Source organism: Netta rufina (assembly GCF_964035555.1).
Source record: "Netta rufina genome assembly, chromosome: 1".
In the NCBI taxonomy this organism is placed as follows: Eukaryota; Metazoa; Chordata; class Aves; order Anseriformes; family Anatidae; genus Netta; species Netta rufina.
In genome coordinates, this window is record NC_140123.1 from 18,368,380 (window position 1) to 18,512,558 (window position 144,179).

General features: G+C 45.3%; 2 protein-coding genes across 2 annotated transcripts; one reads left to right on the forward strand and one right to left on the reverse strand.

Annotated features, from left to right (window-relative positions):
* Positions 1-8,361: 8,361 nt before the first annotated feature.
* On the forward strand, positions 8,362-24,080 carry FDX1 (ferredoxin 1). The gene is made up of 4 exons (XM_084304451.1): positions 8,362-8,624; positions 13,288-13,412; positions 16,935-17,064; positions 21,613-24,080. Exons 1-4 carry the CDS (start codon positions 8,452-8,454, stop codon positions 21,725-21,727), a joined length of 543 nt encoding a protein of 180 aa, XP_084160577.1. The 5' UTR covers positions 8,362-8,451; the 3' UTR covers positions 21,728-24,080.
* A 23,848-nt stretch (positions 24,081-47,928) lies between these two features.
* ARHGAP20 (Rho GTPase activating protein 20) lies at positions 47,929-109,072 on the reverse strand. The gene is made up of 15 exons (XM_084287242.1): positions 108,941-109,072; positions 98,971-99,056; positions 81,257-81,427; positions 75,616-75,765; positions 73,733-73,774; positions 72,433-72,517; positions 69,576-69,653; positions 65,441-65,507; positions 63,313-63,495; positions 58,367-58,545; positions 55,787-55,948; positions 54,347-54,456; positions 53,184-53,373; positions 52,283-52,394; positions 47,929-49,958 (listed from the first exon to the last, which is right to left on the reverse strand). The coding sequence occupies exons 1-15, from the start codon at positions 109,037-109,039 to the stop codon at positions 48,895-48,897; spliced, it is 2,778 nt and encodes a 925-aa protein (XP_084143368.1). The 5' UTR covers positions 109,040-109,072; the 3' UTR covers positions 47,929-48,894.
* Between the last annotated feature and the right edge of the window lie 35,107 nt (positions 109,073-144,179).

A 144,179-nucleotide genomic window follows, 5' to 3' on the forward strand; every position in this document is an offset into this window, starting at 1 on the left:
GTTTTCTATGCAGTAGGATTAATCTTTCAAACAAAACTCTTGATATGTTTGCAGTGCTGGAGATTTCAGCCTTTCTTACACACCCTTTAACGCATTAACCCAGCATTGATAGATATAAAAAGGAACAAATGCAGCCTAGTTAGTTGGCTGTCCCAGCTAACAAATGGCAGGTTCTACGGGCAGGCTGGGCTGCGATGACTGCAACAGTGCTGGCTCAGGAAATATCTCCCCTCTGCTACACAGCTAGCAATTGCTAGAAAAGCATTTGCTTCTCCATTATAGAGCTGAACAGTTCAAGCTTCTTCCATCTCAGGAAGCCACCAGCCCACACATAAAAGCTATCGGGTGCAGCAAACACCTGGCTGAAATCTCAGCTGCTGGCCAGTCGGTGAGAGCAGGATAGTATGGCACAATTTTAAAAGACATTTGATTTTTAAGGGATTACTAAAAGCATCATGTTTAATCACATAGGGTATAAACCCTGGTGCTAGATGATCCTTTACTCATCTTTGCACAGGGCTTCTGCATCGTGGTGGTTAGCCAGGCTTTGTGTGGTGTACTGCAGCAAGGACTCCACCAGCTCCGCAGCTGTGCCCGTTTAAAACAAAGAATTTGGCCTATTTAAAAACCCAAGTGCTGCCCGATTCCATTACCCGTGCTTGTATACAGAAAACAGAAGTGTGTTAAAAAGTAATAGGGCAGAGCGCTACCTCAGCAGTTGGGTACTGCCACGGGTTACTAACTCCAACGCTGTGCCAGCACTTTGGCCGAGGGCCCTAAAAGCAGCGCAGGAGAAACCTCCTATGCAATATATATGCCCCAGCCTTGAAATGAGAGCCGCCTGGCAGAGGCAGTGCAGTACATTGGAAGCATTGTTTTATTGCTGCCTCGCTGCTGGGATCGCTGAGCGCTCCCAAAAACCGCCTGGCGCTGCTGCTGCTCTGCTCCAGCGGGACGCGAGCTGCTGCGGGGGGCGGCCGCATGCTGCCTCTGCTCGCTGCAGAGCAGCAGCTCGAGCAAATGCTAAAGGACTGGAAATAGCAGTTAATAAAGGAATGGAAATATCAGATGAGTTCCCTCAAAGCAACCGAGTCCGCAGCGGTCGGGTTGCTGCCAGCTAAGCTAGCGCAATTTAAAGTAAAGCCGAATTTCTGCACCGGCGAGCGTGTCAGATGCACCAAACCCACGCAGGAGCAGCCCCCCGCAGCCCCAGCTGGGCTTTGGGGCGCTTTGTTCATTTCCTGTGCTGAAGGGTTCCTGATTGCACACAGCAATCTTGGATTACAAAGGAGCACAGGCTCCATCTCGACTTGTTTTAAGTGCTGCCAAGAAAAAAAGGGGACTTGGGTAAAGCCCAAGCTAGCCAAGCGCAGAATTGCCAAACCGAGGCTTTCAATAAATCAGCTCTCAGAAAGTCATGAGACTGGCATTAAAAAAAAAAAAAAAAAACACTCATGAGCCTTTAATAATAGTTTGGGGCTCTCTTTATTTCTTTTCTGTGTTCTTATATTCAGGTTTCTGTTCCAACCTAGGAAAAGATCAGATTTTAGATTTTACATTCTCAGCTGCTAATCACCTGATTTTGAAATGATGAAAAGAAGGCTTTGGTTAAAATATTACAAAAAAAAATAAATAAATAAAATTTAGCAGCTTTAAAAATACTTCTGTTCACATTCTGAATATGATAAATATGCTCCTAGGGTGCCAGAGAGGGTCATTGTTTTCAGTCACACTGGTGGAGGCAAAACATAACTGCTGAGCTTATTACAAACTAAAAGCTGTGTCATGCCAGATGTGTGAGTACCCATTGGTAAGTCTGTCACTGTTTTTTGAATATATTTTTAATATATAACAGGTATGATCGTTCACATGCATAAATGTTTGCAGCATCTTTTCCATGTGTACGTAACCGTATCTATTTGGAAAGGTCTCTTACACAACTGCTTATGTATATGTTAAGAGGCAGAGCCCCTGTATTGCTTTATACACTGATTCACATTTTTATTTTCAGACGCTAATTATGTCTTCCAATGAAAGTGAACAGCAGCAACAAGATTTATTTGAATTTCTAGCTTTGGATCAGAGAACGTTTTTGACACCTGCACATTTTATTACTTCATTTTCTTGCCAGCTCTCCACATTCCCAGTTTTGCTCATTAGAAATCTCTCCCTTTCCTACTCTGGATGCAAAGTCATATGAAAACTTTCTCCTCCCTTCACTACTGCTGTGTTCAGTGGTGTGAGCACGGTGGAGCCCTAGCTTGCTGTGCCTCCTGGTGGCCACACAAACCTCCTGCCTTAATGCACTGCCCTCGTACACTAAACTTTCTGCAAGAATATTACACTAAACTCTTTCTCTTGCATAATTGAGCTGCTTCTCTTTACGAACTGATAGTCTCCCGTTAAATATGAACTCATTCCTTCCTAGCAGGCTACCCGAGGATGCATTTTTCAAAGGTAGTAAAGAGGAGGACCTCATACTTTTCTCACTTCACTTGCAAGTGGCAGTACAGCAAGGTTTGCAGAATCTACAGCAATCAACATCTTCGCTTAATGGAGAGATTTTGCTTCCCCTTTGTTGCATGTGTTTTTGAGAAACATCTGTAAGGACTGGGAAGAGAGTAAAAATATATTACTGATAATTCATGTCAGCATTATCCAGAGAAGAGAATTGGGCACCAATAGGCAACAGGGGTATCTGTCTATATAATTCATTGTCAACATGAATCTCGTGCAGTCAGAAAATGTCTTTCTTGTTTAACTGGAGCCTCTAATTACAGTCTAACTACTATCAGGAGTTGGGACATGGGTAGCAATGAAAACATTGCCCAAATTCCTTAGGGAAGGTCTGGTGGATTTTGTTCCTCAGCTCCTGTCCTCCAGTGAGAAATCTGCAGCCACAGCTTCAGGGCATTATATGCCAGAAAATTAGGAAGGAGTCAGACCAAAGAAATGTCCAAAGGTGCCTCAAGCCCAGTATTTTGCCTCCAGCAACTGAGAAAGTCGACACCTGGGAATGAATGTGAGAATGAAGCAAGCACAGATTTTCCCTCAGCGTTTCCCCAGCTTCCACCAATGTGCACATCAAGGATTGCAAACGTGTTAGACACTGGGTTCTCATATATATCAGCCTGCAGTGGATTTCACTTTCATGAACTTGTACAGTTTTATTTTGAGCACACATTCAGATACCATATTGAAGGAGACAAACCTTCACATTGGTAAAAGTTATCGCCCTGCTGGCTATGACTATGGTGGCAAATTCTGCTTTGTTTTGAAAATTTCAAGTTAAGCTGTCCACCACTTTCTCAACTTATCATAGGGAAGAGTTATTGCTATGAAATGTTAGGGATAACATGAAGTAGAAGAATTTCAGAAAATCAGAAGAGTAAGAAAAGCTTTCCTGTGAAAAACTCACATATTTTCCTATTGAACAGGATCAAGAGTTCCAGAAAACTAACTTTAAAGTCCCCTGGGCAGAGATGGAAATTGTCACAGGTTTTGCAGTCTCGTGTGTATGACAGATCCGTGGCTTTGGAACAACCAATTATTACCAGTTCAGCTGAATTCCAGGGCGGTAATTCACCCCCTTGTCACAGGACAGACCCACCTCCTCAGCTGTCCTCTCTGAGTGGATTCCCAGAGCTCCACCTCTCGGGATGACAAACTCCAAACATTTTTATCTCTTTCCCACTGTTTCAGGTACTGTACTGAAATCATTGAAGACAAAGCAATTGGAAGCAAAACACTCTCCTGCCCTGCTGTGCTGCAGTTATCGGATCCTCACCAACAGTGCCAAAATTCTCACATCCAAATCACCTTTTCACTGCAGAATTGCTTGGCAGCTACACACAGAATGTGATGCTGCTCTGATTATCCGCCTTTCACAGAAAAGCTTAAAAACCACTTTCATTCCCCAAATAAAAACAACCACCTCATGTACATTTTACCTCTCCGTTTATCCCTCCTCCGCTGATGAGAACTCCTGCACATTCCTGCCTTCCTCAAGTTAGATCAAGGTCTCTAGTGCTAAAGTGCCAGGGGCAGGTGGAGAGAAAGACCTTGATCATTTGTATGGTCTTAGAACTAGAAAAATCAAGTTGAATAAATGTCATAGTTGAGGAAAAAAAAAATAATTAGAAGATGATATTGTGTCAGCAGCTCACAGGACTACTCCCGCCCCCCAGTCACATGCGAGTTGCCAAGATGAAATGATATGGCCTTATCCTCCTGTTTTGTTTGTTTTTGCTTGTTTGTTCGTGAGGGCTTAGTTATACTGAATAAACCTCTTGTGATCAAGGAGCATCCATAGCCAGAGGACTGACCTGGAAGAGTGATGCCAGAAACCAGAGCAGGGAGTTCCAGGGTGTCACTAAGGACACTGCCCCAGATCAGAGTTTGTGGATGAGATGGTTCTGCCCCCTGTGACAGTTAACAGGAGGCAATCACAAAAAGAAAGCTCCACATGGACTATGGATCCTCTCCTTTCCTTGGATCTCCTCAAGTGATTCAACTGAAAGGGATAATTTGACTCCAATAACATTTTCCTTCCAATTAAATCCAGGTTAAAATACGTTCACACAGAACTTCAATAATGACCAGAAAAGATAATCAGACAGCAAAGTCACATTACTTGGTAGATTTATTTTTATTTGTTTTAAAAATCTTCTCAAAACAGCTGGACCTACGTTCTGGAGATACACCTTCGTGCCATGTCTCTTGTAGATAGAAAACCAGGAGTCACAGAGGTCATCCTTAGTAACTTATAGAGAATATATGCTGAGCATCTGTGTACATACATACCTGAACCTTGGGATTTTATGCCAGATAGAAGAATATGTGATACCATTCACCGGCAGCATAGAGCTGTAACTGCAGCTCTCAGAATAAATCTTGTTTTGCACAAGAGGGCTGTAAGCTGATTGATGGAACTGAAATGGTTGGAAACAGCTTACTTTTTTTTTTTTTCCTATGTTGTTTTAAGCATAGATCACTTCTACGAACCCACTCCACACCTGTCTGAGTGGACACTAAACAGCAAAATGGAGGGAGAGGCAGGGAGGAGCAGGACTATAGCATCTTCACCTCAAATTCCTATGAAGTGCCATGGGACTACACCCCTTTGCCTCAGTGATGAAGCTGAGGACAGAGCACTGTGTGAATACACATGGATTATTTTGCAGAAACTGTTTGCCATCTAGTGGTTTGTCAGCCTCCCGCAAATAGAAATTTAAAAAATAATAAAGAACTGGAGGTCATAATGGTGAAAAAAATACATGTTTCCCAATATGCTTGAACCTATAAAAACACATAGGAAAGATGAAGCTCCTATTGCAAAATGTTTACTGTTAGAAGGAACATGTTGTGGAGACAAGCCAGGAAAACTTGCACACAAGCAATGTGAGATTCCAGGAGATGTCAGGTATACACCGTTAAGAATTACTGTCTTTTATTTCAGTCTGCTACTTTCCATCCAGGAATAATTTGCTGCACCACTTTGTCCATGATTGCCCACCCAAAAGCGTGCATTATATAGAAACCAGGAAGGAAATAAAGGAAAAAAAGGAAGGAGGGTAAGGGGCTGGCAGGGACCTGGCAGCTCTGCAGGGAATCCGGGCATGATACCAAGGCAACAGGAGCGGTCACTTCATGGCCAAGGAGCCAGGATGTGGAGCAGCAAACCAGGGTCAGGACTGGGCTAGGAGACAGTAGTCAGGATCAGATGGAAATACAGCTGCATGAAAGGCCAGCACAAAGCCTCAGCTTAAAAGTGGCTCCCAAGGGAAAGGAGGGGCAGCCCCTCGCTTCTGGCTTTTTTCACAACAGCTCTTATCAGTGGAGGAGCTGACCTTGGACTCTGCCGATGAAACTTCTCCACGGGGTAATGCACTCCGGGCAATGGCAGTGCGAGGGCTGCAAACGAGCTGTGGAACGTGCTGAACATGGGGGTAGAGTAGGTTCCTGGAAATGGGCTTATTCATGAAAAGGACATATGAATGAAAATCCCACATGAAAGGAGATTGAAACAAAGTCCAGAGCGTACTGTGTTCAGTTTGGGGGAATCAAGAACTCTTGTTGTTAACTGTGGCTTCATTAGTGAGAAGCAACAATCTGGTTGCTTCAATCTAACTGTTTGCCCGTGTTTAACACGGGTGAATTCAAACTTGCGTATGCATAAATGACTCAGCAGAAGAACCAGGAGAATTACACAAGAGTTTTCTGCCTTGTGAAAGTGGACTTATAAAAACAGAGCCTAAATAAAAGGGCTGGAGGGGGTACGACAAATAGTGGGGTGAACATCAAAAAGAACAGAAAATATTAAACTCATGGGCAGCACTGGCCAAGGAAAAATAAGTATCAATTATCCTATACTAAAAATTAAATTGATAAAATGAACTATCTGAAATAATTGGGCTCTCTACCCTTCCAAGGAGTGAAATTTCTGTACCTTTTTTTGTCAGTGAGGTTAATACCACCAAAAAACCTTTAAGAAACAGATAAATAGTTTACATTTAGTGACTTGAATTGCATGTGACAGCAAAGGTTTAAATTGGAAGGTCCAGAGGGTCCCTTTCAGATTTATTTCCTGCATTAACCATTAATTTATGATGAGCAGCCTTCTGGTTAAAGTCAGACTAGATTATCTGATGCACTCTTTTGACCGTACAATATTAGAAATCCACATAACGCTGAAGTATTTAGCTATATACTGCCTTACATATATGCATATATGATTCGATGCTGACCTGACAATGCTGAAATAAACTATATCCTTTGCAGCCACATTCTTTGGTGTTGCAAAAGAGAGAAACCTAATGAAACAGAGCTCTGCATGGGTGAGAGGATACCAGCATACAAACTGAGGATCTGGCCTTCTGCTGTTTATTTCAGTGACTGTTCTATGATATGTTCCAGTATGCTGACTGTATTTATGTAAATGTATGATTTAATAAATATATACTGTGCATTGGTTTCAGTTATATTTAACAAATGTCACTCTATGAAAAGAGTATTTGAACAAATGCAATTACTTTGCTAGTAATCAAAGAACAACTGAAAGGGATTCTGCTTGTATTACACGGTCATAACCCAGCTGACTTCAGTTACTTGGAGCCTCCGTGATGGTTATTACAGAAATTGCCTACAAAAAAAAAATGGTCCTCCACCTGCCAGCTGAAATTTAGAGATACACTATGCATCTAAGTAACTGTAACACTTCTAAAATCCCGTCTTAAAGGTAAATGGGGACAGATGAATATTTGTTTTATAGAAAGAATACTAGATTATAAAGGATAACAACAATAAATAATTTTTCCAGAAAACTGACACATTTAAGTCACTTGGTTTATGGACAGAAAGTTTGGTGGCTCTTTACCTTTCCACCACAACCTTCTCCTTTACTTAAAGAAAATACACCAGTGTAAATTAGATTGTATAATGTCATCTCCCTCATTGATCTGACTCTGATGCAACAAAAATATACACCTGAAATCCTAAGGCATCAGGAAGAATCCTGTGTACCTAAGAGCACTAGAAGTAAACAATTCTTCCTTTTCCCCATTTATTTCCACCCCTGTTGGAAAACATTATTTCAAAGTAAATACCGTATTTTTTATTTTTTTCACTCTCCAATCTAAGTATGTTAGGATGATCTACATAACAACATAATCAGATCTTGTAGGCTGATGTGTATATTGCGGGGAGATGACTTAGGTCTATGCGTGGTCTGTACAGCTGAGGATATCTCAAAATTTCTATACTGATATTTGAGTTCTCCTCCTGCTAAAACCTCTGATATCTTTGCCGTCCATTTGCTGCTGGCTGGGATTTAGAAGTTGATCTTCTGACAGAAGAAATAGCAGTGAGGACCTGGGAACTTCTCTGTGATCCTGCGTGGCCAGCACAGAGGATAGCTGAGAGCTCTGAGCCACCACCACCACCATCACCACCATCACCATCACCACCACCACCACCACCACCATCACCACCACCATCACCACCACCACCACCACCACCACCACCACCACCACCACCACCACCACCACCACCACCACCACCACCACCACCACCACCACCACCACCAGCACCACCACCACCACCATCTCCCTGCCCACAGATCCTAATCCACCACACATCAGGCTTCAAAAAACACCACTGCGGATTTATTAACAACTCCTTGTGCCAGCAGTGCCTCGAAATCCCCCCCAGCCGGAGCCGGGGCGGGCAGTAGGACACCCCGGTCCCTGCGGGACCACCCTCAAGGGGCGGCCGCTGCACCGAGCACCGCCTGGCGCCATCACGGCGCGGCGCCACGCACTTTGCGTAACCCCGCGGCTCCCGCGGCGTCGTCCCCTCCCGACGCCGTCAGCAGTGGGCGGGCAGCGCGCTACGCAGGCGGCGTAAACCCGTACGAGAGTCGCCGTGGACTTTGCCTCCTCTCCGTGCCACAAGATGGCGGCCCCGCCGCCCGCCCGCCTCCTTAGCCTGCTCCGCGCCGCCGCCTCCTCGCCCTCCTGCCGCCGCTGGCTCCTCTCCTCCTCGCCGGCAGCCGGGACGAGGCCGGGCTGCGGCTCCGCTGCCTTGTCGGCCCGGCCCTTCGGCCTCTCCGCCCGGGCGGCGCGCAGGTAAGGGCGGCGGAGCGGGCACGGCTGAGGGCAGCGATCGGGGGCACCCGGCCCCGGGCACTCGGCCCCGGCCCCTGACGAGCCCTGAGGGGCTCGGGGCAGGGCCCGGCTGGGCTTCGTCTAGTGGGGGGCTTGGGGCCGGTGTATTCTGGTGTTTTTTTGTGTGTTTTTCTTTTTAGTAAAGCTCGCTAGATTGGTGGTGGAAGCGCAGCACGTCAAAGGCAGCACAAATCTGAGGATCTCCCCTGCTTGTGGCACAGTTTCCCTTCAGGACATGGGTGTTGTGCAGGGCCCCTCCTGCCCTCAGCCGTGCTGTGGCATGCTCGAGCCCTGTAGGCACCGATATTGCACAGTCCACGGCTACAGATTGGCAGCACTACACATAGTCAGAAACTTGTTTGTGCGTGGCCTCGGAGACCATAACCTGTGTATCCAAAGGTCTGAGCCCGCAGGTAACTTCCAGTATTCAAAATGCACCTTTAAAAGGCAAATTAACTTGGTTGTCAGAGGAGTTTCTCTGACTAAGAGCAGAACCCACAGTGGGCTACCCAGCATCGGGGCAAGCCTAGCCTCTTTCCAGAGGGCTGGGTAGTGCCCTTGCCATCAAAGTCATTTCAACAGTTTGGTTTTAAGCAAACAGTCCTGTAGGTGCTCTTTACTTTGTCCCAGCAGATACTTTTAATAGAGAGAGACAAACAAACCTTGTAGTTCAGGACTCCTGTACAAGGCATGTGTGGGGCCTGTTTAGGTTGCTTCTCTGAGTGACTCTAATGCCTTAATAGGTAGGTCTCCACTAACCTGCCCAGACCATCATTAATGTTGAGGTCACTGAAAAAAACAAAACAAAACAAATAAACACGCTTTGAAAAACACTGTCAGGACTCAAAAAAAAAAAAAAAAAAAGTATTGAAGTTATTGAACAGGGTCAAATAGGATGAAGCAGCTTACTGAAAAGGGAAGACATTTCCTTACCTAATTGTTATATAAGACCAAGAATCCTGCAGGTCTTTCACACAGACTGAATGCAGGCTTGTAAACAGACTAGCCATTTGTTCACACACATTGCACAAGCAAGCATTTCAAATGTATTGTTTAAATAATACATGTTATAATCCAGCTAAATGACTTGGAAGGAGAAAAAAAAATCCTGGTTTCTTTCATACATCGGTAGTTCCTCAATTTACATGCAAGTTATTTTTCTCTAGTCCTACCTTTATTGGGCAATGTATTATTTAAGACCCGGTTCCTGAAATTTGTATAGTCAATGTTAGTCCAGTAAAAACATTCATTCCTCATTGTTTTTACATATAAAATTACCTGTATTTATGTCTAGAGAATGAAGGCCTCATCAGGTAAAATTGTCAGCAGAAGAGATTCTTGTGAGCAGAGGTTTCCAAAGGGGTTCAGTGGGGAGCATTATGTTTTCCTTCCCAGTTTTGTTATGTTTCTTCAGTCTGTTTTTTCCCCGTTTTCCCCACTTTTCATTTTGTGATGAACAGCAGTTATCTAAGAATTTTTTATAGCAGTTTAGATATTTATACAGTATTCTTGGTGTCACTACATAATTGCTGCATGGTTAAGGATTAGTTCAGGTTTGTAACTTCCGTATTCTAAGACTTGTGTAATAGTTTAATGAAATGCTACTGGCAATTAGGGCTGTTGAATGAACCAAAAAAATCTGAAAATAATGGAGTACGTCTCTCCATGTGCAGCAGAAGGATGCAGTTACCTTTTGTTTGTTTGTTTGGAAGAATATGGATGGTACTTAGAAGTCATGGCCGAAGATCCAGAAGGGCACCTCTTTTAAAGGAGGAAAAGTGGCTGTCAGGATTCTTGCAGTACATTTTTGCACAGGAGGGACAGCAAACAGCACTTAGAATTCTTCAGTGCTCTTCAGTTTGTTTGCAGTATGCTTAATTTAGGGTATCTTCGTGTAGGTTGGTAACAATGGTGATAGGACTGTGGCAACCATATGAAGAAATGAATTTTACTTTACAGCCAGCTTAAAAAAAAAAAAAAAAAAAGGTTAATCTAAGCATGAATTGGGATGTTTTATGCAAATCACACAAAATATGTTTGGTTCTTTCTGGTAATCCTGAGGCTATTTATGCTTGCGCAAGACCTGGCATTTGTTTCACCTTAATTTTCTGTGACTGCTTTGCAGGGTGGTGTGTGTGGTTCCCACCCCCCAGTGCAGATGTAGACAAAAAGCCATGTTGCTTGAAACTCATAAACCCTAAATATCATTTCATGTAGATGTGGCTTTTCTTTTAACAGTATCTCCCAGTCATTAAAAAGATCTTTACAGAGTGTGTTTTGAATGTCTGACTGGCCTGATTATTTATTATGTACATATATTTCTGAAAGTATTTTCACCAGTCGGGCTCATGCACAGTAAAGCCTCGGTAACTTAAACTTTTTGAATTAAACTTTCTGACTGTGTGAAGAGTAGCAGAGATGGCAATAGCAGAAAAATAGATCCTACTGGAAGACTAGGAAGGTATCTTTAATGTTGTTACAAATAAATACATTTCAGTTACTAACCCGAGTGGATTAGACCCTGCGGAAGAGATTACTTCCTGTAATATTATTTAACAAAAACTGGGGACTTGAAGATGGTGTTTCCCTTGTTCCCTGCCGCGTGCAGCACCAGTTGGGCACACACAGCCGTGGTGCTGTTCTACAGCTGGCCGGAGCTTGTCTAAAGTTGTGGCTCCAGGACGGGAGATCCCGTTTTTGTTCCTCATTTTGTGGTGGGCAGTGGCCGTTCTGTCTGTTGGGTTAGCTCAGGGTGCTTTGTTTTTGCAGTTGGTTTTCAGCCAGATTACCAGAATGAGTTGACGTGCCCATGCATCATCCTTAGACCAATACAAACCAATACATCGTGTTGACAGAAATATTGTAGTGGTTTCCCTTGGCTGTGTGAGTAGGAGCCTACGCCTTTCCAGATGCAATCTAAACCCATCAGCCTGAACCTCCAGTGAAGCTGACGTTTGGTAAAGGTGGTGGATGTTGTGCTAGCATGTCTGAGAAGTGGGTGCCCATCTCCTGGGCTGTGCTGTGGGAGCACAACAGAGGGGTGAGAAGAAGAGCAGAGTGGTTACTGCTCAAACCTCAGCAGGATGGCTTGCTGGAGGTGCTCCGGTGACATCAGAGGTGCCTGAGTGACATTAATGACATCTTGTAAACATATATCTTCTAAGATTGCTAAATTTTATTGTTTTGCATGCTCCAGTTGAACCATGCAGATCTGCAAGGTCAGCCCTTCATTATCGATTATCATTTTGAAATGAATTCGGAATTAACAGTAGCCTGTGGCTACCCTCCAGAGAATGGGCTGCGGGACGATACAACTAGGAGTGAGCAACTACAGCACCGTAACGCATCGCGGCACCTCCTGCTGCCAGCTGCCTTCCAGTTGTGGCATGTACATCAAGTCTGGAGCAACAAACGTGTTTGTTGTTCAAAACAAACTTCAACTTTAATTGCTAAAATTACATTTTCTTTTATAGGTGGTTCCAAAAATAATCAACCTACTGATGTTTCAGTAAGGCCACTTCTAAATTCTTGTTTTAATATTCATCCTTACAGATTTCCTTATGAGTTTCCTAGGGGGTGACTAGATTTTCAAGCTTGTCTGCTTTCTGTGTCGTAGATCACTCAAAGCCCACAATTATGAAAAAGAGGTAGTGTCAAGCATGCTGTTCTTAAACATGGATTTCACGTTGAAATAAACATGTTGCATTAGCTTCCTTTTTTTCTCTATCTCTCTCCTCTCTTAGATTTCTTCCCCGTTTACCCAACAAGTTTTTCTTGTTTTGCTTTCTTACTATGAGAAAGAGAATAGTCTGTTTAAACAAACAAACTCTATTTTGTTTGCTAGTATGTTAAAAACTTTCCTTTTAATTTGCATGTAACATGAAACACCAAAAATCCCTGTTTTTTCCATATAAAATACTTTAGTCTTAAGAAATTTTTATGCGGAGTACAAGGAAAAAATTTTCTTAAATATACACAATTGTCTGAAAAGCAAAGCAGGAAAACTTTCTTCTAATGTCCATGTTGAAATTTCAATGACCTTTGCTAGAATAAATATTTACAGAGTGAAATCCTAAGAAAACCCTTGCTCAACAAAGCAGAATGCTTTTGGAGTGCTTCCATTATTGTGAGGAGTGAATTAAATTTCGGAGTTGATAAGTTAGAATGCCTTAAACTCGAAGCAGAAGTGGGAAGACCTTAAAGTTGATCTAGCAGATAATGGTGAGAACAAACAACATTTCATAAATGCAAAGCAAGAGTCTCCAGAAAGGTGTGAAGAGAAGCAGTTGAATTAGCTGTTCTATTTGGCAAAAATGCAAATAGAGTGCCTAAAAAAAAATAGCTCTGACTCTCTTTTGGTGAAAGGTGAAGCATCGGGATTCTGCATAGCTTCTAGTGACAAAACATAAATGAGAGGTTGTCTTGTTGTTTTCATGTCTCAGGTACAGCAGTGAACGCCTCTACCTGTAACAGTTTGTAAAAGTCAGTGACTTCCTTGGGTCACTGCGTCTGTGCCCTTACAAGTTGGTGCTGGTTACTGTCGTAGTAGTAGTCAATCAATTTTAAAGGTCTAAACAATTTTTGTTTTGTTCCTTTGGTTTTATTACATGCTTTTCTTTTTCAGCTCAGAAGATAAAATAACTGTTCACTTCATCAATCGTGATGGTGAGAAACTAACGGCCAAAGGAAAACCTGGAGATTCGCTGCTGGATGTTGTTATTGAAAATAATCTAGACATAGATGGTTTTGGTAAGTAGACGGCTCGAATACCGTATTCAGTGTCAAGAAACTATGGTGTTTCTTCAAAAAGTTTATTCAAAAGTATTTTTAAGTTTATTTGTAAAACCTAGAGGTACTTTATTTGGATTCTTTTCCCTGTTATTTTCCTGCAGGTACATAGAATATTTTGGATCAAGTTCTAAAAAAATTATTTGAGGTGAGCTTTGCTTGAGTGTTAAAGGAGGGCAACATGGACAGAGTGCCATCAAGGTGGAATCTGAAAGATCAAAGCAAGGTTTGGGTTGGACAGGACCTTAAAGACCGCCTGTTCTAACCCCCTGCCACGAGCAGGGACACCTCCCACCAGCCCAGGTTGCCCAAAGCCCCATCCAGCCTGGCCTTGAGCACCTCCAGGGATGGGGCATCCACAGCTTCTCTGGGCAGTCTGTGCCAGGGATTTACCACTCTCTGAGTGAAGAATTTCTTCCTAACATCTAATCTAAACCTACCTTCTTTTAGACTAAAGCCATTCCCCTTGTATTATCACTCCACCCCCTGACAAAGAGTCCCTCCCCAACTTTCCTGTATCCCCCTTTAGGTACTGGCAGGCCTCTGTAAGGTCTCCCTGGAGCCTTTTCTTCTCCAGGCTGAACAACCCCAACTCCCTCAGTCCTTCATCTCGGAGCTGCTCCAGCCCTTTGATCATCCTGATAGCCTTCCTCTGGACATGCTCCAACAGCTCCCCGTCCTATTTGTGCTGGAGGCCCCAGAGCTGAACGCAGGGCTCCAGGTGGGGTCTCACAAGAGCAGAGCAGAGGGGGACAATCCCCTCCCTCACCCTGCTGGCCTTGCTGCTTTTGGTGCAGCCCAGCGTACGGTTGGCTTTCTGGGCTGCAAGCACACATTGCCAGCTCATGTTGAGCTTCTGACCAACCAACACCCTAAGGGCTGCTCTCAATCCACTCTCCACCCAGCCTGTATTTGTGCTTGGGTTTGCCCAAGATCCAGGACCTTGCACGTGGCCTTGTTGAGCTTCCTGAGAAGACCCACTTCTCAAACCTCCCCAGGGCCCTCTGGATGGCAGCCCTTCTCTGCAGTGCGTCAGCCACACCACCCAACCCAGTGTCACCCCCCAATCTTGCTGAGGGTGCACTTGATCCCAGTGTCCGTGTCGCTGACAGAGATGTTAAATAGAGCTGTTCCCAATTCAGACCCCTTAAGAACTCCACTCCTCACTGGTCTCCACTCGGTCATTGAGGCACTGACCACAGCTCTTCGAGTGTGACCATCCAGCCGATTCCTTACCCACCAAGTGATCCATCTCTCAAACCCATGTCTCTCCAATTTAGAGACAAGGATGTTGTAAAGGACAAAGACTCTGTGCAGCTCCAGGTAGAAGACATCAGTTGCTCTTCCCTCATCCACCAGTGCTGTAACCCCATCTGAGGAAGCCACCATATTCATACAGCAGTGTATGTTGTCATCAATCCCCTTTTTGTTTTCCATGTGCCTTAGCACAGTTCCAGGAGGATCTGGTCTGTGATCTTGCTGGGCACAGAGGTGAGACTGACTGGCCTGTTGGTTCCATGGTTGTCTCCTTTTTTCCTTTTTAAAACTCTGGGTTAGATTTCCCCTTTTCTAGTCAGTGGGAACTTCACCAGACTGCCACAACTTCTCAAATACGATGGATAGTGGCTTAGCCACTTCATCTGCCGGTTCCTTCCAGGTCCTTGGATGCGTCTTACGAGCTTCTATGGACTTGGGCACCTTCAGGTTCCTTAGGTGGTCTAACCTGCTCTCCTGTAGTGGGAGGTTCTTCATTCTCACAGTCCCTGCATTTGCCTTCCACAACTTGGGTGGTGGGGCTGGAGCACTTGCCGGTGAAGACAGGCTGACATACTTGTAGAAGTTTTTCTTGTTGGCCTTGACATCCCCGGCCAGATTTAATTCTATCAGGGCATTAGCGTTCCTAACCTGGTCCCTGGTTTGTCAGACAAATTTCTCTGTAAAGATGAAAGGTGCCACCTGCGAGATCTTCTGAGCTGAAAGGTTCTGGAGGCAACACACAAATGGTGTATTTCTAACAGTCTCAGGTTAGTTCTGTATTGTTGTGTGATCTTAATTTGTTGTTTGCCTTTTTATAGCAGAAATTTTATGGTATTTGAGAGCTGAGTTGAAGGAAACAACCAGATACGTGCCATGTCGCAGGGAAGAGCAGAAAGGTTGCTGCTTATAAAAAGGGCTGGGGTAAAGGAGGCCAGTGCGCTGGGGGAATTCTAACTCAGTACAAGGTCTGGTCAAAATGAAAACAGGAGGAAGTTATAAAGCCTTTATATTCCTTCTAACCATAGGAAGTCCAAAGTTTGTTCCATGAAAGTTACAGGATTCAGACAGTGCAAAGCCAGCTTTCAGAACAGGTGTTTAAATGAACATGAGTTTATGAAATAATAGTGCAAAATAAAGCAGGAAAGGGAATTACAGTTTGTGTAAGTGAATACATAGCATGGGGCAATTACAGGAAAAAATAAGCACGTTAGTGCACTACAGCTTGAAATCTGAGGTATGTTTCATTGAAGTATGAATAAATTTCACTGCTAGTAATAATCTTTAAGACAATTTACAGAATCTTGTTATGAGTTGTATACATTAGGGGAAGAAGAGTCTTAAAATTCTGTAACATTGTGATAGCTAGCTTTATGTATCATTTTATTAGGTGTATCATACAGGCCTTTGACTAGTCTGCTTGTATTCTACAGCTAATATTCTTCCAGTTTGTGTACGTATCAGACATTTTAAAGCAGTGTGGTAAGGTAGAAAACTAATGCTCTTAGTAAACTCTAAATAATGTCCAAGGTAAATGTTTGACATACTGTAGCAGCCTTTAATTATAACATGCTGCGCCTATTTCAATAATAATTTGATAATGAAGCATCACACTAGGGCAGGGGAGTAATGCAAAACCATGTTCTGTGTTTAGAGGGGAAAAATAATGAGGGAAAAATGTAAAATGCAAATCTTACGTATTTACTTCTAGCACTAGGGGGCATCCCACGTGCAGTAATAAAGATAGAAGTATCTGTGCATGAAGACTTGTAAAACTGTTGTGATATTCAGCTGCACTCGATTCAATTCCTACTGCTGGCTTTACAATTGCAAAAACACCTTCCACTGTTTAAACAAACTGGTTGGTGTGATTTCTTTAAACTTATTTTATTACTCATTACTATTTTCCCCAACATTGAGACACTTAAATTGTTGACGTGACAACTTTTTCATTAATCAGCCTTTAACATTTTATTAAATTCTCTTTCCACGTTTGTTTTTTGTACTTGAAGACATGATACTGGATCTTGTAGCACAACATCACACTTGCTTTGAGTATGTGCTATTGATACTGTTATGAAGTATAACAGTGCAGTGCTTTCTGTGTGATTCTTATGATCTGATGATCAATCCCTGTCTTTACTTTAGTAGCTGAAACATATATATAAATTCTTCTGAAATACGGTAATTTGGAATTTGAGCTTTCTGTTACCTTGCTGTTTTCTTCAGGTGCGTGTGAAGGAACGTTAGCCTGTTCGACTTGCCACTTAATCTTTGAAGACCACATATTTGAGAAGCTAGATGCAATTACTGATGAAGAGATGGACATGTTAGACCTGGCATACGGCCTCACAGACACGTAAGGCACCCTAAGGCTTCACTACATCAAAGAACAGAAAGGAAGGTTTGCGCATGGGGAAGTCCAGTGTTCTTAGAATACCTTAATCAGCTTTTAATGAATAACTGGGTTCTGTTACATGGATAGGACCAGCAAGTTTAACTGTTGTTTTTAACTGTTGTTTAACTGTTGACATTCATACTGATGTCAGTACAGTTGATGAAATTTTAATGCCAATACTGTCAGGTTTTGTAAACTGAAGAGTGGCAGTTTCTAGCTCTTTTGTCTGATGCAGAAGTGTCAGATACTGAAGTGTGACCAAAACCCCAGTTCCTTCACCAAAAACTTTGCCACTGCAGTCCTGTGTGTGAATTTCCTTGTTCTTGTTTCTCTTCTGTTTTCTGTCCCCATCAGTGTGTATCCAGTTAATGTATTTTATGGATATTTTTACGTCAGCGTTTTAGTTTGGGTCAGATCTTTACACAGAACTGCAAAATGGTTGAGGTTGGCAGGGGCCCCTGCTGCCACCCCTGCTCAGACAGGAACACCCAGAGCAGGCTGCCCAGGACCATGTCCAGGCGGCTTTTGAAGATCTCCAAGGAGGGAGATTCCACAACCTCTTTATTTTTTCTATGCTATTTTTTTCTGTGCTAGTGAAGTAACCTTCTGTTCCTCAGCTTCCCTCTGTCACATGCCTTCTGACAGGGGAGTCACAGCCTCGTCACAGACCCCGTCACTCCACACACCTGTTCCTCAGGGCCGCACTGCTTGCTGCTGTGCACACAGCCTATATCATAGAAAATAATCATGAGAGCCATAGGCAGCTACACTGAAAGGTTTCTTAAGCCCTTTCCTTCAGGTTTTAAAACAACTGCTTGTTGGAAGTCTTTGAGGATCTTTCCAGGGATTTCAGAGGGCTTCATACCTGGCCTGTATAGCATTTATTTTTTAATGTCTCTGCAAATAAGTATTCTGAATTAACTCATTTATCTCCTTATACCAACAATGGGAATCCTGCACAAATGTTTTCTCCATAAGGGTATGTTTTCTCTAATTTCAGTCAGATCTTAATTTTTTAGGAGGTTGTGAAAGCAAAGAAGTAAAGCTGAGAAACCTGTTTCAGCTTCATTTTTTTCTTCAACCGTCTTTTTAGTTAAAGGTTTAAAGCAAGGGTGTTTTAGTGAAGAACTGAAAAGCAGTAGAAAGCCAGAGCTCTCTGTTTAAACACTATTTTCTCTCAGATTCCTTCAGACTAAATTAAGTTTTAGACCCTCTGAAGGCACGTGCTGCTTGTGTTAGGTTCTCCTAACATCATATGTTCTTCCTATGGCCAGGGATCTTTCAGGTGTGTGAGAGGAAGACTTTTCTGGAAGAGAGTGCTTTAAGTGATTTTCATGTTTGCCATAGCTTGCCTGGTCTCATGCTGATACAAAGCTTTGTAATGGAGATGTGCTGCCATGCGCTGTCATAAGTCTGAGGATAAAAGTTTTTTTTTCTTGTCAGTGACTCTCTGGAACTGGAAAGGTTTCAACTAGCAGCTGCTGTGAAAGTTAATGCCTCATAAAATGAGGGAATGATTGCAAAAGCTAAAACAAAATCATTTTGAATAACTGTAATATAATGGAGGTTCCTGAAAGTAATAAGATGAGAGGGGAGGGGGGAAAGTAAACCCTGGCAAATTAAATGTTTAGAAAGAATACTGAAGGAAAAAGATTAGAAACAAGAATATTTTTCTACTTTTTAACAAGCTATTTCAGCCTAGCAGAAGCAGGAAGCTTGTCATCCCTGGAAGTCTTCAAAAGACGTTTAGATGTAGAGCTTAGGGATATGGTTTAGTGGGGACTGCTAGCGTTAGGTCAGAGGTTGGACTCAATGATCTTGAGGTCTCTTCCAACCTAGAAATTCTGTGATTCTTCATGAAGAGCTAATAGGTGATGTAGAAGGTGCACTTATAAATAGATACATAAAAGCAAAGGTGTTTTCTTTCTTCTTTTTTCCATTGTCTTTTCCTGGAGATGTTACAAGGATGTCTGTGCACTGGAAGCTTTCTTTTCAGGGGACTTCCTGGAAGATCTGTGCTAGATTTTATGTAGCGTTCATGTTTGTGAATGACTCGAGAGAAGAGATGAAGAGCAAGATGCAAAGCTTGTGTACAGTATTGTGTGACTCTACAGTAAAGTCAGAATCTGGCTGTGACAGCACCTAGAAGGATCTTACGTGGTTGAGTGATGGGAAACAAAATTTGGTGGTAACAGATGCAGATTAATGCATATGGAGAGGCAGGTGGAACAGTGGTAACTTTGCTTACTTGAAATGGGATGGCAGCGAGCTAAGCCTTTTCAGGAATGTCAGTTTAAAGTGTTTTTTCATTTTTTTATTAAAAAAAAAAAAAAGTAAATGGAACATCAGCAATATGAGGTAGGACCAGGTAGAAAAACAGAAAATACTATTATATGACAAAATAGGGATTAACTGTATCTTCATATTTGTACAACTCTGACTTCCTGCCTCTTTAAAGAAAATAGAATGAGAAGAAGCAAAGCCTGTTGAAATGGTTAAAGGCGAATGGCTTTCAGGCAGGAATCAACTAAATCATTCTTTTTCTTTTTCTTTTTTTTTTTTTGGAGGTGGCGTGGTCCAAACTTCTTAGGCTGTCAGGGAAGGGGGGAATCTGGTTAAAGGTCTATAAAATTGTGAGTGCTGTGGATGAAGGTAGTTTGTTTCTCACGGTGTTATTTAGCTCTACCTAATGCTTCATATTATCATGTAGCAGGCTCAAAAAAAGTGTTGTTTCAAATGAAGCTAACTCCATTGTCAACACTACAGTGTACGTATGCAGTTAGCTTTGGTTCTAACTGAAAAACAGAAATTTCAGCCAAATTAAGTCTTGCAAACAAGTATCGTAAATTGCATCTCTCCAGTGGATTATTTTTTAAAGATACTTTTATGCTTGCATATTCACAAGTTGAAGTCTTCTAGCAAAATATATATTTATGCATGTATTACAGTACCTTGAAGCTGATGCATGCAGTCACTTACACTGCTTTCAGGTGTAGCACTCAACCAGCATCTTTAACAGCTGCTCTCTCCGTGCTTGAAAGAGTTCTGTGCACATATTAATGTGGTATCTTTCTTATGATCTCTCTGCCTATGTTCCTATGCTGATTAAATTATTATTCAGCTGGTGACATGGAATATTGTACATCCTTGCTAACACTTAGGTATTCCTAAAAATGAATGCGTATATGTTAAATTGGCTGAGTTCCTTTAAAAAGCTGGGAGTAAGACTCCAATGTTAAAACAGCAGAGAAAGATACTGCACATTGCTGGACTAAAGAAGCAAAACTGGAAGAGAGCATTCATTGTGTGATAATGTAGTGATTACTGAGATTAAATATATTTTTCAAGTTCCTTATATCTGTCTTACCCAACACACAAGCTGCATTAATTCACTTCTTTTTGTGAACATAATGTTTTGATTGGGTTGGTGAATTTGTAGGATGATAAACATGCTTGTCAGGATATATTCCTGTTTCCACAGTGTTATCATCCACTCGGTCATGTTAAAAACCTGATCCAGTTACCCTCAGCTGTAGTTTGCTTCTTTGTTTACGAACTGGTAAAAAGTTGGCAGGCTTCTTTAATGTATGTAATTTCTGGCAAACACTGTGCTAAGCCTGCAAGGAGCGAGTTCTAAGGAGATCAAATTTTAGACTTTTTAAAGACCCTGTAGCTATCGTTTGGACATGGAATAAGGTAGTTAATATGTCCCATGTGGTTCATGTGTACTCTCCATTACCTTATCATGGAGCTTTTTTTTTTTTTTTTAACAATGTTAGTGGTAGGAAGATGCTTCTTAAATACCTGCTTAGGCAGCAGCTGTGTTAAGAGAAGGTTAATGGGAATTTTGTCTTGTAAATAATTAGGAAAAAAAGTCTAGAACTGCAGGTAGAAGTTGGAGGGGGAGGTCAGACTTGGACTTGAACTTGTAGAAAGATACGAGGGATAGAAATGGAAAGAAGTTCCTGATTTCTTCTCAGTCAGGTTGTACATAGCTTTTTTGACAAGCTGTAAAAATTCAACTAACCTAAGCTGTCAGGTGCGTTGTTCAGATGCATGTTCAGTTTTCTCGGGCTGTCTTCGACCCTGGGTGGGTTAGGCTGTGCTTTTACTGAGGTTGTCCTTCAGGTTAATTGCTTTGTCTCTTCAGAGAGGCTGAATTCTCTTGGGAGATCAAGTGTCTGTCCCTACCCTTGACTGTGAACCACTGTAAAAGGAAGGGTCACCATCGCTGTGTTGCCTCAGCAAGTGTGAAGCACTTGGTGTTCCCCTTCCAATGTACTGAAGCCTGTAACCTAAGAGTGTAAATCAGTGACCGTGACTAATGCCACATATCTTTGCATTGATGCAAGCAGTTTACTACTGGTCTTGATTAAGACCGTGCACGAGGGGACTGTTTCTGGATCACAAAGTGTTTGGGATGGCCGAAGGTCCGGGAAGCAGGGCTGGCTGTAAGTACTGAGAGATGTGTGACTGGCTGGAGCTCAAGGCAATGTTATTTCCTTACAGATCACGTCTAGGCTGCCAGATCTGCTTGAAGAAATCAATGGAGGATATGACTGTTCGAGTACCAGAAGCTGTTGCTGATGCTAGACAATCAGTAGATATGAGTAAAAACTCCTAAAAGAAGATACCGTAGGAGTTTTAAAGAAGCTTAATTATTTTTATAACTTATTTTTAAATGTATAATTAAATATGGAAACTTACATAATTGAGTTATTTTATATGACTATCAATACTAGATTAATGCTATTTTAATTTTCTGTATAGAACCTCCTATATTTTTACGCATAAGATGCAATAATACTTCTAACTGATCATTGGACTATAAATGTTAGCAAGTGTATTACAGATTTCATAGAATATTAATCTGCCAAAACCTTTAATGATGTTTGAAAACTGAATCACTTCTATGAGACCTCTAAAACCCCTGGGCATTGCTGGGTTTCAGACCTAGATCTGTTAAAGAGCACAATTTGTAAGACTGCACGGGGTCTGTTTAAGTGATGCCATTAAAGGTGGTGTGCTCAGAACTCACTGATTCACTTTCTCACTAATGATGATACTTCCTTAGCAAGTAGCGGATTTTCAGGGTAGGGATTTTACAAACTTTAGGAACTCATTGGAGACATGACAAATTCTGTCTCACAGAAATACTGTTAAAATCACAAAATCTAGGGGCCAGTAAAAGAATGTGGGCACCTGCTGATTAATTATTGCGGTACGCCACAGATGTGGAGATCCACGTGGCTTAGAGTAAGGGCTTGGAGCTATCTAATGGGAGAGCACAGCCAGAGGAGGTGAATGCAAATTCTTGCCATTCTCTGAAGCTTGGATGGCTGAGCTGGGGCTGAAGAAAGCAGGGTTTGTCAACGTAATGTTTGTTCTGAATCATTGTCTCTTGTTTTTCCCATTTTGAGCTTGTTCAGGAGGCAGCCTGATGTTAGCTAAGGCATTCGGTGTGAAGAGAGTCCTGCATTCTGTGCCTTGCTCCCAAATCGTTTCAGTGATTGATGTGAAATGACTAGGTACATTTTTTTCCATAAATATGCACTCGGTTTCCCAGAGATCCCCATGGTGGGATATCGTGTGGAGTGATGATCAAGAGCCTTCAGGTGGGTCTGGGCTTAGTCATTCTGAAGTAGGGCTAAATGAAACAATGTCTCTAAGACTCGATTAGTTTCTTCTTTTTTTTTGGCCAAAATAATTAAATGAAATGTCTGTCATTAATACAATAGAAGATCAAAGAAGATTGTAGTTGTTACTGTTACGATTTGGGGCATATGCTTATGTCTAGATCATGTTTATTTACATTTGAATGATCAAATGTATTCATCAGTGCTTTAACTGAACTGGTGACAATGACACTTAGACACTGTTTCTTGAGTTATTATATTTACGGGAGAGGGGTAAAATACTATCCAGTGTTGAATATTGGGATTATTTTGAGCTTCATAAAGCAAAAAAATAGTCCCTCTTACAAAAATAGTATTTTCTAGAACTGTATTGAAAATAATAGATGTAGCTTGGAATCCTTGATGTCCTCTCTGAGTAGGTATTCCTTTGTTTTGTGGTGGTCATTTGGGGCCTCCCCCTAAAGCAAGGTATGCTGAATGTGCTCTGCTCAGAGAACTTAATCGTTAGGGGTTTCAAAACTCACTTGGTATCTCATCACATTAAAAATGTGACTTCAGGGTTTAAATTTCCTCACTTTTTGAAAGATGAAGAGAACGAGGTTGGGTAGAAAGGTGGAAATAAATGGAAGAAGTGTTCTGAAGATACTGCTGCTTCCTTTGTAACTGCTGTGAGTTAGCTCAGAAGTTACCCCTCCCACCATAAATTGCCTTCCAGTTTGTGTTGCCTTTATCCTGAGTTCATTCGCATATAGCAGTTCTTACTAAATAATGAATTTTTGATTTATTTTTTTTACATGAGACACAGATCCTTAGCTTCCAAGAGAGAACTCAGGTCATAACCAGATGTACTGTACGTCCTTACACAGGAAAGAAAAGAAATGTGAGGTTTCACTGTAACTGTGGCATTTGGGATGGGGCATGTTTGATTGTGTGGCTTTTTTGTTGTTTTGGTTTGTTTTTAAACTTACAGCACACAGCGCTTCTGCTTGTGGGAATCCTGCAGTGCTTAATGCTGTGTTAAACAAATGTGAAGCAGCCATCATGCAAGCTTTCCTTGTAAACTGAGGCGGTTCCGTGTGATAGCTTCTTGTTAAAAGACTTGGTGAGTCTCCCATAGTGTGCCTGTGGAAGGAATTATGTAGTACAGCAAGGCAAAAAAAAAAAAAAAAAAGACACTTCAAAGCTCATTCTGAATTCTGGAGGTGTCCCATGGTGCATCTAAATGGAAATCTCAGAAGGCAAAAGAGCCGTCACGTAATCCCCAAGATGCGCATCCAGGATGTACTTGTTTCCTTATTGTCAAAATGATTTGCAAATAAATCTTATTTTATACTACTTTGACACACCTTGTTTGTGTGAATTTTTTTTTTGTCCCTTTGAATGATTTCTGGGTGTAAAATGGAACTTCACAGTGGTGCACATTCACATACAGATACGGATTACTGCTCAATGACACAATTAAAGCATCAAAGCTAGCTAAGTATGTTTATTGCCTACTTTGCCCAAGTAAGGATGACAGGTAACTGGCTTGCTAAACACACCCACTTCGTGTTGAAACATTGACTCAGTGGGTCTCTCCTGTCTCTAGTCCCCTCAAAAATGAGGAGAAAATCAGAATTGACTTTGTTCCCTCTGTTTCTAAGCTTCCTTATGTGCTTCAGCATGTGCCTGTGGTCTGGGGTAGAAACAGATCGTGGTGTCACTAGCAGTGGGGAAACTGCCTGCAGCTTCTGCTTGGTGTCTCGGACCTGAAGGCCTCCCACTGTCACACCCCTGCTCATCGTCCTGCCAGGGGAAGTTGCTGTCGCATGGACTGCAGGCTGTCACCACCAGAGGAGAAAGCCAGTCCTGCAGGTGAGTTTGTTACTCTTCCCAGTAAGATAAACTCCTGATTTATAAGCTCACCAATTTGGCTACAGGGCTCCCAAAAATTTAAGGCAGCTACATCCAGACTTACTTCATCTCCGTGTTGGAGGCAAGTTGAAAAGATCTGGTCCAAAAAGGCAGCAGTGAAAGGGGCAGTGCTGCCCCCATACACTGGTATAAACCCTACAGCCCGAGCTGGGCTTGCCCATGGAAAGGACAGGGCCTTGTATGAAAATAGACCACGAAATCCTCAGCCCTGGGGAGGAAAAAGGAGAAACACATCTTCAAGGGAGGAAGGGGAAGAAGAGAAACTCGAGCTGAGTCACGAAGGCACCAAACGGCAGAAAACATTAGGAAGGAGCTGCAGCTGCTGTAGATGACTCATAACAATTTCTCCTCAAATGATCCGAAAAGATAGGAAGGGGGTACGGGGATTTCCTGCGTCGTGCAGAGACGAGGAGCGGGGCTGTTGTCTCCGTGGGTGGCCCTGCATCCGCGTGCTGCTGCAGCCGGGATTGCCTCGGCTCTCCTCTCCCCCGTGCTGCCTGCAGAGCAACAAGAAGCACACGTTGTACGGAAGAAACAGGCAGTAAAGGGAACTTTTGAGGTTAATTTTCTAGCCTACTGGATACCACCACGTTTTTTTAATGAAGTTAAATGTATTTTTTTGATGTGGACCAGCCCCAAATCTAAAGGTCTTGTTAGAAGTAATTTCTGGCCGGCACTGATCTAGCATTTGCAACTGGGACGTGCTTTACCTAAAGCAGTGGCCTCATTGTGTGCAGAGAAGCATCACGGGGAGGCCCTTCCACGGCTCTGGGAGCTCGACCTCAGCCCAGCACAGCCACAGCTTTCGGGTGCGTGCTGGTTGTGGTGGTGCCAGCTCAGATGCCTGTAGCTGCCATAGACGTGTATGTGGTGTTTCTGCTGAGGTTACCGTGCCTGTGGTCATGATGAACCTTCATTGAACCACTAAGGTTGGAAAAGCCCTCCAGGGTCATCTGCTCCAACCATCCCCTACCACCACCATCACCCACTAAGCCATGTCCCCAAGCACCACGTCCAACCTTTCCCTGAACGCCCCCAGGGACGGTGACTCCACCACCTCCCTGGGCAACCCGTCCCAGTGCCTGACTGCTCTTTCTGAGCAGAAATGTCTCCTCATTGCCAACCTGAACCTCCCCTGGTGCAACTTGAGGCCATTCCCTTGGTCCTATCACTGGTTATCCGTGAGAAGAGACCGACCCCCAGCTCCCCACAGCTTCACGGCAGGCTAGGGCTTGCTCTTGGTCGGACGAGTGCTCGTGGGGTTTGCTGGTGGCCACCTGGGAGAAGGACGTTGCCTTCCTAGAAAGCTCTGGCAGGCGGGGAGGCAGGGAAGGAGCGCGGGCGCGGGCTCACCACGCGCTGCAGCTGCGGCCTCCTGGATGCAGGGGCGAGCAGCCACGCACCACCCAGGGAGCTGGCGGTGGGGCTTGGCCAGGGATGAAGGTAGAAGGTCTCATCTCGGAGGAATGTCGAACAACAGAGGAAAAGAGCTGTAAAAGAAAACAAATGGTGTCATAGAGAGCAGGCATATGGGAGCTGGGGGCGAGGGGGAAGGCTCGCTCAGGTTGTGGTTCGGTGCCAGGGGCCTGATGACTGTCAGGAGCGGAGCCCGGCGGGGAGGGCTGGAGCAGGAGCAGTTCTGCTTCAGATTTCAGCACCTTTTTTTTTTTTTTTTGTCTTCTTCTGGCCTAATTGAGTTGTTATGACCATCTCGGTCACTGGATTTTTGTCAGAAGATCAGGCAAAACGCATGAGTGCTGTGCACAGCGAGCATGATTCCAATCCAAGCAGCCCCCATCTGGGCATTGCCTCAGAGGCTTTCATGGAGGAAAAAAAATAAAAAAAAAAAGCTTTTTAATTTTAAAAATCCAAGTAATTGTGTTGAAATTCAAATGTTTAAGGAGTCCCTGGAGAATGCAACAGATTCCTACCTGCCCGTGTCTCTGGTGGGGATCTGGCAGCCTCAGACTGGGGGGTAAGAGAGCTGCGTGACCCTCCCGTCCCGGATGGATTTCGGGTCAACCTGCCCGAGCGTTGGCACTCAAAGTCCTTCAGGAAACAGACTGTGTGCTCCTGGGCAGCATGAGCTGACCTGCAGCCCCGCCGCCAGTCTTTGTGCTCCAGCACAGTGCTCCTGGTGAGGTATTTACCCCCGGTAAGCAGGGCGTGGGGAGTTTCCATCCTGTGCCGCCTGCTGCAGTGCTTATTTCCAGAGGTACCAAAAGGAGGCACAAGGCACCGGAGACCTTAGCAGAGGCACACAGAGACAAAGGGGGAAAACAAATTACCCGGCAAGGGAAATGAATTCTTAGAATAAAAGTACGGAGCGACCGCAGGGTATTTGCTGTGGCATTTCACTGCTTATGTAAGTGGTTACTCACTGCTGTCAACTGACCAGCTCTGGGCCGCTCCTGGCTTACCATAAAGCACTGTGCTCACCATAAATAACGGATTTAATACATTTCTGCTTCCTTCCAGCTGAAGCTCCAGGCTCTAGATCCCAGCACTTTGTAACGTTAACCTTCCTCCAAGAGTCAGGTGCCAGAAATTCCAACTCTCTGGCAAAATAATTCCCCCAGTGTTTCGCTAGCAAGTGAAAGATGAACGCCAGCTTCAAGCCTCCCATTGCTCGTGTACCTGCCCTGTGCTGTCACGCTGCATCCCGCAGCCGCTGGCTAACAGCTCCCAAAATCAGGCATTATTTACCAGAACCTTGCAGCTTTTTCTCCTCCTTCAAATACGGAGCGCATTCAGAAACACACAGGAAAGAGCTGAAAAATTGTGATCGCCTCCAAGCCTGGAAGGAGACCCGTGTTATTTAAGGAGTTCAATCCTGGGAGCAAATTTCGGTGGCTGCTCCTCTGAGAGTTGACCTGAATCTGTAAACACTTGACCCAAATCCAACAAGGGAAGAAAAAGAGCCTTCAGCCTGTCCTCGCGGCTTGCTTCCCACCTCTCCAAAACAAACAGACCACGATGGTTTGGCTTAGCAAAAATGTTGAAACAAATTGCATTTGCTATAAGTCACAGCGCTATTTCAGAAGTGAAAGCTGCAGTATTCCTTCCAAAGCACGCTGATTCTTTACATATAAAAACAAACCACCCGGCCGGGTCCTGCTGGTCCGCACACTGAGCTCCCAGACCTCTCCTCTCTTAAGCCCTATGCGGCTCCTGCCTCGTCTTCTCCATCTCCTTACTCTGATCCCACGATGTACTCGTGCCCAGTGAATACATCCACTTGGCTCTTTTTTCCTGCTTGGTTTATGTACTTGCTGTGTTTCTTCATCAGAGAGACACTGGATATCCTGAAAAAAAAAAAAAAAAAAAAAAATTCTTTTTATTACACAAGTCAATATTTGTATAAAATGCAAACTCTGCTAGTTTTGGTTAATTGCTAAATTCTTCATTTTTCTCCTGTGCTGTGAGTAGCCGTGATGCCTGGCATCCCAGCGGCTCAGCTGGTGATAGAAATAAAGCAAGCAGAGCACCAGGCAGTCGCAACAGAGAGGGGACAGGTAACTACAGCTCTTGGGGAGGGAGTTTGCTGTTTTGAGCACCCAATGGCTCCCCCCCAAAGGGTTTCCATGAAACCAGGCTGACAGAGACAATGGGAAAAGGGAGTAGGAACAGCTCAAGACTTCAATGTTACGTTTTCAAGCTCATTTTCTGGCTTTGGCCCCTCTTATGTCTGGTAGGGGCTGCACAATCCCTGAAGGAAGCCGTTCAGAGGGAGCCTCCTGGGTGCCCGGCTGTGCCCATGGCCTCCTGTCCTGGCACTGGGCACCACTGAGCAGAGCCTGGCTCCGGCCTCTCTGCACCCTCCCGTCAGGGATTTAGGGACACGGATGAGATCCCCCTGAGCCTCTTCTTCTCCAGGCTGAGCAGCCCCAGCTCTCCCAGCCTCTCCTCACAGCTCCAGTGCCTTCATCGTCCTGGTGGCCCCGCGTTGGGCTCTCTCCAGTGTGCCCAGGTCCCTCTGGTACTGGGGAGCCCAGAACTGGACCCAGCACTCCAGGTGTGGCCCCACCAGTGCTGAGGAGAAGGAAGGATCACCTCCCTTGACCTGCTGGCAACACTTTGCCTAACACAAACTCTGCCCAGAGTGCCATTTGCCACCTTAGTGACAAGGGCTCAGGCTCCCAAGTCAGTTGTGCACCCGAAGAGAGAAGCACCACTGCCAGGGCAAGCACACCAAGTCAGAGCCACATTTTGCACCTCCCAGGGCTTTACCCGCATTGCAGGGTCTACTAGAAACCAGGCACTGCCCCTGCTTGCATGCACGGAGCACACCATGCATTTTCAGAGCCGTGCAGTGCCAGAAAGCCTCGTGTTTCTGCTCAGTGACCTTCACCAAGCTCATTCCGCAAAGTGCTGGAAATGTGTTGGACGCCTGAACTTAGAGCAAGAGACAATTTAATTAGTGACTACTTGGAAACCTAATGTCTGAACAGCTTCATACAGTGTTGTAACCTTCATACGTTGTCTCTGTCAGACACCGCTTGCTCTTCAGTTGCTATTACCTTTAATGGCTTCCTTTAAAAAAAATTATCATAATTACTTCTGAAGAAATGAAGCAGCAGACATCTCGAGCCTGATTCCTCCATTTTCTGCTTGCTCTTATGCTATCTGTTATGTTAGTGTGCTCTATTTCTAATTTCATAGCCTTGATATTAGTGATTTTTATTTTTATTTTTATTTTTTTTAAACAGAAAACAAAAACAAAAACAAAAACAAACAAAAACATTGCAGATAATTTTTTTGCACACTGGCTGGGAGCTGTTTGACTTCCAAACTGTACAGGAAATTACAGACTAAGGTATTTTCAAAATTATCTTTTGTTGTTGTTGTTTTCCCATGGAAAATGTGCAACAAACCTCTGTATATTTTTTTATTGAAAAGCATAAAATGCATTTTTCTTTTTGTATTGCTCCTCATACCATGAAAGCTGATCATTTAACAGAACACTTAAAAAAATGCTGACGCTGATTCTCTTGGTTTGTTCATGGTACTTCTTAATTCTGGTAAGCTAGTTCATAACATTTTCCAAATCTGATAGTCACTGAAATTGTCCTGAAATATCTCTATACTACCTCTGAAAGATCTTTTTTAACACTATATTTTTTCCCAAAAATGACCAACACAGGCCAATAAAAACAGGATTTTTGGCCAGAGAACAACATACTCGGTTAGGCAACTGCATAAACTCTGTGTATCTGATAAGCTTACTGTGTAAAATTTTTTGATAAAGTTGAATTTATTGAAATCTGGTGTGCTTTCACAGACATCATACATAATATACTCCTTATTTTTGGAATTTTTCAATGCAGAGGAGTCTCCCTCCTTGGAGATCTCCAAGCAAGCTAAGAAACACATGGAGGCTGTCTGTGTGAAATGAGAACAGAAACAATTAGCTTAAAGGAGGGAGCTGTAGGTCTGAAATCTTGCAGTGTAAGTCAGTGGACATTGAGGCAATTTGTATAGAAAAAGTTCACAGAAGCATGTATCAAACTGCTGCTTCTCAACAGCATTTGTTCATAAGGAAATAGCAGGTTAAGAAATCTAAATTTTCTTCTAAGCTATAGTCAGTAATTTTGTCCCAAGATGGTTGGTAAATTTGGAAGATTTGGGACTGTGAAAATGTTGTTTTTGTTGTTTTAAATGTAGTTTCCACAAGCAAGGATTTACTTGAAGAGTTAGTTCAAGGGTTGCTTTTAGGATAGAGCTTCTGGTGTGATGAGTGTGAGCCTGACATGAGCTGTGTGGCTGCTACAGGAACATGTTACTTAAGGAAGCAAAACTTGTGTCCTAAGGAAAAAAAAAAGAGAGAAGAAAAAACAAAATCTGAAAAGTCTCTTCAGAGATCAAGGCTGAGAAGGAGAAATAATGCTTGTTAGCAGACCACCTAGTTGGAAAACCACCATGTTTATAGAGACCCAGTTCTTCCCTTGGATCAAAGCAGAAAGTTGCACACTGAAGCTTGATCAGAGCAATGGCTTTACTCCAAACTAAGGGTGTTACTCAGCTGGACAGCTTGAAACAGTAAGACTAGTTGAAATCTGTTGGACCTTGAAGAAGATCCAGATGCACAGAGTTGATCAGATGCTGGCCAGCTGAGGAGCAGGTAATTAACATCTGTGCACCAAAATGCAGAAGGCGGTTGATAGGAGACATCTTAATGTGCCATGCAGCCTGTGTTTCTAATAAAACCATGATATTTAGTGTCTGAAGTAACTATGAATTTCACTTCCAAGTTTCACCTTTTGAAGGTGTTTGCAAGCCACCCTTGAGAATCAGAAGAAGAGAGACAGATAATAAGGGGTGCTGTGAACACACCTCTCTAGCTGGTAACTGGGAGCTTCTGGGTCTTCAGTGAGGTCTCCAGCTTAGTCACTTCTGGTGACTAATGATCATTTGGTTTTCACCCAAATCAAAGAATCATACCATGGTTTGGGTTGGAAGGGACTGATCATCTCATTCCAACCCCCCTGCCATGGGCAGGGACACCTCCCAGGTTGCCCAAAGCCCCATCCAGCCTGGCTTTGAACACCTCCAGGGATGGGACATCCACAGCTTCCCTGGGCAAACTGGTCCAGTGCCTCACCACCCTCTTGAGTGAAGAATTTCTTCCTAATATCTTATCTAAACCTACCCTCTTTTAGTTTAAAGCCATTACCCCTTATCCTAGCACTCCACTTCCTGACAAGGAATCCCTCCCCAGCTTTCCCGTAGGCCCCTTTAGGTACTGGCAGGCTGCTGTGAGGTCTCCCCGGAGCCTTCTCTTCTCCACGCTGAACAACCCCAGCTCCCTCAGCCTGTCTTCATAGGAGAGCTGCTTCAGCCCTTTGATCATCCTCATGGCCCTGCTCTGGACTAGCTCCAACAGGTCCCTGTCCTTGTGCCCAGAGCTGAACGCAGGGCTCCAGGTGGGGTCTCACAAGAGCAGAGCAGAGGGGGACAATCCCCTCCCTTGCCCTGTTGGCCTCGCTGCTTTTGATGCCGGCCAGGATATGGTTGGCTTTCTGGGCTGCAAGCACACATTGCCAGCTCATGTTGAGCTTCTCATCAACCAACACCCCCAGGTCCTTCTCAGGGCACTCTCCACCCAGCCTGTATTTGAATGATTTCACAGAATCATAGAATATCTTCTGTTGGAAGGGATCCACAAAGGTCATTGAGTCCAAATCCTGGCTCCACACAACACCACCCAAAAATTGGACCCCAATGTCTGAGAGCACTGTCCAAATACTTCTTGAACTCTGGCAGGCTCGGTGCTGTGACCACATCCCTGGGCAGCCTGTCGCAGTGCCCGAGCACCCTCTGGGTGCAGACCCTTTCCCTAACCCCCAGCCTGACCCTCCCCTGTCCCAGCTCCATGCCGTTCCCTCGGGTCCTGTCGCTGTCCCCAGAGAGCAGAGCTCAGCGCCTGCCCTTCCGCTCCCCTCGTGAGGGAGCTGCAGGCCGCCATGAGGCCTCCCCTCAGCCTGCTCTGCTCTGTTCTGTTCTGGACAAACCAAGGGACCTCAGCTGCTCCTTATACGTCTTTCCCTCTGGACCCTTCACATTTTTTGTAGCCCTCCTTATGATACTTTCTAATAGATTTGTGTCCTTCTTGTATTGTGGTGCCCCAAACAGAACACAGTACTTAAGGTGAGGCTGCACCAGCACAGAGCAGAGCGGGACAATCCCTTCCCTCAACAGGCTGGCAGAGCTGTGCCTGATGCACCCCAGGATATGGTCGGCCCTTTTGGCTGCCAGGGCACACTGTTAACTTACATTCAGCTCGTCATTGACCAGAATCCCCAGATCTCTTTCTGTGCTCTCCAGCCTCTTGTCTCCCAGTCTGTATGTATATCCAGGTTGCGCCTTCCCAGGTGCAGAATCTCACACTTGGTCTTCATAAATTTCATACTGTTGGTGATTTCCCAGCCTTCTAATTTGTCAAGATCCCTCTGCAAGGCCTCTCTACACTCAATGAAGTCATCACCTTCTCCCAATTTAATATCATCTACAAACTTATTCAAAACACTTTCAAGTCCTACATACAAGTCATTTATGAAAACATTGAAGAGAACTGGCCCTAAAATGAAGCCCTGGGGAACCCCACCAGTGACTTGGCACCAGCCTGATGTAACCCCATTTACTATAACCCTTTGATCCCAACCCCTCAGCCAACTGTTAACCCAGCTCATTACGTCTATCTGAATGCTGGATATTTTATCCAGAAGGATACTGTGAGAAACAGTGCTGAAAGCTTGCATGTAATACAAAAAGGTTATGTTCAGCTGGGAGTTTATTATTACAGCAATCTTGGTCCTCCAACACCATCATTGGTGTTGAAGACAGAGACAAAGAAGGCATTAAATGACTTTGCTTTGCCTATGCCCCTATTTGTGAGCTCACCATAGACATCAACACGCGGACCAGTGTTTTCTCTGGTCCTCCTTTTGCTGATAACTTGTTTTAAAAAACCCTTTTTGTTGTCCCCCACAGTACCGGCCAGCTTCAACTCTAATTGAGCTTTGGCCACATAAATTTTCTCCCTCCAGTGGCAAACAGCATCCCTGATAGTCCTCCTGTGTTGCTCAAACTCACTTCCAATGGCCATATACATTTTTCCTGTCTAAGCTCTAGAAGATCCCTGCTTAGCCACGCTGACCTCCTGCCCCACCTGCTTGGCTTCCAACATTTTGGAATTGCCTGTTCCCATGCTCCTAAAAATGGCTCTTATAAAGTGACCAGCACTGATGGACCTCAATGTTTTTAAAAGCAGTTTCCCGGGGACCTTACTAACTGGTTCCCTCAGCAGCCTGAAGTTTTCTCTCCTCTTATCCAGGCTTGAAGATGTGGTGGCAGTTTTCCTCCTATCACCAAGAATTTAAAACTCAACTACTTCGTGGTCACTATGGCCAGGACAGCCACCAATCACCATGTCACCCATGAGACCCTCTCTGTTTATGAGCAACTAATCTAGGAGGGCACCTTTCCCTTAGTATTTGTACCAAGAAGTTATCATCAGGGCGCTTCTGGAATCTCCTGAACCTGTCTGTATCAGCTATGTGATATTTCCAGTTAACATCTGGCAAGTTGATCTAGAGGTATCTCTTAGTTCCTTAAAGAACAATTTGTTGATGTCATCAAATGTACCTCATTCTACCCAGCACCTTATGGAGCAGGCTGAAGGATCTCAATAGCATTCAGTCCCTTGAATTTTGGTGTCCTGTTCCGTACCTTATCACTGGTGAGCCTGGTTTTATCCCTTCCCATGAAAGTGTTTTGGTTGAGCATGACAATCACCCATGGTTTTTGGTGTTTCTATCATAAGGCTGCATCCTGGAGCTGTATTGGCTGGTTTTGTATTTGCTCTGGCAAGATCCATCTCCATGTGGTGTTTGTCGGACAAGAGGTATCTTGCTTCTGGGATTGGTATGGGTGGGAGGTGGGTGGAGGGCTAGAGAGGTTGTCGGTAGAAAAAGGTAGTTCTAAGAAAAGTTATTTCAAGGTCTGATCTTTCAAATAGGTTGTAATTATCCAGTATTTTCCAAGATATTTTCAGAAGGAGGAGAAATCTTATGATCTTGGGTGGGAAGCTGTTTTTTTTTTTTTTTTCCTGTCAGTCTGCACAAAGTACATAAATACTCAGATACTATCGTTTCATCATATCAAATTAAGGAAATTAGAGTGGGAGGATTAGAGAATTTTTTTAATTACCTCTGGCTCTGCATCCAAGGATTTTTTCCATGATGAAGACAAATATGTTTTTCACCACCACCTCCACAGAGAAGCTCCAAGATCACAAGGAACTTCTCTGCTGAGCTTCAGACGGTGCAAACCTCATGGCTGTGGCCAGATCTGCTTGCTGCAGCTGAGTTATTGACTCTTAATCTCTTCAATTTAGGATCTTGGGTTGTTTAAATTGCCTGCATATAGTGAGGTTGGTGCTGTGCACCTCAGCTCCCTGGGCTGTGTAACCTCTGCCTGCCTGCCTGCCCTTGGAGGGATGCTGCAGCTCAGGGACAGTCCGTGGGCACATTGACAGCCTTGTTATCATTAAGGCCTTCATGTAAGGTTTGGTGTACTGCAAATGTCCCTCCAGCACCTTCATCTGGCTATGTCCATAATGGCAATGCAGGATGAGAACTGATCTGGGGAGTCTTTATGGTTCATTTCTTTCCCTGTCATCTCTACTGTCAGCCTTGTTTTTTCTTACTTTGTTTTAGGTCCAGCTTCACAACATATTTATCTGCTTCTTTGGGGTTTGCTGTGTCTGGAGGTAAAAATATTTACGAATCCCAGCTCTATCAGGGACTATACAACCAGGTACATTAATTTGTCTTCTCTGCTTATTCTTTGTCCTTTGAATGAAATGTGAAGATCCACCCAAACTGACCCATGGTCTCTTGTTTTGTACAGTATACATTTATAATTGACTTGTGAGGTCAGTGTGTGTGTGTGGTGCTTTCATGTTTTCCAGATTATGACAACCCCCTTCACAGCAGAAACTCTTTCTGTCTTGGGAAATGATCTTCGGAAGAAGTCCTGAGAGCATTTAAATAAGGTAGAGTTGGACATAGAAATGTGACCTTCCCTTCTTGGGCCAAACATAAGAAGGGCAACACATTAATTGGGTTGTTTAAATGTATTTAGTGGGTGTTGCTGATGGGTAGTGATGACATTATTGGGAACCTTTTGTTACAGGGAAAGATGAAAACAAAATTAATGGCTCCTGAAGGCAATTACTCTTAAAAATCACAGCTTGTTCCCTGTCTCAGAAGCTCAGTGGAATGATGCAGCCCTTCTATAGGGCCAGAAAGGCTGAACATTAGAAGACCTTACGCTGTTTTCTCCCTGATAAATTCCACCAGCCCACTCACTCTTTGCTCTTTCCTCTGTTAGACCAAGAGAAGGTCACCCCTAGGCATCTTGAGGGGTTCCCAGGACACCTACACACAGGCAGGAGCCACCTCAGTAGTTCAAAGCAGGGTTTACGTGGTCGTTTGTAGCTGCTGCTGCCAAGGGGTGGGCTGCAGCCTGCTGCTGGCAAAGAGCCTCTGGGGTGTGCAAGGCACAAAAATCCTTCTACTTCCCCCCACTATGCACAGGTCACTTCTAAAGGGTTTGTGAGTGCTCTTCAGTGCACTGCATGCAGCTGAAACAGAGATAACCATGGCTGGAGCCAGTCCTAAATCCAACCTTTTTTTTTTTTTTTTTTTTTTTTCTTCCATTGGTTCACTGCACAGTGACCAAGAAGGGGCAGCACCTAATGTGGCTGGTCTAAATTGCCTTCTGGAGGCACCTGAGCTCAGAGGATTGCCTTCTTGTGGCCTGGATTAGACTTGGGAAACTGAGTCCCCACTGGCTGTGTGGGTGCCTTGGTGTCCTGATACCTCTTGGCTGTACTTGGAGCTACCTTCTGACGTGCCTCCATCCACCTGGTGGCGGGACTAGATCAGTGGTGAAGGCTCCTTTTTAGGGGTGGAGGAGGAGGCACTCATTTCACCATGAAGAACAGCTTGGGGTGGCAAGAAGCACCTCTGAACAGTTCCTCAGATACAGAGAAACCCAGCACTGATCCCACACTGCTTCTCCAATGGCTGAAACCTCACCCAGGCTTTAGGGGAGTGGGTCATCCTCTTTTCCTTCCATTAGCAGCCTGAAACTCAGACACAAGCAGGCTTAAGGCAGACGCCCAGTCGGGGTGTAAACCACCTGCCTCTGCATTTGGAAACTCCCTGCAATGAGCCTCTTTTTCGTCTGATGGGGGCACAAATAAAGAAAACGCATTTTTGCATGCTTAATGGTTAAACATTAAGGCTTTCCCTAGCTCTAATTTGGGACAGCCTGTGTGATTGTCCTATACAAAATTAGTAATCATTACAGACTTGTAAGTGATCAGCTGGGACAGGGAGCATCCTGTACCATTCAGGGCAGTTCCTGGCCAGTCATGAGTGTCCTGTCCCCATACCCTGGTCCCTGAGGCTGTTGTGCATGGCAGCACCTTGGTTTGCAGCTCCCCTGAGGCAGCATTTTCATTAAAAAAGGGTGCAGGGTGACTCGGAAGAAAATCTGAGGTGGGCGTGACCAAATGGCCTGAAAAATGTGGAAATTACAGATGGAAATGTTTCTGAGTCCTCATTAGCTCTCTAGTGCATGGTACCTTCAGCAGCCTCGGTTCTTTGTGTTGCAGTTTGCACCCTCTGAATTATCACACACACCCTGTACCGAAACCTGGAGTCTCTGTCACTGCTCTCTGCTCCTTTCTGCCTCATTTCCTTGTCCTACATACAAGCACCTTTCGTAGATGTCTGATCTCCACTGTTCACGAGTCATGTAAGGAAAGACCTCCCCGCCAGGCAGGTGAACATCACCCCTCTCGTGCACGTGGTGGCTGACTGGCTTCAGTCTGGGCTCAAACTGAAGGGGATGAAAATTAAATTGGTGGGTTGTTGTTGGAGCTGGGGAAGGGGCACAGGCTCACCTTGCTCTCTGCACTGCTGAATGGCATTCCTGGACATTAATGAGCACTGGAGCAGTTCTGGCTGCAGAGAGTCCCAGAGACACCCTGAGAGAGCGAAACCTGCCCTGGGCTTAATGAGGAGATGGGCTGGAAGCATCGCGCTGTGGCTTGCTCATTAGCCTGTGATGGGGAGAGAGAAAGCCAGAGATTCGCTTGGTTAATTCTGCAGCCAAAGTCATTGCAGGGTTTCTGAAGAGAAGGAAAGGATCTGAGAAATACAAATAAATTGGATTGGTGCGGTTAGTCAAGGGCATGTTACAGAAGCATTTGACAATTTCCCTGGAATTATCTTTTAGAAGAAAAAGTTTTGGGGCGATTACAAGACTGACAGACAAAGAGTAAGTGGCTGCATCTCCACCGCTGGCTGCTCACTCCGGCACAGCCACACCATATCAGCTGCTTCCCTTCCCCTTCCCCTTCCCCTTCCCCTTCCCCTTCCCCTTCCCCTTCCCCTTCCCCTTCCCCTTCCCCTTCCCCTTCCCCTTCCCCTTCCCCTTCCCCTTCCCCTTCCCCTTCCCCTTCCCCTTCCTCTTCCCTTTCTTCTTCCTTTTCCCTTTCCCTTTCCCCTTCCCCTTCCCTAGGGTCACACAACCCTGTGTGGGGATCCGCTGAGCAGTAAAGCCTGCAATGGAAGTGTCTCTCCCGATGCATTCCTCTCTGGTGTGGAGACACTCCAGCTTTTCCCCCTGTTAGGTTCTCTTTGGTGCATCACCAGCTGCCGAGGGCAGAGACTGATGTTCATTGTCGAAGCATTTCCTGGATGGCCTAATTAAAAAGGAGGAGCTCACTTGATTAGACAAATAATTAATAAAGCCTGAGCCTCTGGTCTGGTGAAAAGTTGCCCAGAACATCTGTGAGGAGAGCAATGATGGTTTGGGGAGCAGGGTGGGTGTCCCCAGCCCAGCCCACCCGAGCTCTCCTGCACACATGCTGCTGGGAGCCTGCCTCTCTCCTGCTCAGAACCTGTCCACTTCAAACACAGACAGAAATTTGGGGGAAAAAATATTTAATTGAGAATAATCTATTACGAAAAATGTTTCTTGTCTGTCCTATAAGTAGTTTCCTTCCCTTAATTTCTTACTTTTGGAGTCACCTGGATAGCAGGAGGTTGAGGAGGCAGAGGATGCTCTATATCAGGATTTCTGGTGCCAAATAGCACAGTAGGCTTACAGGAGACACGAAATATGCCATGGACAAAAAGCTGCACTCCAAGGGCAGTCACCAACAGATGAGAGACCCCCGTGGCTGTCTGCTCTGGAAGCAGCTCCGTGGGGCTCTCTCCTTCCTCATTCACCTACAGACTGTTTGGGGGATGGAGCTGAGAAGATGCTTCTGCAGACAATGCCAAGGTGAAAGGGACGGCAGGCTGGGATCTGGGCTGGAGGCAGGCATTTGGGTGCCACCAAGGTTTAGGGGTGTACGCAGAGGTATACTGACAATACTGGAGTAATAACAAGACATCAACTGAGTAAAATTGACGTGCACTTATGAAATGTTTTGATTTAACCCTTGTCTTCCTAGAGAAACACATTCTGGCCACAGATCCCCACCCAGTTTTGTTTGTGACTCACAGCATCACCTGCAAGGAGCTCAGGGTGAAGGCAAGCTGTGCAACCACCAGACACAAGCCTCGTGCCTCCCTTTGTCATGCAAAAAGCTGCTCTCGAGTCACTCCTGCAGCAGTAATAATAATTGCCAATACTGCCAAGAATTTGCATTTCTGGTTATCTTAAAGCCTGGCATTTCAAATGAGAGATTTCACAGAGCTAATTAGCACACAGGCTCATTAATTGCTAGAAAACGCTCTAGGTAGACAGAGCATGCAGGCTGTTAACCCACTTCCCAAAGGCAAATGCATCTCTGCCTCTTTAAGCTTTACCCACAGCGACATGAAACCTTGAAGCCACTCGGGACGCAGCTCCTACCATCGACCTGATTTTGCCTGTGTGCTGTGGGACCCAGACGCTGCGTTATGGGGTGGTGGCACGTCCCCATAACCACACCGCCTGCCCACGCAGACTTGGAGCTGGCAAAACCAAGCAGCGAGCCAGGCTCAGCAGAGGAAACCCAAGGGGTGTGGGAGCAGCTCTGTGCTCACGCTCGCTGCTGACTCTTCCTCAGAGCTGCCAGAGTTGGCTGTGGCTTTTTGTGGCAGTCAGTGAATGATAGTAAATAATATTTCTTTGTGCTAGGAGTGAAAGTGCCCTCTATTTGGACATCGCTGTGTGATAACGCTTTGTATTTCATTCAGCTTCGTGGCAGAAGCGCACTGAATAATTCATTGCAAGTAAATTATCTGAAGAATACAGCCCTTTCTTGCCATTTGCCAGCCCAGCCTGCTTCCTTTGATGCCCTTTTCCGCAGCCAGCAGTGTCTCTTCAGCAATTTGGGCAGCCGACACTCAGCACGCGGCTTTTGTTAATTGTGAGTGCGTGCCTGCATGTGCCGGGGGGGCAGGAGGAGGGTGACGGCCTCTTTGTCTTGCTAACGGGATCAGAGAAGCTGTGAGCGGGAGAGATGGCAATAAGTAATGCTGAGCGTGTTCTTCACCTATGAATATACAGAGTACACGTGTGCACATGTGTGTGTAGCTTTTCATACACACGGCTGTTCAGAGGGCACAGGTTCCCGGTAAATCCCGTGGTGAGTCTGCACAGAAGGGATGCAGATGACACCCTTTTGGGCTGATTTTGGTGCTCTGTGTTACCTATAAAATTCATCTACTCCATATTCAGACAAATAAAAACTTCTTGTGCACAGCCACAGCCAGTAAAAACTCCCTGCTGAAAAGCAGAGGGATGTCCCCAGGCTGTCTGCAAGGAAGGAGGCAGAGCTGGTGCCATCTCCAGCCCCAAGGCTCCCATGGATGTCCCATGGATGCTCCCACCAAGTGGGCAGCCCTGTCCCCATGTTCCTGGTTCCCACCTCCAGAAAGGGTTGCTGCTACAGGAGATTTTGCCAAAAAGCTTTAATTTCATCAGCACTTGATGTTTCTGGCAGCGGATCCCCCAGGTCTGGTGGCACGGGGCAGCCTCTCAGGAGTGGCTCCACACGGGGCCCATCAGAGCTGCACTGGAATGGAAATTCCCCTGCTGGCAGCCTGAACGCTGGGCAGGTGGCAATACGTTATTAAATCTCGAGTTTGAGTTTCATGGAAAATGAATGCACAAAAGAAAATCATGAGTTTTCCAAGCTTTTCTCACAAAAGTTCTGCTTGCCGATTTCTGTCATTTTGCCTATTTATTTTAAAGAATAAGGGCACCTTTGTAAAAAGGGAGTGATTTTCTTGTTAAAAATATCAGTGTAAGTATTTTTTTTTCCTTTGGAAATAGCTAAGCTGACAGAAAAAGAAATCTTAGATTCATGTTTTCAGCTATTCCTTGTAATCAATAACACCCACTTAAAAAGCAGAAATTAAGCATCAGCAAGGGAACGGGCTGGGTCCGTCACATTTGGGCTGACCTATTTAGTAGTCACATTTGCTAAGGGGGAAAATGAATCAAAGCAATCCGGTCTCCTGACCCAAATCTGATGCATTACCTTGGGTTGGTTGGGTGTTCACACCAATGCCCTCCAAGCACCGTGTGAGGACAGCACCCAGATGCCTTGGCTGTGGTCCTGCCATCAGTGGGGATTTTCAGGAGATGTAAGAGCTGGGGAGACGATGTGTGGGGACGTGATGCTCAGGAGATGCTGAGAGCTGAGTTTCTCTATCCTGGGAATAAGTCTCCTAAACCTGCTCCTTCCTGAGGTTCCTTCAATAGATCCGTGTGGGATGTGAGATGTTTCCATTTTTTGGTTTGACTTGCAAATGTATGGAGATTCATGGTAAAATGGGTGTGCTTCTCCCCATGGATCTGCCTGCTGAAACCGAACCCCAAACCACCGCGTCTGGCACACGCAGCCTCATTGTGGAGCTGAGCTCTTCTGGTGTCACCTGGATAGAAAATGGAAGAATTAGAGACAGACAGAAATAAAATAGCAGAGGGCTTTTAATAACAAAAGGACAGTGAGTTCTTTCAGTGAAGATGACACGTGATGTCTGAACTGCTCTGGAAAAGCAAGAAGTGTCGGGGGCTGAAGGCTTGCTGCTGTGGTGGCTTACACCACAGATCCTGATGACTCCAGGTGTGGTAGACACTGTCCTCTAGGAGACAAAAGATTCACACTCCATGAGACAGTTTCTGCCTAAAAAACAAAAGGTGGGATCAATTTTCTCCCAGGGATTGGGCATATTCTTTATTCATGATTTTAGGAGAGCAATGAATCACTCCACCTCTAGCCAGCGCCTGCATTGCCGATACACGCATGGAGAGAAGGAAGTGTCCATGGAGCTATTCAGGGAGAGCGTGTCTGCTGAATTTAGGTGTCTAAATATAGGCAGAGAGGATCTCCCCATGGACTCCCTGTAGGGCATCTGCTTCTTCCTGCTGACTACGCTGGAAATGCAGGCACTTTCCCGAGGGGAAGGCTGCATTAATGCTGGAAATGTACATGAGCAGTGTTAGTTTTTTTTTTAATAACTGCAAGTAAAGCAGGCTTGTGAGGTTAGGTGTTGACCACCACCATGTCACTGGAGGTCACCATCTCCCAGACATAATTTTGGGGGTACTATTACCCATAGCAGCCTTCCAGGCTAACCTTGGGCTACAAGTGGGTTTGCACCACCTCCTGCCTGACCTCCTCTCTCCCACCATGGTACGGCCTCAGCCTCTTCTCCCCTCATGGACACAGGGAGCATGGGCAAGGACCTGCCCTGCCCAGGGGCACCTTCCAGCCCCGTGTACGCACTGCTCATCCCTGGCACTGCTGTGCCAGAGGCAGAAGTTATTTGCTCAGTTCCTTGCACAGAGTTGCTGCATCAAACCCCATGCTTTGGCCGGCTCTGCTTTATTTCAGGGCCTGATTCTGCGCCAGCCGTGGAAGAAAGTCAGATTTGAGAGCATTCATCACTTTATGAGAGTCCATGAATTCCTAACCGAAAGCTAAGTAAATTCATATGCGGAGTGTATTAAAGCTATAAATATTTTGGAGTGATGGGCCCGGGCTAACAGATCATTTTACAAGGGAACCTGTTGTGCACCCACGTCGTGTGGGTCTCCCGACCACGTGGCGGGGTGGGATTTTGTTCCCAGGGACCTGTTTGCAGACTTGTGGCTTTTACGGCCTTTTTGAAGGTGAGAAAAGTGAAGAATTTGCACAGTAAAAATTCCTGGCAAAGTCAGAGCCTCCAGTTTCTGCGTAATAAACTAATTACTGTGCTGTTGAATTTACACACCTCAGAAAACTATACTGTAAAGTCATGTCCCAAGGTAAAAAAATGCAAAAAATTCAGACTTTGGCTTTGCCAAACAGTTTACTGGACAAATTCTTCATTTTTTTAAATCTAGACAGGACGCAGAAGTACTGAATACTTTTTTTTTAGTCCTTACCACACTGAAAAAATATTTTCAAAGGCTCTACTTTTCAAAATAATAGATAGATCTCTGTAACAGAAATTAAAATTGGAAATGGAAACTTGATAGGGAGCAATTTTTCCAGCAACACAAGAGTAGCTGGTATGGTTTCTGATTTATTTAGAAAATAGGCACGTGGTCTCCAGTCTAGCAAGAAATATAAGCACATAAACAACTTTATTGGACTTCTTTGGGACTATTTGCACATTTAAGCCAAGCCCAAGCCCAGGCATGTTGCTGAGGTTCACCTTGCAGGCTCCTTATTCTATCGCTACATAGAGAAGTACAATGTCATTCGGATGCTCATACATGGACTATTTTCTTGTGGGCAATGAAAACTTATCAGAGCTTGAATAGCTCTTGGAAATAATTAATAGAATAAAATACATAGAGCAGGTTTTGCACATTTCTGGAATTATTTGGATATTTAGTAAAGGGACAGCAGCGACATGGAGGTATTCAGATGGGCCTGAGCAACAAAGTGCATCTTTATCTCCCCTTGGCTTCAACTGCTCTGATCCATGGAGACCAAGTTCTGCTTGAAAAGGAGTTTTTGGGGCATGGAATTCCTTGGCTGCCTGCTCATTGAGGCAAAGGTGTTTCTGGAAAAGGGATGGTGGTGTCAGACGTGCGTTTCATAAGCAGCTGTGCCAATAAAGGACCTGACCACGTTCCTGCTACCCCACCAAGCTGGCTTCCCCAGCTCTGCGAGGGGACATCCCGTCTCGGTGCTTTCAGGGGTGTTTCAGACAAAGCTGGTTTGTTCAGGTAAAACACTCGCAGTAGGTCACTTGTATTTACAAAGCTGCTATTGCCTGTTCTGAGGCCAGGGGTTCACATGAGGGGCTCCCAGTAGCAAATCGTATGGAAAATGGGCCTCTGCAGGAAGAGGAAGAGGAGGAGGAGGAGGAGGAGGAGGAGGAAGATGAGGAGGAGGAGGAGGAGGAGGAAGAGGAGGAGGAGGAGGAGGAGGAGGAGGAGGAGGAAGAGGAGGAGGAGGAGGAGGAGGAGGAGGAGGAGGAGGAAAGGGAGGAGGAGGAGGAGACAGGGAACTTTCCTTCTTCCTTCATGGGTAATTTCAGAATTACAGCTGCCTTTGAGAGTGGATTTGTAGCAGTTTGATGGAAACTGTTTGTGACAAGAGAATCGAGTGCAGAGAAATAATTTCTGCATTGGAAACACCTCTCTCATATAGGGTCACTGAATGGCTAAATTCTGAAATATTTAACTTAATGCAGCTGGCAGTAGCTACCAGACTACTTGTCCTCGAGGAACTGCTGACATTTGCAGTGAAGCCATTAAGAAACCTCGACAAAATAAGGCCTGGAGCAAACCTACTACTAAGAAAAAAAAAAAAAAAAAACAAAAAACACACACTACAGAGTGCGTTGTACATATTTATAAAACACAAGTGATGACCCAAACCTTTAGGCCCTCAGTGTGGCAGCCATGCCTTAACAGGAATATTCAGCACCTTTAACCAAAAAGTATTCCCCTTTGGTCCATCAATTAGTTTATCTCCACAGCGGCCTCCATGCAGAGGCATTGTTAGCTCCTGAGAGTAAGGGAAATCATGCAAGCGCTCCTGTGAATGGCAGAAAGCTGCCTGGGTGCCCTGAGGTGTTACTTAGAGCTCGGTTTGGCCAGCAGACGTCCTGCTCCACCACCCCCTGCTCTTGGCAGGAGTGGAGGCCTCCCCCATGGGGATGTGGCCTTGCACAAATGCCAAAGCCGAGGCCTAGCATGGCCGCTCGCTCCCCTCTTCCCAAACCAGCCCTTGCTGAGGGAGGTTGGGTCCTCCTTTAGATGATTCCTCAAACACATGAGCACATCAGGTTGCCCAAGGGTGTCACTGAGATTATCTCCCTCTTTTATTCCAGTATTTTGGGTCCAGGATATGGGGAGATGTTAAATATTGAGGGAAAACATGTATCATAGACATTCAGTCCTAATATAAAGACAACCTAAATACTGTACATAAGACTACAGCTTTCCCTCATATTTTATAATTTTTTGAAATTCTTTAAAAAATCATCACCATTGTCTGTTACAAAAGGTTTTATTTAGGTGTCTGAGCCAGCTACCTTTTCCTCAATTTCCCATCCTGATGACTAGCAGTGAACTGCCGAGGCATTGCTATCTTTGCTCCAGACATGAACTAGGTGGAGTTGCAAGCCCTTGTCTGGAGGTTGGGCCAGAGACCTCCTGAGTTCCCTTCCAGCCTGAATTATCAGTGCCCCTACATTTTTATGGATCAATATGAGTGTGTCTGGCTCTATCAGACTCCAGATCTGGGGGGCAGCAATGTGAACAGCCATCACTGTTTGCACCCTGCCGTGTCCTGTTTAGGGTGAGGGGAGGTTTAGACAGGACTTCAGGAAGAATTTCTTCATGGAGAGGATGGTTAAGCATCAGAACGGGCTGCCCAAGGCAGTGCTGGGGTTCCAACCGCTGGAGTTGTTAGAGTCGTGTGGACATAGCCCTAAGGGCCACAGAATAGTGATGGGACTTTGTAGGTCAGGCTGATGGTTGTACTTGATGTTCTTGATGGCCTTTTCCACCCTAGATTCTGATTCTAAGATTTAGATTCTCTGATTCTAAGACCAGTCATGCAAACAAAAACAGGGAATGAAGGAGGCAAATAAGTCAGCCAAATTGCACAGAGTGGAATGGTAGCAAGGCTGGAAATGAATTGTAGACCACCAGATCCTGAAGCAACATTACATCTCCAGAACAAGGAAGGAGTTGGACTAGCAGGTATTAACAGAAACCTGGTGGTTGGAGGCATGGATATAAGGACACCTTCAGTTTAAAGGCCATGCTTCAGCCCAGAGACCTATAGTCTATACTAGTTGAACTCTATAAACTGCTTTAAGAAGAGAATAGATGATCCATCTTCCCTCTTCCTGAACTGGGAGACACAAAGCTTGCGGGGAAGAAGCAATATCATTTATGAGACTGACAAACAGATTTGAAAGAGCCCTTACCAAAAAATACCATGAAAATTCAGGCACGCAGGTCCTTTACTAAGGCTAAAAACAAAGTCAAAATTTTTCAATGGAGGTCGAGAACAAATTGCCCTAAATTTATACTATATTAGTCTCTGAAACGACCTAAAAGGCAAGGTGGATAGTACTTACGAAACATGTAGGATGCTCATCATTTACAAGCTCAAGAACCCCGCTGGGACGGAAAGTCCAGGCGAGAGAGGCCATTAGTCAATTTGCTTCATTTTGTTCTTGACAGCAGCGAGTGGGAAGTCACTGCCGCTGCTTCTTCCCTAAGTCTTTATTTGTTTATTTATTTTTCTGTGAGGCATTGCTGCTCCAGGAAGGAAAACGTTGTGGAAACGTCTCACTGACCACTTGTCACTAAAACTCAGGGATCTCCTCCAAAGCAGCCCCCCTCTACTGCCAGTTGAGGGAGGCTGGTGGCTTGGGAGACTCCTTGAAGCCTCCTGCAGAGACCGGGCAGGGTCCTGGGCATGGACCAGTGTCACTCCTCGGGGCTGAGAGGCCAGCCTTAGCCTAAGTCTTTCATGGGCCATAAGCAATGTCATTTGAAAAGTTTTCAAATTTTCAACATTTTCATTTTAATATTCCCCAAAACCCAGCCCTCTGGGGTGCTCAAGGGAAGGAGCAGCAGGGACCCGTGATCCACTGATGTCTCCCCAACAAGAGCACACCTGGAGCCACTGCATATTGGAGTCCTCAAGGGTGCATCTGACACTCTGGAAAGGCTCAGTACAATCCATTTTGGCTCTTAGCAGCATTTAATTCCTTTAGTAAGCACTGCAGACAGTGATCTTCTCCATTAGTGCTCGTTTCTGTGCCTGTCACTGAGCAAGCCTCACACAGCAGCAGGGTGCATGTCTTTCAAGACAGGAGTGCATTTTAAATCGTACTGGGTCTACATCCAGCTTGTTCACCATATGTTTAAATTTGAAAGCACTCTAGCTTTAGCTACAGCTCAAAAGCAGACACATAATTTGTTTCACATCGAGGCACTTTTGGATATGCTTTTACTTCAGACTAGCAGAGATAAACGACTTGCTGGAAGATATCATTTGTAGGACAGAACATTTATATTGTAGAGACTAGAGATTTTTCTAAGGCTTTATTATTGTTGCAATGAATCAGCATTTGCTACTTGATGTAATCTTGGCAGCATGGCAACATGCTTTTTGCCATTTTGAAAAGAAGTGCAGAGTAGCTGCTTTATTTCAAAATAGCATCATTTTTTCTTTTAAAGGAGGTGCATGCTTAGACCTGTTACATGACAGGTCTCAGGATACACACAAAGGGTTTTACCTTTGAAAGGTGACTATTACAGATCAGATTCTGCAAATCACCATTTTTATTAAAATAGCTAAATACGAAAAATGTAAAAAAAAAAAAAAAGAGAATTTCCAGTTAAAAAAAATGAGCTTGTAAACAATTATACATGCTGGTATACTACCAAGCGCATGATATTTTATTGCATTATGTAGGTCTCTACAAATGCCTTTCTGTTCACTGACATAACCATTTGCAGGATTAGAGCCCAAAATAGTAAGTCTCTGATTCTGTATTTTCAAGTTAACTCCCACCCTGAATCTGCTGGAGATAATCCGTTCTGTCTGATACAGAGCTAGAAATCTTTTTACACTGATAATACTTGGAAATAGCTTAGAGCACTGGACAATGTTTATATTTTTTTTCAGAAATACTGAACAATTTAGGAGCATAAGCACCTTTACCAGAGTGTGGCTGAACAGAACAGGATCTGAAACTCCACCGTTGGCCAGAATTAACTGGAGTGGGGGATGAAAATGGAAAGCTAATTAATGAATTTATGCAATTTCAGAAGCACTTTACGCATGTACACATGCACAGATGCTTAGTTTAGCACTGCTATTCCTTCTTGCCTTCTCTACAATCCTGCTGATGTTAAAGAATAAATCTTGCTCCCCTCTCTGACTTGCTCCCCACCCCAATATCTATTACCTGAAAATCTCTTTCTGCACCTCAATATTGTTCACATCATCCCCTTAGCTGAAAACGCTACCCACTCTCTAGATGAAAAGCAAAAGGGTAGGAATTCTTGTTTGAAAATTACCCAAATTTACAAATGCTAATAGCTTTCATGACACATATAGTATGAATGATGCCACCCAAAGGGGAGGAAAAATGCTGCAGTCCTTCCCCAGGCAAGATTTGCAGTGGCATCACTGGGACTTCTGCTTCAGCGATAGCTTGTAGAACTATAAAAACACCTAAAAAACATTACAAAGAATATAAACTGAATTTATGACATAACAAATAATATTTAATATATAGCATTGAATGCATACACATCAGTACCAGTGCTGTAACAACAAAACAGAACTCATAAAATTAGCAGCAGTTTTTGCAAGTACAAAAATACACATTTTTTCAGAACATATATAATAGCAAAATTTATCAGGATATATTATACAAACTCAAAGCATTTAGATAATGCATTACTTTTAATATATTATATGATGTTTTAGATGCTGCATAATAAAATTACATGTGTTCTGCTTGCAATAATATATAATGCCATTTACAGCAATGTTAAACTATTCACAACTTAAACATGAACAGAACAGCCAACGAAGCACAAGAAATGAAACACACGGAGTTGGGAGGTGTTAGTTACAAGCTTCAGCATTTATCTTTACATATTTTTGAGCTTATTTTTTTTTCTTTCTTTTGCAGTGTGAAAGAAATAACTACACCTATTGAACATACCTCAGAAACGTACAGAAAACAATACACTTATTCCTTGGAGGACAGTGAAGGTAATACCTATCAGTTTCAGAACAGTAGTATAATACCACAGTTATGGATTCTACGCTGACTTTGCACGCTACATCAAAACCACAAAGGACCAGGACCCACATCCGCAAGGCTCAACACACAAGTGGTCAAGGGGGAGAGTCCCAGCAGGAACCCTGCTGCCTCGAGAGGCTCACAGAACAGGTCCCTTCTCTTAGCTCCTGGGACCTTATCAGATTTTTCAGGAGGTTTCTGTTTGCTTGCTTTTAGCAATTTTTGTTATTCTTACAATATTCTTGCAAAGCTTTATGTGGGAACATTAACAGTTTCCTAGAAAAAGAAAACCCACGAATTCAGGGACTGGTCAATTAAATTTGAGCAGCCTGGATATTAAACTTAAAATGAACACACACTAACACCAAAGGCATTTTTTGTATGGTGTTTATTTTAAGCGTTAAGATTCCTCCGCAAAAAAGCTTTGGTCAGTCTCTTCAAACTTTGGATTGCTGTAATGCTCTCCTAGACCTCCTCTTTGATCTTGGATCATGAAGTCTCTCTTTTCCTGTGACTTTCAGAGGTAATGGCTGAATGTCAGGCTTAATCAAGTAGCCGTCAACTCCTTCAGTAGGTTTCAGGGCTGCTGGCCTGCTGTTGGGCTCCACCAAGCCCCCCTCAGCCAGCGCCTCGGTAGGTTGTGGAGATGGTGGCACCCTGGTGGGTGTGACCAAATAGTCATCGGCCGCGTCAGCGGCAGTCTCTTCGTGTTTCTTTACTGACTGAAAAGTGCTGATATCAAAAGGGGAGGAGGTTTCAGTTGGGGTAAACACAGATTGGTCTGAAAACTGAGAGAAAGCACTGTCCAGGGAGCTCATTGACGACACAGACGGAGATGTCCCAGGAGAAGACAGGCTAGAAGAGCTAAATCCTGAGCAAATATTTAATCCCTCTGGCGTTGGAGGCAGGAGGCAGTGGGACAAGTCTTTCTTTTCAACATTTTGGTTTGTGTTTTCACTTTTACCAACGTTAATTCCTATAATCAAGCTCTGATTGATAAGCTTTTGCCCTTCCATCTGCAATGACCGAAGTTGACGAAGATAGTCTTCGTCTTCGTGAGACAGGACAACGTCACAGCTGGCCTTGCGCGCTGCCTTCTCCTGACTGCCACCACTGTGGGTGAAGCTGGGGGCAAGGAGGCCGATTGCGGGCTCTGAGGAGCGCCTGTGTCTCCTCAAGGCTTTGAGGACACCTGAGGTAGCTGCTGAAGAGAAGCCCAATGCACCGGAGCAGAGAGACTCCTTCTCCGAGTTCTCTTGCGAGGAAAACTTACGGTGTACATCAACAGAAATCGTCAACTGTTTCGATTTGGTTTTACTTTGGATTTCATCCACCTCTGTCTGCTCCGAATCGCCGTCGCTCAGGGTGAAGACAGACTCCCTGCTCCTGTTGTCCTGATCCCGGTTCTTAATCCAGTCACTGGAAGAGGAGTCGGCCTCATCGTTCGCCTCATTTTCCAGGCTGTCGTAGGACGAGTCGTTCAGGTGGAGGGAAGCCACATCTGCAGGGATAAACCAAGAGTTAGCATGGCAGCGACCCTGCTGACAGGCAGCTGCATTTTTCTTTTTTTTTTTTTGCTAGTATCTTTTACTTTTAGGAGCATTTGTCAGTTAAAGTCTCTTCAAACAGCAATGTCAGTAATTTCAGAAATAAATACTGTCTAAATTTGGAAAGGAAAAACTGAATGAGTGCTAAGTAGCAGTTCAGTCAAGAAACACAGGATAATGGGACAAATAAGGGTGAAGTTTCTTTGTGTGTTTTTTTTTTTGAGTACTTCAGCAGTAAATAATCCAGCTGTGAACATTAATTTATATACAGAATATTAAATCAGCAATTTATTGAATGTTTCTTTTTGTTAGTGAAAACATCATTTAACCTTTCTTTCCCTCTTCTAGAAAGATGAAGAAAACAGGGCATACTTCATGCTTCTACGGTCTTCCAGAAATTACATTTTTAAGAGCAGCACTAGGAAAAAAGTTCCAGTCTCTGTTTAAACAGTCACCTCATCTCAACTGAGTTGTGCACACCTGCACTCTGCTCCATATATGCGGTAATTGGCATTACATCAAATCTCTTTTGCTCAGGGCGATGCTAAGCGGGGTTATCTCACACTGCAGCAGAGCTCACGCATGGGCAGTTACCGTGCCTCAGTGCCTGCCTGAAAATTTGCTCAGCTACCGTAACCCACCATGGGTCTGAGCTCTCAGTCCCAGCACAGCAAGTCAGCAGATCAGAGAATCACAGAAGGACTGAGGCTGGGGGGCACTGTCACAGGTCAGCTGGCCGTCTGCTGCCAACCCTGCCCAAGCAGGGACACCCAGAGCAGGCTGCCCAGGATCATGTCCAGGCAGCTTTTGGAGATCCCCAAGGAGACCCCACAGCCTCTCTGGGGGTCGCTGAGCAGAGCCTGGCTCCGGCCTCTCTGCACCCTCCCTTCAGGGATTTAGGGACACGGATGAGATCCCCCTGAGCCTCCTCTTCTCCAGGCTGAGCAGTCCCAGCTCTCCCAGCCTCTGCTCACAGCTCCAGTGCCTTCATCGTCCTGGTGGCCCTGTGCTGGGCTCTCTCCAGTGTGCCCAGGTCCCTCTGGTACTGGGGAGCCCAGAACTGGACCCAGCACTCCAGGTGTGGCCCCACCAGTGCTGAGGAGAAGGGAAGGATCACCTCCCTTGACCTGCTGGTGATATTTTGCCCAGTGCAGCGAAGAATACCATTTGCCTTCTTAGCAGCAAGGGCGCATTGCTGGCTCATGTTCAGCTTGGTGTCCACCAGGATTCCCAGGTCCTCTTCTGCAGAGCTGCTTTCAAGCTGGGTGGCCCCCAGCACATACTGGTGCCTGGGGTTGTTCCTCCCCAGCTGCAGGACTCCACACTTCTCCTTGCTGAACTTCATGAGGTTCTTGTAAGCCCTCCACTCCAGCCTGTCAAGGTCCCTCTGGATGACAGCAGGGCCTTCTGGTGAGTCAGCCACTCCCTTCAGTTTCATGTCATCCACGAATTTACTAAGGGTGCACTCTACCCCACTGTCCAGATCATTAATGAAGATGTTAAACCAGGCTGGACCCCGTATTGCCCCCTGGGGTACTCCATTGATTACTGGAATGCAACCTGGCTGTTCAGCCCAATTCCACATTCTTCTACTCTTAGGGAATAGAAATGCATTCAGAGTAGAAGTAGAAATGCAGCTTTAGACATGTATTAAGGAGGACCTGAACTTCCAGTCAAAATCCATGTTATCACATTGCTAGAGAAAGGGGTATTAATGATATTCTGGAACATGCTGCATATCAGTCAACTACTCTGTTGGACAGTTTCAGTCCCCAGTTTCGTGACTTTTCTGTGCTAGGAGCAAAATCTGCCTGTCCCATTAAAAATCTGGAGAATCTCTCTCTTTTGATAATAAATAATGCTTTCAGCACTCATATAATGATGTGACAGCTGTTGATCAATGGCTTTCAAATATTCCGAGAAGACACATGCGGGGACACAAATTCTGTATTTGAGATGAAACCTTCTCCAGATTTCTTTCTTTCTTCCTTCCCTTCTTTCTTCCTCCCCTCCTTTCTTCCTTCTTTACATCCTTTCCTCCTTTCTCCCTAACACCCCCCATTTTTCAAACATTGTAGCTCAGATGACTGGAATAGGAACAGGGGATTATTTGGGACAGCACGTGGAGGTATGCTCTAGGTCTGTGGTAAGCTCAGTCACTATCACCAATACTTTGGGCAAGGTGAAGGAGACAGCAGCGGTATCTGGGAACACCATGTGAATCAATCTTTTGCCTGGCTGTGTTTAACTGATGGAATCAAAACATTATCTGCATTACCTGAGCCATTTTCTCTTTTGCATGTCATCAGTATTTCTCCAAAGAGGGAGTTAATCTCCTCTCCAAAAATCCTGCAGCAATTCTCAGTGAGGAACTGCACCAGACTAGAAATCTGCAACAAAGCAATGGCAGAGAGACGTCCTGTCACTTCTTGCATTACTGCACTCAGGGCAAACACACCATGCAGAGGAAGAAAATGAGGAACAGCCATCCATGAAGTGCCCTGATTAACACAGTCTCAATGCAGAGGCTTACCCCAGACGACCTGTACCAGACCTCCCCATGGTGGGCCAGCCAGGGGCTCTTGCCAGGAGCCATCCCGATGAGCTATCTCCCAGCACTCTGAGCCGGGGCATGAAGGGATGTGGCTCCACAGAAGGACAGAAGGAGCCAGGGAGAGCAAGGTAGCCTCTCCTGGGGTATCATCCCATCTCTCCTGTTATGTCCTGTCTCTAGAGTTGTTTTTAGCACGTGTTTCCCACATCACATCAAGTTCCATCTTTTTCAGTAAAGGCAGATGACATTAATTCCCCACTATCTCCTTCCCTGCTACCTTTTGCAATCCTCTCCCCTACCCATATCCCTTTGTACCCTGGAATAGGGTCCAAATACTCCTGTCCTTCTTGCATATGGATCTTCCATTTTTCCTCTGTCCTGTTCAAGGCTACAACAACAGGAGATCTTTTGGGTGACAGAAGTCCTCTGCTAAAGCACTGGGTATCTCTTTTGATCTCTCTCCCCTTCTCCCAGGCAGATTATGAGAATGAGTCGATGAATGTTTGTGGAGCCCTGGTAAGAGGACAAGGATCTGAAGGGGTACTAACTATTTTCACATTTGTAACCAACAGATTGTTTGAAGAGGAAGATGTTTATTTTTGCTTAGTACACTGCAGTCTCCTACCTTTTTAGTGAATTCACTTTCCATATCAGGAGTGGAGGAAACAGGAGGCCAGAGCAGGCTAGGTGCAATGCAGATAGCTAGATTAAATGCGTTCATCTGGTTCTCTTCAGATCGCATTTCTATACCATGTAGTACGCCAAAGATGTAACGTAGGAGAACAACGTTAGCTCTGGGGAGCTGCTCTATTAACCTGAAAGCATATACAAACATAATTCTTCAAATTAGTGACTGGAAAATACCAAAGGCTTGAAGATAACATTTTCCATAGATACACACAAGTCAAGACAATGAAAATACAGGAACAAGGTAACACGGCCCACTAATTGAAGCAGGTAGTGTGCTGATGGGGCGTTCTTGCTCAGCTGCTTGCCCTCATTATAACACATCTCTAAACAGTTTCCTGGGCTGCCACAAAATACCCTAACAGATAATTAAAATTACAGTCTGTCAGACTAATGAACCACATGCAATGCATGACATGAAACTGTGTTTCACTTAAGTTGCCTGATAGTTCTCTATTCAATTAACCAAGCAGTTCCATTGCCACTACCTACCATCAAGTTGCCAGAGCCATGTATACACGTACAGAAGTATGTATGAGGTCAGCTAGTGTACAAAGCTCTGCTTCCCATGACAGAAACTTTGCCCACTTTCTGTTTTATATCACCTTCAAGTGTGTAGGATTCCCTTGCCACTATGCTCCAGTGTTTTATTTACAATCCCATCTTGGCTTCAAAATGGTCACTAAAATTTGAGATGAATGAGGGGGAAATACGAGGAACTGATTTCAGCTGCTCTGTCACCCAGCATGCCCAGGTTCCCTGTGGATGACTCTGGCTTTGGTACCTGGCAGAAATCCAGATCTTGGACAGCATATTTATAAGTATTATAAATATTTTATTAATAAAAAACAGTATTTCATTTATTTACTGGCATCCACAAAAGGCAGAAAAGTGTGACAAGAGAGTCATAAATTTGCCCCATACAGGCTCTCCCTTAAATATAAATGTGTGTTTGAATGCTCTGTTATATGCAAAGATATTTTTAGCATCTATTTAAAGTTGTGGGTTTTTAATTGCAGGTTGTAAATTGAGTGTTTGGGATTCTGCATTCTGGGATATAATTTTACAGGAAGAGAATACGGAGAATATAAGTAACTCTACCTTTGGATGCTTTTTATCTTCTCTTCGTTATTTCCTTGATCCATCACAGAGACCCACTTATCACAGAGCTGGGATGACAAAATGCTGCCTGGGATGTTGCGAAGAAAATCCTTATCCAGAGAAAAGAAGAAGAAAACGTGAACAGCTGTTCTGGAGTGTGGGAGGAAACAGGAATAATCTATGCAGATACAAGAAGATGTATCAGTAGGACAGCACTAGCTGACAAGCGTCTTGATCCACACAGCATCCAAAACCATCAGAAAATCATCTGAGATAAAGAAGTTCTTTGAATTATGCTGAAAGTGGATATTTTCCTGACTTGTCCTCACCTTTTCCTATCAAAATAGAGGTATTGGGATGCTTCATCTGCTATTGAACTAAAAAACAACACCTGCATTGGGGCCAGTTATTTTGATACAGTTTGTCTGCCTTTACTTATCACTTGAGTCCATCTGTAGCCCCTGTTTATTCTCCTCAGATGACAACCTTCAACCCCACCAGACCATAAGAACCCCAAGGCATCCCTGCCTGCCCCTCACTGAACAGAGTCCTTTTTGATAATGGAGTATTTGTACCAGTCCGGGATAGTCTTCCTGTTCCTGTCTCCAAATACCTCAACTACTGGCAGGCAAACTGTTGCAGCTTGGGAAGAAGCCCAAATCCCAGCTTCCCCAACACATTAGGGTAAGAGAAGCCATGGTGTGCATGCATAACACATTTGCTCTCATGTGGTGACTGCCCTCATGCTCTTACAGGTGTGCCCTAAACCCACCAGCAGACACACAGCAGTGTAAGTCTCACCCATGAAAACCTCTCATGTGGCAGCAAGAATGGTTTTCTGTGGTAAAACTATTCCCCCAAAGCAATGCTTGCTGGAGAATGGATATTACAAATTCTTTTAAGCTAAAAGCTATACATAAACAGATGTACTGTAATAAAATATGAAGAGAAATACACTCCTTGTGGCTGGTGTTCTGCTGGAGGTGTGCGATGCTTTTTTGCACAAGCAACATTGATTTTAACACACAAGTTTGTAAGAAAAGATAATCCATGGGAAAATTAACCCCAGTATTTCAGGCAACACTGTATGTTCGCAAGGGCCTGTGGTGTAATGTGTTATTGATGAATAAAGAAACAGGGCTGCAAACTGGCCTTTCTAGGATTTCATTGACTTTAAGGAGAGATTAAGAGAGTTACAGGACCAGGATGTAACTGAGACCTCAGGAAAGCTGGCAGCAAAACAAGCTGACCGTTCCTCCTCCCCATCCTAATCCAGTGGCAGCTTCCTTCAGTGGCCCTCATGTTGATGTGCCAGCCCATTCCTAATTCAGCCTAGCAACTCCCCTCTGGGCCTGGCCCTGGTGAAAAGCCCGACTTGTTTGTGCCCAGGATCTGTGCTGCTCTCACCCCAAAAGGGAGAAAGAAACGTTCTTCACGTACCTTAAACAAAGATGCTGTCACAAATATGGATTCACAGGCTAAGTCCACTTCGGCACCCGAATCGAGCTTCTCCTTGAGCTCTTTGCAGGTTTTTGCACTTCCAGAGCGTCTGAAAATACCCTCGGTGGAAGGACCTTCTTGGTAGAGGAGGGAAAGCATGTCCTAAACAAAATCAAAAGGCAGAGAGGCTTTCTCAGAGACATATTTTATTGTCCAGCACCACTGAAGTGTGGTTTTACCACTTTTGACACAGGCAAGAACCTCCGAGTCCTCAAAAAGCTCACAAGTTAAAGGCAAGTCAAGGCTCCCTCCAGGCCATGCCAAACTGCACAGCAAAGCTATGGTCCAGAGAAGGATTTTGGAAAATGTCCCTTCAAAAACACGGTGCCACCACTGAGGAGCACGAACTTTGTGAATGATCTCTTCCAGGATTTGTACAAGTTTTAGCCAAATCACTGAAATAAATAAACACTGTGGTATGGGAAAAGGCTACGTGTGCCTAATGCAGTGCCCGTTGCAGGAAGACAAAAAATCCTCCCCACTTGTCAGTGTGCTTGGTTTTAGCACTGACCAGAGAGGAAGACTCCTGTTCCAACTTATCAGCCTGAGGTCTGAAGAAAGGAGATGTTATCCAAGCTGGAAAGTGCTTCTTTTGTTAATATCCATCTGCACTTCCACATCAGAGCTGGATTTTGCTCCCTTCTGCTTCTTGTGAGTGGCACTGCACCCTGCAAGCACCTCAGGGGAAACAAGTACATTTCAGCTTCTAAAATAACACGAGGGCCTGGTTTCTTCTGCTAAATAAGAGGAAAACGAGCAGAAGAGAAGATGACAGAGTTTTTCCTGGCTGTTTCATTCTCTGCAGCCTTGTTTGGGGTGCCTCTCAGACACGCTGATCACTTCTCTGCAGCCGTGTTCCGAGCAAGGTAGGATTTGTCAGGTTTGTCTCTTTTGAGGGAAAATGCATGCAGACAGCCTCTGAATGATGTGCAGGCACGCAGTGCTCTGAGGACCAACTTATCAAAAGGGATGGTGGGAGAAGTGTTTGCCTGAACAAACACTTTAAATTTTATTTATTTTTTTTAATAGAATGCCCACAAAATAAAACAGGGAAGGTCCTCTTACAGTAATTAACCCAAAACACATGAATGAAGCTACTGGTGTAAGACAATTTGGTGTAGCGATGCCTAAAAGAGAGCTCTTCAGCAGTGAAAGTGAGTGCAGGGCTTTGCAGCAGGGCTACTGAACACGCCTGAAGCATTCATCCCTGATGTCTCTCTTCTCTTGCAGGTGTAGCCCACACAGTACCTTGGATGCAGTTTTCCATTCTCCAGAGACGCATGAGAAATCAAAAGCGAGTCGTATTTTGGGCATAAACACAGTGTGTTAAGATTCAAACCACGAAGTCTACCAAGCTCTGATGCTATACTTAGTAACTTAGATATGTTAGATGTAACTTAGATATAAATTTCTGAATATTTATGTTTTGGAAAAATTTCCAAAATGCAGCACAGGCTCCTCTCTTAGATGGAGGAAAAGAGAGACCAGATTCTTACCGAGCCCATCTCTGGCAGGCTTACTTAAATAACCTAAATGATAAAAATGTACAATTCCCCCTCGAAAGGAACTAAAACCCAATGCTATTACAAGACTCAAAAAGTCCTGGTATGATTCACTATTTGGGCTATGATGAAGCATCAAGCACAAGCTTTGGAGACAAACCATCTGTTACTACAAACTGATGTAACCCCACTGATTTCAGTGGGGTTCTGGCGAGCTGTGCCAGCTGGGAGGCAGCCTGCTAAGAGGAAGGGCCCAGTCCTGCAGGGATCATGGTGGGCGCTCTTCCCTCCCCCTCCACAAACACTTCAATTGCTGCATTAATAACAGTAGTTAGCAGTCCTCAGGACACCCTCATGACCGAAAAAATGCTACACATCTGCTTTAATTGTGCCTACGATGGGCTCTGGGATGTTTCTGCTGTCCCTGGACTGGGTGGAGAGGGAGTTTTGGGCACCCACAGCACGAGCACTTGCTTGACACAGGGTGAAAAGATGCTGAGGAGTTCCTAAAGCCTCCAGCCATCCCAACCATTTTTGCAGTGGCAATACCAGATCAAAAGTGAGGATCCAGAGTGCTGGGATGCCTCCAAGAAAGGCTCTGAAGCTGCCTGCTTAAGGGCAGGAGGCATTTCTACACAAGCATGGGCTGCCTGCAGTGGGCAGCAGGCACAACCTGATTGGAGTTAGGGGTTTTACAGAGACTTTGGGAGTGGTTTAAGAAGTGTGCATGAGTGTGGTGTGTACTTACAGAGTGTGAGTGAGGATTTGGGAGCTGTAAGGAAGCTGTAAGGAAGCAGCAGCCTGGAGGAGTCGGCCCATCACACACTTCTCAGGCTGCCTGGTACCAACCAGGGCTGATCACAGCGTATGTCAAAAACCCAAGTTCTTGCTGGGAAGCATAAATGAGACTTCCTTCTGTTTGCTCTGCTCAAGTAGTTTCAGTGTCCCATTTAACAGCATCCCCATGTTCTCAAAGAAATTCCACCACTGTAAGACCAGCCCCGAGCCTGGGACTCACCAAGAGAGGTTTGGGCAGGTTGTCATCCTCACAGATGGCTGTTAGCAAGAGGCCAAAGAGCTTCCCAGGAGCAGCAGATGTTGAGGAGAGGGGCACGTTGTCCAAGTGAGTGCCTGGGCCACGCCAAAAAGCCCAGTTTATGATAGATCTTTTCCTTTTAAACGACTTTTGGCTCAAGTCTGGGAAAAGAGAGAGGCGTTTATTAGAAGAAATGCATTTCAATCCTAATTCCAGTGTTTGTTTTGCCGTGGCTACTATGGTTTCAAAGGAAAAAATGACACGAAACAAACCAACTCCTTGGCACCCGGCTCAGCCTAATCCCCCACGTGCATACCTGTGCGTGTGTGCATGTGGAGACTGTGCTGCCCTACCCACACTCTGAAGAGGCTCACCAAGACCTGCACTGCACGGCTCCAGCACGGCTCCAGCGCCTCCCCTCAGTGCAGGATGGTGAACCTCAGCCCGGCGGCTTCCCATGGAGGTGTGGGCCGCAGACCTTGTCTGGTAAAAATGGGTAAATAAACACCACGGCCCTCACCTTGGCTGACCATCCGGAGGCATCCTAGGTCTGCTGGCAATGTGGGAGATGCTCTCCACAAGTAACACCAGAGAATGACAGAATCACAGAATTTCTAGGTTGGAAGAGACCTCAAGATCATCGAGTCCAACCTCTGACCTAACGCTAGCAGTCCCCACTAAACCATTTCCCTAAGCTCTACATCTAAATGTCTTTTGAAGACTTCCAGGGATGGTGACTCCACCACTTCCCTGGGCAGCCCGTTCCAATGCCTCACAACCCTTTCGGTAACAAAGTTCTTCCTAATATCCAACCCAAACCTCCTCTTGGGGCATCTTTAGCCCGTTCCCCCTCACCGAGTGGGTGAGATGTTGTCAGGCTATGAGAAGCTGCCACCTTTGCTCTCCTCTCTGCAGAAGCAGCGTGTCCTCACTGACCACGGCTCAGGGATGCTGCCTGCCCTTTGATCAACGCCTTCCAGATGGCATTTCAGCACGCTGCCAGCATGCCGATGGGCTCCATTTGGGGAGACAGCTAAAGAGCACCGCTAACTGAAGCCCTTGTTTGCAGTGCATGAAGAAGAAAATAGTGATGTTAAGACCCAGAGGTTTTTAACGTGACCTCTCTCAACATCCGTGAGTTAAATGCTTCTTAAAAGCACGGGCTACTGTTCAAGGGGAGCTGACACCATTTCCAATGGACGTGCTAAGTGGGAAAAACTTATTCCAACATGTTTTTCCTTTTCTAGACGTCTTCAAAGCCACTCAGCTTCGATTTAGTAGCTCACCCACCCTATGCACCTTGCTATCAGCTGGTTCTTTCACCGGGTCAAACATTCAGCTTTCCGCTACTGTGGAGGGCAGAGGGTAGAAGCAAGGCTTGCAGAAGCATGGACTGCAGTATAAGACCACATTTTTTTTCTCCTGTACTTCATTTCATGCATTTTTTAGCCCCAATAGTGATTTTCTGTTATACATCATTCCATTCTGGAGGATCATGCTCCCTTCGGGAATGGGTGGAAGTCTTTTCACTAGCGGTTTACGGGATGAAAAGTTACAGTTTAATGCAAAATGTGAGCATATGAATGCTAAAGCCCGATGAAAAATTCTTTTCATAAAAAGTAACGAGGACATACATTTTAAGCAGTCCAAAGCTCCATGAAATATCAGCTTGGCAATGTCTGAGGCTTTCCTTGACACGTCATGTTTTGGGAGAACATAACGAAGAAAAACTTTCAAAACAACATTTTTTCTTTCGGATGAGCAGGACATGAGCATGTGACTGTGGTTTGCCTCTTGCAGTTCTAGTCACCCAGTCACAAATACATATTGGTGTTTGTTTTGTGTTTTTTTTTTTTAATTTCTTTTATTTTTTTCTGCTGGCCCTGTAGATTTAGCAGGAGTAAAAATTAAGGAGCGATCCTATTTTGGAGACAGAGGAATAGCAGAAATAATAAAGAAAAAGGTCTTAAAGACTTTAAGTCTCTCACTGTTTGCTCCACGCCTGAAAGCCAAAGCCCAAACAGACAAGGTGACCAAGGGAAAACTGTGCTTAAATGCAGCTCTCCTGGGGCAGGAGGAAAATCTTGAGTGGTGGTCTTCAACAAACCAGGATGCAAACCAACAACTAATGCACAGCAGCGAAATGCCACCTCGCTCACAAAATCAACACTCACCAATAACAGAGCTCATGTGTTTCCTATCCCTGCTTCGAAGAGGTTTGAGAAGTGTCAGGGCAAAGAGGAGATGAGAAAGGGAGGACGTGCACTTTCTTTTCTTGAACCTGTGTGAAGTTTCACTGGGTGCCCAGCCTCCTCTCAGCCCAGACAGATGCACAACTTCCACAGGGAAACACCAGCGCTGCACCCCAGGCCTGGCTATGGGGGATAATTCCCAGCCCAGAATCAGAAGAAAAGCAACACTACTTTGGTTGCAGATCCTGCTCAGAGCTCACAACAACAGCCATCTGCCTAGGGATCAATTCTACTCGTATTTTATATGAGGGAATTTAGTCCATTCATTGTAGTGTCTCAGCCACTCAAGTGCCATTTCCTCTGCCTATAGACTGAAACTTCCCAAGAAAACCTCAGATCTCTTCAAAAACCCATCAGCCTTTCTGACCAAATCCCTTTCAAACAGAAAACCCCTTTTCAAGCAGAAAGGGATTTTCTTTCAAAGACCTCCTTTCTGTATTGAGACCACCTTGCTTACATTTTGCTTTCTCTTCTAACAGGCGATTAAATAACAATTTGGACGGCAGATGAGCCACTGAGAGCAGTCAGTTCCTTCAAGTCAAACCGCAGGCGTCAGCTGAGAGCCTTGCTGGAGGTGCTGCTCAATCTTGGTTTCCAGGTTTTATCACATTTTAAGGAAAAATCAACAGAATTATCTCAGGGCTCAGGTAAGTCCCACCACCAGAACAGCAATCACTGCTTGAGGAGGAGGTACGGCCTCTTGTCCCAGGCTGGATTTCCATGGAGGGATGGAGGGAGGGTTACACGGCAGGTGGGCAGCAAAGCGTGGGCTCCCAGACCCTTCTCCCTGCGAGCTGCCCTGCACGTGGTGCTGTGCCTGGTGGTCCCCAACAACACCACAGCTCCTGGCTCGCTGATCAGAAGACAAGCCCCAAACCAGATCACAGCCCTGGCTTCCAGGCGGGTACCCTTCTCCATTTTCCCAAACCAAAACAGGTGAGCAGGAGGCGTGAAGAGCACACGAGCAGCAAAACAATCTGCTTTGCAAGCAGCCAGCCCTATGCATCACTCGGAAAGATTCTGCCAGCCAAGGATGAAAGCAGAAAAAGCCTCTCCTCCTCCTGTGTATCCCATCCCTGAGCACGACTCGCAGCCTGCCCCGGGCGTCTGCTGCCCCACGCCAGCCTGGCCTCCCCTCCCGCGGCTCGCAGGGCGCTGCTGACAACACATCTGTGCTGGGGCTTTACGGGGCTGATTTGCATTCCTATTTTCTCTTGCCAGTCAATGTCAGCTGCCAAGCGGGGCCTGTAAACCTAATTACACCCCTTCGCTAGATTGCCTCACTCTTGAAATATGCCGTGAAGTAATATACGATACAAATTACCGGGGAGGGGGGGGATGAAGGAGCATGGAAAGGAAATTAATTTATATAAAACGCAATCAATTTCCAGAATAATTTGTAATAGGCACTGATATAACCTTGCTATATTTAATTTCTAAAAACATTACAAATGGATTCTACTCGTACATTGTGGGAGATCTTGGCTATTGGGGCTTGCATAGGATAATGAAGTGTGCTTTTTATTAGTGTACAGTCATTAATGGTGAGCTAGGGCAGAGCTCCTAATTAAGCTTAGTGTGATAGTGTGTAAAGCAAAAATAAAAACACATCATGGGATGCATCCTCATCGTACAGAGTGTAGTCTAATGCCCCAGTCCTGTCAAGATCTACTCATCTGTTTTCATAGAATCACAGAATGATTTGGGTTGGAAGGGACCTTAAAGACTGTCTAACTCCAACCCCCTGCCATGGGCAGGGACACCTCCCACCAGCCCAGGTTGCCCAAAGCCCCATCCAGCCTGGCCTTGAGCACCTCCAGGGATGGGGCATCCACGGCTTCTCTGGGCAGCCGGTGCCAGGGCATCACCACCCTCTGAGGGAAGAATTTCCTCCTTATACCTTACCTAAATCTCCCCTCTTTTAGTTTAAAACCATTCCCCCTTGTCTTGTCATTATCTGCCCGAACAAAAAGTTGCTCTCCATCTCTTTTTATACGATGGAGAGTTCATGTTTTACTCACGAGCAGTGAGTAGTCACTGTGTCATTGACAACAGAGTGCAAAACAGAGAGCAGGTGCTCATATTTTTGCAGGATCAAGGCCAAAGGAAGGAGAAAATATTACTATCTTCATTTTACTAAGGGAGAACTGAAATAAAGAAGTTGTATTTGCTCACTTTGTCTAGGTTCTCAAATTCATGCCCAGGCTGTGCCACGTGAGGGGTCCTGCTGAGGGAGGTGGGTGCTTGTTTAGCACCTTGTTCAGATAAGGGATGTTGCCAAGTGTTGTATGGGAATTCTGTGCCAAAGTGAAGCCTTGACAGTGAACCATTGAACCACCCTGCCTTGCTACAGAGCACAGTGAGGGCTGCAGGGAGAAGCCCAGCTAATAGACTTCAAAAAAAACCTGCAGGGGTGAGATTTTGTCTTTCTTTTGTAGGTTTTAGAGCAACCCCTTGACAGGCGGCTTGTCAAAATGTAACTTACAAAAACGGCACACATACAGCAGCACGCTCAGATCACAGAGAGCTACACAGCAAAATCCCCGTGCAGCTGGAGCCAACATCTGCCCGCTCCTCTTCGCCTCCCACCCCTGTCCCAGCACGTTGGCATCCCGCAGCAGAGCCAGGACGTGGGCAGGCTGTGGAGGAAGGATGCTGGCAGGCAGGGCGACGTACCGTGCAGCGGCGGGCTCTCGGCCAGGCGGCTGGGCTTCAGCACGAACTGGCACTGCAGCTCCTGGGGCAGCTGCTCCGTCAGGAAGGATCCCTGGAGCTGCCGGGGGCAGGCACAGTGCTTCGACCCGTGGGGCATCGCGTCGCGGATGTGGCTGATCTTAATGCCAAAGGGGTACTCGTGGCCTGTGCAGAGAGAAGTTGTCATCGTCTGGGGTTGGATTGGCTGGAGACTTGCAAAACTCACATCTATCTCAGAGGAAAAGCAGATTTTGCATGCTGGCCAGCAGCAATTTTTTGGTAACCTCAGAACTGATGCTTTTCTGCATATTTACACTGGCACAAATCACATAGTGGCTGATACGGAGTTACTGCGTTCAGGGTAGCTACACAGATGTGAAAGGAGACTCAGGCCTGTTACAGCTGTATCACATAAAGGCCCGTCAGAAAAATACAAGTGACTATTTCTGCAATCAGCGTTCATTCTTTCGACCACTTTACTCGCACTGCTCCAAGTTCAGGTACTCGCTGCTCACACGGTTCTGGCAAGAAATGCGATTTTGGGAGCAGTCGCCTGTCAAATTTTTGCTGAGCCCGCAAAACCAACAAAATCCAGAGTGGAAGTGATCTCCCCTGCCTCTCCGTGGTAAGTGCAAGCACCTTCGGTGCAGCCAAAAGAGGCACAATCACGGTTCCTGCCTGAGGCTGGGGCAGGAAGGAAGCGTTCATCACAGGGCTGAGGCAGATGAGCTGCGGGCTGCACTACCCAGCATCTCCAGGGACTACAGAGAGGTAATTCATTCCAGGGGGAGCTTTCAAAAATGCCAGCAGAAAGATAGTTTTGTGGACCTGTCCAAGGATGGGGCAGTTGAAACATATTAAATCTGAAGCTGGGAAGTTTTAGTTAGCTTGCACTTGGACTTGAATGCTGCTAGTGGAAGAAACAACGTTTGGCATTCGAGGTGGAGTGAAACTGAAGCAGAGCTGAATGCTGCTTCTGATGTGCACCTATGCTAAAAGCCGGCCTCATGTGATAAACCTTTGTGTAAATATTAGGAGCAGCATCAGTTTGCTGTCAGATTCTTCTTTTCCAAAGGCTGTACACTGAATTTGCAGGGAAAGGGTCAGTCGGCTAAAAAGGTCTTCCCTATTTCCGAACTCTCTGGTTCTGCATTCAAAACCCCAGCTGTGATTTCATCAGACTGAGCTACACAGAACAGTCTAAAAGTCAAAGTCTGGTACGTTTCAAAGACAAACCAGCTTGCAGTGTCTATAAGGTGCGCAGGTTAGACGTTTTATAAATATTAATGCTGTCTGACTCCAGCAAAGCATTTGTAGTTGAGGCTGCTTTGAGAAGGAATGCTAAGATTTACCAGGGTTAGATTTGCAGGAGGAAAACAGAAAATCCACATATTTTTCCTGTTCTAATCGTCTGTGAACTCTTACCTAGCATGAGTAATGCAGGCTTCTATGGAGCAGGGTTCTTAATAATGGGAAGGGATTTATTCTCGGTGAACCACGGGCCAAAATTAAATCACCCCATCCCATCACTTCTCAGCTTTGAGTTGATTCCTGGCGAGGGAATGTTTTCAAAACCATTTGAGAAAGCGAATAAGCAACAGTTTGCTCCTAGTCAGAGGGGAGCTGTCAGCCAGGAAGGGAAACACAGGGCTGGAAAGTGCTTCTTGAGTTGTGGAAGCAGGGAATGTTTCTCAAAACTCTGCCGAGTTGTGCTGAGGAGGGGGGCAGAGTAAACAACGCTATGGAAATGGAGGAAGAAATACAGTAGAGCTGGAGCAGCTCCAGGGAAGGAGGAGGGGGAGTGGAGAGGCTGGATCTGTACAAAGACGGAGGCTCACGCAGCTGAAAACAGCAAAAACGGTGCAGGAATAAATGAACATTTTCCAGTGAATATGGCACAACCAGACACAACTGCTCTTCTAAACAAAAGATCAGCATCTGACTAGCTCCCCAAATAGGCAAACTTGCATGACGGGGAAGTAAGAGGAAAAACAGGGGGGAAAAAACTAAAGAGGAAGCTTCACGTCAGTATTCTCTGCATTTCTTGCTTCCTTCAGCACTAAAAACTAATGAATGAACACTGAAAAATAAAATCATGCCAACAGCTTACCAATAAGAGGGTACGGAGCATCTTCTCTTCCTGAAATCACCCACAGCTTGTAGTCTTTTTCAGAGCCCTGTGAAACCAGAATTAAGAATAAGTTTCCCAGCCATTACAAACAGCTTTGTGTTAGGTTTATCACAACACGATACCCTGCACCCTGCCACCAGCACCAACGGGGAGCCCTGCTTACTTTCACAGTGCCCAAATTTGCCACCATCCAGGTTTCTGAATTCTGTCGCTTGCAATGCAGTGTGAGCAGCCCTGGTCCATCTCTGAGCTGTGAGAGTGGCCAGAACCCATCCTTTCTAAAACACTGAGCAGCTTCCTACGGGGGTTTTCTCTTTTGGTAGGAAAAGGGGATGATTTGCCCCAGTTCTTGGCACTACTCCTGGATGCAGAGGGGTTGAGGTCACAGCCTGCCAGGACTCGGGATTGCTTTTGAGGCCTCACCAACACGTAAGCCATGCTGTCGGTGAGTCAGTCCCCAGCCCACGTGCCTCCCTGCGACCAGGAGGATGCAGATGAGGCAACCTCCAGCCCAGAAGTGACAGCTCTGATCATCCTGAGGGGTTACGGATAAGCAGGATGAGGCACAGGACTGATGTGGAGCACATGATTTAGGTTGGAAAATGACGAGACATTTCTGCTCAGAAAGAGCAGTCAGGCACTGGGACGGGTTGCCCAGGGAGGTGGTGGAGTCACCGTCCCTGGGGGTGTTCAAGGAGAGGTTGGACGTGGTGCTTGGGGACATGGGTTAGTGGGTGATGGTGGTAGGGGGATGGTTGGACCAGGTGATCTTGGAGGGTTTGTCCAACCTTAGTGATTCTGTGATTCTATGTGGAGGACAGCTCACATGAGCTAAGATGACCCTTCAGCTCCACCCTGAGGATCAGGGCAATCGTGATGTGCCCTGGCACACAGGTGCCACCAGCCTCTCACCTGAGACATCTGCTCCAATATTTCCCCAGCTTCTCTACATCCCCTGAGAGCAGGACGAGCTCAGCCTCACCAGTGAAGAGCATCCCACGCTGCACATGGGAGAACGGGACGGGGCAGGAGCCCTTTCACATGCAACCAAGCACCCACCACTGGGGCCAAGGCAAGGATGGCATCCAAGGGACTCCTGTAACTCAATGCTGTCCCAAAACAGCCTCGCTGGCCCTTTGATGCATTGTTTTGTGTTCAAGGGCTTGGGAGTGTTGGGTGGTGCTTTAAGGCTGCTGAACCCTCTTTTAAAATTCACCACGGAGAGGATAAATCTACATCAAAGGAGACAATTTCCAGAGGATCGGAGAATGTGAGCAACTTTGGGAAAAGCCCTGAAAAACTGCTGATTGGAAAGCAAATCCTAAATACTGCCTTGAGCACAGGTATACAAGAGCATGTTGCAGTTTAACTGAAGGAGGAGAATGGCGCATTACTTCAGATATGACAAATAGAGATAGAAAGAATGACATTTAATATAAACCCCTCTCGGGACAAAGAGTAACAGCGTGTGGATAAATACACATGTGGAAAGTGATCTCTTACACCTTAAATCCCTTTTCAGCAACACTGCTACGACAGGGTAATTAAAGTCTAAATTTTTCTGGCTACAAAAGGTGATAAATACCTATCACTGGTATTTACTTAGCTCTAAAATTAAACCCAACCTACTTTTAAACAGATTTGCCTACTATCTTGCATTGTCTGGCCCTTTACCCAGTGTCCCCAGAGCTCTTGAGGCTCTGCTTGGCGCACGCACCTGGTGTAACGCTGATATGCCCTCTAAAATAAAGCCTCTGCAGTTTGCTCGCTGACTGACAGAGCTTTCTGGGCCATATTAGCACTGCTGTAAAGTTAGCTAGCAGGAGGCAAAAGGAAAATAAATAGGCTTTAGAGACATCTCTGGAGCCTCAGGGCAAGCCGCCAGGAGCAAATAAATACAGCTGAGGAGCACAGGAAAAGGTATTTACTTTTCCTTTTAAATGTATATAGCGAAGGGTTAGTGGCTGTGAAAGGGAGGCAGGGGAAGGGGAAGAGCTAGGCAGTGCGGTTTCAGGAGGCAGCCTGCTCATCTCCCAGCTGCAAATGTTGTCCTTTATGGGCTTTGTGAGGCCATTTGTCAGTATGAATGTGGCGGTCCCAGAAAAATCAGCAAGTGGATTGTATGGAGGATATGCAAGTACGGAGCTGGGAAACCCAAGGTCCTTCTTTCTGCTCCCCTTGATCATTTGGAAGAGAGGCTCGATGCCATTTTGCAAGAAGTAGTTGTCGTTTTACCAGAGAAACCACGGAGGGGAAAACCCTGATGCAATAAAACAGAGTGAACTCAGCAAAAGTAACAGCCCCATTAATCACCCAACATGTGAAATGTAGTTTTTATAATTGCCATCGAAAAGTCATAGAGCTCCTTTCAAGTGGCTGTCTCTGGACATAAAAAAAACCCTTGAGACGGTGCCTAAGGAAAAGCTCCCTCGCAGTTAGAGCAATCCTTGGAGGGGGCTGGGTGTTTGATTGATACACAGGCTACAGCTTAATTTATTTAGCTTGTCTGACTCTACTGCTAATCTTGTGATCTGTCTCTAATGAAAAAGGCTTTATGCTGTGAAGACACAGTGAAAAAATGTAGTATATTATTAGGGCAAACAATTCAGCGGGCAAGATTTTACATCTTTCAGACGGCTTTCATTTTTTTCTCGCTCTAAATGAAAACGTGAAGAGGAGGAAAGGCTTGAGAACACGTAGCTGAAACCGAACCAGCTCCTCCTCCTGCTCACCTCAAACAAAATGTTCTTTTTTGATACTACCATTTTCCTGATTTTTCCAGACATGAAATGAGGAAGTGCAAACGATACCCATACAACAGGTAAAAACGAAACATCCTAATAAAGACTTGCAGTTGTAACACAGCCCAGTCTCTTGATTTTGGGTGCAGACTGTGGGAGACAATGGGCTTGATTTTAACTCACATCGTGTCTTCTTCACCTCTGTCACCTCCAGAGCTACCTTAACCAGACAGACTACAGGATCTTGAGCTGGGGCCACAGCCCTGGTGTAAATGGGATGTCAGAGCCAGAAAAAGATAGGATGGAAATTGCTGTGCCCAGGAAACACCAAACTAGAAGAATAAGCCTCTGGATGCACTAAAAACCTGTATAAATGAGGGATAATGCATGCTAGGGAAGGTAAATTCTGAGGCTACTTGAACTTTGGCTGGGGGTCCCTGGAAGCCTCAGGGAAGCACAAGAGTGGCACTGGGTCAGACTTGTCAGGATCCTTGCATCTAGATGAACATATGCATCCAGACCAACACATTTAAAAATATCGTTACCCAAACAGGAGACTGACAGGCCAGTCAAAAACCTGCCATCCAGGAGCTTCTATGACCATCAGCATTGGTTAGAGTCACATTGCAAAACGATGGGAGAAAAGGAGTCAGAATTCTTGCCCCTGGCACTGATTCCTGCCAACACCTGAGGCACTTCCTTCTCTGGTTTAGAGAAAAGGGAGCCAGATCAGACACTACTGGATCTCCTGGGGATAGCTGCATCTACTCAGAGCACTATTCTGAGGTATCTTAGGTATCCTGGGAAGACTTCTTTCCAAATAGTTTCAGGCCATTGCTTAAATTGGGTGCATTCAGATTCTGTGTGATCACTCGGCTGCATTTGTACCTCACATGACACTGAAGATTGACGGATATTTACAGAGTCTGATCTGGACACTTGAGAGCAGTGCCTGTATTTGTAATCTGAGGACACAGCTGACCATGCGTGTTTGCACATTTGGAAACTAACAAACAAGCAGGTCAGTAGGTTTTCTGTTCACACTGAAGTATGCAAAAGGAGCTGCATCAAACTCAGTTTTTGTGTCTCGGTATCTCCTCTCATGCATCAGCAAAATAGATTTAAAAGCAACTTCAAATATGACTGATTCCTTACAGGGATGGGAGACTTATTCAACACTTTTAAGGCATTTGATTATCTCTGGAGGTCTATATATTAACGAGACACTTTTGCTTCATTTCATCAACACTGAAATGCTATGATAAAGGTTTTAATTAATATTAATATCCTAAAACTTGGAAAAGGTGCAAGAAGAGATTTGATTATTAAAAGTGACTACAAAAAGACTCATTAAAACCTGTGCAAGTACTTACAGAAATTCCCAGCTGCTGCAGGGCCATGAGAATTACATCATTTGCTGTATCAACATTGGTTACAGTTAGGGTTTTTGACTGTGAACAGAAAAGAGGAGAAAGTGGTATTAAAGATTTGGATTTGCAAAGAATATCCGAAGTCCAATAACTCTGCATAATTCATTGCTGGAAAAAAAAAAAAAACAGTTGGAATTTTGCTTCATAAGTAAGTTATGCCACAGAGAAAGACCCAGCTGCCCGAGACAGAGCTTTGATTCCTCTGCCTCATTGTACACTTTCTGAATTTGCTCCCTGCTTCCCCAAGAGCTCCATCAAACAGGCAGAGTGCCATGGTTAGTCAGGACAAGATGTATGCAAGTTGCCTTTGGAAAAAAAAAAAAAAAGGAAACAAAAAGAAACATTTCAGTGATTTTTTTCAGTGAAAAAAGAGGTTTTTGCATCAAATGTTAATCACTTCCTTCCTTTTCTATTGAAGATCTCCCTGGTAAGAAAACACTGTACATAGGCTGTTCATCTCTATATCCTTTGCCACCTTCTATATAGAATTCTCAAAGCTAGATTTGGCTCAATACCAGGAACACTTCCTCTTGGTAATCTGTCCTCCAGTTAAAAACACTGCCTCGCTAGCATCCTCCTGACTCTGCTGACTGGCAGATTGGAAAAGCATGGGGTGGCATAAAGCCCCTCTTTCTAAACAGCCACGGCACCCAGCACGAAGGGCTGTGCTTTGTGTTGGAGGAAGCATGGCTTTCTGCAAGGCAGCGTTCCCAGAGGGAGGCTGCAGCACCTGCTGCCTGGCACCAGGCTCATTCCCGTGCAGCGGGACACCGCTCCCTACCTTCACGCTGTGTTATGCCCCTCCGCAGGGCTGGGCGCCTCAAGCACACCAGGATTAATGCCTCCATCCCCAGCCCCGCTGGGATGTGGCAGCACCACTGCCATCGCCTTGCAGAGGCAACAGTAAGCGGGGAGGGCACGTCCAGAGTGTTTTCTGCTGGCATTATCACAACTGCCCTGGCCTCAGGCACCAGTTGTGAAGCCCTCCTGACACACAGGCGAGTTTGGCTCTGCTAACGAGACTGCAGAGCTGCTGGATTGGAGCTGGGTCGTGGCCAGTGCAAAGCCCTGGCAGAACAAATGCATGCCCGCTTGCAATAAACTGCCTAAACGGCCTGAAGAAAGGAGGGTGGCAGAGCCATGATGTAAATATTCACTGCCAGTCCCGGGACGGTTTGCTATACCCTGCTGCTCTGTGAATTTGTACCAGTTTTACACTGGCCACAGGATGTTCAGGTGAAACAACCCCCTGACGTTCTGCGTTTAGGAAAGATCTGAGCTGTACGTGTGTGTGAGTCCCTGATGGTAGCAAACTGCCATGGCAATCAAAGGAAAGTAGTGAGAGTACTGTATATCTTGCCCGAGGACATATCTGAACGCTCATACCATAAAAAATTTAACATTTGCCCAAAGCAATGACATCTGGCTCTCAGGAGTAGGTCAGCATATTTGCATAAGTTTTGCTCTGGGCTAGAATATGATAAAATGGTTTGTGCCTTGCATTCACCATTCCCTCTCCCCCAAAACTGAAATAATTCTTGGGCATCTCCAGCTGCTGCAGCATGGGGAACACAGCGCCATAAGAACTATTTGCATTACAAAGTTTCCATCTGCTCCTCCACTGCTTTATTACCGATAATAGCTAGACTATAGCGTGTCGTTTCTAGGACTATCAGGATCAGAAAAAAAAAAAAAAAAAAAAAAAAAAACATATTTGGCACATAAGCTAATTATAGCTAAGGAGAAAAGGCATACAAAAAAAAAAAAAAAAAACATCACACAAAAAAACAACAAAGTTCAACGTGAACTTTGAGAACATGCACACCTTGATCTGCAGTCCTTCCTTTGAACTACCACAACGATTATTATTGCTCATTAACATTTCTCTTAGCAACCCAGCAATTCTATTATAATTCACCTCAATAATAATTTTCTGAAAAAGGCTGCTTTTTTTTAAGCTTCTTCCTGTGCAAGTACAGAATTCTAAGCAGAGATTCACTGTTGGACAAAAACCTTCGATGAAGTTTAACTTCTGCGAAAACTTCTCAAGTTCTTGCAAATGCTCTTTAGGCTTCTGAAGATGAAATACAGATCTTAAAAGCTCTGTTTGAAAGAAAGGACAAATGTCTAAGAAGCAGAGGAAGAATGGATGGATTATCACTAAATGCTAGGGTATCCCTAGGGAACTGCCTACCTCCAAGAATTTCCTTTAAATTGGTCAAAAATGGCTTAGTAAAAAAGGTGCAAATCACCCCGTGGACAATCTTTCTTTACCAATTTACTTTGTGCCTACAATGTACCAACATCAGTAAGCTGATGAAAACCACGTTTAAGGCAATTTCAGAGTGTTCATATACAGAGCTTTACTGATTTACGATCATTATAAACAATAAAACAACCCACTGCAACTTTGCAGAATTGAATGAAGGCAGCTGTGAGTTTAAATCAGTTTTAAAAGGAAAAAAAAGGAACACTGTAGGGGCATTTCTTAAAACGCTTCTGCGTAAGTTCTTCTAGATGTGTTTCTTGGGGCTTTAACTCATAGTCTTTAGCTTTTGTGTTGGATCCAGTATTTCTCATCAGGAACAATGTCTTTAAAAAAGAACTTTTACATTAGAGACAGGAAACACACATTTCTGGGCTGCCTATCCTGAGTCTTCTAGTGGGGGCTAGATTCTCAAGAGATTGCAACCCAAAAGAAGGTGTCCACCCCCCATCCCAATATCCATAGGATTTACAGATGAATAGCATTCATAGGTGATGTGAATTTAGATCCCCAGATTAGCTTGAGAGCACTTACATATGCACAAGTTCCAACATCCTTTGCAATTATCTTCAGAGGAATGCTTTTAGGATAGTCTTTTTCCTTCTCTTCTCTTATTCGACTGAAAACACATGTACAAAAAAGTAATTCTTTAATATTGAAAACACCAGACTGAGATTTTAAGAGTGATCAAGCAGTAACTGGACAAGAAGCAAATCATTTTCAGATGTAGTGCAGTAGAAAGATCTCTGACAAAAGGAAAGCCTCCAGCATTATCTGGGAGGTATGATGACCATGGCCCCAGTAACACCCTGTTGTAACAAAATTGATACATTACAGGAACCAGATTAAGCAGCAAAGAAACCAATCTTAAAATCTACATGTGGACTTCCCCGCAATTTTAATTTTGAAGAATCCATCAACATGGCATCACTCTCCTTTTTCAGGTAATTCAGTGATTATTTGGGACCATGACAGTTATGAAGGATACAAACTCCAGAGGAGAAGAGTTGCACAGGAGAGACTATACTATGAAGAATGGGCTGCAGCAGTAACAGGATGCTTTTAACCAAAAAAAAAAATAGTAAAACATACTGATCACTGTGATGCCTTAGGCTGCACTATCAGCTTCTACTGAAATCGGTTGCAGCCCATTGTCCAGAACAGAGAAATTGACTGAACAGGAGAACAGTGGATTAGAAATCATCCCCAGCAAAAATGATTTAAACAACCCCATGAACTGCAAAGAAGCAGATAAAGCCACAAATCTCAACCATAAGATCTAGCTGTAGAGAAAACAAAGCCTATAGCAATATTCTGTGCAAAATGCTGACTAAAATGGGACAGTCCTGTTTATCCAAACTCTTGTAATACCCTCTGCATACATTCTATATACATTTTATAAGACCAAAGCCAGCCCCACTGCTCTCCACTCAGATAGGATACAGCCAGGCAGGAGCAGCAGATAGGTTAAAGCAGAGGTTCCCAAGCTTGGCTTGATTAGATGCCATCAGTGTTGAAAAAGCCCCAGGCTCAAATAGAGCAATGGTGGCAGTGCCTCCTACAATGTAGGGCAGGAAACATGTCACAAATTCCTCTGGTTTTGTGTTGAGCCATGTTAAGGCACAGGGAGAAGAGTTTTCTTCCTCAGGCAATGAACACTGCATATAGGGTGCATACTGTCTTCTCCAGGGAGAAGGTGTGGGATGACTTTTTTTCTTAACATCTCTTTGAAAGAGCTTTTATCTATCAGTATGGCATAGGATGACAGCTCGGGGATCACTGGTCTAGATGACTGGGACTCTTTGCAATGTCTTCAAAGACTATAATAAAATACCTTTGCAAAAAAGAGAGCCATGTTTCCTTTTGTTCTGCCGACCTGCAAGAATTACAGAAAAAGGGACAAATCAGATGTCATTCTAATACCAAAATAGCCCTTATACTGCCCACAGTGAAAGGGACTGCTTATTGGTTACAATTTCCATAAATACATACAAAAAATAATTTTGGGGGGAGATTTGAATGAAAAAAAAATTGTTTCCCTGCAAAATGATCTGAGAAGCCTCCCATGGAGATCAAAAGCTCCAGATATCATCTTTATCACAGAAATCAAAGCTTTACCAGTGAATTTAGTAAGAAACTGATGTGCAAATAGAGAAGCAGACCACTTTAAAATAAAGGCTTAATTCAAAACTTTAGAGGTATTTCCTCAGGTGTATAGACTTCTTTCTTCTTTCACTATTTTATTTCTCTTCTTATATAATACTTGGTTTTCCACCACATTAAAAAGTACATATAAACCACAATAAAAAGGTCCCATTTTACCTAGAAATGTTTAACTTTGGACTTTTTATGGCTTATCTCATTTACACACTTTCAAGGATACAAACCTATCCAGTGAAATGTAGCTAATAATAGGACAGTGCAAGGAATTTAACCTAATTTTATGTCAACTTTCTTGATCTAAATCCTGGCCCAGATGGAGTAATTGCTATTCCCACTGCTGCTTATGCAAATCAAGTTCTTCACATTTTCAGAGCAAGAATTTAGGCAACTACAAACCTACTGAATGATGCTGCTTCAGGGGCATGCACATCATAAACACTAAAACTGTGATATTGCTTTGGATGCTTCAGTTCTGCAGGATACCTACATACTCACGCATGGTGTCTCCAACTTTCTGTGTACCTCCAGACATAAAATAATTTCACTTCTATAAAATCTCTGACTCTGTTCTGCTTGATGCTATTGCTTTCACACTCACCTACTTTCTAATAGCTATAAAGGATCACGTACCGTCTCTAGATCAAAGCTCATGTTTATTGGCAGGAGTTCAATTGAAAATCAATAGGAAATTTCAGCTTTGTTTCAGGATTATTAAGCGGGAAAAAAATCATAAATAGCACAGACAGCTTAACAACAAGCAGTTTGCATACAGCATTTTCTTTGGATATGGACAATGTGACATACAAATTAAGCTGCATGCGTCAGCTTTTGCTCTCTGTTGGTAAAGGGGAAAATGCATTTCCCAAGACCCAGCCAAATCACTTTGGCTAAGCAGCTGGGATTTAAGTGGGACGGTGCCCTCCCTTACCCACAGTGACGACAGAGCCCTCCTGCTGAGAGCAAAATTAGCCTAATCATTGAAATTACCTCTATAGCCTTTCTGTGTCCTACAGCCAATGCTGCCAAAGATGGACCAAAAATCTTTGATATTCTGCTTTAGGAGGAATTTTGACATTTTCTCCGGCACAATTTAATTAAAAAGAGAAACAGGACAAGGTCAGTATTTCACTCTATGTTTCCTGCTACTTCCAGTACAAGCTTTTCTGCTTAAAATTGTCCTGTGAGGGTCTCTTTGATCCTTTCGTTAGCTTGACTGTTTACTACAGCTTGTTCATTTTATTAATTAACCACTGTGTTTGTCAAATTATATCCAAAAAAAGAAAATTCCAACTGAGCAAGCTTGCAGCACAGAGTATGCCCTGTCAAATCATATTTCTCACAATTTTTTAAGTGATAAGGAAGTATCACTGCCACATTTGCAAACAGAGACAGAAAATGAGGCACAGAGGGTGACTGGCTCACAGCAATAAAGGAACGAGTTTAAGAATCAATACATTCTGGCTTCCTATTCAATGGTGCTGAAATGAACCTGTGATAGTCACCTGTCAACCTAAAAATGTTTCAGTAACTTGGTAAATAAAACATAGTCCTTACCTGAAATTTGCCACACAGTTAGTGGTGGGCCAGCCCAAAACAAAAGACCTTTCTGGGTCTGTGCTGCCTTCGCAAACTTCTTCTGTACAAAATGCTGTCCACATCTCACAGAGACGTGCTTGGCACTTCAGTTTGAAATGAGAGTGTGACCTGCCGGCAGAAATTCACAGGTACATCACACACATGAAAACATAGCAAGACAGGTTACACAACCCAGTTTTTCTTCTTCCTTTGGGAACATCTGAAAGGACTTGATGGAAGAAGCATTCCTGCTTTAGTCAATGAAAACAATGTCTTGTTTGGGTTGTGTGTAAAAATAGAGCAATTTCTGACCTAAATGGGGTCAACAGATATTTTATATGTGGGATAAACAGGTTGCTTATGGCATCCCTAGACATACCCTTTCCTGTGGGGAAACTTCTGCCTGGAGCTCCCCTCCAAATCATCTCCACTTGCAATGGACTCATCTTTAAGTGACTTCAATGTCATTGAGGTGTTTATTGTATAGTATAGTATGATTGCTTAGCTCCAAGGTCAACAACTATGGTGACTTTGAGTAGCAACAACTAGGCCAGACTGAATGTAGCAGTCCTGAAGAACAAGCACAAAACTGCTACCTGTGCTCAGGGCAGCACAGGTCATACCTGGCCTCCATGAGCTAACTGTGGTAAAGAATGAGCCAGGACTTCACAGAAACACAGAACTGTTGAGGTCAGAAGAGATTTCTGGGTCCATCTGATCACATCTGACACCCAGAGAAGGCTGCCCAGGACCACATCCAGGTGGCTTTTGGAGATCCCCAAGGAGGAGACCCCACAGCCTCTCTGGGCAGCCATTTTGGTGGCCTTACATTGACTCTCTCCAGTACATGCAGGTCTTTCTGACACTGAGGAGCCCGGAGCTGGACACAGCACTCCACGTGTGGCCTCACCCGTGCTAAGTAGAGGGGAAGGATCACCTCACTTGACCTACTAGCAATACTTTGTCTGTTACAGCCAGGAATACCACTAGCCTTCTTTATAGCAAGGGCACATTGCTGCCTTGTGTTCAACTTGTTGACTCCCAGGACCTCCTGGTCCTTTTCTGCAGAGCTGTGCTCCTATTAGAATGCTTCCTGTGTTGTCAAAATATCTACTCATTTACCAAAAACAAAGATACTTTACATGATTTCCCCAAACTTTTTAAATTTGTCCTTCCTTGTATTTTATCCTACTGAATGTTCAAGTACAGTAAAGCTATGAGCCTGCTGGGCGAGCAGGGAAAAGCTGGAGGGAAAATGGCCCTTCGCTGAGAATGCTCTGCCCTTCTAACTGAAGGACTGCTAACAAGAGCATGTCAGCTCATCACAGTGTTGCAAATGTGGATGGGGACAGTGCCAGGCACCACGGTGATTAGTGCTCTATAAATAAATATGCCAGGTAAGCAGTTTCTTACAGCTCTGGTACACACGGACTACCTTCTTGGAGATTAGTCTCATTTACAAGGTATTTGATTTAGGACAGACTGAAATAATACAGTCTGCAACACTAAAGCACTCGAAGCTTGTGGCTTTAAAGAGGACTTAGATGAACTTGCACCACCCTGACTGGTCTGAGGTTTCCAGCAGGCGTTGTGCTAACAGGTATCTCTGGAGGGAGCATGGACAAAAACCCAGCAACATTTGCAGTAGTGGGTAAGAAAGGACCATGAGTGCATATTACAACTGGCAAAAAGATGCATCTGAATTAGACCACTACAGAATACTGTAAAATACCATCTCAAGTTCATGTATTTTTTAAACTATACCTGTGTTCCCTGTCAGCAGTACATTTCACTTCCTTTTAATCTATTACACTTCGTTACCCCACTCAAAAGAAGCTTAAAATATAGGGGAATATTTCAATCTGCACCCCAGCAAATCAATTTATGATCTAACAGGTAAGATGAGTATAGAAATGGCTGTAACAGGCCACAGAATGAACTGCAAAAAATGTGTATTTACAAAAAAATACAGACGTGAATTCTGACACAAACGTTAATAAATGGATGCCTGGTCCAACTCTATCAACAAGACTGTGTTACGCCAGGAATCAATCTGTCAAGCCTCCCTTTCCCCTCAATTTCTTTCTTCAAATACCCAGTAGAGTGAACTCTCTACACACCATTTCACTTTTTTAGCATTTACAGTTCATAAAGCCAGACCCCTACAGTGCCAGTAGCGGGTGTTGGCAGGGTGTTGGCAGAAGCACAAAGATGCTTTCCCAATCACGCCTGATGTATATTCTTACCCCATTTGCCATGCCTAGTCACAGCTCTCAGCTATTATCAGTATTCAAGTGGCCTGGTTTCCAGAGGCGCTGAAACAGTAGCCTCCATTAACATCTAAAGAGCCTGAAGTATAATTTTATCTCTATCTGCCACGTCCTTTATGCAGTCCATGGGTTTTCAGCATTTGGGAAATGCGGGTCTTCCATTTAAGTGCCAAAGTGTTACCTCTAGAAATGAATATATCTTCACTGACTAAGGCAGCAGCATGGCTGAACAGTTGAAAAATTGAAAGAATAACAATCTATTTTTTAAAGAATTTTTACCTAAGAGGATTTTTAAGGAAGTCCTGTAAAAATCAGACAGATCCAGACCACACTGAAATCAAGAGAAAATTCATGAACATTGGTGGTGTAGGTATTGATACACCCCAAGCTGTTTCACTTCCACAGAGCAAATTCAGTTCCTTCTGCTTTCTTTAAGTGGCAACTGGATACCTTGCGGCTGTTAACAGATGGAAGATTAACTTGTCACTAGATTTGCTAATCTCCTTCATAGACTCTTCTGACAAAAGCATTAATGGAGCTACTGGGAGATTGTTACCCTAATTCCATGTATTTACTCAACCACTAATGTGTATACCCAGCCACGCTGAGAAAATAATATTAAAATGTATGTGTATATATACATGCATGTGTTATGAAGGAGAAAGAGGAAACCCTTTCTCTGTGCTTTCCATACAAAACCTTACATGAGAAACCTTGATCAAGTAACTGAAAGACCCTTGAAATACCTACTTTGCCAAATTAAAGCACACACTCTCTGCAAGAAATCTAATCAGTAAACAGAGAACAATATAAACTTTTATATTCTTAATATTGGTTTAGTGAGGAAAACTCAAATAATTTATGACAGACCTCACATGAAGGTAAATAAAGGAAGGGGCAGAAAAGAGACAAGCACAAAGCAAGTATTAGTCTAATTTTCATAAGCTGGGCTGATGGATGAACTGAAAAGATGCCTACATTTCAAAAATAATTAGCAAGTATCAGAAAACAAACCTACAGGCACCTTGTCCAAAGTCACATGCAGACCAGCTGTGGAGAAGGCTCACCCCACACATTTCCATGGGAGCAATGCTGATTCCTTGCCTTTAAGCAGGAGCTCAGTGCTGTACTCAACCATGAGCCACAAGATACTTGGTGCTATATTCAGAAAAAAACTTGTACACATTTGCTGATCACACAAAGTCTGATGACACGTGAGCTCCCTTTGTGCAGTGACTGGCTACCTCCAGCTGAGACAACACTGCCAGAGCACTGAGCCATACCTAGGCTATCCCTCAGGTGTGTATATGCCCCAAGCTGAAAAACTATCCAACGCAAAAGAATATTACAAATCCTTAGCACCTGCACACGGAATAATTCTGAAGTTAAATCATATTCAACTGTATCATTAACTCTGTCTAGATATTATCCTGGTGATGTGGTGTCCTGGCTCTGCATCCCCTAGTAAAGTCCTTAGCAATCATTACTACAGCTGCATAGCCATACATACCAGCCAAGTTTTCCCTCTATTAGTAATGGTATTTTAGTATGCTGTACCTTTAAAAACGCTGTTTTTAAAACAGTGTTCATTAGTGACAGCTCTGATGCTTTAATTGCTGACAGGGCAGCCACAGAGAGAACATCCCGATGAGTTCTTTAAAATACATGAAGCGATACCACTCAGAATACTATTTTTACCATTTCTACCAAAGATGTGCTTTTTTTTCTCCTTTTTTTTGCACACACGAAAGTACAATTTGTTCTCTTTCACCTTCTTCAAACATTGCAGACTCCTCACTGCATCAAATCACGTTCTGTAAGAGCCATTATTACTCCCCAGGAGCCATATTTCGGAGGGGTTACACGGAGTAGGGCTTTCCTATGCAAACAGTCCCACTGGGACCCATTCAAACCCGCAGTACCGCACAGCCCAGCCTGGGGCTGTAATGTCACTTCTGCTCAGCACACTGACCACGGTGGGAGGGATTCATCTCACCTGGCTTCAGTCCTCTGCAGTTTAGGAGTTTACACCTCAGGAAGTGGGACTGTGCCCACTGAACAGCCAGGGAGAGCCCCCCAGCAGTGTGACTGCCTTCAACACCATCAACACTTTCCTAAAAGTGTGAGTTTGCCACAGGGAGGTGCTGGTTTTCTCCCGGTGACACGCAAGGAGCCTACGAGCCTGGGTGAGCTGCAAATTCCTAAGATCTGAAAGCTTAAATTAGGTGAGGTGAACCCCATCCTAAATACGACACAAAAACAAATAAATGCAGTAACAATATTACTGCTACTGTGGTAGAATAGCAAGATTTCCAATAAATACCTTTACGTTCACCACCCACCCATAGCAGAGCATGTTTTGGATACAATATTCTCCGTGTTGTCACACCACATAAGGTTAAGGAGTTCAGCTAGGGGGGTTACGTTTACTATGTGTGATTCAAATGGACACAGCTCAGATTTCTACAGAAAATGCAGATTTATTCTGGCTTTTCCCAGCAGTCACCGAAACAACTGCTTAAGCGATAAGACACATTGCGAAAGCCCAGGATTCACATCCAGATTACCCACCCTGAGAAACCACAAACAGTGCCTAACAGGGAACGAAGCTGCATCAGAATCCTTTACGATTCTTTCCCCCTAACAACAAGTGAAAGCACCCTCTAAAATTGCCTGAAACCACAAATGCTGCATGAAGCTGGCATGCTAGATGCAGCTTGTAAATCTGATTTAATTGTGAATGGTAGAGTGAATAATCAGAGCTCAGCAGCAAGCCTGACTGCACAGGCACACAACCCAGACTGCTCTGCACTGCTTCCCGTCCCTGTCCCTGTCCCCACACTTCTCCTGGCACAGCACAAGACCAACACGGTGGTACTGCCTGCAGTCTCTGCTTTGATACAGCTGCCCATTGCTGGAGTGTATCAAAGCAGCTCCCTGGTAAGTTTTAAGGTCTGTAACCTCTCTGTGACACAGCCACCCCACAGGACTGAAGATGGCCTAAAACATGGCTGTTAGTTCAAGGCAGCCCCATGGACACCACTGAGCTCTGGTGAGACTTTTCTATGGCACTGAGTCCCCAAAGCAGGGAACATCACCCAACGCAAGCAGTGTGTTCAGACATCTTCTGTTCCTCTAAAATGCTGCGGCCTGGACTTCCTCTATGGGTTACAGGGTTTTCAGAAGGGCCTGGAGAGATCAGACACCTAACTCCTGCTGACCAAATAAAAGGCTGCTGTATGATTTAGGGAAGATTTACTACGAAAAACAAGCATTAAGGGAATCCATGTTATGCTTTGCTGAGTAAAAGGGCTGCTCTGTAGGAGCACTGCCCCAGGTGCCATACTCACTTGGACTTGGCAACAACCAGAAGGTCTGTGAAGAGGAAAAGGTGTCGCTCCTGGGTCTGCAGGCCCGTCTTCAGCTGCACGTGGCCGTCGAGGAGGAACGTCCTGTTGTGGCACATGAACGACTGCACAAGGGGACATGCCTCGGGGCTGATGGGGGAGAAGCAGCCTTCCCTGCGAAACGAAGCAGAGGGGATAAAGGAACACAATTCAGCCGATTGCCCATGAGTGAGGACCAGCAGTGACTTCCCACACCTGCCACCAAAGGGAATTTATTTGAGCACATTTCAGTGGAGGGTTAGACAGACACTAATGACACCTCATCCATTTGATTCTTATGCAAAACACGCTAGGGACTGTCCTTACTGAATCTCTTACAGCACAAGCACATGGGTAGCATTTAGCAAATGACAATAATTAAAGTACAGCCTTTTCCATTTTGCCTATTTGTATCTGTCTCCCTTTGTTTGTGTCCTTAGAGGAAATACTGCACCTTCTGCAGGCTCCCCAAAGAGAGAGGAGGCATTAGCATGATGAATGGATATCCTCAACCCCTCCTTGGTCAGAAAGGGACTCGTATTCAGGCTTAAGAGCACTTTATAGAAATTATTCAGAACCAAGGGCAAACATGAGGTGCAAATGAACCTTGCTGGAGATGGGGTATCTGCTAGACGCAATACAAGGGGCTGCTGAGCCTCCCTCCCTCAGCACACGACCCACGAGCTCTGAAGCAAGCTCCTGTTGCAGGGTTTGGTTGTGTGCCTGGAGCAGGGCTGTGCTGTGCTGGAAAACCCAAACCTGGGTCTAGGGGAGGCAGTGGTACCGTTCAGGCTCCCTGATGGAAGTTGCTTATCTTTTCCAAGCAGGTATCGAGTAGGTTGCAGTCATACTTCACTGATGGTAGTGACAGGATTCCCTCGGTCCTGATCTAACTTCAGCCTGATATAAAGCAGCTCATTAGTTATTGAAGCCGAAATAGCAGTTTCTCTATCACGATGGTCAGCTCACTCACCCAGACAGGATCTCCTTACTTTTTGAACCTTTCTCTAGCAGATGTCTGTTTATTCAGAGCTGAACTGCATCAATGTGAGGGGCTGAGGGGCACACTCTCCTCCTCTAAAGCTCTTCAGGATCTGATTGCAGCTCAGGCTGCAATCTGGAAAGCCAGAGACATGGCTTCCAGTTCTCCCAGGCAGATGAGAGAACCGAAACTGGGTCTTCTGTACCTTGCGTGTGCCTTGCCAAAGGAACCTCCAGCATCTTTTCCCCAGACTTTGTAAGTGTACCTTTTCAATCATTTCATTTCCCTAGAGGTGCCTCCAAATGAAACACTTCCTTTTGGTTGAATGCAACAGCTCTGGTTCTATTCAAATGTATTTACTTATTTTTCCTTGTTAGAAAGAAAATAAAAGGAAGAAAAAATAAGCTAAAACGTGGTTGGATCATCTTGGCAAGGAAAGGCTGAAGTGAGCAGCTTTGAGATTACAGTTTATTCCTGTCCCCACTGGAAAGAAAGACAAACACTTACTGATTTTGCTGGGGCTTTATAAGAAATGGACATTACAAAGTGAAAGTCTCAAAACACATGGGAGGGATATGAAAGAAAACAAGAGTGAGCAGAGAAAACTCTAATCTTCTTTGAAGATTACAAACCTCCTAGCACCTCTCTTAGAGCCTGGCTGATTTCCCACCCTTCTCTCCATGATGCCTGTGGCTGGATTACTCAGGAAATTATTTAGGAAATCCTGACAGCAGGGAGAGAAAGGATAAGCTCTGAGATTGGCCTACATTAGAAGGACACGCTTTCACTGATCTGCAAGGAGCTGGTGAGGATCTTGGTTTCCTTGGTTTCCACCTTCTGGTTGGGAGCCTTAAGTTTTTTGAAAGAATTCCTCAACTTAATTGACAGTTTCTTCCTTGTCTTTAATTACCAACTCCTTCGGGGAAAAAAGAAAGAAGAGGAATAGCTTGCAGAATGAATAATGCAAACTTAAAGTTATTCAGTTGTTCCTACACAGAAGGGATGTTCAGGAGTGTTGAGGTTAAGGCAGAGAGAGGGGCTTTGGTCCAACACGTTGGGTGTTTATAGGATGTGTGGCCAGCAACATGAGTGGGAGGAACAGCAAGCACCTCTCCTACCCCACCACTTTTGTGTGACTGGGATTTCACCAATTCACCAGTTCATCCATGACTGGTTACGGGGACTCACTTTCATAAACTTCCAGCAGCACTTGGCCCAGAAACTTAGGCAGAAATCGGGAACGATGACCAGCCCACCTGTGTAAACGCCATGCGTGGCCTTTACCTCAAAGGTTAAGCAGCGAAATACTCACTTATATTTGAATCCAGTAACAACAATAGGCAGAACAAAACCTTCAGTGTTCTACCGCTGTAACCAAATCAGCAGAAACACTCATAAAGCCATGCTGAAGTGCCTGCCCCCACCCAACGCTCCCATAGGCTCAGTCTTCATTCATATCAACAACTCATCTTCATATCAACAACTGATATGTTGATGCATTCCTCTTGGCATCCTTTCATCATCCTGATTACCAATCAGGATCTTCCCAGGAACTTCCCACGTTAAACTAAGCAAAATCTTTGTCATGCGGATGAGCAAGGGCTGGTGCAGTGGGTTTACTGATGCCACCAGGGGTCAAGCAAATTGAACTTGGCTTTTGTAAAAGGAAAATGAACTATCATAAATTGGTCATTTTAATGAAATCTGGCTTTTGGACCCACTTCCTTCCATACATCTCTATCATCTGAACTTTAATAAGAGATTAATAGTTTGCCTGACGAGTCTTATAAAAAAAAAAAAAAAAAGAAAAAATATTTTTTTTTTGGAAACAAAGCAGAAAAAAATCAAAGCCATTAATTCAACCAGGCCTTCTAAATCTCACTGACTGAGGAACACGAGGGGAAATTCAACAGCAGTGACAAAAATGCATTTCAGAAAGTATGCTTTTGATCCTCTCAATTGATGTTCCTTTGTTACATGTCAGGGATGAAACACAAGTTTTGTTACAATGAGGAAAATGCAGATCAGCTACACCCTCAGGCGTGGGGATTTATGTAAGAGAAGTGATTTTGGAATTCAGTTTTTAATAGCTCGCTGATTTTTTAGGCCATTAAATGAGTCTAATTTTTAAAAAGTGCTAAGCACTCTTGAAAATTTCTTCTAATAAAATTATGCAAAAATCAGTCCTTAAGCCAATGTGACTTCTGGTATCATTAATAAAGTAAAAGCCAGTGTTGTGGGGCCTTTTCTGAATTCTGAGTTTGTTAAGAATGAGCTGTGAACTAATTTCTGAAAGATGGGGTTATTCTGCAAAGTCAGCAACCAGTCACGTTCCACTTCAAGTAGGAGCCTGGACAATACTGAAATTCAGATGGCATTGCCATTGTATTTGTCTAGTCTCAAGTGGGCATTTCTTCACAAACTTACTATTTTGGGGCCTGAGATTTCCATGCGTGGTTTTAACCAAGAATTTGAGGATGTCTACAGAGTTATTCAGGAACAGATTAAATCATTGTACTGCCTGAAATTAGTGGAAAGATAATTGAAGACTTTTCTCCTGGCATTTCCAAGGCCTAGATTTTACACCTATTATTTTTCATATTAATCAAAATAAGCATTTTGTTCCTTTTTAAAATACGCAGTGATTTAAAAGAACACTTCAATTTTGTGGGTGTAACGTATGAAGTCGAAAGCTATCAGTAATCAGCCAAACACTGAAAATACATCCCCACGGCATTCAGCGTGAAAGCAAACACATCAGTGCTCACTTCACCAATCCTCTGTTTACCAGAAGCCACAAAAGCACAAGGAATTCTTGTTCTTCCCCCTATGGAGCTTCCTTGGGGTTTTCTCAGTAAAACATGTATCTGAACAGTATGATCCCCAAGGTGTTTATTTTAATTCTTAGTGCAATGGAGATGTCAGCTTCATTGTGCTTTTATCTGAAGTGAAAACAATGGAAGAAGTTGTATTTTCCAATGAGAGTTTAACAGCCTATGTTAAAAAAAATCCACGATCCAAATGTCATTTATGCCAACGGGATAAATGACATTCCCCCCTTGATTTCAGTGGATGATGACCTCATTCCATCGATGATTTAGATTAAGCTGTAACATGCCTGACAGGAACAATCTGTTCTCCAAGGTCCTTAATCTGGAATGAGCTATTGCAGGTATCTCAGCTGTATGACATCCCTCTTGCACACTGCTCATGCTCCATCCTCAGTCTCACTTCGTTGTTTTGGCTACTGTCCTCTGCCAGACCTTCCCTCCTCTGACGATAACTTCTGCAGCTAAGGATACAGCCCTGATGCTCTCTCCATGGCTGGTACCTATAGAAATAAAACAACACTCTGCTCTTTAACCTCTGAAGTTAACTTCATGAAGTCAGCCTCATGCCAAACCTCCTCGTGGTGCTCGGAGACCACAGGATTATTCTGTATATCTCAAAATCCAGGTCTGGATGGACCTAAAGAACCCACAACTTATCTTTAGGCAAAATCCAGCGCATGAATTTTCGACTTCTGCCTCTACTTTCTCATCACTGAGTCACAGCACTGGGCTAGAGCAACCCACTGAGAGAAGCAGGAGCTATTCACACCCGCTGGAGGCTAGTGAAAACAGCAGCTATCTGCACAGTAAGAAATGTCTGCAGTCCAGCCCACATTACGGATTTTTGCCAAAATGGATAGATCAGTCAGGGACGACATGTGATTTGGGACCAGCTGAGATATGCCCAAAAGCAGTTCTCTCAAATTCCTGTCATTTTCCTAACAGAGCTTGTACTGGAAATCAGGTAACAATATTTGTGCTTTCTTCCTGTGTCTCCTTTTCAGACACTTGGGCTCCTAAAACCTCCTGTCAGAAGAAACTTCAATGTCAGCTTGGAAGATGCTCGCTTCATGTTTTTGCTGATGAGGCAGGCTTTATTAGCTGGAGCTCTGAAGCCAAGGTTGTTTGCTGTTGGAAATTGTTTAACACATAAGGCACATTACTCGCATTGTGTGGTTAGGCAGTATTTTGCATCCAAGATAACTAACTCGTTAAGGTACTGAGAACTGTTCTTTAATCAACCAAAAGAAAACAGCTTCGATGCAGCGTGCAGCCCCGTCTCCCCTGAGATAAGGCAGAAAAAACCCAAACCTGTTACACAGCAGTGAGCACTGATCCGCGTCCCAGGGCTGCTCAGAGTGCACTCAAGTGCAGCGCTAACATTTCAGGGCTTCAACACCTATCTAATTTCATCATAAATGATGGGTTGGATGTGTCTCATACCACATCCTGGCCAACCTGGCAGCATCATGATAACGGATCATCACATTCTGTGTGTGAAAAGAAAAAAGGGAAAAAACGCAGTGAAAGAAGAGCCTTTCTAGTACACTGAAACCAAATGGCTATGCTTGGGACTGCAAGGCAACAGAAATGGTCCTGCAAATGCTCTTGATGAATTTAGCCTCTGTCACACTGGTGCCACTGGTGTCACATTATGGTGCATGGCTTGAAAAGAATCCCTGCCCACAACAGAAAGGCTGGGGGAGGAAAAAAATGGTTGCAGCCACTTTACACACAGCAGGTCTTCTGAAATTCATCAGCAAGGGACTCTCCCTTTGAAGAACAGTTGTGGGACAATCAAAGTCCTATGTAGTTCATTTGTTTGTTTGTTTTTCCATTAGCTCAAATCCAGCTATAGATGGAAAAAGGCAGGAACTGGCAAATTGCTCTGTGTGTTAACACCTTCTAGCTGGAGATGTCCTTGTGACACAGCTTCTGGCTTGGCACAAACTCACAAGCCATTTTATAGATGGGGTAAGATGTTGATGATGAGGATGCCCACAGCTCTGCCTGCCTGCCCTGCCCTCACCAGCTCTTTGGCATGGCCATGCCAAGTCCTGATGGCTTCAGGGCTGAGCACTCGCAGCTCCTTTGCCATGAAAGAGGCTCCACACAGACATGGCTCACCCACACAGAGAAATCTGCAAGCTCAGAGACCTATTTAGACAGGAAGATTAAAAAAAATAAATAAATTTAAAAAGTAATAATAATTTTGCATTTGTAAAGGTGCTAACCATTCGCTACTGCCACTGCCTTGCAGCCATGACCGATGCACCGGGGAGCCACCCACATGCTCAGGATCTTTCATGCGTCCTCCCACTTCAGCTTCTCATGATTTGGAATATGCATTTCATCTAGGCTTATGCAGCACTTTATTATAATAAATAAGAATTATACCCAGCGGGTGAAGGTAAGCACAAAACGGATCAGCCTGGAGGGTAGGAGTGCTTTCCAGGAAGGTGGTAGGTAAGGTATGAGCTGACAGAAAGTTGGTATGCTGGTGTAATCTCAAACTGACTATTTATAGAAGGGACTTGGAGAGACAAGCATAAAACTCTTAATCACATGGACTACCAACCCATTTCTGAAAATCTGCTGTCAACTTGATTCCTGTTCTGCTAAGGGAGCTTCTTTCTGAGGATGCTGGGCACGTTTGCTTTTTGTTATCTATGGTAAATCTTACACAGTTAGAGCAGTGCTCTGTGAAAACAGCACAGCATTCCAGAAATAGCAAGTCTATTTTCTGCAGCACTCTGTTCAAGCCTCCTAGGCCATCACTATCATGTACAGTAGCTTTTGTGCAACAAAACACGTGAGATCTGCTCAGTTTTTCAGAAAGCATTATTTATTTTCTAAGTAATAAAATATATGCTCCTGTTTGAGTAAGGGTGCCTTAGTGGCTGCAATGTCTTTTTTTTTTTTTTTTTATGAATACCAAATTTGAACAAACCAGAGGCACTCTTCACACTGCTGTGTTGTCCTTTAAGGGCTATGTCTGTGAATCTCACCGAAAGATGGGCCTCAGTTGGCAGCTCCTGGCACAGGACTGCCCTCACTCTACCCGTCCCAGCCCCAGCCCCAAGCCAGCTGCAGCAGCAAATGCTGCACCCCAGATAAAGCAGGGAGCCCCAACGGGATCACAGAGCCTTCAACCCCACCTCCAGCACAGGCAGGACAAGCACCTAATGAAAGATTAATATTAATAGAGCAAGTTTCGCCCCGATTAATAGATAAATTTACATTTTAGGGCTGAAATCAAGGCTACCACTTCTATTTCAGTCATCAGGTACTGCTTCCAAAACTCAGCATCCACATTTTAATTCAAAATATATTGAGAAATTATTCCAACTTATATTATTCTAGAATTCTGAAAGTTGATTTGTATTTGAAATCGTACTCGCATGATGTCAAAATCTTGTTAAAAATTAAAAAAAAAATGATTACAGTGAATGAACATGGTTTACACTATATGCTCAAGGTGCCAAAGTGTGTATTTTTTTTTCTGCAGTCTTCCACAAATGAGTAAATGATTAAGACTGCAGTAAAACAACATATAGCTTTAGGGTAAAAAGTATCTTAAAAAAAAACTCCTCACACGTTTCAGAATGGAAGCTTGGCAGCTTAACAGCAAACAAACTACACTTAAGTAATTTCTACATAGCCAAAAGGACAATATTTTCTGCAGAGCAAATATGTACTGCAGTGTAGTGGCTGGAGACAGGAAACATGCTTGTGGTTTGGTTTACTTCCAAGCTTTTTTTATATATATATTTTATTTTAACAAACAGCTGCAAGGTGTTTACACTGAAAATTTAGTGTAAGGGCAAAATTCTCTATTGGTATAAATTAGCACCACACAGTTCGGTCATATTTTGCCTGTTTCCACCAGAAAAGAATTTAGTGCAAGTTATTTAAGCCCTATTGAAAAGCTCTTATGGTGTGGAAGTCCTCCAGTCCTGCCATGCAGCTCAACTGGTGATCACCAGCTCCAAGGGATTTTGGTTTGACTCCCCGTGACAGGGGGAGAAGTTGAGGGGAGGATATATTCACCTACAGAAGTCAATAAAACCTGTTTTGCCCTTGGGAAGAATCCATCCTCTGCTCCTCACTGCAGTTCCCACTGAATTTGGAGCTTCTCGTGGCCTACAAGAGGCCAGGATGCACAGGCCGCCTCTGCCACTTCCACCCTGGCTCCATCCTACCCCTTCCAAGGTGGGACATAGGGGAGTGCTCCGGGATGCCAGCTTCGTCTGTGCCCCCCTGAAGGGTCCAGTATTATTTCAGTAGTGTGGTTTCTGTCCCACCTTAACTTTTTTGTGAAGCAGCAATCATAATTGGGACACCTAATCCCACTTAATCACAATAGGGACATTTGAAGGCGTAGCTCCACTCAGCTGTTTGTGAGTTACCTCAGGGATGAAATTAACCCTTCGCCCAAGTGGGGGTTTCAAGTGTCTTCTTGCAAAATATATCACAAGAGTTCAGTGCAGGTCATGCAGTAGCCAGGCATTTGGGGCTACCAGAAATAGCCAGGGCATGCTGCAGAGCTCAGCAGAAACAGGTATGGTCAAGCTGAGGTGTACGTGTGAAAAGCCTGCTGTGAGCATCTCTAGGAATCCCTTCTGGGCCATGATTTATGGCTGTCCGTGAGCCTGTAAGCATCTGCACACCCCACTGTCGGCAGCTACCTGGTACACAGGCTGTAAATGAGCCAGAATAAGGCACTTGTGGGACTGTGTCTTTTTAACAAGGAAGCACAGCAGTTTCTAGGTGACTGCTCAAAGGTTTATTGCCTGCCAGTCACCTCACGCAGTTACTGGGTAATACCAGGGTGGCTGCTTGGGGCTTTCCAAAGTCCCGTGGCTCAGCACTCATTCCCCTTTAGTTTCTGATTTTCCCATTCTTCAAGAATTGGTTCACCTAGGCTCTTCTCCTCGGCTTCTGCCACATGGGTAGAGTCTGCGGTTGGGCGGCAACGAGTTTGAGGAAAAGCAAATGCATTCAAAACATTACAAGACTTCAAAAAATGCGGCCAGGTAAAGCAAAGGTAGAATCCGCCAGTGGCTGTTCCCTGGTTGCCCTTTTTCAGGTGAAAACCTGCTGATTCTAAACAAAGTAATCACATCCAAAGCAACCTATAAATAGCTGCAAGTGCCGCCCTTAAAAGATAAGCCCCAGCACCACGCTTTATCCTCCCGGAGCTGCTGCCACCCCGCCTTGCCTCTGTCCCCACAGCCGTGGGATGAGCTCCACAGGGCTCCAGTGAAGACCTGAAGCAAGGACCTGCCCAGCCCTTGTCTTGGCACGAGCTTCTTGGGACCGATTCCCTACGAGGGACAACCAATAGGGGTGCCTGTGTCAGGCGGGATTGTCACTTCACTGCACCTGTCCCGGCTGTAACAGGAACAAATCTGGCTTTGGTTTGCTTCAAGGGCTTTAAACCATATTTTGATACTCGTACTACAGCGCAGGAATTATCCTATTACACTGAAGAGATTACTTGATATGCCTGCCGCTGCCAGCTCTCGCATGTGTAATGACCCAGATTCCTTAGGAACAGCCAGCAGACAAATTAGTGGCAGCCACAGGCACCTGTTCACTCCCTTATAACCAATGCCTATACAGTCCAGGAGTTTTTCAGAGCGACTCAGGCAGGTTAGTCAGAGGCTTCTACTCCAGCAGTGGCTTAAGCTGGGTAAAAAAAAAAAAAAGCTGTTAGCGTCCCCAAAATCCCTGCACCTGATGGTAATTGGTAATTATATAAGTGAGAAGTGGGCACAAGCAAGCTAGTGGCAAAGAGCAGCAGCGTGGAGCAGGGGGAAACACATGAGCCTTTTACATGATGACTTTTTCCCTCATGTTTCTTTGAGCCTTTGATTTACCAGAAGAGCTTGCTTGTGTCTGATGAGTGACCTACTTGTAAAAATTCAATGTAAACCTGTCCCACTCCTGGACAGCCACACTGAACGTGAGGCTGCACATAGTCGAGGGCTTGGCAACCAACCATGTCTATGACAGGAGATCCAAGACATGAGATGCTCTGAGCAGTCTGGGAGACAGGTTTACTACCAGAACAACATGCAGAGGGAGGAGAGGGAAGGAAGGTAGATGAAAACACCTCAGCTCTGTTTATTCCTTCAGGTGAGGATCTTTACCATGAGCGACAGAAAAAGACGTTTCTGCATTTTCTGAGCCAGAAAGTGTAAACACTCACTGTAGTGCTTACAACCACTTGAAGCTATGGGATGTGAAAGGTTGAACCTGGATGTGTCAGTGGGTGACATGCAATAAAAAAATGCTGGGAACAGACATAGTAGTTGCATCAGTCTTTTGGAAGTGGAAGATAAGTTGCCTGAGGATGTAGAGAACTGAACCTGGGTGACTCATTTCCACTGAAAGAACACATTGTGGCCAGCAGCTTCACCAAAAACAACGGTGGTCTGTGGGGACCTGTCTGGCAAACAAGCCAGAGATGCCTAGCATAGCTTATACAAAGCCTGCTAGATGGCACAAACCCTTGTTGCAATGCTGACCGTGGTCTCCACCCACCAAAATACCTGATGAGCCAGACTCCTTCACACCTCAGCCCTGATACTGCATGTTCAGACCGCTGCCCTAAACAACTACTGAAAAAAACACTGCTCCAGGGAAAGGGGACTCAGCCAGAGGGTTTAAAAGACAGCAATGTTTGCAGCTGCGTCTGTGAGAGCCACAGAAGAAATCCAAAGGCAGACTGTTATTTCCGTGGTGCGATTACAAACTTCCCACCAGCAGTTTTGCAGACCATGAGAAAGCAACTGGAAGAGGAGAAGTGATGCTGTATCAGCCGGGAGAGCTCAATCTGTATTTAATGCTGGTCCTTGTCAGAGGTGGGAGCAGCAGAAGCTGCACATCAGCCTGCACATCATTAGAGGCTTTCTGCTTGTTTACACAAGATAAATGACCACAAAGAAGTCTGAGTGAGTCAGTCCTGTGATTTCCTCAGGTATGCTGCTGCCCAAACTGCTTGGCCAGACTGTCACTTGGCAGAGATTTTATTGTCTAAAACCAGGGATACATAATGGCTGGACAAGGGCTGTATTTTGCCAGGACTCAAGACTTAATCCAAAAATACCCCAAATGGCTGAATCCAAAAGCACATGTGGGCAGTGAGACATCTGCATGAGCTGAATGAACCCTGCACTCATCCTGATGAGTAGTGCCCCTTACAGCCTTTGCTTCCAATTGTCACAACTCTATCCAAAAGAGAATTGGCTTAAAGCACTAGTGTTAAACTATTAGTCATTTATTGTAAAATTAATCCCTCATTTAAACTCCAATCCCTCCAAAACCCTGCTTCCAGGCCCACATTCTGTTTACCTTCAGTTCTTTTCTTTTAATAAAAGGGCAGCACATCTCTGAGAGGCTCAGCTCATTTCAATCTCCAGATGTACAAACATCGCTACAAACCACTTTGTATATAATAAATGAAGAACCGATGTGTTTTATCAAAAACAAACATATGCACACATACACACACATGCTCACACACAAAACAAAACAGAAAGAAACCAGCAGGGGGACAGGAATGCCAGTCTTGCAGTTAAAAGGCCATTTGAGGCCTCAGAAAGTTCACTTTGTTCCTTGTTAACAGTTAATAAAATTTTATCCCCAGCTATTACTACATAAAAATAACTTTTGCGTTCAAGCACGTGGTTTAAGGAAACAATACTCCAGTGTCATAATTAGCTTAAATCAAGAGCGAATTATAAATTCTATAAAAATGACAACTAGAACAATATCATCATGTTATTTTAATTATGTGCAACTCATTTAAAAAGAACAATTTGATGCAAAGTAGTTTTGTCTTTCTTAAACTTTTCACTATTTTTACACAAATTCATGTTTCCTTGCCTTGCTTATAGAAACATGATATACTGAGGGGAGAACTCTGGGGAAGTTCTCTTTCAGAGATTTATGCCCATTCCGGTTAAGGATAAAATGTTAAAGCGTCAAAACTTTTCATGAAACAGAAAATTTCAGAAAAAATCCTGGTCCAAAATGTCAAGGTCAAATTAAATCTACAAATTAAATCCAGAAGTGAAGAGCTCTTCATTTGCATTCTTGGCTGAGTCTTTAGGAACTGGATTTTTGCTCCATCTTGATGACTAGAAACTTAATTTCTAATGAAACTTTTACCATAATGGCAGCTTCTCACAAAAAAAAGAAAAAGAAAAAAAAAGCCCTGAGGTTTCAAAAAGGCCTGGAAGGGCTGCCCTCCACAGCATGCATCTTCCTGCGGGTGAACTGAGGCATTGAACAGCCCTCGTCACTTGTGACCAGACCATTTGGGTGTCCAAGGGCACAGGGAGAGGTTTTAGAGATGTTATTTCATTTGTGTGTGTGCATGCCTACTGCTCATTAACCCAATGCCAGCCTGCTGCAGCAGAAGTGGTCTTGGGCGGTGAGGTGAAGCAATCCCCCATGGACAAGAGCTCCACGTCTTTGATCTCTTATTTGAGCCAGTACAGATCTTGTACGCCCAGTGCTTCACCACACCAGTGGTGAAGACACTGAAGTGGTGAAGACATCACACTTCAGTGATGTCTGATTTCAACCCACTGCCATCCCCAGACCCCACACTACCCAAGTTATAAAACCACGGCCTTGACTCACCCCATAGCCACTGCTGCCTGAGTGGCCATAAATCTTCCAGCACCTCTCACAGTGCTGGGTTTGAAGCGACTTGTCACCCTGCCATCCTCTCCCCTCACCGCCATTGTGCAGCCTTCAAAGGCACCCCGCCAATGCAATGCCTTCATTTAAAACGGGAATAGGCTGGGACAGTATTTGACAGTGTATTATTCCTCCTGTCCTGGTTTTGAGCCCCACACCACCACTAGTGGTGTATAATGGCTCCAGAGGTGAAAACCCACCCTGATTACAGGTGTAACCCTCACAGGCACACACAGAAGCAGGTACACACACAATATGACAGCCTTTGTTCCGCAAAGCCCCTCAGGTTTAGCCACCAGGCACTATTTGTCTCACACGACCACTGGGCTGTACCCTGTGGCAGGGCAGCCCTCAGCCCAGCGGGCACCATGTTGTCCCCGCTCCTTACCCACAGCCCTGTCATGGAGCCTCACCAACCCAAGGCGTCTTGCAAAGGTTATGTTGCAGAGGCAAAATTAATTGCTACCATGGAAACGAGTGAAGAATGATCAAAATGATTACAACTGGAATACCTATTTAAGTTAGTTATTCACACTGAACTTTTAGTCCCTTCCTCTCCAAAATCAGATTTGTCTGAAACACCGAATACTCATCCTTCCTGTGAAAAAGAGACAGTTAAGGCCTTCTGGCAATTTACATTTATTAGAAGTCTCTATTTTTGTCTTCATCTAGTCACATAGCTTGGATCATCCACATATCTTCTGACTAAAACCCTGAAAACACAATGTCCAAGACTTCGGGAACACTTTGTATTTGACTAGAGCCAAGTGGAACGCATTACTAGATTACACATATGATCTTCGTTATCTGGGATATTTAGCATTTGGCACTGGCCACTGGAAGATAGCATGCCAGAGTCATCTACTGTGCACTGGAAGAAGAAAGAGCAGCTTCTCCATGAGTAGCACGACCCTACTTTTACCTACAAAGCAAAAAAAAACACCTCAGAGATTTCTCAAATCCCCAGCCTACACTTTGAACTTCTTTGACTGTAAAACACAAATAATAAAATTGGGGAGGGCTGGCTTTTTAGGTATTTCCTTTTCAGGTTCTGTAAAGGTTTGTTCATAAAACCTTTTAAAAATGATATCTAATTTTATTTTAAAACTGGTCTTGCTTCCAGCTTACACCAAAATAATATCATAAAGATGCTTAACTCTGTAATAAAGAGCAGTTTCATTGCTGATATTTTAATGTCTTTAGCATGCAGTGGCACATATCTATAAATGGTTATGAAGACTCAGATATGTAAATTATATTATTAAGGCATGTAAATAATTATATTATTAAGCACGTAAAAATATCACTTTGGAAGATCTTGTGAGGCACGCGTTAGCAAAAAGGAAGCTGCTAGCGACAGCAACACAGAATTTGGCTGTCCCTGTCACGTATCCTCCACGTGAACAGAGGTCTGCCAACACAGAGCAGAAACTTAGTAGCTTGGGCTGTCACATGTGAAAACTGTTGTGAGGGACAGCAGAACAAAGGCTGCAAATTTGGTTTGAAACAGGTCTTTATTATTAATGTCAATTATTTTGAGAAGACAAGACCTAACGCTTAAAAATCAAGGTCTCACACATTTCTGTTTCAAACCCATAATTTGTGTTGCACTGAAATATATCATTAAGTTGTGCAGTTTTCATTAAAGGACACCAAGAAAAAAGGAAAATTAAGAGGAAAATTACAACTGTGCAACAGGTCTAGGGCCAAATACAACTAACCCAAATCCTTTACTGATTTCATACATATTAATGGCATTAAAAATCAAACTTTTTTTCTGCATCTGAGTATCAGCCAAGAAAAATATCAAAAGCTTACTTTTTTGGTGTATTTCTGGAATAACTTTGCTCAAAGTGCTTCCAAAGAAGACATGGGATGATGTGAAACAGTCTTTGCATGCCTATTCATCACTACTTTGTGAGGAAAGATAAACTGTACAAAAAAAGGAGCAAAACCAGGAGGCAACGAATAGTCTGCATATTTTCAACTGTTGGTTGTAAGGGCCTGAATTCCAGTACAATATCTATACTATTAGTATTTATTTACAGTTACAATTGAGTGAGATGGGGATTGCCTGGTTGCTCATCTGTACATGACCATGCTGTTCAAAGTCATCTCAAAATTCCTCCACAAGCCAAGTTATCATGTAACTCCTTTTATATGGCTGATGCAGCAAGGCAAGATCTGTAAAGAAGGTCTAACTTTCATTAAACCAAATGGTATAGCAGGGGAAAAAGAAGACAAGCTTCTAAGCACACAAGACTTTCCAATTAGCTTCTCTTTCAGGAGTGAAGAGCGCACTGGAACAAAAGTGTCTGCTTTTTCCAGCTAGATCTTCTTGTCTCACCTGCATCCTCCGGCTGTCACAGCTACAGCAATACTACCATTAAAAAACCTCAGTCCTCCAAATGCTGAAATAGCCATCTCCAGATGTCACAATGGCTTCTTTGAACACCATTAATAAACTTTAAACTGCCCAAAGGTAGGTCTCAAATGGCTGCCACCACATTTTATGAAAATGCCCTGTATATAATCCAAGGGCACCTGACATATAAAATGGTATAAAAATACAAGCTGACTTGTGCTTCTAAGTATTTCCTGCCCTTTTAAACTTTGCACTTGTTCATTAATTTCAACAAATGTTGAGGTGAGCCAGCTGCTGAGGTGAGAGGATTCATATAAATCCCTCACAGATGTTTGCTAACTTCAGATAGGAGCTTTATTATCTACAAGTCATTAATCAACCATTAACAAGTAAGTGTTATGGAGTCCCGCTATTAAGGTTCACTGCCAGAGGAGAATAATGGATTTTGCAGGCTGGCTGTGTCTACAAGAAAGGGAACTAAGAGCTGAGACAGTTCTGAGATAAAACATTTGGAGGAGATTAGAAAACAAGGGAAGTCATTTTGTTGCTCTCTAGCTTGCCTTAAGAGAAAGCACTTCACAGGAGTTAAGCATTTACACAACAAACTGAGGAGAAAGTTCAAGCTCATCCATCAGTTTCGTGATGAAGAGGAATGTGTTTTGCACAGCCAAACAAGGAAGTCAGGCATAGGTGAGAATTATTGCTCCTGCGAACAATAATAAACACTACATCATCCAAAGTGTTAGTCTCTCACTGATAGACTTCAAAGCCACAAAATCACCTGCTCTGGCCTCCAGGGTCCTCAGACTTCACCAGACACCTCTCACTAAGGTCACAGACTTCAGTTCAAAACAACAGGAGCAGCTAAACCATGGCATGCCACAGGCAGAGGACAGGCAGGGCTGAGGCAAAATCCAACAACAAATTCCAGCTCTGGAAGTGGTAGGGTCTGTCAGGCAGTGTTGCCCTTCCTGCAGAACAAGGCAACATTTCCCACTCTTCAGTCCTCTACACCACAAAGTTTCTGCAAACTAGTCTTACAGAAAAAGAAAAAAAAATCCTTCCGCACACCAGATCTGGAAAGAATTTTGACCTGGACTATATAAGGAAGACATAGTTACACTTACAAAACAGTGTAAAATTCTTAGGTGCAAATTTACATGCTGAGTATTATCTCACTTACAGGCTCTCCAGCTATGGCCAATTTCTGATACTTAAAACAACCAAAAAAAAGCAAAATTGAAGAGAAATGATTATGTCTGAACCCCAGCAGGCAAGTGACAAAGTTCTGAAACATGAATTCTGAATATAGTTAATTTTCTTTTAGTATTGGCAACTGTCTTGAAGGGAATGTCCTCCCTTCAAGAATGCATTAACAGCTTGAAGGGAAGACATTTGCTCCATCCCTGGAGGTGCTCAAGGCCAGGCTGGATGGGGCTTTGAGCATCGTGACCTGGTGGGAGGTGTCCCTGCCCATGGCAGAGGGTTGGAACAAGGTGGTCTTTAAGGTCCCTTCCACCCCAAACCATTCTGTGATTCCATGACTCCCTGTGCAGACACAGGTGTATAAATGGCAGGAAACCCTGAAGTTTGAGGGCTGAGGGATCCAATCTCTTGTCCTCTGTACCCTTCAGGTATTGCTGCCCCCACAGCAAGAGTCCATCTCTAATTTCAGAACCTCAGTTATGAATGTGTGATCTATGCCCCACGGGTGGTATCACAACTACGCACATTACAAATACGGTGAAGAAACAGTAGTAAATGGAAGATAAATAGGATAGTACAGACAATCAAAGCATTTCAATGTTCCCATGAAGGGGTTACAAAATACCTATTTGACTTATTTTAAAGACTTGGAAATAAAGTCGAAGAGAGGCCACGGAAGAAATTTTACAGCCAGAACCAGAACACATGTTGCTGGCTCTCGGTCCTATGCTCAGGCCACTAGACTACACAAAAAGGTGCAAACGCCTTTAGGAATTCATTTCTAAGTTTTCTCTTTCATGTCATAGCCAGTAAAAAGACCTGCAAGTAGTTTCAACTCATTTTCCTTCCCTATTTTGCAACTCTGATGTTTTCACAGAATACTTTCACAGGTTTCTGAAATACTGTGGAATTCTGTGTGATGACAAATATGAAACCAGGTATTGGTTAGATCAAACACAGAAAACTTTCCAAAGCTCACATACTGATTACTTAACACACCACAGTGTAGGAAAAAATATTCCTTACAAAGCCATACTTTAATTTCCCTCAATAATGTTTCTTAGTAAAGAGCTCTACACAGCTGGAAGCATTAACAGCCTACCAGATGGTTCACTTCTCGATAAACACTTATGTTTTCTAAGTTTAAAGTCTAATGAACTGTAGGTGCAGGAAGATAAAATTACGTATGCAGAATGGTCCAAATGGCAGGTCAGGAGGCAGAGACGGACAGGGGGAGAGCTCCATAGAAGCTCCCATTTCTGTGGTAGCTTTACATTGGGGTGGGAAGGGAGGAGAAAGGCTGATCGTGGCAGAAGACACGATGTGCTGAATGCTTCACACTTGCACATACCCACACGCCCAGTCCTAGAAGCTCCTATGGGAGGATGAGAGTAGGTGGTGACCACCAGACCCTGGCCCACAGCATTGTCCTAAACCAGCCTGGGCTTCCACAGCCCTGGAGAGATGGTATCATGCAGCAGATCCATGGCAGGAACCAAGCTCAAATTAAATGGTATGATCCCACAACAACCGTGCCCGAGATGTGCCTAGTACTGCGTGTACAGCCAGCAAAACTCACCTTGAGACGGATCTCGATCTGTTAAGAGCTTTGACAAAGATCAAAGATGGTGCAGACTGGCGCCTTTGGGCCAAGCTCTTCATTTTCTGTTTGGAAAGAGAAACAAAATGAAACCATAGGTGAGATTGGGAACCATTAGTGCATGCATACGGACTTGTCGCAGACTCCAATTTCAGGCCATGGGAAAAAAAGATAAGTTACTGCCATCAGAAGCCCTGGGAGAAGAAAATGCTTGCAAAATATCACATATTGAGAAAAACGGGAGCACGGCCAGGAAGCCCATGATACAGAAAAGTTGATCATTAGTGTCCATACAGAGATGCCTGAGGTCTTGCATACATGAAATAAACATCTAGAGCATTTCCTAAAACACTTTTTGACCCTTAAGAATCTATTGTACTTTAAGTGGATCAGGAATCCAGATGGTGATTCAATTTTCAAATGCTTGATACATTTCTGTGCCTGGTCTGACATATATCATAAATTAAGGTCTGAATTCTACCCCCCTAAGACTACCTGCTACACAGGGCTAAAAGCTTTTTCCAAATCTTTAGAAGTCTAAAGAGGTACGAACAGTTTTCTTCCCTATTAATCTAACTGGAGCATTACCTCTTGTCTCTCAGTAGTCATTAATGTCATTTTTTTCATTCCTGATCACGTATGGGCCAAAATAGGGAAGTGAGAGGCAGGGCAGCTCTCAGAAGGCACAAAAAAACTAGGAGGGAATAGGCAAAAGGAAACACTCAAAGACAGGGAATGCAGCAGGAAAATAAATAAATAAATAAATAAATAAATAAAAATAAAATAAAGCACAGGTAAGAGATGAAAATATCAGTAGCTATCAAGGGAGTACGGATTCCCATTGCGTGAAGTTGAATACTGCAATAAAAATACCCAGCAAATAAACAACGCTGTTTTCTCCAGAGGCAGAAATTTTCAAAAGCATGTGCTGAAGACAGAAATACACATTGCCCGGAGCACAAATATATTCACCACTGTATTTTTTTCCCCTCCTGCAGCCAGAAATAGGACTGAGGAGCCCTGGCCCAAACCCTGGAGCTGCTCTAGGAAGCGGTGGTGCAGCCTCCTGTGGCCGAGGTGCGTGACCTCTTCCCTCACTGCCTCTCCACCAGGAGGATGGTTGTTACCTTATTTAGCTCAAATATTTTTCATAGTAAACCGGTGAACAAGAGGAATGAGGCTGAGCTCCTCCCGAGACCCAGACAGACCGGTGTCCTGTGCTGGTCCTTCGCACCAGGCTGGGCACCGCCGGGAGCACCCAAACAAACACGCCTCTGACAGTCATGAACTCATTGCTCACAGCTTATCACTAAACAAGATTTTCTATTTAACCATCAAATGCCAGGAACAAATACATTAGGGAACAACTGATTTCTGCCCATTTATGCTCTGGATGTGGGACGCATTTTATTTGAGCAGGTGCACAGTAAGCTTCACTCTGAGGATAGAAATTCGACAGCACTATGTGTTTTGCTTTGGGCAAGTGTATCTCTTTTACTCATTGCAATGCATATGTTAGTGTTGTTTGGTGGTTTGTTTTTTTTTTGTTGTTGTTTTTTTTTGTTTTTTTTTTTTTGTTCCCCTTTATTTATGTAGAGCATGCTTGTTTATTTTTTTAGATATTCAGTTACACAAATACAACTGTAATTTCAGTTCACCCTTAAAAATGATCCCCTCCTACCCGTTTCTGTCATCAAGAAATAACCATCTCAAGACCGATAAATTAGGTCTGAGACCATTTAGATGTCTTCTATCCAATTGAAAGTTAACTGAGCAAAAAGGAAAGAAAATACTGTGCTACGTTTTTCTAGTGAACGAAATCAGTACACCTTACAGCTGGAAAAACTGAGAATCTGCTAGCATTTCTAAAAGTGGCATATCTATAAATGTGAAGGCAAAAGGAAGCCTGTACATCAACACAATCTAAAATCCTACAGAAAGGAAGCCATAGATGTCACCTAACCATCAGTTTTTGTAGGAGTTCATACACAGCATCAACTCCCAATCAGAAATTCACTGCAAGTCTCAATTTTTGGGCAGGTGGCTTTCAGGGGGTGGTTTGAACTGGAGCATCTCAGCTCCTGTAAACGCAGTTGGGGGTTGGTGATTATTTCTAGAGATCTTATATACTTTGACTGCTCAGGTCTGAAAAGAAAGACACAAAAAAATGTAGCATTTTGAAATCATAGAATCACTTAGGCTGGAAAAGTCCCTTCAGTCCCTTCAAGTCCAACCATCACCTAACACCAAGTCCACGACTTAAACCCCGTCCCTAAGCGCCTCATCCACACATCTCCTAAATACCTCCAGGGATGGGAACTCCACCATTTCCCTGGGCAGCCCATTCCAATTCCTAAACACTCCTTCCATGAAGAAATCTTTCCTGATATCAAATCTAAACCTCCACTAACACAACTTGAGGCCGTATCCTCATGTCCTAGGATGCTTCCTCACATCCTAAATATCTCTCTCAATTATGGCAATCTTTTTCATGCTTGGGCTAGCAGTGTTCAATAGTGCCTGTGAGATTCCAGCCTTGACTTATATATCCAAGGACTAAGGTAAATCTTAGGACTACCATAAGTAGTCAAACTTATGGTAGTCCTAAGGCAGGAGGGGATCCCAGGATGTTTGTGGTCCACCAAGGTCTGCGTTACCTCCAGGCAGGAAGTTGCACAGCCTTTCTGGGCAGCCTCTTAGTACAGACTGAAGCTGTTAAGCAAAACTTTAAGAAAAAAGAAGAGCCTGAAAACATGAAGAAGATCACTGATGCGATTTGGAAAAGGAAAATCTTCACAGCAAAAACGAAGTGAGTCAGGTCAGCTGTATGCAAATAAAAACGTTACCCAGAGACATTAACTACAGATTGTTTATAACCTCTTTAATTAGGGGTTGTTTTGTTCTTAGTTTGCCATGTACAGAGTCTGCATGGTGAAAATAAGAGTCCATCTTGATGACTTGACTCGATTTTATTTTGAGAAGGAATAGGACGAATTCATTTTTGGCTGGGTTGGACCCACATGTCTGCCCCCCTCCGTTTTCCCGCTGCTACATGTGCAAGGATGTCCCCCTGGCAATGTGGAGAGGAGCAGACACATCCTGGACAGCTGCAGTGAGAGCAGATGTTTGGGAGCAAAAGGAGATGCAACGACCAAGTACCGAAGCATGGGACACGGAGAAGCATTTCACAACGCGTCCCACATCATAACCTCCCATTTTTTCATGTAAATATTAGAAAGGCCAACATGGGGAGAAATCCTCATACTTGCTGGTTGAGTCAAAGCCATGTGAAATGTATCATAAAATCAGGATCCATAATGAATGTTTACAGTGTGCCAGATGCAGAGATGATAATCTCGTATCAGCCGGGACAAACCAGAGTTATCTTTGCCTTCCTCACTTTGAAAACCTTCAGTTCCCTACCCCCTCCCCTCGAGTTCAGGTTTAACTTCATACTTTCTGCATTTCTGCTGGCGGTTGCCTCGACTCCTTTTTTAACAGAAACCAAAAGGGGCTGCTTTTGTGGTTGTAGGACCGGGGGTACGCTTCAGCGTTCGGCTAGCTTCTCGCCTGCTGCAAACAGACGTAGGGCTACAGATTTCAAAAGAACGAGCTTACCCCAGATAACGATCACACCTATGCTCTGAACCACTATTTTGTAAACTCTGGTGGTAGGTGGTTTATGAGCAGATCAGCCCACGGGGCTGAGGGCAGCAACCTCGCAAACCACGACTGGAAACCATGCTGGCTCTGCTCATGAATCAGAGCCCGTATGGGGAGCAGGGTTAAATTTAAAGCACAACTTCCACAAGTATCTCACAAGTCGGTGGCTGCAGGAATAACCTACTTCTGACTGCCTACATCCAGCTAATTTGGCTAGCAGTTGAAGTGGATACTGATATTGTATGGAATTTATGTAAATGAATATATCTGAGGTGGGATATTAATCCCCACTCCACAAAAAAGGAAGCAGCAGCATCTGCGTGCTGCCTTTAAAAAGGCATCAAACCGAAGATAAAGCACTCTTGTGATTTGTGTACATCACTTAACCACGTCAAGCTTAGAAAGCTAATGGCAGAACATAAATAAAATAAAGAGCGCATGAAAAAATGCGTGGCACTTACATTTCTTTTGCGGTGAAAAACAACTTGGGAACCAGATACGGAGCGTTTATAACATTTTGCAAGTGCTCAGAGCAGCAAAACCCTGTGCAGCTACCCTGCTGCAGCTGCTGCAGAGGTGTAGGAGGCAGCAGGTAGGCATGGGCAGGAGAAAAAGGGGCTGCTGGGCTGGGCTGGGCTGGGCTGGGCTTCCCCAGGAGCACAGCACCCATCCTGCTGGGTCGTTGCACGTGGCCGACACGCGGGAGGGTTCCCCCCACCCAGCTTCAGCCTTGCACACCTGAGCCACCCGCTCCGTGCTCCTTTTCTGGTCCCCAGAGAGAAAAGGACACATTCAGTGCACGGTTCACCTGTCCTGCTTTATTCGTGAAGATGAAACAAGTCTTGACCTAGAAGTGCCGATTTCCTCCACCCACTGCAAAAGAAAACTAAGGCGACCAACGGGGCTGAATTAATCAGCTCAATCCTCTCTTTGCTATCTGAGTAAAGGACGGGGAGCAGAAGAATTTGTGAGCTTAACACCCTACGGTGCAATCGTCTTCGTAGTGAAGGGCTTGAGTTAAGGCTGAAGAAATGGTTTTACCTGTATGCTATGTGAGGGATTCATACATGAAATAGTTGAAAAGGGCACTCGGCTCCTAACTGACAGGTGGATGCAGCAGAAATGCCTCCTCAGCAGTTCGCAGACACCCTTGCTAAAAGCCTCCCCAGAGATGAAAGGATTTCAGGCTCCTGATTTACAGGCTCGCTCCAGAAGTGGGTCAAGGCTGGGCCATGTGCCTGGGTCATTTGACTGGGTGACAGGGACGGCACCCAGATGTACTCGGGATTGCGCTCAAGTGGCTAAGCTCTCCCTCCCGCTGCTTTATTTTTCTAACAAAAAGAAGTCCGATTTTAACAAAGCCTGCTCTATAAAACTATCTACGTTAATAACAGCGAGGGATTTCACCCATGCAAACTCTGTTCTTGTTGTCTGAGCAACAAAACAGATCCGTGAGGCACGTTTCTGGTTCAGCCAGGCAGGAACCAAGGGGCAGAACACAAACCTTTACAGACACCCGCACAACAAAGTTCAGCTCGCTGCCTGACAAACAGTGAAAAAATCAGCACAATCCTCATCAGCCAGGAGGTAATTTTCCAAGGCAAGTGGGCATCACTCTCTCTATCACTGGGCTTCTTACGAGAGGCCATAAATCCCTTCTTCCCCCATGCCATAATCCGACGGTTGTCAGACTCACAGTGCACGGCTGCCTAAAAACACCACAAATGACAAGAATCTCTTATGCTTGGGGAGAGCAAGAAATGGCCCTACGGTGACCCGTAACATTCCTGGACCCTTATAAAGAGGGTGACAAGATGGCTGCGTGTGCACCGCCGGCTCGGGCAGCCGAACGTGTACCCGAGAGACGGCCAGGTCCTGTGGGGAGCCCTTTTACCATCACCACAGAGCAGGTGACAAAACTACGTGCTTGTGTTTATGCTGGCAGGGTACTTCTACTTTCAAGGGCTTTCCTAAAAAGAAAGCCATTCTGGATGGAGAAAATGATGGCAAGGAGGAAAGAGCTACCAAGAGAGGGGAAGAAAACGCTGCTCATCTTGGACCAGCAGCTGCTGGAGAGCAAGGGGCAGATGGAGACCAGAGGTGGAAAGAAAAACCTGATGGAAGAACCTGTGGGTAAAAGATGTCCTACCAACCACCCCACAAAGGATGCTAAACCTTGGCAGCATGGATGTAGATGTGTTGGAAGGATCCCAGCCATTTACATCAAGGGCTGGAGATGTGGAAGATGACTACGAACGTGGAGGAAGGCAGTGCTGAGCCTTTAGCCTGGGGTCCTGCCGGCAGCTGCACTGCGCCCGCTGCCCGCTGAGACTTTGCCTGTGGTGGCTGCGATGGAGCCCAGGTTTTCCTTCCGAGCCTCACCAAGCAGGAGCTTTAACACAGAGACACGATTCTGCCCCGGTTTCTGTACAGCAAGGCTTTCTTTGGAGCAGTTTACAGGTGACAGAGGGAGCAGACTGCCCCCACTACATGTGGATACTTCGAGCAGCGTTAAGTAAAGAGACAGCGATGTGCTACATGCAGTTCTTGGGTGCTGGCTTCTACATGGCATGCTGAGTCCCTCTCCTTCCTACTGCCATCATGTGGGACTAAAACGAAACAAGACCAAGAAACATAAGAGCTAGAACACATTGTTTTATGCCTAATTTTCCATTTCTCTCATGGACAGACAGAGGAGGGATGGCTAATTCTAGTTCTGGATTGAAGCAGCAGCACCAGGCACATCACAGAAAGCTATCACAAGTCAGCACTGCCCGCCGAGGTCATTCCATCCCATGGATGAATTCATTAAAACAGAGGTTTTTCCTTTTAATTCATTAAAACAGATGTTTTTCATTTTAATTCATTAAAACAGAGGCTTTTTTCAGTCCTTGTCAGAGATGCTACAGGGTACATCTGCAGGATGACAGGAATCGTCTGATGTCCAACACATCACAGAAGTGATCCTGGGGAGCCGAGACTTCTGGCACTGCGTGGTGTGATTTTGACCACAGCCCCCCAAATCCTCAGGCAGGAGCACAGCAGAGAGGCCAGAAACTCACAGGAAGGAGCAATCAGCCTTAAGGAGCTTTATGTCAAAAACCTATATATAAGGGCATGAGTGCAAGGTGTCATCAAGCATAATGGCAAAGACATCTTCATAGGGTAAGACAAAGAAGAGGATGAAGACCATGTCTGACTGACTTCACTCTTCCAATTCAATTTGCTTGAATTTTATCCATTTAGTACACCATCAGGAAAACAAGTTTCCTTTTCCTGACAGCAAACTGCTGCCCTATGTGTGAGCAGGATCACAAAGAAACATAGTTTTATGGTAGGGGGATACCACATTTTGTCTCAAATAACAAATATTATTGTACAAAATGGTTAACTTTTTGTACACGTTGTGTGAGTAAATACAAAGAACTGCCGAGCCTCACAAAAATTATAAGTAGTCACTTGAAATTTTCAAGGAGGCAGCAAAAAATCCTAAGAGTGATTGCTTATGTTAACAAATATTGTCTTGTGTAAAATATGCGGCACTGGCTGGAATCTAATCCCTCTGCGAAGGGAGAAGTGAAACACCAGAAACTTATAAATACAGTTAAATGACCGCAGCTGTTACTGCTGACACAGATATCCTGGCATAAAAGACATGCTGAATAGTTTGTTTTGATAAATCTGTAGAAATAAGCTCTATCAGTAAAATCACTCTTACTCACGTTACTTCAGCCCACTTCAGAGTTGCATCAATTTACTGGTAGCGGTTACCAAACCAAACAGCCAGTACAAAACTGCTCTGTGGGCCGACCCAGCATCGTCCAGCAACCCCAGTACGCCCAGTAAAGGGGGGAATCTGGCTGAGGATTTTCCAAAAGCATTCACTAAGACACTGGACTTCAATGTCATGTTTCAGCAGGGTGTCTCGAATGCCTTAAAAGCGTTTAATAGGAGAACCCCACAGCGTGCGTGAGGCATGCAAGCAGTGCAGGCTGCTCTGCACGGAAAGAAGAGGAAGTGTTCCCCCAAAAAATAGTCTAAAGGGGCACCCAAAATACATGAAGTGAGTCCTAGACAATTTCTATCTCTCGGTCTTGTGATGTGATCAAGCATGTGATCCTTCAGCTTTGCTTTGACAGCCAAGTGGGAGATAAAATAGGAATTCGGACGACCACAGAACAAGGCAGCAAATCTCAGCTGAATAAATTTCATTTGGCAAAGGTATAGTCGAAATAATAAAAAGAGAAAGGTTCGGTGGCCGCTCACCATGCTGGATTTGGGGGCGTTTGTGTCAGAATGAGAAACAGCATGACATGTATTTCACCTTGCCATGCTGTGCCACCAGGATCAAAGCTGATCTCTTGCCACCACACCAGCAGCACAACCTCTCCTGCTACAACAAAGACCTGCAGGATTGTCAAGAAGTGTGGTGCCTTGGCACTGTGCGGGAGTCAAAACAGAGGTTTTCAGAGAGACTTGGGAGCCTTAGTAGGGAAAAAAATGTTCAAATTGACGCTGAGATCCAGCTTCAAGCCCAAGGTTGAACAAAAAGGTAGGATGCTTCCACCCCAGTGAGGCACAGAGAGATGCTGTGCCAGGATGCTCAAGGGAGCACCAGGACTGTGGGAGGGGATTGGGGCGCTGGGCTGGGCTGGCTGCAGGCTGCTGGGCAGGAAGGTTTCCAAACGTCCCCCCGCCGCCTCTGCCTGCACGCCGAGGAATTCCAAGAGGGCTGCCAAGATCCGTAAAAAGTAACATCCCCACTCCCCTGTCAGCGCTGGCGAAAACAAGGTCTGCGTTCCTTCGGCAGGAGCAGGAACAGGAAGCTCGAGTGCTGCCATCAGTCCTTGTCCTCAACGCCGGATCCCAAAGCAGACCTCGGAGGAAAGCAGTGCTCATCTTCACAGCGCTCCAGCATCCCTCCTCCTCCCAGGTGGTGTCTGGCGCCGGGGCAGCAAGGTCCACGGCACTCGGTCCTCAGCAAAAATCGAAGAGGTGGAAGAAGGAAAATCAAAGCCACGCGTGTAGCTGTCTCAGATCAGACTGCAGGATCAGAGAGGGTGAGCATCTTCTCCATCATGTCATCCAGCCAGGCAGCAAGCAGAAGACACTCCACCACTCTGTGCAGGTGCATCGTGCTCCCTCTTCACAAACCTACCGGGTACGAACCGTGGCACGAGCCTTGGCTGTCCAGGCAAACATTTCACAGCGATCTCTGCCCTGGGCAGGTTGGATGCTGCCTGCCTTGGTGGGACACGGCACACACGGACACATCCCAAGGAAATTCACAGCATCGCCTCCCAGCCCAAACTGATGCTCTGGAGGAGGAGAGGGACCGGGACCCCTCCTGGCTCCACAGCTCCCCATCCAGCCAAGCCCCCGGCACCGCTGGGCAGCAGGGCTGGACACGAGCTCAGCCTCTCTGCCACACATCCTAAATTCAAGCCATCAGGTGGAGGGATTTAAGGAAGGACACCGTCACCTGGCCACTCATTCTAATCCCGCCAGCATATTCGGCACCCAGCGGCACCGCACTCCCCTAAAGGCAGACGGTGCCTGGATTTAAGCGGCACAGCGAAGCACAATTGGTGCGGGAAGGCACCTGGCCCCAGTACAAAAAGCACTACAGCACTCGCTATAAACCAAGGGGAAAAAAAGGGGTTCCTGTTGGACACAGTGGGGTGAACGTGGTTGTTGCAGCTCGCTCAGGCGAGCAGCCGGCTGCGTGCAGGAGCCAGCGCTGTGCTCTGGGTCGTGCTGGATGCCCCCACGCCACCCAGCAGGCAGATCGCACACCCAGCTTCGGCTTTGGGACAGCTCTCGTTTTCTCTCGGGCGCCTCTCAGGGAAGCCGCTCGTCCTTTTCTCTCCCCCAAAACACGTGTGGGAGCACCCAGCACCCCCCAACCCCAGCCAAACCCTTCCCCAGCGCCCCCCCGGCCACTCCATCACCACCCCCGGAGCTCCCCTGTAGGACCACCCCACAAACCCCATCCAAGCCACGCATCCCCACGGCGACCCCCGCACCCCACACAGCCCCTTCCCTTGCCCCAAACCCCCCCGGCTCACCCCGGGCTGCTCCCCGCTCCCCCCACAACCCCTTCCCGGGGCGGGCAGCTCCCCCCTTACGCCCCCGGGCGCTCCCCACCCGGAGGATCCCCAATCACCTCCAGGACACCCCGTCCCCATTTCCCCATATCCCCATATCCCCATATCCCCCGACGCCCCCTCCCCTCTATTTCCCGCAGAGGGTCCCCGGTGGGCACCGGCAGCGCCGCCGGCCTCACCTTCTTGCTGTCGGCGGCGGCGAAGCCCCTGCCCTCGCCGCTCACCGAGGCCGAGCGGGCCGGCCCCAGGTGCTCCTGCTGGGGGGACATCGCGGCCATGCGGCCCCCCGCCGCCGCCGCCGCCCCCGCCCCGCCGCCCGCACCATGGACAGGGCGCGCCACCGCGGGACACGCCCCCTCGACAGGCCACTCCCCCTTCCTCTTGGCCACGCCCCCTTCTCGAAGCCACGCCCGCCTCCGAGCAAGCCGGCCCCCCCCGCTGGAGGGGGGGAGGAAGGGGGGGAGTGGTCGTGCGCATGCGCGGTGTGGGGCTGAGGGGAATGGGGGGGGTTTGGGGAGGGGGCTGTGGGGTCTCGAGTTCAGCCCACCCCCGGTCCCAGGGCTCCTGCATAAGGCAGGGACATGGCCTGGGGGGGTCCCTGCTGGAGGGGTAGGGGGCAGAGGGTGCTGGGGTGCTGTCCCTGGGGGGCTGAGGGGGTGCTGGGGGTATTTAGGGGGTGCTGAGGGGACCTGGACGGGGTGCTAAGGGGGTCCTGAGGGGTGCTGGGGGCTCCTGAGGGGTCCTGGGGGCTACTGGGGGGTCCTGAGGGGTGCTAGGAGGTGCTGTGGGGTGCTGGGTGGGTGCTGAGGGGTTTTGGGGGGTGCTAAGGGGTCCTGGGGAGTGCTGAGGGGTGCTAGGGGGTGTTGAGATGCTAGAGGTACTGAGGGGATACCCAGGGGGTGCTGGGTGGGTGCTGAGGGGGTTGAGGGGTTGCTGGGGGTGCTTAGAGGGTGCTGGGAGGTGTTATGGGGTGCTGAGGGGTGCTAGGAGGGGCTTGAGGGGATGGCTACATAGTGCTGGGGGATGCTAGGGGGTACTGAGGTGGTGCTGAGGGGTGCTTGGGGGTGCTGAGGTGGTGCTGAGGGGTGCTGTCAGGGGCCACCAGCAACCTGTTGGATTGGCACTGGCCCAAGGTCACCATGTGGGAATGGGCTCTGAATAAATCCCAGCTGGAAACTGGGAGGAGGCGTGCTGGTGGTAGGCAGGGGTGGTGAGGCTGTGGAGGAGCTCGTTCGCATCCTGCCTTTGTCCACGTTGGGAGGTGGGGTTTTATCCCCTGCCTTTGCGGTGGGTACAGGCTCTGTGAGCGTTTCCTCGTGCTGAGCACCAAAAAAAGGCAGAAGAAGAGAGGCGCTGCCATCGCACGTGCAGCTGTTCCCATCTCCCACCTTCCTTCTGCACCAGGACTTGGTCCGGCTCTGTAATGCCACTTCTCCTCTGGATCAGATCTCACCAGGTTCTGGATGCACAAATGCACGAGGCAATGGCCACTTGCTATGCACACCTGAAACAGCAGGGAATGGTGGTGTTTGGTGTCACCTCACGGGGCCACCTTGGCAGGTTGTGAAGGCCCAGCAGCTCCACAGCACAGCGCTTCAGTGCTCCCGTCACCGAGATCGATGTGGGCACCTGCCCGCTGCTTGCACCCTGCTCTCTGCAAGGCAGGGGAACCGTGTAATGGAAAGCGAAGGGCAGATGAAATATTAACGCCTGGGATGCAGCCTGAGCGCTGCTGCCTCCTCTGCAGAAGCACTGGGCTTTCCCACGTCCACCTCTTCACTGTTCCTCACCACCTTTTGCAAAAAAAAAAAAAAAACGAGCTGTAGACATTTACAAGCACTTGGCTGCTCGATGATGGCTCTTGGGTGACACCATGGTGGTGCGTCAGGGCTCAGAAAGCCCCTGGGCTGCCCCGAATGTCCTCAAGGAGAAGTGGACACCAGAGCAGAGGTGTGTGCACTGTGTGTGTAGTTGTGCCATTTCCCACTCGCTGAATTCACACAATCTTTCCTCCGACGTGACAAAACCTTGCCGGCTCCCAGCCTGACACATCCGATGCCGGAGCAGGGGAGGGAGGAAGCTGTGCTCCGTGTCTATGCCAAGCCCGGGATGCATTTAGCGATTTGGCACCCTGCTCCCCAGAAACGTTCGCAAGTGATGACATTCTTGGTGAGGGGTTGGAAGTTAGGCTGTGAGTATATATTTATTTTGCCAAGGAAACGTTACATAAACTGTCCTGAACGCTCGCATGTGATTTTGAGGTGTCCTTTTATCTAACCCCGTATGTGTGGTTCCTACGATGTTTGTTGAACGCTGACTCTCCCCTGCTCACAGAGATAAACAGATTAAAACCCTGCCATTTGGTTAAGCAAGATCAGAGAAGAAGCTTCTCTGTGCGTCGTGAATGCAGACATACAGCCGTAACATGCTAACTTTCACACACCTTCAGCTAATTCACTGTGCCAAAAAACTGCCCGGGAAGCTTAATCCATCTCTGTGTGCAGAGGATGGGTGGGAAAAGCCCTGGCTGCCCCTCGCTGCTTGTCGGGGCTGTGGATGATGCTGCAGGAATGCAGAGCCCAAACTCCTGGTCCCTGCTCACCTGCAGCAGTGCCTGGATGTGTAATTTCACCAAACCGCCCTTAAACTGCACCGACTGCCTTCAGCACCAGCCAAAAGCCTGCGGGAGCCCTGCCCCGAGATGTGCAAGGCTCAGAAAATAACACGCCTGCTCGTAGAGAGGTTTTCTTTCTGTTGCCTTGGCCACAGTATTAGAAGAAAAACACTGGGGGGATAAAGGGGGGATTGGAATGGAGAAATATATGGGTGTAGTAGGGAAGTCGTGCTTGTGCACGAGACACGGGAGAATTACTCGAGGGCAAGCCCATCCAGATGGGAACGCAAGCCCTGTAAATCTGCCACGCCAGGGAAAACCGCAGTGAGCTGTTAGCAGACGCTGGGTGCGGGGACTGCTGCTGCCTCCAGGTTTTATGAGCTTTCCACGCACGTTAGCACCAGCAGAGGTTCCCTTCCAAGAAAAATCACGGCATCCGAGGAGCCACGGTAGGCGAGGAGCGAGCGAGCTGTACTTAACTTGCACTGGCTAAATGCAATTCCCCCCAAATCTGCCCCAGAAGGATACATTTTCCTGAATACTAATTTTATGAAACCCACAAGCGCCTCGTGCAATTAAAGCCACGCAGCGGAGCAGAACTGGAAACTTCAGAGGCAATTACATGTACAGTGAGATCCGATGCAACAGCTTTCTGTTCTGATAACCTAATGCCTCCAACCCAATGCTGCTCGTGTATTATGAGCCTCTAAAAATAGGGCTGCATCCCGGACAGGCAGGAGCCACGCTGAGGGAGAAAACCTGAGCTGAAAGAGAAAGCTGGAGGAGAAGAGGATGGCTGGCTTAGCAGCTTCACGTCATCCTCAGCTCGGAGCAGTCCAGCTGGTTCCTGGTGTCAGTGAGAACATCCCTTGGGAACACTGGCTAGAAGGCATCGCCTTCTTTTTCAGGAATTCAGCACAGCAGCTTTGGGGGCAGCTGGGAAGCCTTCGCTGCTCATCCTCATGGGACTTGCTGCTGCTCCGTACCAAAGAGGCTGCGGTAAGCAAAGAGCATCCTCCACGCTCCACGGTCCCTGAGGGTCTGGACAGAAGAAAGGCCAGGAACCAAGCCCCGTCCTTCCCTTTTGATAGCAGCTTGCTAATAAAATCATTAAATACTACGTGAGTAATTGCTGAGTGCTATTCACAAATGTCCTGGGATTCAAGCCATGGTGGTTATTAACACTTTGTGCACGTAGGTTGACGGTGACAGAAAACTCCCCGTTCTGTCCCTTCCTGAGGTTGCAGAGACTTTCCAGTTTCGGGTTTTGATTTCAGGGCCAGTGGCCAGCTGAAGCCATCCTCCCATGGCCACAGCTGCTGCCCAGACACGAGGAAGGGCTGTGACAGCCTGGCCCCGCGCAGGAACCGACCGCCCATCCTGCTGCCTTTTAATACCCACTTCAGCCTTATTACATATGCCGTGTGAAACTCGGCCCAGCGCATCAAAGAGAAGTCTGCCTTTGAAGGGCTGCATGCTTCCTGCATGCAAATGCAGCTCTGATTTAATTAAGCTTGATTTTATAATCGGCGTAGCTGAACTGGTGCAATCCTTGTGAGCAAATACGGCTGGCACGAGCTCCTCAGTGTGCGTACGGCCTCATGGCAACACCACCCATCAGTGAGTGACATTGCATTTCCCTCCCATTCATCCTGTCCCTATTTTTCCTGCATCTTACTTCTGTTTTTTATGCTTTATTTCCTTCATTTGCATTAATAGTCTCATGAGGTGGTTTATATTTTGTTTCTCCACACTGAAGTTTTCCTTGCGGTCATTTTCCAGAGCTCATCCTTTCAACTGCAAATTGTGAGGCAAAATTAAAAGTTGCTAACTGGAGAGGCCTTGCTCAGGAGCGAAGTATTAGACATGAAAGGATGGCGTTTCGTTTAAGATAAGGCCTAATCTCTTCCCTTTGTGGGCAACATTTCCGAACTAAGTCTGAGCACTTGCACTTGGAGCTGTGTAGCTTCTGCTCTCAGCTAGGTGGGCAGCGATGGAAATACCCAGAGCTGAACCTGCAAGGTGATCCTGAGCACAACACGCAGGTGCCATTAGAAGAAGGGAGGTTGACACAGCTCTTCAGAATGGGCTTGAGTTTTCATAAACCTCACTGTGCACCCACCACACTATGTGACTCCTTGAGAAGCACTGGTGGCGATGCTCAGCAACGGGGCTGGTTTCTGTTCATCAACATATTCTTGAGAGAAGACAACCTATCACCTGAAATCTGACGAGAGTGTGTTAGCAGATGTTCGTCCCAAAGTTCCTGTTGAGAAGCACGACTGTCTGTGCACAGCTCATAAATAACCCGTACTTTGTTGCTGCTGCTACAGCTAGGTGTTGCTGACGGACTCCCCGGAGCTCCACAAAGCGCTGGCCACGCAGACAGCCAGATTCCCATCTCGGTGGGTTGAGGCACGGAGTCATAAATTGCATAACATAAGTAAGGTTGGCATATATGTGCCCAGTGAGGGTTACACATCCATAACAGGAACATTTACGGTAACTAGAATGGGGAATTATTGGGGTCACGTCAAGAATAGAGCATCTTCGTTTTATGGCTGATGGGACTTGAATTTATGGGAAACAGAGAGCAGACTGTTGACGCTGGCGTTTTAGGAGATGCAAAGGAATCTCCCATGAATGGGGGGCCCTTGGAGTATAACATGCAATCATCCATAAAAGTTATCACATTATCATCCTCGCTCTGGAGTCATTGCAGGCATCGGTTTCTCTATTTCACAACCTAGACAGATTTTACTGTCAGTGTGTTTAAGAACCCAGAGGGCCATATTTTTTGTCAGTTTGTGTTTTTAACACACTGATGGATTGTTTTGCACTTCTGGTCCCTCCCTGGATTTACTGTTTTCCAGTCACCGTAGGGAACTTTCTTTTCCTAACAACCTGTGGGACTGTCGAGCTGCAAACGACAGACATTAAAAAATTATGGGCAAGATTTTTAGTTGTCCTTTCATGACACACTCAAATCCGTTCACTGCAAGAGTGGGATGCTTTCAAAACTGACTCAGATGAATAAAAAATGAGCTAGACATCCTCCCGCGGACTGGGACTCCAGGAGGAAATAGCTATATTTTCCTTGCACGAAGTGTTGAATTACTCAATATAACCTGATGGACATATCTTCAGCTTCTGTAAGCCAAGGTGGGAGCCCAGACTTCCCTGCACCACACCAAGCAAGGACTTGGCTCTCCTGCCTGTCTCGGCCTCTAACCACACAGCCTGTGGTTTACAAATTAAACGGCCCGTTATACGAGGACGGAAATTCCTGGATCTTCTAGCTGATGTGGACAATGAGGACTGTCAAAACTCCAAAATGGAGCCTGTTCTTTGCTGCAGTGCCAAGAGGTTGAATTCCCTCCACTGCCAGCAGGAACCACGTTTAGGGCTGCCACCACTGCTGCCGCGCTGCAGCTCGCACCATGGCCCCTCTGCTTCCCATTTGCTACTGTCAATATTTCAGTGTTTTAAGAGAAAAAGCAACGGTTTCAAAGCAGATCCAAGCTTTTCCTGACACCTACACTGTAATTGTAAGAAGCGGATTTAGGGAGGGCTGCAGAAGATATCGTAAACCGCATTGTCAAGCAGCTTTACCTGTGTCTTTCCTGAAGGACGCCTGGATAACTTCTCAGAAATGTGCTGTGGTGGGGATTTGCAGGCTCCCTCCTGAGCCTGTCCCTGCATTGTCCCTGCAATTAGAAGCTATTTTTCCTCAAGCCTGGCTGAAATCGCCTTCTCCTCAGCTAAGCCTATTACAACTTGTCCTAAGCCCGGCGGATACAAAAAGAGTTTATTCTTTCCTCCGTAGAGCTACCTTTTAGGTATTTGGACACTATCTGCCCACAATCCTCTTTTCTGTACTAAACAATACCTAATCCTTCAGCTTCCCCTTGCAGTTCATGATTTCTGGACCTCCAATCAATCTGGTTCGCTCAGTTCTTTCCATCTGGTGCGGAGCCTTTCGAAATCACAATTTCCAAAGCACGGTACGCATTGTTTGCAAGGACCACGTGCACGTGTTTCTCTTCCTTTCACACCCCACCTCCAAAACAACTGTTTCACTGCTTTTTTATTAGCCGCAGAAGGGTGTAGCTGTCAGGAGGGGTACAGGGAGACTGGCAGCACTGTATTAATGTTTTACCACACACGGGTTGTTCCCCACAATGTGGAAAGCCACCTAGCAAGGAGAAATGTATTGGTTTCACGTTTCCTATGTGTCATTGTAACTGTTGAAGCCATAAAAATATATGTAAAGCTATTACAATATTTGGATAGTGTAAATTTAGATAAGATTCCAGCAGATATCCATACTGCACTATTTCTTAACATGAAAGCTGTGACACAGCACTCCTTCTGAATCAGCAGCATGTTGGCCCTGGTTATCAAGCAAAGCATTGTCTCAGGTTAAGAGGTTATTGCTTTTAAATTAGCAGAGAGGTGATCAGTATTGAAGTGCATTCACTTGGATGGAAACCTAAACTGTAAAATAATGGTGGGCTTGAAGTGTTTTAGTATTCAGGCTTCAGGAAAAAAAGGGGGTTTAATGGTAGTGACTGCCAGATGCTTCAAAACAGAAACTGTTTCATAAACTTGGTTAAAAAGTAAACTCCTATAGGCCACAAAATCAGGGAAAAATAAAATTATATATATATATATATTTTTTTTTTTAAAAAAAAAGCACTTTCATTAACCTATTTTGAAAACATAATCCCTTCTCTGGAAGAGTGAAAATGTTCATTTGCTGCAAATGCTGAGTTTTTTTTGAGCAGAGGAGTGGCGAGAGGCTCTGAAGGCAAGGGAGACGCAGGGGAGAGGAGGCACGGGGCTGGCAGCGCGATGCTGCTGGTCCATGAAACAGCTCTTGCTACAGGAGGGAAGAGAGAGCAGGGAACAGCCATGTCTGATCACCACTGGCCTTGGTTTGGCTGTTTGGTGCCAGGACACCAGCAGGGGTACCTGGGGAAGCTGATCTGCCCAGGGGATAGGGGTATGCTAGCTGGACGCCACAAAGCTGGGTGTGCACAGCAGCAGCAATGCAGCATTACTACTACATGCTGCCGTACATGGCAGCACAACTTGAATACAAGATCACCTTCCAGTTATTTTAATGAAACAGGAGACAGCATGGATAGTCATTAATACAGCAGAATCAGGAGCTATCCTTGTAATTAGAAAGATGGGAGAGAGCACTAGAGATGTAAGCTGAAGGCAGGTCTGAGCAGAAATAAAGCAAATGGCTTTTATGGGTGGTCACTCTTAGATGCCCCATGTGGCATCTTCCCAGGTTGGCACAAGGTCCAACAGCTTCATTTCTCATGTATTTGCAGTCTTTGAAACATAGTTGGCTGTGGGAATGTGTACTGGACCTCAAAAATTTAGAAAAAAAAAAAAAAAGCTAAAATGAATGTCAGAAAGATTATTGTGCATTTGTTAAATAGAAACCTGAACTAGTAATCACAGGCCTACCTTGTTGCTTCTGCTGCCATTCGGGCATCACTGCTTAATGCTGAACCAAAGAGGTTTGTGGCTGGCTTGAGGACCTGCAGGTCAGTGGAAACTGTTGATCCTGAGAGGCCTGTCAAGAAAACACGTGAATTATGGGTTTTGGCCAAGCCATGTGGTTGCTAGGCCAATTTTGGTAACCAAGGCAGCAAAAAAAAATCCGTTTCAATGAAATTAAATTAAAATGCATATAAAAGTACAGTCTGGATTCTGCAGGATTTTTTTATGCCTCGCAGTATGACATAATGACACATATTTTTATGTCCCCAGAATATTTCTGCTGCTTTCAAAAGGTTGAACTGACACTGATGTCACATTATCCACTTACTCTAAAATATATGCTGGCCTTGTGCTTTATTTAATACTTTGCAATGTTATTTGGATGCCATAATTTTACAGTTACCTCATTGGATCGATGAGGAAAAGTAAAAAGCTGCCAGACAAAGGTTGTTTCATGTACTAAGTCATCGGCAACCCAGGCTTTTCCCAGCTTACCTTTCCCTCTCCACCTGCACGCAAACTCATTAAAAATGTTCCAGGAAAGCTCTGCCTCTGCTTTAGCATGCAAGATGCTCATAAATCATATTTCTTTAACGGGGGGTTGTGATCTGACATTAACGAAGACTCTGGGAAGGGAATGGGGCCAGGAGCTGGGCTGGCACATGTCCACAGGCCTCCGGTGTTATCAGTGGAAGCCCTCGGAGTGATATCAGTGCCAGAGCTTTCCCCGTCTTCTCCGTTCAAAAGTTTCTATTGGCAGAATAATAAAAATCCCCCATCACATCTTGTGGATAGTTTACATTGCAAATTCCTAAGTCCTGACTGCTGCGGCGTGCGGGTCCCAAAGCACAGCGGTGCTGCTGCTGCCCAGTTCAGAGCCTGCTTCCCATTTGCTGCAAGGCTCTCGCGGCCCATTCCAGCAACGTAAAAGGCTCCTTGCATTAAATGAAAGATCCCTTTCATTGAAGGCCCCCTTTGGTGCTGGGGAGGTTGAAGGGGGCCCAGGTACAGATGTAAAGCTGTGCTGAGGCCTTGCAGGAAAATTTGGTGGGTACTGCTCTAGGTGGCATGGTGGCTCTCAGGGCAAAGGAGTGGATCCTGTGCCTCGTAAGCCCTGATCTGGAGAATAATATCACTTCTCTTGATTGTAACTTAAAATCCTGGCATTTACACCCCAGCAGACCAAGGTCACTTGCAGATCAATTAACCTGTTAACTAACCAAGATAAGCCAAGATATAACCCTATTCAAGCCCTCTGCATCCCTCCCATCTACTGTGGGGTGGCCACACTGGGTTTTGGGGTCACCAGGCCGTGGATGCATTGCTGCACAATCACTGCACACTATGGAGTGAGCTGCCCTTGGCAAGGGGGAGGCACACTCCTGGACATGCCTTCATCCAACACCAAGCAGGGAACTTCTGTGAGCTCCGTGTCTCAGAGACTGAGGGAACCAAGGTGAGCCTGGCTTGCCAGCCTGTGGTTTTGATTGCTTTATTGCTTAATTGGTGCATGGGGATTGATAGCTAATTGGCATGTGAGCATTAGCAAATGAATAATGTGCATAACAATGGGGATAACAATTCTGCCGGAGAGCTGCACTGAAAAGCTAGCAATTGCAGCGGGCTGATTACAGAAAGCTGCTTCTTTTACATTCTGTGCTTTGAATACTGTAAAGCATGGCTGTAAAATAAATGCCATTTTGTTAGGCAATAACAGTGTCCTCATGCTAAATTAATATCTATGGATTTCCACTATAAAACTGATTTTACTCCTGGTCTGTGTATTGACCGATGTGGAGCAGGTATCATTTTGTTGTTAAGTGAGAGCTGTCAACTCAGGAGCTCTCTTGGCTCCGATGTTGCTCAGCACCCCTTGTAGGGCACCACAGATTTGTAGGGCCGGATGGTAGCATGAAGTCAGCTGTGGTGCACGCCCTCATATTCACCAATAAAGTAGCGATGTTCGCATCTGAGTGGTACCAAGGAGTTACTGGAGTAAAAGGTCAGATGCTCACAATATTGTAGAAAATTTCACAGGATGGTAATGAATATAGAAAGAAAAGAAAAAAAAAGTGTAGCTAAATGGAATAACAGTGGCTGATACAAAGTCACTGGTATCTTAGTTGCCCTGCATGAGGGACAGCGGGAACAGTGATATCCAAAAACCTCTGAGAAATTTGGTTATGCTTGATTTCAAAGTTCAGATTTTCTTTCAGTGTTGTCACATACTCCTCTTTACCTTCTACAGCTACCTACAGCAAGGAATATTATCTCAGGTGCAAAAAGATGTATTTTCCCTTGTTTCATCCCATTTTATTAATTGTTCATCTGAGTATCTGCTGGCATTAGTCATCTGCTCTCAGCAGTGCTTGCTTCCCACCTGCGCCCGCAGGGACTTTGAGGACAGCTGGCAGCAAACAGCAGACTGTAGGCTTCGTTCTGGGCACAATATTGCTCCAATCTCTATTGCCTTACCCCCATCCTTGTCTTTTAGACCCAATTGTTGTGTAAGAATGAATCAAAGGCCAGTCTCTCTGGTCCCTTATGGGGCTTCTCTACTAGCTGTTTTGTTATCCTTCATAGTGCTGTGTTTGTAGTTTTCCAGCCAGGTTTCAGTCCATGTGACAATATTCATTTCCAGGCCAATTCTGATTATTATTCTTTGGTGTGAGATACCCTATCATTTGCTTTACTAAAATCCCAGAATATTTCCTTTACATCATCACCTTTGTCCAGTAATGGTAAAACTCCATCATAGATGTAATCAAGGCTGTCTGGCAAGATTTTTTATTTAGAAACACATGGGGCTTATTGCACATAATTCTGCTGCCCTCTTGATGTTTCCTAATTATATGTTCAATCTCAGTGTTACATTAGTGTGGAGGGAAGGTGGGATGCATTTATTTCATACTTGACCAATCTTTTCTTACGCATGTACACATTTCCTATAATGCAGAGCACATATGCAAGAGAAGCCGTGCTATTTTTCCATGTGGTTTAGGCTCTTTGTGTATTCTATCATTAATTCTCAGCAAGAAGGTTATCCTTGCCCCCCCCCCCGATGTTTTTTACTTTCACAGACCAGAAAAAAAAAAAAAAAACAACAAAAACCTGCTCTCATAACTTGCATCGCAGATCTAGTACTTGTAAAATGCACTCGCCATGCCAATGCTATAATGGTTTCAAGAACTTTCTTTATGCAGGACTGTGGTTTACCACCATGCCACAGCTTACCACAATTTAGCATAGAGCTGTAGTTTTTAATCAGTAAGCCAAGCCTCGGCCAATTTGAAAACACAGCGATTGGGGGGTGGGAAAGATTTGGGAGAGATTTGCTGCACTGATTTCTTTCAGCTTTTCTACTTACTTCCATTTTTAAGATTCTTCTCCCAGATGCATAGCATTGAGGAAATGGGTGACAATTAGGGAACAGTTATTTCTGTGCAGCTTTCAGATTCCCCAGAGGAACAAGATAGCCCACGTAGTTGGTCAGTTTGACCTCACATTACAAAACGTTTGGGCATTGGCAAATTGGAAAATTCTGAAGGAAAAGATTTTCAAATGTATTCTCAATGTTAACTGTTGCAATAATGTGGAGTGAAGGTGGGCAGATGTGTTTGTTTTATACCTGTCTAATCCTATTTCAGTTATATGTACAGTTCTTCAAATGCAGTCTGCATATTCATGGAAGCTCTTGAGGTTTAAATATGTTACCTACACTATTTTTTCTTCCCTCAGTAGAATTTTTATCACTTTGACTGTACTCAGCTACTTCTGTGACTGCACAATTTACTACTAACTGCAAGGAGAGTGGATTTGGAAATAAAATCGTATATACATAATAAAGAACTGACAGGGACAAGTAAATAAATTACATTTTTCATGTATCTGTGAGCATGGGGGTTGTATGTATGCATATACATTTTGTCCTTGGAAATCTTACAAATGGATTTGATTGAGGAGATGAAAGATGTACATTCAGTATGGAACATAAAAATGAACTCGTTTGGAAGGGGGTGGCTCATATTTCTGATATGTCTGAAGTTGAATTTCTTCAAATAGAGTCTCTATTTTTGCCTTGATAGCATGAAAACACTGTTGGGACTTGCTAGAAAGATTTATTTCACTGACTGAAAGCTGAGTAGGCATCTCTGAGCAGCTGGTGGTAAGGACAGGAGATAGGCTGAATTAAATCACCGTAATGAGCAGGTCTGGATTTAAGGAAAAACAAATTTTAAAACTGACATCAAATTCCAGTTGTGACTTTTCCCTCAGCAGAGACAGGCTGTAAATGCTTTACAATGATCATGATATAAATCTTTTGATCTGGTACCATAATAGCCAAGATGTCAGAGATAATGTTACTTAGTTTAGATTTTGTGGCATCCACTTGACAAGAGGAGGCAAGAGCTGTGTGGTATGGCACTGCCATGGTCATCACACCAGACACAGGACCGAAATGGTTCACCTCCTTTCCTCATCATGGGATTTTCACTATGACCAAGTCTGTGATAAAGCAATATTTTTTGTCAGTCTTCCTGCAGGCAAGGACAACAGCTGTGTGCAATTCAGCAGCTTTGCATGTTTTGCTGCCCAGAAATATTTTCAAGTGAGCTTGCTGCACTCACAGAGGGGCTGAGTTCCTCACTAGGCTCTGTTCCCTGTGTGCCCAGACCTTGGACTTGCTGAGATGTGAAGTGAGTCAACTGTGAGGGGCTGCAATGCTCCAGTATCCTGGGGATGAGGAATTCTGGTCACATCTCTAAATTAAATTATCCTGAGGAAAACTCCTGAGTCACCAAGTTATCTCAAAACCATTCTCTGTTCTGAAATCGAAATGCTCAGATAACTGAGTTCAGCTCACTGAGGTGCAGTCTGAGGCAGCAGAATGTGAAGCGGTGGTGCCCAGAGAAAATGAGGGGTGATGGCCAGGGGCATGCACCTGGGGATGTGATTGAGGAGAATCGGATTTGAGTCTGAGGGAAATCTAACTCACAAAGTCCATTATTAAAAACAAAATAAATAGCCCAAGCAAGCCAAGGTTTGAGATTTTCTGGATTGTGAGGGTCAGTTCAGTTAAGACACTTAGTAAAATAGTTTAGTTCATAAAGCGCAGCTACATAAAGAACTAAAGAGAAAAACATATTTTCCAGTTGCTTATGGTTGTTGTCATCCACAGGCAAGGCAGTAACAAATGAGGCCTCTGCAGGCACTTGTCCGTAGTGAACTTCCCACTGCGAAAATAGGTAAGAAGAAGAGGTGGAGAAGAGGTTGCTTCCCTTGTCCTTTGTGGGGGAGGTTGGTTCTTATCGTGTTGAGGTTATGTCTTCCTCATCTCAGTCTCACAAAACTCAGTGTCACTTTATGGTAATCAGGCTTTTTGGTTCATTATAGTAGCAGATTGACAGACACCATAAAACATTGCTTTTCCCCATGGAGTAACGGGAAAGTCTCCTTTGGGATAAATTAAAGGCACTATCATCTCTTCTGTGTGTCCTGGAGGGTTAGCTGCCTCTACAAGCTTCCTCAGCCCCTCCTGCTCGCAGCCATGGGAGGCCATAACAGGAACCAAACTCCTGTCCCCTGCCAGTTGTGAGGGGAGCACACATCCAGCCCTTTTCGAACTAGTTTATCATTCTTACTTTTCACACCACATATTGTGACGTGCAGCCACAGCTCAGGAGCATAATGGGATCGCTCCACACCACTTCCATCCCTTGGGCCTCTCTCCCATTAACCACCTCCAAAGAAAAGGTTAGCCCAGCACCAGCACTTCCACGTCTGTGCAAATATATCCCATGTTTCTTGACAAAGCTGTCTGCTAACTTGAAAGGCCATCACCCATGGCATGCGATGACTTCTCCATGCAAAGGGCCCGGTTCCTCTGTTGTGCAATCTGTCCTCTTCCAATGTCACAAAAAGAGACGTTTGCTGTTTCCTCAGCATGCAAAAGACAGTTGGGTATTTTATGGGGTAATGACTTTACTGCAGTTGGGTACAGTTTTCTCCTTTTCTTTTAAGGAAATAACAACGTGTAACTCCACTGTGAAGATACAAAAGCTGTGACTGCACCTGTACCCCAAGCTGCTTTTACAGAGAGTCCTACATTACAAAAAAGGTAGAAATTATGGCTTTGCTCTGGAATTGTGCTGCTGGGCATCAGTCAATGGGAGCATCTATCAGTGCTTTCCATGCCTGTGTGAAGTTAGACACCTGGTTTGAAAATGTTCATCTTGGTTTCTTTTAGCTAGAGTTACCCACACTGCTAGTTCCTTACAGACACAGTTACTGATGGTTTCCCCTTTAAAGTGGTTTCCAGTGTTGTCATTCCAGCTTGTCCTGACAGGCTGGGCTGGCTTCTGTTGGCCCCAGAGCTTTGGTCCCCGTGGTGGAGGGCCACCAACACAGCATCACAGGCTGGATGCAGCACCACGGGGCACCAGCTTCGATGCATCATAGCCCAGCAGGCACGCATGGGATCACCCAGACAGCAATCTCACACTTTCTCCCGGGTACTTTTCCACTTGCTTGCTGATGCATCTAACCTTATTTTTGAGGTCTGCTAAATATACAGCCAGCCATAGGCTTCAGCAATCAAACCACAGAACCCAAACAAAAGAAAACTTATTCCTCATTTCCCTGTTTCACCCGCCACCAGACACAAACATCTACAACACTTCCCCAATTTAAACACGTGTGATTTTCCTGCTAGCCCCTGCAAAAGAAAACCAACATCCTCTCTGGCAAACGCCGGCCAAGCTGCGATGCAGCACTGCACATTTCTCTGCCTTCGCCCCAGAGGTTGGCCCCTCGCTCCCTCAGTTAACCTAAGAGCTGCTGCTAAAATCTTTTCTAACTGCTCAATGTGTTTTTTAGCCCTGTGCTCTGGATTCAGTGCCAATGGGAGGGCAGAGCAATTCTTGGTGGGTCTAACACAGTAGCACCCACAGCCCCTTGTACTGGTGCTGGAGAGCTCTTGTATCAGTAATCATCACTTGGGTTCAGAGGAATAAAACCACTGCATCCTTTGATTGCCTTAGGAGGGTAAATTTCCATGCTTTTAGGTAGTATATTTTTTTAAAACATGATATTCTGCAAATAGATCTGCTATGCACAGAATGAAAGCCTCAGACCAGCAACCCCAGCCAACACATTATGAAAGCGAAGTGGCTGTAAATGATCTCTGTGCACAAGTTCACTTTGAAAAACAGCTCCTTGATGTCTGTGGAAATCCACTTCTTTTATGCAATTTCCCTTTTTCTGCAGCTTTCAGGATAGCACGGAGAAGCACAGGCTGCTTCTGTTTCAGGGTAGCCTGTAAGAAATAACTGTGAAGTCCAGCAAAACAACAGCAACTTTTTGAAACAGAGGCCAGACCTCTCCCTGCTTCCTTTGCACTTTCTGTAGACACTCAGCCCCACAGAAGCCACCAACTTCTCTTCTACTCCACACAAAAGCTCTTTTTTCCTTCTTCCTTCACCCTCACCCATGTGCCTTCACTTTCCATGTGTCCCTGAATCCCAAAGTTCATTCATTAGTGACCTGGATGATGGGGCAGAGTGTACCCTTAGCAAGTGAGCAGATGGCATAAAACTGGAACAAGTGGCAGATACACCATGCTGCCATCCAGAGGGACCTCCAAGAGCTGGAGAAATGGGGGTCCTGGTGGACACCAAGCTAAAAGTGAGCCAGCAATGTTCTCTTGCTGCAAAGAAGGTGAATAGTATGCTGGGTTACATTTGGCAAAGTATTGTCAGAAGAACCAGGTCCTTTTCTGAGAAAATGTTTTCCACCTGTGTGGCTTCCAGCATGTCCTGTGCCTGGGCTTGGTTTTCGCAAGAAGCCCTGAGACTCTGCACTTCTCCTTGCTGAACTTCATGAGTTCCTGTCAGCCCATTTCCCCAGCCTGTTGAGGTCCCTCTGGATGGCAGCATGGTCCTCCCTGCTGGATCAGCCACTTCCCCCAGCTTTGTGTTACCAGGAAACTTGCTGAGGGTTCACTCTGCCCCATCATCCAGGTCATTAATGAAGATGTTAAAGAGGACTGGACACTGGGGTACACAGCTAATGACTGTCCTCCAACTAGACTTTGCACTGCTGATCAGCGCCTGGACTTTTACCTGGACTTTCAGCCCTCCTTCAGCCCCTAAGTACTTCACCCTTTAACAATCACCTAAGGCAGGCGATCCCTGCACTGTTTTAAACCCCCTTCAGGGCACACAGTGGATCAAAATCTCTGGTGGTGCCAGGAAGCCACCCCTTCCTCTCCTTGCCCCCTCATCCCAGGAGCAAGTGCTGCAGCACACCCCATGTCCATGGAAGTGCTCACATCCCGCACAGCTGCTGGGGTCCCTCAACAATATTCCGCCATATGGCACACCGTCCCTCTGCTTTATCACATGGAAAATATCAAGATAATCAGACCTGCCTCTCTGTGATTCATGTAACCATCTGTCTGGGCTTCCCACTATTCGAGTGCTGTAATACCCAGCCTGATAGCCAGAATATAAGCGGCCTTTTGCTGTCCAAATTTCTTAATCTAAACAAACATAAAAGGCCAAATTCTGATCTGGGTTCCATTTGCACAAATCCCATTTGTGACATTAAATGGAGCCGTATGAATCAGTGCAAGCATGGAGTTTGGCACAGGGTTTTCACACTGATTTATAGTGTCCATCTGGCTGCTCCTAATCAAGGAGAGCCTGGCCTGAGCACAGTTTTTAAACAATGACGGTATACACAAAACTCACTCATAGCCACATTTGTGTTTGGTACCAGAACTGATAGCACGTCTATATCCCTGTTACATCACGTTTACACAGCTCTGAGGCTTTGAGACATCGGCCTATCTGGTCAAATGGGGCCCTGCCTTACGTGAGTCCTCTGCAGTGCGGGTGATAAACTTTTAAAGAAAGTTTGGCCATGGACAATTTAACTGCTACCAAAGACTGCTTCTGTAAGTTGTTCTTCACCACAGGCTAATATATGTGTCTTCAGCTACAGGGGAAAAATTGGGAGGTAAAATGCTTGGCTTCCAGCTCTGCAGAGCACCCAAGGTGTTGCATTTAACACTACCCTGGGCAGGCATGGCCTCCAGAAATGTCCTCTGTCCTGCCTCAGGCATCAGGACCCACACAATCCCTTTTCCCAAAGGCCAAGCAGAGCATCACGCCCTGCTCCCTCCCAGGGAGCCCCAGACCCTGCTCCTGGCCACATGCAGCCCACTTCTGGTGTCAACGTGAGGCTTCACAAGGCACGAAGCTTCCCTTTCCCATCCATCACATTTCTGAGACTGGGGACCCAGGGGCTCAGTGGGGCAAGGAGAGCACACAGCTGCCCAGCCGCCCACAGTGGCTTTCTGAAGCCACCTGGCCACAACTTGAAATATTTTTAAGAGCCCTGTAAGCAGGCAGCACATCACCCTGGGGAGGTGGAAGTGCAAGCGGTGTTTCCTCTTCTTGGAGGTGTTTGTGGGCTCACGTGCCTCTGCGTGGCCGGGCACTGGCAGACGTCCTTGGTGCAGCAGCATGTGAAAGAGAAGGCAGCCAAGGGATGGAGAGGAACATTAGCTGACCTGCACCGAAGAGCAGGCTGTGAGAAGAGACAGTCAGCGGGTACCTGCAGGCTCTGCACGTCCCATCCCATCCCTGCAACCAGGGCAAGGCTGCGATGAGGTCCAGCTCCCACTCTTCAGCTCTGCCAGTGCTGTGTGTCTCAGGCCAGCTGCCCCATGGAGCCATGCTCTCCATGGGATCCATCTCCTGGGTCCAGCCCCTGCTGGCTCCCTTCTGCACAGAAATGGACAGCGATGGAGGTGGCAGTGCTTTTAAGCACCTAAGGTTTGCTGTAAAGAAACTGGGAACCTCCATGGACAAGCAGTGATGGGCATGACTAAACCAGGGAAGAGCTATGACAGCCTTTCCAGTGATTTCAGGAGACTTTAGCTCAAGAGTTTTTAATCTTCCAGTCCTGGAAATAATGATATTGCATGGCCTATTTTCCCTACTAGTTTCTGGCTGCTTCACACTGCTGGTCAAGTGAAAGCCTAACAGCAGCCAGTGAGCCCAATTCCTTCTGGAAATGTGTTAGTACTGACAAAGGGAGGTTTTAGGTTTTGAAACTAAAGTCTGTGCATTCTCTTTGTATAGAAAAGAAAAGAAAATAAGAAAAGGAAAAAAAAAAAAGAAAAAAGAAAAAAGGACTCCTGAAGTTCCTTCTAGCTTTTGTGGCATGCCCAGTACTTGCAATATTTTAAGACCACAGTACTTGAAATCCAGTGAAGATGAGATATTTGTAGCTTGCTTTTAAAAAATAAAGAAAAAAAACGTTAATTTTCTTCAAGCTTTGAGAAAAAAAAAAAATCCTTACCTAGAAACAATGGAGCCTGCAGAGTGGAGGTCCAAAAATCAGCCAAAAGGCAAATTAAGTGATGTGAACCAGTTAATTTTATAATCTGAAGATTTCTGAGTGCCAGGAATCAGTGACACACAATTTGCATACAGACAATTAAACGAGTCTTCTAATCAGTCATCATGATAGAAAGTCTTTTGGATGCTGCCCACAGGATCTGTTATTTTTATAACCCTTGGCTGTTTTAAGTTATTTTTTGAATTACTCTCTCTTGCTGCAGCTTGATTTTACTTAGTGTATAGCTGAAAAAAGAAAATGTGTTAAATCTAAAAACCAGGGAAAAAAAAAAAGCCCTAAGTTTCCAAAAGCAATACTGCCATAGCCACATTAAGCCTACTGATCACTGCGTGCACAAGTTTCTCCAAAAGTGGTGTCAGGAAAGGTAACAGTGAGGCAAGATTATGGGGCTGGGGGACCTACATTTGCACATTTTTGTCTTTTTTTATTTTCTCAAGCCAAGAAAGTCTCAGAAGTCCTTGAAGAGGGCAACAGCCTGGGTCTGTTTGAAGTGGCACATGATATCCATTTCTGCAAAGACTCATATGAAGAAGAGGAGTTGGAGCAGTGATGTTCATTCCATAGGGTCTTCCCGAGCTGTCCTGCACGGTGGCTCTGGCATTACTCAACCATATAGGTAGCAGAAGGAAGTTACCTCTTGGAAGGAAGAATTACTTATTGGGTGAGTGGAAACCAAGAGCTTAAATATCTTTTTCCAACATCGGGGAACACAAGAGAAAAGATGTGGGAGCTCAGGGGATAACCTCAGTTCTCCTCTTTCCCTGGCATGTGAACAGGAAGCCCGGGTTCCCCCAGAAAGAGGCTGACTGCTCTGCTCACAAACCTCTTCTGCTTTCTGGACCAAGCCAGCAGCTGATGCAGACTGGTGCCCAGTTGCTCAGGACAGAGGGGAACCATGTGGAGGCACCTTAGCTCTGGTTTTGCACCCTTTGCCATCCTCCCTCTTGTTTTCCCAAGGGGTTGGCAGCAGAACAAGGGCTCCAGCAATAACAATACCTCACTTTAAAATTTCCCTCTTAATAACATTGCCTTTTTTTTTCTGCCCTTAAACCATTTTTAATCCCTTCCAGCGTTTTTCTGCTTATTCCATGCCGTGCTTTCTGACCTTGCAGATGAATCTGTCATGCAGGGTGGTATTAAATGCACCCCTGGCAGCTGGATGAACCGTGCCTACCGTTTCCCCTTCACCCACTAATCCGGTAAGCAAATTTATCAGGTATGACCTACATCGCTGGTGGGAGAGCGACTGTAATTCACACGAGAGCCTCCCGTGGGGCTGGAAGACACAAGCATGCAGCCCAAGCACCTTCCTAAAGGCTGCCAAGTTCTGAAGTCATGGTCCATGACCCAGCCCCACTCCTTGTTTCCTCCAGCATGAAGCGAGAGGAAAATTAAAGTCAGTGGGGTGACACATGAGTGATTCTGGCACGGATGGGAAGAGGTTCAGCTCTGTCATTTACAAGGCAAGGTTATGTTTGCTTTTAAAGTTCTACCACCTGGAGAGCCTCCTGTCTCCCTCTTCAGACAAAGGCTCATAGAGCCCTGCTGGTGATTCATGTGCTGTGTCCGGAGCTGGGCTGCTGGCAGCAGCCATGCTGAACCAGACAGGGCTGGGAAGTACCTGGGGAGATAACGCCATCCAAACTGCTCCAAGATGGGCTGTACAACATCCACACCATCCTGGATGGATGCTTCTTTGACCTTGTCTTAAAAATCTCTCATTATCCTTATAATTAGGAAGTTTTAAAAGTAAATCTCTCCGCCTAAGGATTTAGCTGATCGCCTCTTCTGTGCCAGGCTGCTCTCGAGGGAGGTAAAGGACAACAGGTAGGAGGGCTTCTGGGTGTTCATGGGTAACTCCTAGCTGTTTCAGGTTAAAATCCAGGCCAAAGTAAAGACTTCATTACTGCCTTGCTAGTGAAACTGTTGTCAATGTTGTCACGCTTTGTAGAGGACAAGTACAGGCAGGAAAACAGATGAGCACCTTTGGTGTGAAGGTGAACATCTCCTCCACTGGTCTCTCACCCACAGACTCAGGAGAGTTTGTTTTTCCAACCTGGGAACATCTCTGGTATATTCTGTGCTTGTCACTATTCAATGTGATGTCACCATTGAGAAAGAAAAAATGCAAGTTTCATGAAGAACATTTCACAGACACAAGTTCTTGGAGAGCAAATTTGTGCCACTGATTTTTCTGACCATCCCCAGTCTCAGTCCTGTCCCTCACAAACCAGATTCAGCTGAAATCTCTCACTGCATCTTGCTTCTCTAACCTCAAACCACTTTGAAGCATGCTTCTGCACTTTCTCTTGTATTTTTGACATCACTTAACATACAAACACCAAAGCTCCCAGCTCTGTGCAAGGACACTTACTGCTCTCTGACTTGAGAGCAGTTTGACCAGAATTTGGTCATTTCGCGAAGCTCTGTTAATGGAAATATTAAATAACATGTCAGATGAAGCAGGTTTCAGACTCCTACGAGACTCTGGCGTGATGTAACATCTCCGTGGAAACACGGCAGCGTGGGGCTTGGCAGCACGTGGCCGCGGTGCTACACATTGAAGGTGTGGGACGACCGCTGCCACTGCCTACTGCCACTGTGCTCCAATTCCTCTGCCCTGCCTGCTAAAGGCACCTGCACAGCAACCAATTTCCAGAGCTAAAAGCTGTGAATTACATTCCCTTTATTAGAGATCTGAGCAGCAAAGGCACAAAAGACACTTTTGAATTGCCTTCAATGGTGTTTCAGCACGTCCTGATGTTCTCTGCTAGGCGTCTACAGGAACAGCCAGGCACCTGACGCTGAGAATGTGCTTTGATGAATTGTGACCCACATTATTTTATTTAACTTGAGTAGGTTGGTTCTCTAGTACCAAGACACTTACGGGGAAATTTGCATTTAGGCACCAAGAAGAAACTTTATTGCTCTGGTTTGAACAACACGCTTTCATGGGTATGTCCTTAATAATTTTGGGTAAGGCCACAGATGCATTTGTACACAGGCAAATGAGATAATCTGAGAGGAATATGTCAAGCCAGACTGCAGAAAGAGATGATATTTAGAGTGGATGAAGCAACACACAATGTGAGACACTGATAATTCAGAACATTATGCACCAGATTATATTTCATTTAAAAAAAAAAAAAAGAGAGAGACAAAACAAGTTCCTTTTTTCCCACCCTCCTGAGAAACCACATTTACGCAAGCCTTGGGCATTAACATCTGACCAGCCTCTCCCACAGCAGCAGGCAAAGGTTTCCTCTCCCAGTTTCCCAGCCCATGCTGCCAGCCCTACAGCTCCAGCTGAGGAGGCTGTGTGTAGCAGCAGGTGTAACTCCTGCAGATAACAGGGCTGTTCCCAGTTGCACCAAAGCCCCATGTGGGGCTTTTTTGGAAGCAGCAGAAAGCTCTCCTTTGGCCTTGGTGGTGGGGGATGCACAGGTTCAGCAATTCACCATGCAGCCTGCAAGTGCAGGTCCCCTTTCAGAATGGATGCAGGCGCGTGTAACCTTCTGCACAATGAGTAATTCCCTTGGCTTTATGTGCACGGGCTAATTTGGATGTGTTTCTTTGTGGGAATGAGTCTTATGTGTCATTATTGTTAACATAAACATACGCTCAGCATCAACATAAAGCTGTTCCAGACACAACCACTGAAATGCAGCCACTCTGCCCCAGCTCCTCGCTAGTGTATTTTGGGATAGGTTAAAAAGGAAGAGGAGTCACTCTGCGTGGAAACAGCTAAAACCAGAAAGCATCCGAAAGATCGTGTTTTCCTGTCTATTGGCCCTGAGGATGCTTAAGTGCATGTGATACTCAGTAGCACAGGTTATGGCAAGGACACGACTATCTGTATGGAGGCACATTTCTGGGTACACATGAAACACAGAGGGGTGGTTCATTTCTGTATATCATTCATGTGATCTTTTTTCTTAAAGTACCTGTGTGAAGGCACCGGAGAATGATATTTTCTATCTCTTCAGGGTGGAACTCAGCTCAGTAAAAAGGGAAAATAAAAGGCCTGGATGTTAATCCTAACTAAATCCTCTATTTAGGGGTGAATTTCAAACACCCAGTGCAGCAATGCAAACTGCCCCAACCGTAGCATCCTCCAGAGCCCTGACCTGGAGAATACCACCTCCAGAGCTGGGAAACTGGATGGTATTTTGTTTTGCAACCCCCTCTTACTGTAGCGAAATATTTCCAATAAAAATAGGATCTGTTCATTGTAGGCTCCCAGCATTGCCAAATGACAGCAGCACTGGGACTTCGCAGTTCAGAAAATCCCTTGTTCACCTTTATGTGATGTGTGAGATCATGGAAAGACAGAGCAATCCCCCTCTTGCCTGCCAAACACCCAATCACCAGTTAAAAACTTTACAGCATCCCTTGGTGGAGGTATATTAGCGCTATTTAATTGCTCACAGAAAATTTCAGAGAAAGTAAATTAGGAGTATGAAAAAGAAGAAGTAAACAGGGCAACCTATATAGCAGGAAGAAACCACAAAAGGAGGGAAAGTGTGTCTTGGGAATCTACATGTATGTTCATCCTCAAACGGGCATAGAACTAGCTTTTAGGTAAACAGAGGTTTGATTATAAGACAGCAACGTGTGTTTTTTTAGGGACAGTGACAGGAGAGAACATCTCCCCAGCTCATCTGCACACTATTAGGTATGTGCTCAAGCATTGCCTGCTGTTGTTAACAGGGTCAAACAAGTGCAGCAGGATCCATCCTCACAGCCTCCTGCCTCGCTGGTCCCAGAAGGAGCCACTTGCAAGCAGCACAGCAGAAGGCAGGGATCTGGAAGATGCTTTGGAGGTCTCAGCGTTGGAGGTGATGCTTGAAGCAGGTCAGGAGGTGATGTAGGAGCTGTGAGCCCAGCCCTGGAAGCTGTTAGCTTGAGGCCAGGATTGCTGGGGTTGCAGTGAGCAAGCAGATAAGTGCCGGTGTGGAATTGGGATCAGCTGGCCAGACACACATACAGCCTCACACCACGGGCTGGGAAGAGTGCCCACGTGCTAACGAGTATGTAGACACGGCAATTAAATTGTAAGCGCTTTGGATTAGCACCATCTGTGCCGTGCTCATGCAATACCTGCTGCAACGGGCCCTGGGTCCACACTGTTGACATCCTGCCACAGGACGAACATCCAGAGCGAGGAGCTCATATTTTTCCTGACCACTTCATGTCTTTTTGGAGAAAGTGGGGGAAATAATTATTTTCAAAAGAACATCTTGTTACAACAGTTCTTAGAGTAGCTCGGTCCTGAACTCAGTAAAGCTTTCCAGCTGAGCAGCACGGCAGAGACATATGCAGATTTTTGGACTGGAATGGGGAAGATGGACTTGAGACAAGTCTGAAGAAGATTCAAGTACATTTCCAGGCAGAGACAAATGATTCATCATACTTCTAATAGCAGTTATAGGCATAACTACAAAAGTGGTAGCACGACACGAGCAATCAGATTAATTAAGAGGGACCAGGATGACATCGGTTCTGAAAATCAGGAAGATGAAAAGATTTTTGGTGCAGTATCTTCAGGGGACAGGCTGAAACTTCCCATACAACCACCAGATCAGAATTCACAGCTCAAAACATGCATGAAAGAGCAATAGGGAAAGTGCTGAAAACCATCGGGGTCCAGTCCAGCACCAGGGCAGCAGCTCATTTCCTCTGCTTGCAGGATGAAACTTTCTGCTTATTGTGCCTTACAGCCTGGCAGCTCAAGACAGAAAAGACTATAGAGATTAAAATAATAATAATAATAATAATAATAATTCCTGGGATAAAATTAATCTACTTGCTTTTGTATCTGTAAGACAGCCCATGCTTTGTGGTGAGAGGACATGTGCAACGAGTTTTGCATCTGTCAGGGAAAAAGGCCACCCTTTGGTGCCAAATTTATTAGGGCATTCAACATACCAGCAATGGAACAGCACTAGTTCTGAGACAGAACAATAAGACAGGGCTTTGGCAGGGTGTGGGATGTATCTGGGGATCCACATTGTAAGATTAACGAGGTTACAGGGATGTGCTCCAAGATTTGCCAGTGCTACCTAGCATGGCACTGGCCTATATATGGGATGAGTAGGAATTTCTGTTTTACAAATCCAGCTGTACTTTAGAAATCCAGCATAACTTAAAACAAATAAGAAATAAAATAAAATATGTGATGACTGTAGAGGATACATCGAACCATGCTGTAAGATCAGTTATAGGCACAGGTACTGATTGCTACTGGTCTTTCTGGAGAAGGTGGTGGTTGCACTGAAATCATAAATAAAGCTCCCAGTGACCTCAGTGAAGCCAATCATTAATGCTTTTTCCCACTGAGTTTGCAGAAGTCTCATTTTTGAGCACCGACCAGAAGCTGTGAGAAGAAAGGTCCAATGATTTAGGTTGTATCTGAGGATTTCCTTGCACTCAGTTCTCTACTTCATGAGTGATTTTGCACAGTCTTGTGCAAATTATACTGTTTGTGTTGCTCAGGCCTGCCTGCAAATGTTAAATGCTGCTGTCCCACAGGCTCACCCTGGCCAGAAAAACCAACACAAGTCCCCTCCTTGTGTAGCAGCACAGGCAGTGTGCGTGCAGGGCTCTCAGCTTGCAGCAAGCACCTTGCTGGAGCATGTGGCAGTGGAGCCATGCCACATCTGGCCAAGATTTCTTTCCAGGGCTGATCCATGTCCTGGAACGTGGAGTCTCCCCAGCAGCTGGATATAGGTGGTCAGGCAGATTTTGGTTACCCAAGCAACTCCCATGTTATGATTCCTAAACAACCGAGATGTTGGAAGGCTGGGGACACTTGAGGGAAATGGTTATGGAAAATAAAAACAGTCTTCCAGCCATGCAGACACACTGTGTGGTAAGATCTGTTTATTGAACTGCTTTCAACTCCTCATCATTTTCTGGCTGGCCAGCATATTACCAACTATCGCACCAGATATTTTATTCTCCTGCTTTTCTTTATTAAATTCTAACACTAGTAAAAGAAGAACCTGACCTGAAAGAGGGCAAGTGAACGGCCATCAGTGCCCTGCAACGTGCAGCACAATGAGCAGCATGGTGCCCCTTGAGTGTGTTGCCTGCAATCAGCCATTCCCAGCTTACAATTGTTTCATTAGGCTGAAGGAGCTGGGGAATGCTGGCTGAGACTGTAAAATAGGATGATGATGATTGCTGAAAGCCCGGGTGTGAGATCCTGATCCACACCAGCCAGCATTGCTCCAGGGACATCAGCGAAACAGCTGAATTCACCTGACACCAGTTGTAACCTCTTGGAGATCATCTTCACCATCACATTTTGAAATTTCAGTTACCCTCACCTGAAAACTGCTTTGATTTGGGAAGTTCAGTCTCATACAACAAGCTGCCTTCCAGCCTCCTGCGCTGAACGGTTTCCATTGCAGATCCGCACCCACAACCCCAATAACCTTCATCCAGCTTCACAGTTCCTCATCTGAATCAGTTCCCCAGACATTTAATTTGAGGCCCGTGATTAATTATGTAGGTAGCTTGTGTTAATCAAGGACTTGTTAACTGTCAGAGTGCCCACCTTATGAAAGATTGCATTTCTACAGCAAGAGATGTCCTCAAAGGGAGAGCCACGACGCAGAGCCGGTGAGGCAGAGTTTTGTGCCAGCCAATGTCATGAATTTCAGCTCCAGCAAAATTAATCAGATTCATCTTATTCGTCTCTGCCTTCTCTGAACCGTGTTTGCAAAGGTTAGCTGGCACTCACAGGATACAGCTCTAACAGAAATGCTGCCAATTACTCGAGATGGCCTATCAAAATATTTTCAAGGTAGGTGTTTTGCAAGTACTAGTACAACATGAGTCACCTCTAAAGTCAGCCCCAAAGTAGCAGCGACTGTGATAAGCAGGCTAAATCAAATCAGCTGGTCTGAGTCACATCTCGTATTCATCAATTTTGCAGAGATTTGGCTTTTCTGATAGCCAGGCTACTTGCCTGTATTCCAGTAATGCAGAGGGGAGCGCAGACCAAGAGGGCTAAGTGGTCTCGTTCAGAAGCCAAAGGAATACAAGTGAACAAATGTCACAGGACATAAGACACTCAAAGACACTCATCCTACCTGGTTACCTTCTGTCCTTGGTAGAGTAAAACAACCATTGGCCTGAGCAGAGGAGAATGTACAACAAATATACTCAGCTCTGAATAAACAACTGATGTGCAGTGTGCCAGCCGACAAGCTAAACAAAGAGATTGCAAGCCATTTCGGATAAAAACAGATCACAATGCTTATATTCCACAGCAGTCCCAAACGCCCAGCTCTCAAATCCAGTGTAATAAAAACAAGATGATAAAACCACATCTACACTGGTATGACTGTAGCTGGGTAGCCCTAATGAGCCTCTACTAGATCAAGCCTTAGGCAGCCTCTGGACACCTTGAGGCAATGTATGCTCTCCAAAATTAAACAAGAGACAGACACTGCTCTCTCCTCCACCCGCCCCATACTAGTTTTACTCTCTGCCTCCCACTGCCTGCATCTCCAGAGCCCCCTCCTTCCCACCCCACTCAACATGCTGGGCACCTGCACTTGGAGGGGGCCACTTACCTAAAAGCAGTCATCGAATGGAGCTGGGGGGAAAGGGCTCTGTATCTCCGTTGGCTGACCAAGTGTACCAGTATCCTGCAAAAATATTTTAAGGACAAAGTCTGTTAGACCAGTTCATCCTTACTGGGGGTTGTGGAGGTGGTCTGGTTTGCTATGGGAATGATTGATTTGCATATCAGAAATGTATAAAGTCAGGGCAGACACTTTGACAAGTTGGTAGTACTAATTTAAAGACTACAGACTGATTTGTTAAAATAATCCTAGAAACTGATGATCTAACTTGTTCCCGTGGGATGTCAGTCTCAAGACCCATTTACATTGTTAATAAGTAATATTATAATAGTGACAGAGTATTTGGGGTGGTCTCCTTTGCAACCTTGAACAGTGGCATCATGAACCTTAATGTAGCAAAAGAGAAGCCACCGAGAAACCTTCTTGTAGGCCAGGATGAGACATGGGATGGACAGAAATTTGATGGAAAGCAATTTGCAGAAATAATTGTTGTTAGGCACAGCTTTGGAAGCTGCAAGGAAGGAAACCCATCTGTCATGGACTGCCACTCATTCAGCCACCGTTGGTCTCTGGCTGACTGGGCTGACAAGGTACAGCATCACACTGCCAAAAATGCAATCACTCTTATCAAAACAGGGCTAAATAATGATACTTTGGGCTCATTTCTAGCGCTGAGAATTGTGTCTCAATGACAGGTATGCTGCCGCTCATTGAGCAGGCTTTACTGAAAAAAAGGGTGATGAATTGGGGGAATTGTCATGTTATGTCTAGGATGCTTGTTGTGCTTTCAGATTCAGAGAGATGATCACAATTTGAGGTGTGACTGCTTCTTGGCTACCAAAATTACAGAGAATCTCATATGAAAGTTTTAAAACACCCAAAGCAGCCAGTTCCAAAAAGCACATAACATTCCTCAAGTATTTTCAGCCCGTTCTGCAGCTAAGAAACACACTGACTGTTGAATAGCACAACACATTTGAGATTTGAAAATTAGCATAAAAGATTTTAATCCTTTTGAGTAATTTTTCTTAGTGATTAATTGTTCTTTAATGAAAGATATTGGCTCATAATTTACCGCAACATTAGCCAAATGACAGGATTTCAAAATCATGACACTTCCCTGAATAATGCACTCTGAATCCATGCTTAATACGTGTACATCTGGTCTCCTATTCTTGAGAAGAGAGCAGTGTTGAAGTTAAATCAAGAGAAGAAGCAAGGGCTATCATATCTGTAATTAGCTGAGGATCTCTTAGGAACATAAGCACTCTGAGGTTTTATGGTCCACAACTGTTTTTGAAACTGTTGTTTGTGCTCCGTCTAGGCTTTGTGCTGCTGCTCAGGTCACTCATCATTCATGTCATGATGAGGTCTTCTGGTGGGGAATCACACACTGCTGGAGTTCATATTGAGGACTGCCTTGTACCCACCTTAATGTGAAACCATGCAAGATGTGATGGTGTCTAAGCCATGTGCTAAGCCATGAAAGTGACTTCTGCGAAGTCTTTACATCTGAAAAACAGCTGATGAAGCTGCCAAATCCCAGTTACTCCATTTTGCCCACTGGAGTCAGTGGCAAAGCACCACTAGACCAACATCTTATATTTTAAAGCCTAATAAAAGAAAACAGGCAAAACTGGCTACTAAATATTGTTTAATTTAGAAGAATTGGGCCTTTTAATATATTAATGTCCAGTAACAAGAGAGGCGAACTTCCTGGAGCTGGCTGATGGGCACAACTCGTATTCAGGATCAAGATCTAATCGGGATCCCTTACCTCAAACTGAGATGAGTCTAATTTGTTCTATTTTGACAACAAAGCAAAAAGTCCCCTGTGCTCCAGGCAGGGGTGGCCAGACAAGGGCCCACCCAGTGTTTTGTGGCATCCTCTACAAGAAATGCTGATGTGTAAACCAAATCTTGAAGAAGATCTGAACAGTTCAACTCCTTTATAGACGTATCAGGGCACCTTGGACCAGTGACAGGTCAAGGTCAGATGTGTTTCTGGAGGCCTGGGATTTCTTTGACTGAGAATCTAGTAGCAGCTTTAAAAATAAGGAAGCTGCCCTATCTGGCCACGTCCTTGCTTTCTATGAGCTTTCGCTGGAGCCAGGGTGCCCCAAGGTGAGACAGGGCTGACCCTTTCATCAGCAGGCTGCACTGGCTCAGCCAGAGCACGAAGCACGGCCTTTCACAGACACGGCCTCATTTCAGAAGACCCTGGAAACAAACAGTCCCACCGAGCAGAGGCTCTGTGTGCATGTGCATGTTTGTATGGAGGGGCAGACTGACGGTGTCCCTTTATGCTCTAATGGTGTTTATACTCGGGGTAATGAATTAGCAGCTTCCCCGGTGACAGTGTGCAGGCACCGGCCTGCAGCTGTATGCTCACTTAGCACCAACAGCAGTGCCAAGAGATGTTTCCTGAATGCCATGCAAGCTTCGCTGGTCTGTTGCAAGCAGGAATATTTTCCAGGCCATTATCCCTGCCCCTCACCCTATCCTTGGGTCAGCTGAGGGCAGAGTTAGCTCCGGCCAGGGGGGAACCCATAGCCAGATCTGGCATGAGCTGCTAACATCCTCGTCAGCACCCTGATACCCAAGGGGATCACCCATTATTCAGGCAGGTGTCTCCCTTCTCCACCAAGCTATGTGCCCCAGCATGGGCACTGCAGGTGGCTTTGCCCAAATTTGCCCCTGTAGGAACGTGGCAGCAACCTAACCCCATTGCAGCCCACCTAACTGAGGCTCACCACTTCAGTACCTGAGCAAATAGGTGAAAACTGGGGGAGCTGCCATAAATCCTACACCTACAACCTACCTGAAGTGAGCAGCATCCAAGTGCCCACAGAAGGAGAAACCATCGGTCTCAGCCACAGGTAAGCAAGAACAGGACTGTGTGTAGATGTGGCCTCATAAATATATGCTGGCAAGTAACTAAAAAGTAGGGTAAACCAAAACTTTGTGATACAGCATATATCTTGCTGTTTCTTACATTTCTCCCACTGCTTCTTCTAGTTACCTGTAATCGTAGCAGGCCGTGCTCTTCTACTGGAATTACTCAGCATTTGTAGGGGTTAACTGACCGTGAGTGGAGCTCAGGGTAAGCAGGCACTCTAAAATACGCCCTTATTAACCTCCACAATCCTCTCTGTAGTTGTTGAAGGTGGTGGCAATTTTGCTATACATTATTTCATTCCTTTTAGTACTTTCCTTGAAATAGCTTTTCATTTTCAGTTTCTGTTTTTTGTTTGTTTGTGTTTTTTTTTGTGTTTGTTTGTTTTTTTCTAACAGCAGAGAGGGGAAAATATGACACTAACTCTCTGTCCTTCACTCTGCAGGGAAAAGGATAAAAACCAGAGGTCTGTAGGAACAGCAAAAGGCCATATTTATATCCGATTCTCCTCCATTCTCTTGATTTACACTAAATGTATTTATTAGAAATACAACCAGGTACTTGCAAGGGCATTGCCAGTTTCAAAATTACCACATCTCTGCCTGGAAATTACTTGCTGTCCCTTGTTACAAATGAAACTGTAGCTCGGTATAAGTGAAAACAAGGTAGAGGGAAAAGTGCCTGTTATTCTTTCCTTCCTTTTTTTTTTTTTTTCTCTTTAATTTGTGCATTCACACAGCTCTCTATCTCTTGGCAGCCATCTATTGCCTCTTTGTCTTAACAATCGCTCTCCCTCTTTAGGGGTTGTTTTTATGCTTGCATTGGAGGGAAAAAAACATTTTTATTAGAAAAATGGTATCAGGAGGTGGGAAGAAGACCGAGACCCCTCCAGCACTCGCCAGCCAATTAAATGCAAATTGGAGGATAAAATTTAAACAAAAAGAGCTTCATTTTTGCCTTGCTACGATTTATAATAATGAGCTCACTGCTTGCTTTTCTGTTGTTTGCTTCTGTGCACCTTATTTTAAATTAATTACAAATGAGGGTGCCCTTCTAGAAAGCATCCTACATGGTGCTGGCCCCCAGCCGGGACTGCCCAAGGAGAAGCTCCAGAGAATCCCCTGGTGTGTGGTGTCCCCACAGCTTGAATCCCCCTTGGAGGGCAGCAGGTGGATAACCAGGAGCTGGATCTCCACTCACCCCTGTGTATCACCCAGCCTCAGCTCCTGGCTGAGAGCATGGACAGAGTGCAAACCAGCCCAGGGTACCGAGCGTGCTAGCTACCGACTTGTTTGCCATCATCTTGGCTTTCTGCACATAAAAGTGCATGTGTAAAAATGTTTTTTACACACTCATATAAAGGAAGGGAGAGGGAGGGACACTGTGGAGGGGGGCAGAAGTCCCCCAGGCATGGGCCAGGTGTGTTTTGCCCCGGGGCTGCCCCGTGCCAGCCCCAGCTGTGCAAACAGCCCCAAGCTGCCATCGTCCTCCCTGCCCGCCCCAGCTATGGGCCGGCTCTGAATGCCGTAAAAGTTATGAATAACGGGTTCTTGTTCTCCGCCTGCTGGTGTTTGACCCCATGCAGGTCAGCTTTTCCAGATATCCCCCGTAATTGTTACAGCTGGAGATTTGCTGGTTGTAAGAGCTGGAATGAGAAACGCCTTGCTCCTGGCTGCGGCTGTGCCGGGGACATTGAGTGCGTGGCTCCCATGACCCGGCATGTCCCAGCCCAGGGCCACCACAGCCACCCTTGTATGAGAAAGGAGACCCCTCTGCCAGCTCAGCTCACAGCAAGGGCTGGGTCATTCTGGTGTTGCAGAAACCACAGCAAAACCACAGAGACCACAGGGAGCTCAGCGGGCATCCCCAGCCAGTGGTTGTGCCACTGCCGCAGCAGTCCACAGAGCTCAAGCTGCTGTGTTTCCAGCAGAGGCATCTTCTGCCGTGTGCTACCCCTTTCTGTGCTGATTTACCTCTGGGAAACTCGTTTTGTGGTGATTCCCCCTCAGGTTTCCTTGCAGCTGCACAGTGCAGCCCTGTATTCCCCAGCCTGTGCCCCTGAGCACCAGTGGGGCCTTGGCTCCCCACCGTGGTACCCCAGCATCCTCACAGGGCTGACTTGGCTCTTAGACAGGCTCTGGGGAAAAATCTCACAATTTTAGAAATGAACCTACATGGGAAATGCTATTTATTTCACTCTAAAGATTAACATGTCCCTCAAACCTGCTTAAAGGTCCTACCCAAGCAAAGCCTGGTTTCACACAGGGCCTCCTGTCTGCTGCTGCAGTCATGTGAAACCACTCCCTGTCCTGTAGCCACACGCAGAGACAGCAGAGAAGTCAGCAATATCCCAGCAAGATCAGTCAAGGTGACATCAAGCATCTTTTCTTCCATTAAATTTTATCTGGAACCCCATTTTTGCCCAGGTCCACTCTCCATGCAAATTTCAGGCTGTCAGAAGCACACCATCCACCCAGGCTGCGTACACTGTGCAGCTCCATTCCTACAAAATCTCCCTCTGGGATTTCCTGCCTTCCCTTTTGGAGCCAGCAGCAGTGTGGCAAAGACTTTCCTGTGACAAAGCTCTGCGAGGAGGTCCTCCAGTTGGAGCACGCCTCTCCCCATGGACAGGGCATCTCCTACCTCCATGGCCAGGAGCACTGCAGGGGGATCTCTGCCACTTGTCTTCCCTGAGTTTGGGAACACTTCTTCACAAAGGCACAGCATAAAAAGCAGACACCAGTTGTTACTGCAGCACATTGCCTTCAGCATACAGATTATTACAGATACGCTAGAAGATCCCCCTTCATCGCCCCTAGGAGCAGCTTTTAGGTGCCTCATAATAAGGATGCTTTTCAAATCTTTCATAAGCTGAGCATCAAGTTATGCTGTAAGACTTTTCCACATTCATAACCATTTTACATTCAGAAAGAAAGGGCAAATATTTGGTGAACCCATAATAAATTAAGGGTGGATAGATAGATGGATATTAAGAGCAGAATAGTCTATTCTTAGAATTATGTAAATGCGATTTAAATAGAGTTTCTCACAGAGGTTGTGCAGAGAGATAATAGGAAAATCACATTTCTAATGTACCAAGCTATTTTGGAGTCTGGATGAGTTATTTCTCTGAAAATTAAAATTTTTCCAACACCACCAAAAAAAAAAAAAAATCACCAAACTTTATTTTAATCAATTGCTAAGTTTATTCAGGTTAGTTTTCCAGTATCTAGAAGTTGCTTGGGGTGGGAGGGTTGCAAGGGGGGGCTGATTCCTCACCACAACTCGTGCATGAACTTTCTGGGCTCTCAGCAAGGTGACCATGAAGCCCTGTCCTCCTCCAACAGGTACCTCAGGTGTTGCTTTTGGGGACAAACCAAGCATGCCCTCCATGCTCTGAAGGATGCTCTATGGAAGGGATAACAAGCAGGTGCTTTCCCATACTCCATACACACTGGCAGGTCAGCAGGAGACACTGAACATCAATGCCCCTCCTGGATTTCAAGCCAAATGACTTTGCTCATCATGTTATTCCTGTTCCTAATGCTGCCTTATTGTCCTTTCATGTGTCCCTTGTGCAGGATATCTGCACACCCACACCTGGGATCTGGTGCAGAATACCTCCCCTTACAGCCTCTCAGTGAATATGCAAGCGCTGTGGACTCAGCACCTTGTGAGTTATTCGAAGTGAGTTATTCGAAGTGGGCTGCACTCTCATGGTGCTTAGAAGTCGTTCACAAAACAGCAGACCCCAGGGAGCATTCCTGGCCAGCGATCCAGCTCTCATTTCTTTTGCCCCACCAACCCGAATGTTTATGAGGTGGCATGTGATGTGATGGTATCTGGTTCCACATGTAATGCTGATGTCATGTGTTTTAGATTTAAAATGCCAGTTTCATTTTGTAGTGCGTAGTAATTTGTTTCTCTGGCAGTCCATAAAGAATTGCACTCAGTCCTGGGACGCCTGGCTGTAGCGACACGGAGGTGGAAGCAGGAGGACCTAACACACTGGTGGCTGTACCAAGAGCTGTGCAGGGCGAGCTCTGTGCCTAAAATACTGGCTGACATCAAGACATGCCTTTGCATGCCCAGAGCACTTTCTGCTCCAAGTACTTGGCCAGCAATGAAAAGCAAAGTTTTGCCCCATCTGGGCGATCAGTGTTTGATGTCAATACCTACCCAGCAGAGTCTGATGTAAAGAGATGGAATACATCTGCAAAAACTGCAGTGAATAAAGGTATCACTATCAGATACATACACATCCTTCACAAAACATGGATGAAATTTCTCATACATTTATGCAGGGAACAGCATTGTTGGAGGCACTCCTGCTGCTCACAGGGGTGTCTGTGACATGCTGGGGCTTCCCAAACACGTTGGTGCTGCTCCCTGGCCAATGGACACTTCATGGCTCCACAGGCGTTTCTCCATCAGGTCACCTCTAGTGTGAGAGCTCGGGGCAGCGTTTCAAGAAGAACCAGTGCTGTGGGCAAATTCATTCAAAAGGAGGTGACCAGGCTGGTGTGTAAAGGGCTCTGGGAGTGAACTGCTAGCAGGGTGCATGCAGGACCTGTTCTGCCCAGATAATACCAGCTCTCTCACCTGTGTACGAGTTGTCAGCACTGTCTCAGCTCCACCAGCCTGGGGTAAGACTCTCATATAGCTGTGCTGGCAGAGACGAGCTGTGACTGAAGCATTAGGTGGCACCTGTTTGGGTATCGGTGTAGCAGCACCGCACGGCACGGTGCTGCTGTGCTTTGTTACTGCTTTTACAAGGATCCAGCTGCATCAGAGTGAAGGCTCCTGCTGATCTCAGAATAGCATCTGTGTTTGGATCAGTGAGATAAATCATGCAGATAGAGTATAAGGAAGAGCTGAGAGAGAATAAATAAACACCCTGAACACTGACAGGAAGAGGAGAGGAATTTGTAGAGGAATTACTCGTCCTACCCAGTTACAGAAATCAGCCCCTCTATTGACTGATACACCCAGTGGGACCCCTGCATCAGTTTCTCCAGCAAACCAGGGGTTCAGGGATGAGAGTGGTCTCTGTCAGGGGGCAAAAAGGGTCCTGAAGGTCAAGAGGTCTGCAAGCAGAGGCAGGAGATGAAACCACGGTGCACCAGGTGAAGTCATTGACCTTTCTTCAGGACTGGCACAGCAAAAGGAGATGATGCAGGTCCAGAACAGCTGCCCTGGGTTCAGTCTGGCTGTATTAATTCCCTGACTCTCAGAAGATACATGTGGGAGAGCAGAGGATGTTACCAAGAGCAAGGATGGGAAAGCACCAGCCCCATTTCAGCTCTGGGAAAGGGATGGTCTGACCACATTTCTTTTTGTCAGCTCTTCCTGTTGCTCTAATG

Coding starts and splice junctions, on each gene's coding strand:
- FDX1 (XM_084304451.1), top strand. CDS start 8,452: ATGGCGGCCCCGCCGCCCGCCCGCCTCCTTAGCCTGCTCCGCGCCGCC. Junction 8,625..13,287: donor TCCGCCCGGGCGGCGCGCAG/GTAAGGGCGGCG, acceptor TTTCTTTTTCAG/CTCAGAAGATAAAATAACTG. Junction 17,065..21,612: donor GCATACGGCCTCACAGACAC/GTAAGGCACCCT, acceptor ATTTCCTTACAG/ATCACGTCTAGGCTGCCAGA.
- ARHGAP20 (XM_084287242.1), bottom strand. CDS start 109,039: ATGGCCGCGATGTCCCCCCAGCAGGAGCACCTGGGGCCGGCCCGCTCG. Junction 81,428..98,970: donor AGATCGAGATCCGTCTCAAG/GTGAGTTTTGCT, acceptor TTCGTTTCGCAG/GGAAGGCTGCTTCTCCCCCA. Junction 72,518..73,732: donor TGGCTCTCTTTTTTGCAAAG/GTATTTTATTAT, acceptor ATGTGTTTTCAG/TCGAATAAGAGAAGAGAAGG.